Source organism: Panulirus ornatus, chromosome 18, assembly GCF_036320965.1.
Source record: "Panulirus ornatus isolate Po-2019 chromosome 18, ASM3632096v1, whole genome shotgun sequence".
Taxonomy (NCBI): Eukaryota; Metazoa; Arthropoda; class Malacostraca; order Decapoda; family Palinuridae; genus Panulirus; species Panulirus ornatus.
Genome location: NC_092241.1, coordinates 49548370 through 49692548, shown reverse-complemented (window position 1 = coordinate 49692548; position 144179 = coordinate 49548370). Strand labels below are relative to the sequence as shown.

General features: G+C 44.6%; 1 protein-coding gene across 1 annotated transcript; it reads left to right on the top strand.

The window, feature by feature from the left end:
- The first annotated feature begins 53283 nt into the window (after window positions 1–53283).
- Window positions 53284–143865, top strand: Gprk1 (G protein-coupled receptor kinase 1). The gene is made up of 16 exons (XM_071672761.1): window positions 53284–53831; window positions 60438–60600; window positions 62214–62275; window positions 64961–65369; window positions 74766–74927; window positions 80433–80482; window positions 90853–90904; window positions 95300–95491; window positions 106621–106786; window positions 119552–119693; window positions 124805–124979; window positions 128343–128443; window positions 134144–134306; window positions 137178–137346; window positions 140052–140296; window positions 140881–143865. The coding sequence occupies exons 1-16, from the start codon at window positions 53284–53286 to the stop codon at window positions 141037–141039; spliced, it is 2958 nt and encodes a 985-aa protein (XP_071528862.1). The 3' UTR covers window positions 141040–143865.
- The last annotated feature ends 314 nt before the right edge of the window (window positions 143866–144179 follow it).

Sequence of the window (144179 nt, the reverse complement as noted above, 5' to 3'; positions counted from 1 at the left end):
TTACCGTAATTAGCCTTACCTAACTTAACCTGACCTATCTTACTAAGTTAACCTTACCTAACCTAGCCTAACATACCTTACTTAGTTACCCTTACCTTACCTAGCTTTACCGAAATTAACCTTACCTAACTTAACCTGACCTATCTTACTAAGTTAACCTAACCTATCTTACTCAGTTAACCTAACCTAACTTTACCGAAATTAACCTTACCTAACTTAACCTGACCTATCTTACTAAGTTAACCTAACCTATCTTACTCAGTTAACCTAACCTAACTTTACCGAAATTAACCTTACCTAACTTAACCTGACCTATCTTACTAAGTTAACCTAACCTACCTTACTCAGTTAACCTAACCTAACTTTACCGAAATTAACCTTACCTAACTTAACCTGACCTATCTTATAAAGTTAACCTTACCAAGCTTAACCTGTCCTGCTGAGTTAACCTAAACTAACTTAACTGTACATGACTTATCTTACTGAAGCACCCTAACTTAAAGCAGCCTAAGTTAACCAATTCACAAACCTAACTTACCCAGCCTAAGATAAGCTAAGCCGACCCTAACCTGACACACCTAACTTAAAACACCCTCCTGTGACCGGCCCTAGATCCCCTAACCTTCCCTAACCGACCCTAACCACCCCTAACCTACCCTGACCAGCCCTAACCTCCCCTAACCTACCCCGACCAGCCCTAACCTCCCCTAACTGACCCTAACCTACCCTGACCAGCCCTAACCTCCCCTAACCGACCCTGACCGACCCTAACTTTCCCTAACCGGCCCTAACCTCCCCTGACCGACCCTAACCTCCCCTGACCTGCCCTAACCTCCCCTGACCTACCCTAACCTTCCCTGACCGGCTCTAACCTCCCCTGACCTACCCTAACTCCCTCTAACCGGCCCTAACCTCCCCTAACCTACCCTAACCTCCCCTGACCTACCCTAACCTTCCCTAACCGACCCTAACCTCCCCTAACCGGCCCTAACCTCCCCTAACCGACCCTAACAGGCCCTAACCTCCCCTAACTTCCCCTGACCGACCCTAACCTCCCCTGACCTACCCTAACTCCCCCTAACCTAACCTCCCCTGATCGACCCTAACCGACCCTAACCTCCCCTAACCAACCCTAACCTCCCTTACTATGGCTGAAGATCTTGAGTACACACAGAGGAGTGAGGGGCGTGTGTGGTCCAGCACGGGAGGAGGAGGAGGTGTCAGGCGGTGTTTACGTTGTGGTTAAGTTAGAAGTTCACGTGTTCAACTAACTAACCCGGAGCCTCCACGTGGACCCGTGCACGTGTTCACACCATAGTTAAGTTATAAGTTCACGTGTTCATCTAACCCCGGGCCCTTCACGTGGACCCGTGCACGTGTTCACACCATAGTTAAGGTATAAGTTCACTTGTTCAACTAACCCCGAGCCTCCACGTGGACCCGTGCACGTGTTCACACCATAGTTAAGTTATAAGTTCACCTGTTCATCTAACCCCGGGCCCTTCACGTGGACCCGTGCACGTGTTCACACCATAGTTAAGGTATAAGTTCACCTGTTCAACTAACCCCGAGCCTCCACGTGGACCCGTACACGTGTTCACACCATAGTTAAGTTATAAGTTCACGTGTTCATCTAACCCCGGGCCCTTCACGTGGACCCGTGCACGTGTTCACACCATAGTTAAGTTATAAGTTCACCTGTTCAACTAACCCCGAGCCTCCACGTGGGCCCGTACACGTGTTCACACCATAGTTAAGTTATAAGTTCACCTGTTCAACTAACCCCGGGCCTCCACGTGGACCCGTACACGTGTTCACACCATAGTTAAGTTATAAGTTCACGTGTTCATCTAACCCCGGGCCCTTCACGTGGACCCGTGCACGTGTTCACACCATAGTTAAGTTATAAGTTCACCTGTTCAACTAACCCCGAGCCTCCACGTGGGCCCGTACACGTGTTCACACCATAGTTAAGTTATAAGTTCACCTGTTCAACTAACCCCGGGCCTCCACGTGGACCCGTACACGTGTTCACACCATAGTTAAGTTATACACCCCCCAAGTTCAGTCACTCCCCCCATGTCGGTATTTGATATACGTGGCGTTGATGTATAGTGATGAGCGCTTCAGCATCCCCACTAGTTACTCCCTTCCACAGACGATGTATTCGTGTATTGCAGGAGAGTTAGTGTGTGTATTCGTGTATTGTCGTATACACGAAACATTCGTGTGCTGTGATACACGTTCGTGCCTAAAGCCTTTTTTGACAGCTGGATTCGAACTGGTGCCATTGGAGTGGGGGTTGCAGACACTCCGAACTACTATATAGAGCCCCATGGCCCTACTGAGCTACGCTATAGAGCCCCATGGCCCTAGCGAACTCAGCTATAAGGCCCATGGGCTTAGCGAGCTACGCTATAGAGCCCCATGGTCCTACTGAGCTACGCTATAGAGCCCCATGGCCCTAGCGAACTCAGCTATAAGGCCCATGGGCTTAGCGAGGTACGCTATAGAGCCCCATGGTCCTACTGAGCTACGCTATAGAGCCCCATGGCCCTAGCGAACTCAGCTATAAGGCCCATGGGCTTAGCGAGCTACGCTATAGAGCCCCATGGCCCTAGCGAGCTACGCTATAGAGCCCCATGGCCCTACCGAGCTACGCTATAGAGCCCCATGACCCCACTGAGCTACGCTATAGAGCCCCATGGCCCTAGCGAACTAAGCTATAAGGCCCATGGGCTTAGCGAACTACGCTATGGAGCCCCATGGCTTAAGCGAATTACGCTATAGAGCCCATGGCCCGAGCGAACTACGCTATAGAGCCATATGGCCTTAGCAAACTACGCTATAGATCCCATGGCCTTAGCGAACTACGCTATAGAGCCTATGGCCTTAGCGAACTACGCTATAGATCCCATGGCCTTAGCGAACAACGCTAAAGATCCCATGGCCTTAGCGAACTACGCTATACAAATACTAGCGTTTCGAAATTGTGTGTGTGTGTGTGTGTGTGTGGTGGGGATGGGGGGGTCGGGGGCATTAGTGTATTCTGAATGTTTACGTTCATTCCAGTGTATTCGTGTGCACTATTATGCATTCGTACTTGGTAGTGTACGTGATGATGTATTTATTCTTGTATTGCTTTCAAACAACACTTCTCTCTTATTCTATTTGTTTTCTAAGTGATGTTATTTTGTGTCATTCTGTACATGATGTAGTTGTGTATTGTATTATACATGGTTTCATTCGTGTATATGTGATGATGTATTCCTGTCTTGTATTATAGAGGATGTATTCCTGGTACCTTAGATACATCCTTATTGTTTCACTTAAGTTCTGGCAAATGGTGTCACTAATGGTCGGGTTAATGGTGTCACTTATGATCGGGTTAATGGTGTCGCTAATGGTCGGGTTAATGGTGTCACTAATGGTCGGGTTAATGGTGTCGCTAATGGTCGGGTTAATGGTGTCGCTAATGGTCGGGTTAATGGTGTCGCTAATGGTCGGGTTAATGGTGTCACTAATGGTCGGGTTAATGGTGTCGCTAATGGTCGGGTTAATGGTGTCACTAATGGTCGGGTTAATGGTGTCGCTAATGGTCGGGTTAATGGTGTCACTAACGGTCGGGTTAATGGTGTCACTAACGGTCGGGTTAATGGTGTCACTAATGGCCGGGTTAATGGTGTTACTAATGGCCGGGTTAATGGTGTCACTAATGGCCGGGTTAATGGTGTTACTAATGGTCGGGTTAATGGTGTCGCTAATGGTCGGGTTAATGGTGTCACTAATGGTCGGGTTAATGGTGTCGCTAATGGTCGGGTTAATGGTGTCACTAATGGTCGGGTTAATGGTGTCGCTAATGGTCGGGTTAATGGTGTCACTAATGGTCGGGTTAATGGTGTCGCTAATGGTCCGGTTAATGGTGTCACTAACGGTCGGGTTAATGGTGTCACTAATGGTCGGGTTAATGGTGTCACTAATGGCCGGGTTAATGGTGTTACTAATGGCCGGGTTAATGGTGTCACTAATGGCCGGGTTAATGGTGTCACTAATGGCCGGGTTAATGGTGTCACTAATGGCCGGGTTAATGGTGTCACTAATGGCCGGGTTAATGGTGTTACTAATGGCCGGGTTAATGGTGTCACTAATGGTCGGGTTAATGGTGTCACTAATGGTCGGGTTAATGGTGTCACTAATGGCCGGGTTAATGGTGTTACTAATGGCCGGGTTAATGGTGTCACTAATGGTCGGGTTAATGGTGTTACTAATGGCCGGGTTAATGGTGTCACTAATGGCCGGGTTAATGGTGTCACTAATGGCCGGGTTAATGGTGTCACTAATGGCCGGGTTAATGGTATCACCAATGGTCGGGCTAATGGTGTCACTAATGGCCGGTTAATGGTGTCCACTAATGGTCGGGTAATGGTGTCACTAACGTCGGGTTAATGGTGTCCACTAATGGCCGGGTTAATGTGTCACTAATGGCCGGTTAATGGTGTCCACTAATGGCCGGGTTAATGTGGTCACTAATGGCCGGTTAATGGTGTCCACTAATGGCCGGGTTAATGGTGTCCACTAATGGTCGGGTTATTGGTGTCACTAATGGCCGGTTAATGGTGTCCACTAATGGCCGGGTTAATGTGTCACTAATGGCCGGTTAATGGTGTCCACTAATGGCCGGGTTAATGGTTGTCACTAATGGCCGGTTAATGGTGTCACTAACGTCGGGTTAATGGTGTCCACTAATGGTCGGGTTAATGTGTCGCTAATGGTCCGGTTAATGGTGTCCACTAATGGCCGGGTTAATGGTTGTCACTAATGGTCGGTTAATGGTGTCACTAATGGCCGGTTAATGGTGTTACTAATGGCCGGTTAATGGTGTCACTAACGTCGGGTTAATGGTGTCGCTAATGGTCCGGTTAATGGTGTCACTAATGCCGGGTTAATGGTGTCGCTAATGGTCCGGTTAATGGTGTCCACTAATGGCCGGGTAATGGTGTCACTAATGTCGGGTTAATGGTGTCCACTAATGGCCGGGTTAATGGTGTCGCTAATGGTCCGGTTAATGGTGTCACTAACGTCGGGTTAATGGTGTCGCTAATGGTCCGGTTAATGGTGTCCACTAATGGCCGGGTAATGGTGTCACTAATGGCCGGGTTAATGTGGTCACTAATGGCCGGGTAATGGTGTCACTATTGGCCGGGTTAATGGTGTCACTAATGCCGGGTTAATGGTGTCCACTAATGGCCGGGTAATGGTGTCACTATTGGTCGGGTTAATGGTGTCGCTAATGGTCCGGTTAATGGTGTCACTAACGTCGGGTTAATGGTGTCACTAATGGCCGGTTAATGGTGTCCACTAATGGTCGGGTTATGGTGTCACTAATGTCGGGTTAATGGTGTCCACTAATGGCCGGGTAATGGTGTTACTAATGGCCGGTTAATGGTGTCCACTAATGGTCGGGTTAATGTGTCACTAATGGCCGGTTAATGGTGTCACTAACGTCGGGTTAATGGTGTCACTAATGTCGGGTTAATGGTGTCACTATTGGCCGGGTTAATGGTGTCGCTAATGGTCCGGTTAATGGTGTCCACTAATGGCCGGGTTAATGTGTCACTAATGGTCGGGTAATGGTGTCACTAACGTCGGGTTAATGGTGTCGCTAATGGTCCGGTTAATGGTGTCACTAACGTCGGGTTAATGGTGTCCACTAATGGCCGGGTTAATGTGTCACTAATGGCCGGTTAATGGTGTCACTATTGGCCGGGTTAATGGTGTCGCTAATGGTCCGGTTAATGGTGTCACTAATGGCCGGTTAATGGTGTCACTATTGGCCGGGTTAATGGTGTCCACTAATGGTCGGGTTAATGGTTGTCACTAATGGCCGGTTAATGGTGTCACTAATGGCCGGTTAATGGTGTCCACTAATGGCCGGGTTAATGGTGTCCACTAATGGCCGGGTAATGGTGTCACTAATGGCCGGTTAATGGTGTCACTAATGCCGGGTTAATGGTGTCACTAATGGCCGGTTAATGGTGTCACTAATGGCCGGTTAATGGTGTCACTAACGTCGGGTTAATGGTGTCCACTAATGGTCGGGTTAATGGTGTCCACTAATGGTCGGGTTAATGGTGTCACTAATGTCGGGTTAATGGTGTCCACTAATGGCCGGGTTAATGTGGTCACTAATGGCCGGTTAATGGTGTCACTAACGTCGGGTTAATGGTGTCACTAATGGCCGGTTAATGGTGTCACTAACGTCGGGTTAATGGTGGTCACTAATGGTCGGGTTAATGGTGTCATAATGGTCGGGTTAATGGTGTCCACTAATGGCCGGGTTAATGGTGTCACTAATGCCGGGTTAATGGTGTCCACTAATGGCCGGGTAATGGTGTCACTATTGGCCGGGTTAATGGTGTTACTAATGGCCGGGTTAATGTGTCACTAATGGCCGGGTTAATGGGGGGGGGGGGTGGGGGGGGGGGGGGGACCACGCACACCTGTTGTTCTTGGCCACACACACACACACACACACACACACACACACACACACACACACTTGTTGGTCATTTTCGACGCGTTGTGCGTCACGCACACATCTGCCACACCGGCCGACCCGTAGAATAACGGTACACGTGGGTGAAGCCCCCGATAAAACGGTACACCGTTCGGTTATGATATGAGCGATAATGGTACAGGATTATGTACTCATTATGACGTATGTGAGAGGAAAAGTATATATATATATATATATATATATATATATATATATATATATATATATGATATATATCACCCACCATCTGCCCGTTTTCTATGCAAAAAGTGGTGACTCTCTCTCTCTCTCTCTCTCTCTCTCTCTCTCTCTCTCTCTCTCTCTCTCTCTCTCTCTCTCTCTCTCTCTCACAGCGACTTCCTTCACTGTCGACGCGTCTATAACCCCTTCCCCTCACCCCACTCCGTTCCTCCCTCACACGGGGGAGCGCTTGGCGCGTTTCATGGTTCGTGCGTGTGTCTATGTTTCCCGTGTACGTCTGTTGGTGAAGGCTGTGCTTGCCGGCCAGCAGCATTAACTTGGTCTGTGTCTGTTATCTGTGTCTGTTATCCGTGTCTCTTATCCGTGTCTGTTATCCGTGTCTGTTATCTGTGTCTGTTATCCGTGTCTGTTATCTGTGTCTGTTATCTGTGTCTGTTATCTGTGTCTGTTATCCGTGTCTGTTATCCGTGTCTGTTATCCGTGTCTGTTATCTGTGTCTGTTATCCGTGTCTGTTATCCGTGTCTGTTATCTGTGTCTGTTATCTGTGTCTGGGAGCCGTTTAACCTCCTGGTTTAACCTCCATCGCACGGACACTGTAGCCCCCATCTTCGAAGGGGGATGTAGCCCCCATCTTCGAGGGGGGGATGTAGCCCCCATCTTCGAAGGGGGATGTAGCCCCCATCTTCGAGGGGGGGATGTAGCCCCCATCTTCGAAGGGGGATGTAGCCCCCATCTTCGAGGGGGGATGTAGCCCCCATCTTCGAAGGGGGATGTAGCCCCCATCTTCGAGGGGGGATGTAGCCCCCATCTTCGAGGGGGATGTAGCCCTCATCTTCGAGGGGGGGATGTAGCCCTCCATCTTCGAAGGGGGATGTAGCCCCCATCTTCGAGGGGGGATGTAGCCCCCATCTTCGAGGGGGGATGTAGCCCCCATCTTCGAGGGGGATGTAGCCCCCATCTTCGAGGGGGGATGTAGCCCCCATCTTCGAGGGGGATGTAGCCCCCATCTTCGAGGGGGGGATGTAGCCCCCATCTTCGAGGGGGATGTAGCCCCCATCTTCGAGGGGGGGATGTAGCCCCCATCTTCGAGGGGGGATGTAGCCCCCATCTTCGAGGGGGATGTAGCCCTCATCTTCGAGGGGGGGATGTAGCCCCCATCTTCGAGGGGGATGTAGCCCTCATCTTCGAGGGGGATGTAGCCCCCATCATCGAGGGGGATGTAGCCCTCATCTTCGAGGGGGATGTAGCCCCCATCTTCGAGGGGGATGTAGCCCTCATCTTCGAGGGGGGATGTAGCCCCCATCTTCGAGGGGGGATGTAGCCCCCATCTTCGAGGGTGGGATGTAGCCCTCCATCTTCGAGGGGGGATGTAGCCCTCATCTTCGAGGGGGGATGTAGCCTCCATCTTCGAGGGGGGGATGTAGCCCTCATCTTCGAGGGGGGATGTAGCCCCCATCTTCGAGGGGGAATCTAGCCCCCATCTTCGAGGGGGGATGTAGCCCTCATCTTCGAGGGGGGATGTAGCCCCCATCTTCGAGGGGGGATGTAGACTCCATCTTCGAGGGGGGATGTAGACTCCATCTTCGAGGGGGATGTAGCCCTCATCTTCGAGGGGGATGTAGCCCACATCTTCGAGGGGGGGATGTAGCCCTCATCTTCGAGGGGGGGATGTAGCCTCCATCTTCGAGGGGGGGGATGTAGCCCTCATCTTCGAGGGGGGGGATGTAGCCTCCATCTTCGAGGGGGGGGGATGTAGCCCCCCATCTTCGAAGGGGGATGTAGCCCTCATCTTCGAGGGGGGGATGTAGCCTCCATCTTCGAGGGGGGATGTAGACCTCATCTTTGAGGGGGGATGTAGCCCTCATCTTCGAGGGGGGGGATGTAGCCCCCATCTTCGAGGGGGGGATGTAGCCCCCATCTTCGAGGGGGGGATGTAGCCCCCATCTTCTAGGGGGATGTAGCCCCCATCTTCGAGGGGGGGATGTAGCCCTCATCTTCGAGGGGGGGATGTAGCCCTCATCTTCGAGGGGGGGATGTAGCCCTCATCTTCGAGGGGGGGATGTAGCCCTCATCTTCGAGGGGGGATGTAGCCTCCATCTTCGAGGGTGGGATGTAGCCTCCATCTTCGAGGGGGGGATGTAGCCCTCATCTTCGAGGGGGGATGTAGCCCTCATCTTCGAGGGGGGGATGTAGCCCTCATCTTCGAGGGGGGATGTAGCCCTCATCTTCGAGGGGGGGATGTAGCCCTCATCTTCGAGGGGGGATGTAGCCCTCATCTTCGAGGGGGGATGTAGCCCTCATCTTCGAGGGGGGATGTAGCCCTCATCTTCGAGGGGGGATGTAGCCCTCATCTTCGAGGGGGGATGTAGCCCTCATCTTCGAGGGGGGGATGTAGCCTCCATCTCCGAGGGGGGGGATGTAGCCCTCATCTTCGAGGGGGGGATGTAGCCTCCATCTTCGAGGGGGGGATGTAGCCTCCATCTTCGAGGGTGGGATGTAGCCCTCATCTTCGAGGGGGGATGTAGCCCCCATCTTCGAGGGGGGATGTAGCCCTCATCTTCGAGGGAGGGATGTAGCCCTCATCTTCGAGGGGGGATGTAGCCCTCATCTTCGAGGGGGGATGTAGCCTCCATCTTCGAGGGGGGATGTAGCCCTCATCTTCGAGGGGGGGTGTAGCCCTCATCTTCGAGGGGGGGATGTAGCCCTCATCTTCGAGGGGGGGATGTAGCCCTCATCTTCGAGGGGGGATGTAGCCCTCATCTTCGAGGGGGGATGTAGCCCTCATCTTCGAGGGGGGATGTAGCCCTCATCTTCGAGGGGGATGTAGCCCTCATCTTCGAGGGGGATGTAGCCCCCATCTTCGAGGGGGATGTAGCCCCCATCTTCGAGGGTGGGATGTAGCCCTCATCTTCGAGGGAGATGTAGCCCCCATCTTCGAAGGGGATGTAGCCCCCATCTTCGAAGGGGGATGTAGCCCTCATCTTCGAGGGGGGATGTAGCCCCCATCTTCGAGGGGGATGTAGCCCCCATCTTCGAGGGGGGATGTAGACCTCATCTTCGAGGGGGGGATGTAGCCCTCATCTTCGAGGGGGATGTAGCCCCCATCTTCGAGGGGGGATGTAGCCCTCATCTTCGAGGGGGGATGTAGCCCTCATCTTCGAGGGAGGGATGTAGCCCTCATCTTCGAGGGGGGATGTAGCCCTCATCTTCGAGGGGGGATGTAGCCCTCATCTTCGAGGGGGGATGTAGCCCTCATCTTCGAGGGGGGTGTAGCCCTCATCTTCGAGGGGGGGATGTAGCCCTCATCTTCGAGGGGGGTGTAGCCCTCATCTTCGAGGGGGGGTGTAGCCCTCATCTTCGAGGGGGGATGTAGCCCTCATCTTCGAGGGGGGATGTAGCCCTCATCTTCGAGGGGGGATGTAGCCCTCATCTTCGAGGGGGATGTAGCCCTCATCTTCGAGGTGGGGGATGTAGCCCTCATCTTCGAGGGGGATGTAGCCCTCATCTTCGAGGGGGGATGTAGCCCTCATCTTCGAGGTGGGGGATGTAGCCCTCATCTTCGAGGGGGGGATGTAGCCCTCATCTTCGAGGGGGGGATGTAGCCCTCATCTTCGAGGGGGGGATGTAGCCTCCATCTTCGAGGGGGGATGTAGCCCTCATCTTCGAGGGGGATGTAGCCCCCATCTTCTAGGGGGGATGTAGCCCTCATCTTCGAGGGGGAGGATGTGTGTGCCTCTGGGGTCTGGAGGTGTTTGTATCGTGGTCGCGTGATGTGGTGATGGTTGGGTGATTATTCGGGGTTTGTGGGGTATCGACCACAACCCCTCGAGGGTGTCTTAAGGAAAACCAGGATTCAGTTATAACACACCATCCAAAAGAGCGTTGAAACCCTCCTAGGTGAGTGTTCAAGATATTCCAAGGCCACAACGCGATCCAGCTATATATATATATATATATATATATATATATATATATGAAACACGATAATTGTTTCATTTCCCCCTTGGAAAATGAATATCTTGATTCACGCGCAAAATTGTAATCCTTTCCAATATATATATATATATATATATATATATATATATATTTTTTTTTTTTTTTTTTTTTTTTCATACTATTCACCATTTCCCGCGTTAGCGAGGTAGCGTTAAGAACAGAGGACTGGGCCTTAGAGGGAATATCCCCACCTGGCCCCCTTCTCCGTTCCTTCTTTTGGAAAATTAAAAAAAAATAATGAGAGGGGAGGATTTCCAGCCCCCCCGCTCCCTCTCCTTTTAGTTGCCTTCTACGACACGCAGGGAATACGTGGGAAGTATTCTTTCTCCCCTATCCCCATATATATATATATATATATATATATATATATATATATATATATATATATATATATTATTGGTGTAATGAGTTCAGATAAGGGATTCCGGGAGGGAGTAAGGCCCGTGGCGTGGTGCTTTTGGTGGTGTAGGGCGGTGGGTAAAGTAGTGAGCCAGGAGAATGAGTGTTAATATTATTATCTGTGAGGCACGGCCCGCGCGGTCAGCCAGGCTCTCCTTCACTGGAGGTGGCTGGCTGGCTGGTAAGGCGAAGAGTAATGGACGAGTTTATCTGTCTGATAAGAGCGTATGAAAATTGTTATGTATACGTATAGATAGATAGATAGATAGGGAGATAGATAGATAGGGTGTGCGTGAAAAGCAAGCATCACCACAGTTTCGGGAGTTAACTTTTGGTGGTGTCGTCTTGGCATTGGCCTGGTCGGCGGTGGTCCTGGGCCAGCTTCTCCCAGGCTGACGTCCCATTTTCCTGGCGCACACAACCCTGGCGATGGATTCATCACAGCTGCGAGCACCAGCCTCCTCAGGTACTCCTGTTGGGGCGGCCCCTCCTCCCGACCCGCCGCCCTTGGGGTGAGGCCTGGCATCATCAGCTTTACTCAGGAGTCCCAGGGTGTTCATGGCGGAGGTGACGTTGACTGGGAGGTGGTGGTAGTGGGGGACCGCTTGCCTTCGTCGTCGCCTTCTGCGGGAGCCGACGCTCGCGTCTCCTCCTCCCACCGCCCGCCCGCCCTGCCTCACTCGGCAATTTTTACGTTCTTTGTGATGTATATTTTGCAATCCTGTGAGGGTTTTTCTGCACTGCGAGTTTGCAGCATGTGTCCACAGCTGTGTTGGGGATATGATGGGAGGCATGTACGGGTCGCGCCGTCGTGTTCAAGGGTCGTGAAGTCGTGTCCAAGGGGCGTACCGTCGTGTTCAAGGGTCACACCGTCGTGTTCAAGGGTTGTGAAGTGTTCAAGGGTCGTGAAGTCGTGTTCAAGGGTCGTGAAGTCGTGTTCAAGGGTCGTGAAGTCTTGTTCAAGGGTCGTACCGTCGTATTCAAGGGTCGTGAAGTCTTGTTCAAGGGTCGTACCGTCGTGTTCAAGGGTCGTGAAGTCTTGTTCAAGGGTCGCACCTTCGTGTTCAAAGGTCGTACCGTCGTGTTCAAGGATCGTGAAGTCGTGTTCAAGAGTCGTGAAATCGTGTTCAAGGGTCGTACCGTCGTGTTCAAGGGTCGCACCGTCGTGTTCCAGAGTCGTGAAGTCGTGTTCAAGGATCACACCGTTGTGTTCAAGAGTCGTACCGTCGTGTTCAAAAGATAGTACCGTCGTGTTCAGCAGGCTAACATGTTGTTAACACCGATACATGATCATTACAGTCAGTGTTGCAAGACCGGAAATCTACTGTTTGCTTTTCTGTCCTCGTCCAGAATTCTTGCTTACATTTTTTGTTTGCTTGTTTGTTTTGTTTGCTTATTTGTTTGTTTGGGGTTCCCCCACCCTCTCAACACAGATCTTGACACACGTAGAGGCAGTCTATACATACTAACCCCCTTAACCCCCGCCCATCCCAACACCATATATATATATATATATATATATATATATATATATATATATATATATATATATATATATATATATAGGGACCCTGCAACTTCCAGTGTGCGCTCCGCGGTGGCGCGGGGGTAAGGTGAACTCCTCTGGGACGATTAGTGTCTACGTTGACGGTCCTGCTCTCTACTGACGGTGATAGAACACCTTGGCAGGTAACACGTCGCTGGCGATGTTAGCACCAGCGGATATGGTCCGGGAACACGGGGACCTGAAGTGACGCTGATTGACACTTGCCCTGAAGGAAGTGACGGAGGGCTAGCTCGTGGTGGTGATGTCCCCCTCCTCCTCCGTCAGCGCACAAGTAGATCGAATTTGAATTATTTGAATGGTTATTCCTCATCTTCGACACACAGTGGTCTCACAGTATAATGTAGGCACAGACCACATAGCTAATGTATATAGATATTTATATACCCATTTTCCCCCGGGAGGGTAGCAACAGTTGAGCTGTTTGTGGTCCGAGATGAACTACTTACCGCTAAGGTGGGAAAGAAAATTGGGAATGTCTGGATAGGTTCAGTTGACTTCTGTTCAAGCGCCCAAGACGCGTGCTTCAGACGTGCCATTGAGGGAAAAACTTTCGCACGATATGCGAGCGTCTGTAATACCTACTAGACCCACCACAGTCACTCATAGGAATGTATGTTTGATTTGAAAAGAGAGAAAATATCGTCGGCCACACACAAGGTGCGACACTCTCCCTCTTTTTTTTAACAGGAGACACACACGATCACACACACACGCACACACACACACACACACACACACACACACACACACACACACACACACACACACACACACGCAGGAAAACATCCCTGTCAGAGGTGAAGCTGATTTTGGCCCTTAGGATGGAAGTATCACACGAAACACAGATCAGAGAAGAGCTAGTGAGCCACGGAGTTGAGAGGTCAGAGCACAGAAGAGTCAGAGTCACCTGCCAAGTTCTCAGAAGTCCATGGACGCCATTGGCTCTGTAAGAACAAGCAGGGTCGCGTGCATGGACGATGCCTGGGGAATGAGCCAGGTGTTGAGTGAGGTATATCAGACAGTCTTGAGACAAGAACCCCCTTGAGATATAGAGACCCCAAACAACTTGTTCCTGAACACCCATCGTCCCAACGTTGCTGGACTTCGAGACAGCCATATGCTCGCATGCCCATAGGCTCTGCTGCAGAAAGCTCTTACGTCTTTCTTAAAGGTGGGCAAAACGCCCGTTACCCATGACGTATGGTGGCCCCTGGTCATGGAACAGCCGTTTCTTGACGAAAAAAAAACAGCGATAGACTTCCAGCCAGGAACCTGGTCTTTCGACCGAGTACGTGCGGGTGTTTTCAAAGGCCCCTCTCGAATTCCTGTGGTGTGGTGACGAGATCTCCTGTGTGTGTGTGTGTGTGTGTGTGTGTGTGTGTGTGTGTGTGTGTGTGTGTGTGTGTCATAGGGAAGTCGATGTTTTAAGAAGAAGTCGATTGAGTCATCTATATTTAAGGTGATTTATATCAGTTGGCTGAACGCTAGATTCATTTTCCTCATCTTTTGCTTTCATTCGTGTGTGGCTGTCGTGTACCTGACAGACGCACGCATGGGCGACTGTCTCACGCCACCCTCTGCAGCTGATGCCAGGATGAGAGTGGATGTTTCGTCAGTAGAAGACACGGAGAAATGACACATTCGACCTCTGGTGATGTGGTTTTCCACGGGGAAGGGTTTCAGGTACTCCCTTGTGGATGAAGTGAAAGGAATAAGAAGGAAAACAGAATACCGAACGGATGCCGTTATGTCTACGGGGAGCAACGGGGAAGACCAGGGACCAGTGGTGTCTCACGACCTCCCCCACCATCTCCAGCCAACGCAACAGATGCAACAGTTGCCACTTTCTTAGAGGACAATAGACTGGATGTTATGGCCCTTCAAGACGGCGTTACCGTCCAGGGCGGGCGAGATCGCAGGGTCGGCCAGTGTGCCAAGATCCCTCACTGGCCTGCCTGCCTCCGTCCCGCAATGACGCTGTCAAGAATCCCCAACAACCGCTAGTGGGAGCGACTGCAAACGCTGAGGTCTGTATTCTGCGGGAGGGAGCGGGGCGGGGCGGGGCGGGCGCAGACGGGGAGAGGTGTATCATGATCTACATTTGGGAGGATCCTGGTGGACCTGTTTCCCGATTGCTTCTCAGAAATAGTTCCCTCTCGGCACGCAGGACTGGAAAGACATTTGGTATGAAGATCGTACCTCCTTCCGTGTCTGTGGGTGGGGTCTGTTTTGATACCTGCATTGGCTGACGTGGAAACCCAAGGGTATTTGTGAGTCGTATTATTCTTTTCGGTCGCACGACGTCCCTGACCGTAAAACGAAGGTATTAGAGTCTTTCAGAAAGAATTCCCCTGTTGTGCAGCTGTTCGTTGTGTGCACCTCCCTCCCCGGAAGGTTCCTCATCCACGACGTGGTTCCCGTTCATCTTGAGTGTGGCAAGAGAAAAGATAACATTGCAGACGACTTTGAGTTCGCAGAATATCACCCAGGCAAGGATACACCTTCCCCGTCTGGTGTGTAATGGACTCATGTCAGCGCATCTTGGAAGACCTGGCCAGCTTGAGTTGTTATAAGCGAATGTCTACCGTCCAGGCCAACACCTGCACACGTCCCTCCTATCCTGCCCCCACAAACCTGGGATCCGAACCCCTCACTCTCCATGTCATGTGGGCTTCCGTAAAACTGCTGGTAAACTTGTACGATTTCATGTATGTGTTCTTGTTATATTGAGCGACATGGCACGGACAGATAACATGCCTCGCTCAAGGTCATCTCGCGTGAAAGGAAAGAAAAATATGGAGAAAGTAAGGAGGAATTGGTCATGGCTCCGCAAGTGTTTTTAGACCTGACTCTTACAGGAGGGAAGGTTATGTGAAGAAGGAAAGGCAAGAGAAGGATGAGAATTCCACAGATGAGCTGTTCGAGGGAAGAAGAAGAAGAAGGAGGTGGTATCATAACGGCCAGTCCTCGAATGGCCGACCTCCACACACAAGTTGTGGGAAGCAGCGGCCAAACACACGTCACGGGTCCAGATCTAGGGTGGGAGGCCACATCCAGAGAGCTCACGAGAACGTTAGGCGAAAAAAAAAGCCTTATCGAATAGGAGAGAGAGAGAGAGAGAGAGAGAGAGAGAGAGAGAGAGAGAGAGAGAGAGAGAGAGAGAGAGAGAGCAGCCACATCGCGACGCACGGAGAAGGGAAGGTTGAAGAGAGGTGACGCCAGGAGAAGTAATGAGACGAAAGGTTTTTGATTCCACTCTTCCTTTATAGAGAGGTTGGGGAGGGGGGTTGAACCCCCCACCACAGGTGTGAGCAGCGGTTCATTCTCGAATTGAACAACATCCCGCTAGGTGTGGAACGGCTTCTAATAAGGAAAATGTTACTGATTATATAGGGTGTCCATGATAGAGTGAACAAGTTTACCAAATGGCGTTCCAACTACGTCTCTTCGTTGTATATCAACTGACTGTTATATTTCTCTCTTGTGTCTCCCCTGATGATTATGACACGAAAGTGCACTTGGGAACTTACCGTGTTTCATTTCTCCGTGGAATCGTAGGAATGTATATATATATTCTTTCTTTTCTTTTAAACTTTTCGCCGTTTCCCGCGTTAGCGAGGTAGCATTAAGAACAGAGGACTGGGCCTTTGAGGGAATACCCTCACCTGGCCCAATTCTCTGTTCCTTCTTTTGGAAAATTAAAAAAAAAAAAACAAGAGGGGAGGATTTCCAGCCCCCCGCTCCCTCCCCTTTTAGTCGCCTTCTACGACACGCAGGGAATACGTGGGAAGTATTCTTAATCCCCTATCCCCAGGGATATATATATATATATATATATATATATATATATATATATATATATATATATATATATATATATACCACTCACTTTTTCTCTCTGTTTTTCCTACTCTGCTGGAGGCAGCTTTTCCGAAGTTTATGGAGACACAAATTGGCACTTGGCACGGCAAGCGGCTGACACAGCATGCTCGTAGGGCCAAAGGCACTACGGCTCAGTATTTCCATCCGCTGCCTCGTCTTTTTCTCTCAGTTTATTTTATTAAAAGATTTTGAGTCCGTGATTCTTCTGTTCCTATATATATATATATATATATATATATATATATATATATATATATATATATATATTTTCAAAAAAATGTATATTTCAAAATATATATATATATATATATATATATATATATATATATATATATATATATATATATATATATATATATATATATATATATATATATAATTGCACATAATGCCCTCCAACAGCAAGAATTCGAACCCCGTACCACTTGCGTGGTAGCTGGGTTCGCTGATCACTAGGCTAGGCTGCCCATAACGGGGAAATGACTATTCGATCACTAGTAATCGAACGTCTTATTCGTCTCGCGTCCCACGAGCAACTGGGGTCTAGACCCGGTCCGATCCCGTTAGGCTTCGCATGGCCCAGTCGCCTGCGAGTCTTCCGATCTTAGTGTCACATCTGTATTTGTGTGTCTTAGCACTATCTTACGCCTCACACGGCAGAAGATCCAACACCCCCATCGTCCCGTCCTGAAGAGGGCGTAGCACGCCCCTTCCTGTCTATATGTATATATAGTACCTGCTGTACAGGGCACACGTCTCTCCTCACTGACTGAGCTGCCGTCTCCCGCCCCCAGCCCTCACCGTCTCGCTAACCTTACACGATCCACACCTTCTGTGTCCCCCGCTATAGTGATGTTATTACTGCCCGCCCTCCTCACACACACACACACACACACACACCCGTACCCCGGTAAAGTATTTTGATGCAATTTGAACCCCCCTCCCCCCTCACTGGGCTCTGTCCCCGATGTTTTTTTTTTACTCTCTCTCTCTCTCTCTCTCTCTCTCTCTCTCTCTCTCTCTCTCTCTCTCTCTCTCTCTCTCTCTCTCTCTCTCTCTCTATTCTGAGGCCTCTTACCTCCCCTAACATCATGTAGCAGTTGGGATAATGATGATATTTACTACCCCTTTCTTCCAACACCACCACCACCCCTTCTTTAAGCACTACATGACGCCATGGTCGTGTTCTGCAGACAGTCTTGTGAGGTATTCCCTCACTGCCTGCGTGTGCCTCACAGCCCGACGGCCTCCTCACTAACTCATCCTCCTCACCTCACACACTGCATGGTGCTGGCCTCCTCACCACCACCACTTCCTCATCCTCACCTCACACACTGCATGGTGCTGGCCTCACCACCTCCTCCTCCTCCTCCTCACCTCACACACTGCATGGTGCTGGCCTCACCACCACCTCCTCGTCCTCACCTCACACACTGCATGGTGCTGGCTCGCCTCGTGTGGTGTCGCCACTCATATACCTTGGCCCGTAGGTTGGGTTGGGTGGCTTTCGTGACCTTGTCGCTCGACGGGTGTGCAGATGCTGTTTAGTTTCACTCCTCTGCCCCCGTCTCTCCTGTCTAGTCGTTGTTTACATGTCACACACACACACACACACACACACGCACACACACACACACACACACACACACACACACACCGCCTGGAGGAGGGAGGGTGGGGTGGGGTAGGGGGTAAAGCAGCAGGAAAGAAAAGATCGCCAGCCAACACCACCACAACGTTCAACGAATTTAAACGAAGGGTAACGAAACTTAAGTGAGGCCAAATGAAGCGTAACGAAGGTTAATGAAGCCCGGGGGGGCTTGGGGGGGGGGGGGCGACTTCTGAACTCGGCGAAACTATGAAAACTTTCCACCCGGGAGGTGGGGGGGGGGGTGACCCACCTGGAGGTCGTCAACACCCCTTCCTCTCTCTCTCTCTCTCTCTCTCTCTCTCTCTCTCTCTCTCTCTCTCTCTCTCTCTCTCTCTCTCTCTCTCTCTCTCTCGTGTTGTGGTGGTGACGCCCGACCTCTGTACACTTGGCGTGGGGTGGGAGGAGGAGGAGGAGGAGCAGTATATTACTGTCTATGGAGATGTCTGTTGGGTTGTTTATCTTCTGAGCTGGTTCTTGACTCGGTCAACGCTGGTTCCTCTTCTTCCATCTCTCGTGTCTCACACTCCTCCTCACCTGGCAGTCCTCAGCGTACGTGAACGCCCGTTTTCATTCGGCCGGTGGAGTTCGCGGTCCTTGATTTGCAATATTGGCATGTGATGGAAGTTCTTTTTTTGTTCTCTTGATACATCTTCCTGTGTCTCGTCTCGCACGACAACTTTTCTTTCAGTTTCATGGGTGTCTCTGTTGGTCCGTCCCCTTCAGGGGGGTTTCTGTCCTTGCTGGGGGGGATAGTTTGCGTCTTCGTCAGGTCGATGGTCCGTAGTGGTCTTCTACAGACGGGTAGTGTTGCCCGTTCTACCTATCTCGCGCTACAACCCCTTCCCCTCTGGTGTCCGTCACCTGCATGGCTGGAGTGCGTAACACACTCCTCTGGTGTTACGTGACCTAGCAGGGTCTACCAGTGTGTTCGCAGACATATTGATTGTGTGTCCTGGTGGTTCCTGCTGCTGCTGGTCGTGGCTCTGCACGGCTTGTGGTCACGCCTACCACACTAATATCACACTGCTGCATACCGCTACCACCTACCACACTGCTGCCGTGTTATTACACCGGTGCCTCCTACCACAGAGCTGCCATCTGCCTCACCGGTGCCATTTTACCTCACTGCTGCCACCTACCACACTCCTGCCATCTACCACAATGGCACTGCCTTCCACACTGTTGCCTCCTACCAGACCGGAACCACATCCATGAAGCTTCCATCTACCACACAAGTCTCACCTACCGCACTTCCGCCACACTGGTACCACCAACCACAAGGCTGCCATATACCACATTGTTCGCCACCTGTAACTGTTTTCCAGTGTCGCTTTCTTTCGCAGTGGTTTCACCAAGTTTCTACATGCTCCAGTGGTGAGTCTTACCACTGTGGGGCCACTTGACATAGCCTTGGCACTCAGTGTTGGCACCATCATTCTAGACACTCAGTGTTGGCACCATCTTCCTAGACACTCAGTGTTGGCACCATCATCCTAGACACTCAGTGTTGGCACCATCTTCCTAGACACTCAATGTGGGCACCATTATCCTAGACACTCAGTGTTGGCACCATCATCCTAGACACTCAGTGTTGGCACCATCATCCTAGACACTCAATGTGGGCACCATTATCCTAGACACTCAGTGTTGGCACCATCATCCTAGACACTCAGTGTTGGCACCATCATCCTAGACACTCAGTGTTGGCACCATCTTCCTAGACACTCAATGTGAGCACCATCATCCTAGACACTCAGTGTTGGCACCATCATCCTAGACACTCAGTGTTGGCACCATGATTCTAGACACTCAGTGTGGGCACCAGCATCCTAGACACTCAGTGTTGGCACCATCATCCTAGACACTCAGTGTTGGCACCATCTTCCTAGACACTCAGTGTGGGCACCATCATCCTAGACACTCAGTGTTGGCACCATCATCCTAGACACTCAGTGTTGGCACCATCATCCTAGACACTCAGTGTTGGCACCATCATCCTAGACACTCAGTGTTGGCACCATCTTCCTAGACACTCAGTGTGGGCACCATCATCCTAGACACTCAGGGTGGGCACCATCATCCTAGACACTCAGTGTTGGCACCATCATCCTAGACACTCAGTGTTGGCAGTGTGTTGTGGTACACTCAGTATCTCTCCCTGGCTGGGCCGTACTTACGAACTGTACCCTCATGGTGTAATTTGTACATGGTGTACTACCGGTTAGCCTCGTAGTAGTCATGACGGGTCATTACGAGGTCAGTGGCTCATCGTCATAGCTGATATTAAATGTAATTTTCACTCCGTTACACACAATATAACATTTCACTCGTCTAAACCTTGGAAGTGTGTTGTTTAAATCCCGTAATTCATCATTGTCGTGAATCACACACACACACACACACTCTCTCTCTCTCTCTCTCTCTCTCTCTCTCTCTCTCTCTCTCTCTCTCTCTCTCTCTCTCTCTCTCTCTCTCTCTCTCTCTCCCCCCCCCCCCCCCAGACATGCACGCGTTACACTTTCTCGTGTGCTCCGGAGACACCACCCGTATTTCTCGTCAGAGAACAGTGAGGTGACCTTCTCTTGAGTCAGTAACTACGAGTGAACTCATTAGCTTTAATGTTGGATCGCGTTGACTGCGTTTGCCGACGAAGAAGCAGGAGGTGAAAAAGGAAGACATTCTTGTACAGATGAGTGTACCTTGATCGTAAGACATGATATCATACTCGTTGATGATGTAGAAGACCACCCAAACCATCGTAAGGTATACGTAAGGTAAGGTAAACCATTGTAAGGTAAACGTGAGGTGAGGTAAACCATTTTAAGGTATATATGAGGTTAGGTAGACCATCGTAAGGTATACGTAAGGTAAGGTAAACCATTGTAAGGTAAACGTGAGGTAAGATAAACCATTTTAAGGTATATATGAGGTAAGGTAAACCATCGTAAGGTATACATAAGGTAAGGTAAACCATCGTAAGGCGTAGGTAAGGTAAGGACCAGTCATGACATCACGTCACATACACAAGAGGTTACATTAGGTCAGGTCAGGTCAAGCCACGGCTCACCCGGGTTATCTTTCCTTCTTTGACATTCAAGTTGTGTTTAACGAGGTCATTAGCCCCTGTCAGTGTCGGCCATAATGACTTCACTTGACGTAATTTACATAGCAAACTCACCTCTGTGTGTGTGTGTGTGTGTGTGTGTGTGTGTGCACTTTGGACACACGAAATATTGGGGGAAGGAATGAGAAAACCTGACAGTCCCCATGTTAATTTGGTGGTCGAAGACCAGTAAAACACACACACACACACACACACACACACACACACACACACACACACACACACACACACACACACACACTCCGTAACGGAATACATTTGCGCAAAGACATTTCCTACGTAACGGCGATGTATTCCGTAACAGACCGCGTCACCTGTTACTTTTTCCCCGTCACGTAGGAAAGAAGACTCAGTTATTGTTGTCCAAGAACGTAATGAATATTAGAATACACGAAGATACTTACTGATTATTAAAGAGACATTTATTCTCTTTAACTTTGTATTTCAGTTATTTGCTTCGTAACAAAAAGAGGTTTCCATGATTATAAAGTAACAATTATTATTGATTAGGTTACACAGTAAATTAACAAATATAGGCTTTTGATTATATTGTAAAGTGATAATTATTGGCTTTATAACTTAGTAAAGTAATGATAATTGGCTCAGTAACAGTAAAGTAATATGTATTGACTATCTTTGATATAGAAGAGTAACAGTTGTTGGGTTGCTAGCAAGATAAGTTATTTATCTAGTATCATTGTTAGTAACAGTTACTCGGTAATTCTGTAAACGTAACAATCATTCGCATTGGTAACATTGTAAAGTAACAGTTATTAGCTTGGTAACATTGCAGAGTAACTTATTCCTTGGTAACGCTGTCATACAAGAATTATTCGCTGGTTAACATCGTAAAGTAACGATTATTTACGTGATATCACCGTCAAATAACAATTATTCCTTGGTAACATCGTAAAACAAGAATTACCCGCATGTTAACATTGTCAAGTAACGATTACTTGCATGGTAACATTGTCAAGTAACGATTACTTGCTTGGTGACATTGTCAAGTAACGATTACTCGCTTGTTAACATTGTCAAGTAACGATTACTCGCTTGTTAACATTGTCAAGTAACGATTACTCGCTTGTTAACATTGTCAAGTAACGATTACTCGCTTGTTAACATTGTCAAGTAACGATTACTCGCTTGTTAACATTGTCAAGTAACGATTACTTGCATGGTAACATTGTCAAGTAACGATTACTCGCTTGGTAACATTGTCAAGTAACGATTACTTGCATGGTAACATTGCCACCTCACAATCGTTCGCGTGGTAACAAGAGAGTGGTAGAACCAGTGTGTAACACGAGTTTATAACATAGTTCCACGCGATGGTGATGGCAGACTCGTCCTCCCGTGTGTGCAGGAGGAGGAAGAGGAGGCTGGAGGGAGCCTCCTCCCGCCCCTGCTCCTGCTCCTGCTCCTGCTGTTATCTTGCCTAGACATTGCGTGTGAGGTTGCCAGCCACCCTTGGTGCCCGGGAGGTCCGTGGCGGAGCTGTGGCTCTCCGGTCGCCAGTCGTCCTCGGGGCTCAAGAGACGTGTTTGTGTGGCAAAGCAGGTGCGGTGCAGACTCCTCGAGGCGATGGCGTTGGAGGAGCAGTGGATAGACGGTCTTGTCCTGGGCAGTGGATAGACGGTCTTGTCCTGGGCAGTGGATAGACGGTCTTGTCCTGGGCAGTGGATAGACAGTCTTGTCCTGGGCAGTGGATAGACAGTCTTGTCCCTGGACGAGGTAGGGGAGGGATAGGGTTCCAGTTGGGCGAGGCAGGTGTGTAGGGCGAGGCAGGTATGTAGGGCGAGGCAGGTGTGTTGGGCGAGGCAGGTGTGTAGGGCGAGGCAGGTGTGTAGGGCGAGGCAGGTATGTAGGGCGAGGCAGGTGTGTTGGGCGAGGCAGGTGTGTAGGGCGAGGCAGGTGTGTTGGGCGAGGCAGGTGTGTAGGGCGAGGCAGGTGTGTAGGGCGAGTCCGTTCGTGGGCACGAATCCAGTGGGCCGAGGTGAGGGTCTGTTTCTCCCAGCGCCTCAGCTCAGTGGGTAAGTGAAAGGGGGGACGTACCCAGGTAAAGCCATCACTAACGTAGACACACACTCTCTCTCTCTCTCTCTCTCTCTCTCTCTCTCTCTCTCTCTCTCTCTCTCTCTCTCTCTCTCTCTCTCTCTCTCTCGTGTATGGTGCCTACGGGATGTTGTGTGTGTGTGTGTGTGTGTGTGTGTGGCAAGAGTGGGGTGCTGCAATATAGGTGGATACAACACGACACGATGGAAGAGGACGAGGAGGTAAATGAGGAGGTTAAAAACAGCGAGATGAGACAGGACGCGAAGTGGAGATTTGACCTTAGACGTGACATAATTGTGGGCAATTGCTGTGGTCGGCTCAATTTGGGGAAATGGGGTTTCGGTAGCCAGGAACCAGGGTGTTGTGGTGAAGGATTATATATATATATATATATATATATATATATATATATATATATATATATATATAAGATTTACAGTGAAGGAGAAGGGACAGGAGTAACTTTAGCCTCAGATACAGAGGGAAGGCTAAGAAAGAGGGAAGAATGGTTGAAACAAAGATGCCAGAGAACAATGGAGATATGCAGTGTTGGCTATACAAGCAACACCCTAGCCAGCCAGCCAGCCAGTGTATGGAAGATGGAGAGAGCAAGGGTCGAGCACAGCAGCAAGACAGAAAGTGAGGAACAAACCAATGATGTACACAGGTCAGGAGAAGATCCAGAACTTCACAGTAGATTCACCAGTATAAAATAAGCCAACTCTGTCAGCTAAAGGGAAGCTGATAAGGCCATGGGATGCAGAGGGAATATCCTGCACAAATCCAGAGCTAAAACGTAGCCTCGCAAAAGTTTGCTTACCGCACCCAAAAGAAGCCCAGAAAAGGAGTTGATAGAGAAGAGGGGCAGCTATAAGGGCACCAGAATGGAGAGAGAGAGAGAGAGAGAGAGAGAGAGAGAGAGAGAGAGAGAGAGAGAGAGAGAGAGTTGGGTTACGGGGGGAAAGACTAGAAGCTTTTGAATTTGCCAACCGCGCGGGGGAGAGAGAGAGAGAAGAGTAAGGGCGTGACCTGATCCCGACTTGCTAATGAGTGTACAGACGGTGGACAGTTCTTGGAAAGGTGTGGGGATGGGGCAGCCAGAGGATGCATCATGTTACTGAGGAAGGAACTTGTGTAATAAGATGTAAAGAAACATTTTGATTGTAAAAGAGAAATGAATGAATTAAAAATGAGAAATTAAAAGATGATGGGGTCCCACGAGTGTAGTACGCCTTTCCCGTACAGTACAAGGTAATTACACACACACACACACACACATATCATGTAATTACCTCTCCTCGGTTTAGCAACGTAACGTCAGAAACAAACGAACAACCGGCCTCGTTTGAGTACATCCTCTGCATAAATGCCACATACAGATCCTTCCTGTTTCCCGCACACATCCTCCAAAGCAAACGCCTGCTGATCCACACATCCTGCACCACTTCTGAAACCACACTGTTCCTCCCCAATCTGGTGCTGTGTGTGTGTGTGTGTGCCTCCTCTCAGCCTCTGCCCTCACATACAGCTTACCAGGTGCACTCAACAGACTTATCAACCTCTGTAGTTTGAACACTCACCTTTATCCCTTTTGCCTCTGTACAATGGCACTATACATATGGCATCCCGCCAATCCTCAGGCACCTCACCATGATCCGTACCTGCATTGGAAATCTTAACTATTCCATCAACACGACAGCCACCCCATTTCTTAAGAAGTTAAACTGCGGTGCTGTCCATGCCAGCCGCCTTGCCGCATATCGTCTCACGCATGGCTTTCACCACCTCTTATCCTTTCACCAAACTCTTTTCCTCCCCGATCCAAACACCCTGACAAGTGCCACCTTACCATCAAGCACACATGTAGCAGTACTTCAAAGTACTCACTCCATCTCGTCTTCACCTCATCATTGCCTATCACCACTTCCCCATTTCCATACCTTCACCGGTGTTCCCATATAATTTTGTATACTTACATTATTAACCTCCTTCCAAAATACCTTTATCATTATTTTTCCCTGACGTTCCCTGATATTCTTATCTCAAAACTTTCACTTGCCCTCTTCGTCAGCCTTTTACACCTCATATGTATAATAGATACATTCATTACATGAATCAGCGAATAGATGAATAGGTAAGAAGCGTGACCAAAAAGATTCTAATGGATTTGTTAAGGTACCTTCTCAGTACCCACCCCTTCCCCCTCCTCCCCTGTGACCCTCGCCTCACCCTCTCCCCTGTGACCCTCGCCTCACCCTCTCCCCTGTGACCCCCTCCCCCTGCGACCCCCCTCCCCCTCCCCCAAGCTTCTCATCCGCGAATGACCCGTTCCAGCCGTGATTGCCCCCCCCCCCCCCGTGCACACAGCCTCACATCACAGTGGCTCCTCAGAGACTCGGTGCTGTCTTTCTGTTTGTCGTGGAGAGGAGGCGGTGTATATATCGCCCCTCCACACACACACACACACACACACACACACACACACACACACACCACACACACACACACACACACACACACCACACACACACACACACACCACACACACACACACCACACACACACACACACACACACACCACACACACACACACCACACACACACACACACACACACACACACACACACACACCACACACACACACACACCACACACACACACACACACCACACACACACACACACCACACACACACACACATATCATGTAATTACCTCTCCTCGGTTTAGCAACGTAACGTCAGAAACAAACGAACAACCGGCCTCGTTTGAGTACATCCTCTGCATAAATGCCACATACAGATCCTCCTGTTTCCCGCACACATCCTCCAAAGCAAACGCCTGCTGATCCACACATCCTGCACCACTTCTGAAACCACACTGTTCTCCCCAATCTGGTGCTGTGTGTGTGTGTGTGTGTGTGTGTGTGGTGTGTGTGTGTGTGTGTGTGTGTGTGGTGTGTGTGTGTGTGTGGTGTGTGTGTGTGTGTGTGTGTGTGTGTGTGTGTGGTGTGTGTGTGTGTGGTGTGTGTGTGTGTGGTGTGTGTGTGTGTGTGTGTGTGTGTGGTGTGTGTGTGTGTGTGTGTGTGTGGTGTGTGTGTGTGTGTGTGTGTGTGTGTGTGTGTGTGTAGATGATAACCAGTCATGTGCCACTTGTCATGGTATAGGTCCCACGTTTGCCTCCGTTCATGTAGGTGTTCTTGGTCACATGCTCCGGCGCGCGTTTCTCCGTTAACTCTCGCTCACTGGCGTATGTTCCGTACGGCGTCCCAGCTCCCGTTGTACCGTACGGCGTCCCATCTCCCGTTGTTTCGTACGGCGTCCCATCTCCCGTGGTTCCGTACAGGCGTCCCATCTCCCGTGGTTCCGTACAGGCGTCCCATCTCCCGTGGTTCCGTACAGGCGTCCCATCTCCCGTGGTTCCGTACAGGCGTCCCATCTCCCGTGGTTCCGTACAGGCGTCCCATCTCCCGTGGTTCCGTACAGGCGTCCCATCTCCCGTGGTTCCGTACAGGCGTCCCATCTCCCGTGGTTCCGTACAGGCGTCCCATCTCCCGTGGTTCCGTACAGGCGTCCCATCTCCCGTGGTTCCGTACAGGCGTCCCATCTCCCGTGGTTCCGTACAGGCGTCCCATCTCCCGTTGTTTCGTACGGCGTCCCATCTCCCGTGGTTCCGTACAGGCGTCCCATCTCCCGTGGTTCCGTACAGGCGTCCCATCTCCCGTGGTTCCGTACAGGCGTCCCATCTCCCGTGGTTCCGTACAGGCGTCCCATCTCCCGTTGTTCCGTACGACGTCCCATCTCCCGTGGTTCCGTACAGGCGTCCCATCTCCCGTGGTTCCGTACAGGCGTCCCATCTCCCGTGGTTCCGTACAGGCGTCCCATCTCCCGTTGTTCCGTACGACGTCCCATCTCCCGTGGTTCCGTACAGGCGTCCCATCTCCCGTGGTTCCGTACAGGCGTCCCATCTCCCGTGGTTCCGTACAGGCGTCCCATCTCCCGTGGTTCCGTACAGGCGTCCCATCTCCCGTGGTTCCGTACAGGCGTCCCATCTCCCGTTGTTTCGTACGGCGTCCCATCTCCCGTGGTTCCGTACAGGCGTCCCATCTCCCGTGGTTCCGTACAGGCGTCCCATCTCCCGTTGTTTCGTACGGCGTCCCATCTCCCGTGGTTCCGTACAGGCGTCCCATCTCCCGTTGTTCCGTACGACGTCCCATCTCCCGTTGTTTCGTACGGCGTCCCATCTCCCGTTGTTCCGTACGACGTCCCATCTCCCGTTGTTTCGTACGGCGTCCCATCTCCCGTTGTTCCGTACGACGTCCCATCTCCCGTTGTTCCGTACGACGTCCCATCTCCCGTGGTTCCGTACAGGCGTCCCATCTCCCGTTGTTTCGTACGGCGTCCCATCTCCCGTTGTTCCGTACGACGTCCCATCTCCCGTTGTTTCGTACGGCGTCCCATCTCCCGTTGTTTCGTACGGCGTCCCATCTCCCGTTGTTTCGTACGGCGTCCCATCTCCCGTTGTTCCGTACGACGTCCCATCTCCCGTTGTTTCGTACGGCGTCCCATCTCCCGTTGTTCCGTACGACGTCCCATCTCCCGTTGTTCCGTACGACGTCCCATCTCCCGTTGTTTCGTACGGCGTCCCATCTCCCGTTGTTCCGTACGACGTCCCATCTCCCGTTGTTCCGTACGACGTCCCATCTCCCGTTGTTCCGTACGACGTCCCATCTCCCGTTGTTCCGTACGACGTCCCATCTCCCGTTGTTTCGTACGGCGTCCCATCTCCCGTTGTTCCGTACGACGTCCCATCTCCCGTTGTTTCGTACGGCGTCCCATCTCCCGTTGTTTCGTACGGCGTCCCATCTCCCGTTGTTCCGTACGACGTCCCATCTCCCGTTGTTTCGTACGGCGTCCCATCTCCCGTGGTTCCGTACAGGCGTCCCATCTCCCGTTGTTTCGTACGGCGTCCCATCTCCCGTTGTTCCGTACGACGTCCCATCTCCCGTTGTTCCGTACGACGTCCCATCTCCCGTTGTTCCGTACGACGTCCCATCTCCCGTTGTTTCGTACGGCGTCCCATCTCCCGTGGTTCCGTACGACGTCCCATCTCCCGTTGTTTCGTACGGCGTCCCATCTCCCGTTGTTTCGTACGGCGTCCCATCTCCCGTTGTTTCGTACGGCGTCCCATCTCCCGTTGTTTCGTACGGCGTCCCATCTCCCGTTGTTCCGTACGACGTCCCATCTCCCGTTGTTCCGTACGACGTCCCATCTCCCGTTGTTCCGTACGACGTCCCATCTCCCGTTGTTCCGTACGACGTCCCATCTCCCGTTGTTTCGTACGGCGTCCCATCTCCCGTTGTTTCGTACGGCGTCCCATCTCCCGTTGTTTCGTACGGCGTCCCATCTCCCGTTGTTTCGTACGGCGTCCCATCTCCCGTTGTTCCGTACGACGTCCCATCTCCCGTTGTTCCGTACGACGTCCCATCTCCCGTTGTTTCGTACGGCGTCCCATCTCCCGTTGTTCCGTACGACGTCCCATCTCCCGTTGTTTCGTACGGCGTCCCATCTCCCGTTGTTCCGTACGACGTCCCATCTCCCGTTGTTTCGTACGGCGTCCCATCTCCCGTTGTTTCGTACGGCGTCCCATCTCCCGTTGTTTCGTACGGCGTCCCATCTCCCGTTGTTTCGTACGGCGTCCCATCTCCCGTTGTTCCGTACGACGTCCCATCTCCCGTTGTTTCGTACGGCGTCCCATCTCCCGTTGTTCCGTACGACGTCCCATCTCCCGTTGTTCCGTACGGCGTCCCATCTCCCGTTGTTCCGTACGGCGTCCCATCTCCCGTTGTTTCGTACGGCGTCCCATCTCCCGTTGTTCCGTACGACGTCCCATCTCCCGTTGTTCCGTACGACGTCCCATCTCCCGTGGTTCCGTACAGGCGTCCCATCTCCCGTGGTTCCGTACAGGCGTCCCATCTCCCGTGGTTCTCCATCGTATTAGCACAAGCTCAAGATCCTCGACTAGAAATGGACATTATCCTGTTGCGACCCGGGCCTTGTGTCCGCCGTGGGCTTTTGACTTAAACGCTAAGCTGTCTGGTCTTATGAGCGGGCAGGCAGGCAGACCGTCTCATGTGGTCACTGTTTTGCTTGAGTCTCCTTACTGTGACACGGTGTGGCCAGACTCTATCCTTCTTCATTCCACCTCCGCCACAGTATTCTGTGCTGATCAGGGACTTATTTTCCCTATTTTCAGGATGATGATCGTAATATTTTCTTTATTTTTTTTCTTCTTTTTCTTCGTCGTCGTAGCTTTAAATTGCCCAGTCACAGCTCTGTTGTGTACATTCTCTTCGTTCAGTTCTTCTGGATGTGCATTTATCACTTCTTCACGTTAGATTTCCCCCCCCCCTCTCTCTCTCTCTCTCTCTCTCTCTCTCTCTCTCTCTCTCTCTCTCTCTCTCTCTCTCTCTCTCTCTCCCTATCTATCTATCTATCTATCTATCTTCTTGGTGGAGGGAGATGGTGAGGAGAGGAGGAGGAAGGCGCAGTGAGGGAGCAGGGAGAGGTGTTGGCCACGATGATGAGGGAGACGGGAGGGAGAGTATATAAAAGGAAGATCGTGTAGGGAGAGGGTGGTAGAGTGAGGTAATATTACTCCCAGGGGGGCCGGGGCGCCTGCGTCATGCTGTGCGGGGCCGCAGATGAGAGATGGCGGAGGGGAGGGGGTGAAGAGGGGAGGTGGGGTTGAGGAGAGAGAGGTAGGACCTGCAGGGGAGGGTAAGGAAGGGACCCCCTGGAGGATGGAGGGTGTGGGTGCACCACACAGGAAGGGGCTGATAACGGGAGACCTGATTTTCCATGACGTGGTTATCTGACGAGGAGGAGGAGGAGAAGACGCCGCATGCAAAGACGTGGTAGAAACAGGATAGCGGAGCACGTTACTGTACACACCACCTTCCCGGGCTCAACTGCCAACGAAAAAAAGATATGAAAATAGAAACCACCGTTGTGCTATATGGGGGGCGAGAGAGAGACCCGCATACTGCTATGGGAGTTTTCTAGGGAAGTGTGAATGGGAGGGAGAAGTTCCTCACCCGTGTAACATCTGCTGCGCTGGTGTGGTGGCCGGTCCATTGACAAAAGAAGGACAGGAGTTAGATGATATGGTGGTATGAGCCACCAGAATTGTTGACGGGCAACAGGTAAGGATGAAGGACTTGTCCAGCAACCCTCACTTCTTTTGCTGGTATGTACACTCCTTCCGTGTACTGCATCTGGTGGAAGTTTAATTCTGGTGTTCTACACCCCTGCAGTTGAGAGAGAGAGAGAGAGAGAGAGAGAGAGAGAGAGAGAGAGAGAGAGCCTTTTTTACATCTCCTTGGCATATCTTAACTTTTTTCTTTATGATTGGATTTCTCTCTAAAGTACAGAAATCATCCGTGTTCGTCGAAATGATTTAGGATCCCAGAAACGTGCATTGGATCTCTTCGGAACCCGATCCACCCATTTTTTAAGAGAATATGGATCGGTAAGTCTTTGAATCATGGCCTCGTGTGTCTAGACTCTTGGGTCAAGGAATTTTGGAAAGAGGTTATACTGCCAGTTTTTGGTCGTCGGAAAAAGGACAAGAACAAAAGACAGTCTGATCCTAAGTTTATTTTGTGAAGACCCATCGGACGGACGCCCATGGGGGTCAAAAAAAAAGAAAAAGAATTGGAACTCCTTCCTTGGTTTATTGGCCCATCTCGAACATGTCATTTCCCTGATGACTGACATCCTCCAAGCCTTCTGCCGAGCCGTGTGGAGTTGAAGGTATCAACAGGTCTTGGCCTGGACCCGACACCGGCCGATGGTCGCTACTACCGCAGTGTAACTTGGTCTTCTGAGGAGGATTGTGCCCGCGCTTGTTGCCTCTTGTCGAACGTGGGCTAGGAAGTGGCGGGAGAGGGCTAGGACCGGGGTGGTGGTGGTGGAAGAGGGCTTAGGATGGTGTAGGGAGGGGCTAAGACTGGATAGGGTTGGGCTAGGATTGTGTACGGAGGGATTGGGAAGGGACAGGGAAAGGTGAGTTCAGTCGTGGAGGGAGGGGAGGCTAGGACGTGGTGGTGGGGGAGTGCTAGGACGGGATGGGGAGTGCTAGGACGGGATAGGGAGTGCTAAGACGGGTCGTGGGAGGCGTAAGAAGGGGCTGGGGAGCTAACATGGGTCTGGGAAGGTATAGAAAAGGAGCTTGTGTGGTGGGGAGGGCTGAGGGCTGGAATATGTTGTATCATGGTGGCCATATGTTAGCCACGTCACAGGTTGCCTCTCCAGGCAACAGATGTCGTTCACCTGTTGGCTGGCAGGCCCAGGCCTCGCCCACCCCCCCTCTCCTTCCTGCTGTTCGGTCGTTGATAACGTCACCCGTCCGTTGTCTTTCACCTGTTGAAGAGAACGACCCACACACACTCGATAGAACTGCCCCCACTGTTGTCTTGTCTTGTTTTTGTGATGAAGTTTCTACATACGTTGACTGCCCTGTTTGATGAGGTGCCTCACCTGTTGTCCACCTGTTGGGTGAGGCGTTCCATCTGTTGTCCCTTCCACGTCACACCCATTATGTCCGTGGTTAGTGAGGCGTTGCTCCTGCTGATTTAGAAGGTTACTTCTGTGGAGGAGGACAGGTCACCTGTTTTTGGAGGACAGGTCACCTGTTATGGAGGACAGGTCACCTGTTTTTGGAGGACAGGTCACCTGTTTTTGGAGGACAGGTCACCTGTTTTTGGAGGACAGGTCACCTGTTTTTGGAGGACAGGTCACCTGTTTTTGGAGGACAGGTCACCTGTTTTGGAGGACAGTTCACCTGTTTTGTGTACCTGTGGAGAAGGGGCCATCTGTTGTGTCCCTGTTGAGGGGCGAACCACCTGTTGTCTGCCTGTTAAGGGAACGGCCTCGTGTTCTGTTCGTGTCGAGGGGACGGCCACCTGTTGCTGCTTGCCTGTTGAGGGGGCGGCCACCTGTTGTGTACCTGTTGAAGGGGCGACCACCTGTTGGCTTCCTGTTGAGGGAGTGGTTGCCTCTTCTGTACCTGTTGAAGAGGAGGCCACATGTTCTCTACCTGTTGAAGGAACAGCTGCCTGCTGAGAAAGTGGCCATCTGTTGTCTCTCTGTTGAGGAGTGGCTTGTTTTGGTCAACCTGTTAATAGGGGATGGCTCCCTGTGGTGGCCACTTCTTGTTTACCTGTTGAGTGATTGCCAGTTATCTGTTGTTGGGTTGGCCACTTGCTGTTTACTTATTGAGGGGGTGGCCACCTGCTGTTTACTTATTAAGGGGGTGGCCACCTGCTGTTTACCTGTTGAAGGGGTGGCCACCTGCTGTTTACCTGTTGAGGACCGGCCTCCTGTTCATGGTACATGAACCAGTTGTCCGATTGTTAAGGGAGCTGGCCACTTGTTGTTTACATGTTTAGAGAGTGGCCAACTGATGTTTACCTGTTAAGGGATGGCCGTCTGTTTTTTCTCCTACGTGCGTGAGAGAGAGAGAGAGAGAGAGAGAGAGAGAGAGAGAGAGAGAGAGAGAGACTTGCTCAGGATGCGGCCCTTGTGTTTCCCACTTTTTGAGAGGGCGCGCACCTTTGGAGGCTGCATCATCCCATTGTCCACCTGGTGTGAGGGTTAGCTACCTGTTGTCTCCCCTGATGTACGTAGTAGGTGAGGGTGAGCACACACACACACACACACACACACACACACACACACACACACACACACACACACACACCGCTCCGTATTATGCCTTACACGCCCACCTCCGCATCCTGGATGACCCAGGCTTGTGCCTCTGGGTGTCGGTGTAGCTGAGAGAATGGCTGAGGGTTTAAGGTTTGCTGGGTGTATCCTGGTGTTATGGTCTAGGTCGGCTGAGTGTAAAATGTTGTAGGAAATGCTTCAGTGAGCCTGGCAGGAGGTGTAGTGAGCACGAAGGTTCATCTTTTTCCCCCGAAGAGTAGAATTAATGATCCAGTATCTCTGACCCAGGTCGTCTTGGTCTCCCTAAGACGGTCTGGAAGTCTGACCCAGGTCGTCTTGTCTCCCTGAGACGGTCTGGAAGCTGACCCAGGTCGTCTTGTCTCCCTAAGACGGTCTGGAAGCTGACCCAGGTCGTCTTGTCTTCCTGAGACGGTCTGGAAGCTGACCCAGGTCGTCTTGTCTTCCTGAGACGGTCGGGAAGCTGACCCAGGTCGTCTTGTCTCCCTGAGACGGTCTGGAAGCTGACCCAGGTCGTCTTGTCTCCCTGAGACGGTCTGGAAGTCTGACCCAGGTCGTCTTGTCTTCCTGAGACGGTCTGGAAGCTGACCCAGGTCGTCTTGTCTCCCTGAGACGGTCTGGAAGTCTGACCCAGGTCGTCATCTTTGCTTTGCATTGAGGTGGTCTTCGAGGGTTTCCTTCCTCCACATCCCGGGATGGTCCTCGGTTTGCATACCAGGTCAGACGAGCTGTTGGAAGCCGTGGTGGCCCGCAGGCCCACGTCACCACCACCCTCCTCCTCCCGCCCGGTCTGGTACACTCTAGATTTCACCACAGTGCAGCCCTTGGTGTTTATGGTGATAGCAGGCGAGGTGTCGTGGAGCCCTGGGCCCCGTATGTATCTCTCTTCGTGTGTATGTCGCGCCTTTCTTTTTGTTTTTAGAAGTAGACTTCACAGTCGCCCGAGCCCGTCGTGCCAGTAGCGATTTATCTCCGAGTGTAGTTTTGGAAATGATGCCTTCTGCGATTTTTCCAAATATTTACGATGATGCATCACCGCACCGGCTGGGCGCCGGAGAGCAGATGTGGCCTTAATCATTTCAGTCGTTCCCCAGTAATTCACATCCTGCTTCAGGAGGTCACTTTTGGGGCCGTGGAAGATCTCGGGAATTTCGCCCGCCATGTCGGGTGATGTTAAGAGAACTGGTGTCTTGATGAACTTTGTCAGTACGTTTTTTTTTCCCCTCCCGACTCTCGAAACTCCGCTGGATCGACTCCACCTTCCCTCTGGAGGAGGTAACTTTTGCTTCGTTATGTTCGGCGAGGGGTAAGGTCATTATGCTCCGAGGTCTTTCAAGTTGTCTACTCGAGATGTGGCAGCGTCTGTGCCAGCCCGATCTTCTGTACTGGTCGTGGTTCCTTCATATATATATTTTTTCCCCCGTGCCGGAGTGAGCTGAAAGTACAATGTCCCCCCATTCAGTGTCATGTCCACCTTGGTTAGATCCCCAGTGGAAGATTTCGTGTCTTTTTGTGTGGCCTCTCAGTAGTGTGGTCCTGTACAAACCAGATACTCGTACTTAGTCAAGTACCATCTACGGATGAGATACTCCTCTCGTACTTAGTCAAGTACCATCTACGGACGTGATACTTCTCGTACTTAGTCAAGTACCACCTACAGATAAGATACTCCTCTCGTACTTAGTCAAGTACCATCTACAGATAAGATACTCCTCTCGTACTTAGTCAAGTACCATCTACAGATAAGATACTCCTCTCGTACTTAGTCAAGTACCACCTACAGACGTGATACTCCTCTTACTTAGTCAAGTACCACCTACAGATGAGATACTCCTCTCGTACTTAGTCAAGTACCACCTACAGATGAGATACTCCTCTCGTACTTAGTCATGTACCACCTACAGACGTGATACTCCTCTTAGTTAATCAAGTACCACCTACAGATGAGATACTCCTCTCGTACTTAGTCAAGTACCACCTACAGATGAGATACTCCTCTCGTACTTAGTCAAGTACCACCGACGGATGAGATACTCCTCTCGTACTTAGGCAAGTACCACCTACGGAGGGTGACACGAAATTGATTCGTGTTCTCGTCAGTGTCAGGTAAAAGGAACAAGAGTACGAGTGACGTGTTGTTCCCAGAGCCGGGCTGGCTGGTAGCCTGACCCAGGTTATCATCTGTCCTCAAAGCCGGGCTGGAATAATGATCCAGGTCGTCATGTCTCCCTTGATCGAGCTGGAAGCCTGTCCCAGGTTGTCGTCATATTCTCTCTCTCTCTCTCTCTCTCTCTCTCTCTCTCTCTCTCTCTCTCTCTCTCTCTCTCTCTCTCTCCAGGCCTGGAAACATGACCCAGGTCATTATGTCTCCTTGAGACGGGCTCTGGAAGCATTTCCCGGGCGCCTCATTGTCTCTCTCTCTCTCTCTCTCTCTCTCTCTCTCTCTCTCTCTCTCTCTCTCTCTCTCTCTCTCTCTCTCTCTCTCTCTCTCAGACGAGCTGGAAACCTTTTCCAGGTCGTCCTCATCTCTCTCTCTCTCCCGCTCAGACGGGATGTTAGCCCCTCCCAGGTGCCTCATCTCTCCATCAGACGGGTTGGGTCAGAGTGTTTTCGGTTTCCGTCGTAATACGAGACCCCAATTAGACACTCGGGATCTGATTACGGGCCCTCGTCGCTGAGGTGCACGTTTGTGTGTTCGTTTGTCTTGTGTGTGTGTGTGTGTGTGTGTGTGTGTGTGTGTGGTTACCTGATGTGCTGTATACTGGGAGGGAGTGACACACTCGTGGAAGCCCCATGTCTTTGAACATTCTTTACTCTCATACAACTGTTTGAATTTACGTCTGCTGTCCCCATGAACCATGTCCTTATGGGGAAGGGAACTCAGGGAACTCGTCAGTAAACACCGTTGGGGGCGGCCGTCGTACTTTGTATTTTGGCCATACTGGCGCTCCATTTTCCCGGCGCATGAGTTTCGTCTTCGCTTTGCGTGTTCCACAACTCCGCCGCTGAGGATCTTATGTTTCCTCACGACGCAGCGTACATCCATCTTTCCTAACCTTCAGTTGTCGCCAGTCTCGCCCTGGGGTTCTCATCTGGCCTCGGGGAACTGTTCTCTGGCAACAACGCTACCTTGCTCGACTAGGAATGAATCGCTTCTCTCTCATTTTTTCTGTCCCCTTTCCAACGTTGTGCGGCTCGAGGGCTACTTTCCTTCCATGGTAGCGTACCGTTCATTTACAGTTGAGGCACACTACGTCTGTGTGTAGCCGTAAACCCATTCCAGCAGATGTGTGTGTGTATGTGACTCCTGGATTAAGAGACTTTCGCGGCTCTACGGGCTTAAGGTAGGATGTACGTCTTTATATATTTACCAAAGTCAGCTCGCTCCCTCCTCCCCGCGGTCTAGACGCTTTGCACTGTGACCAAGATATAGACTCGTTTTACCGCCCTTACGAGATCTCTGGTGCCGCCATCTCCTGGGTTCGTCTCAAGAGGTTACGCCACAGGTTATTCCCACCAGTATAGTACTCGGTGTTTACGTCTCTTGGCCTCGCCTCTTCTCCAATTTTCGTGGCTCTACACTGTCCCGGGTGAAGTTTCATTAGCTGTTATGTCCGACCGGTGCCGTAATTTGTCGTGGGCTCAGTGCAGGATTTTTACAGGCCTAGGTTCCCCCCGGAACTTCATTTCATCCCTTTAGCATCATCAGCAGACGTACACAGGTATGATTGTGTCTCGTCTTGCAGATGATCATGTCTATGGATCAGTCAGTATCCTGCAGCACTCAGCCCCTTTAGAAACCCTGGAAAAGCCTTTGAATATTCTCGATTGATGGATATAAATTTTTAGGTTCTTGAAAATGTCGTAGAAATGTCAACATTGCTGTTTGAGGTCGTACAAAGTAGTGACATGTTGTCAGATTACCTTTCCATTTCTTCTGGTTTGACCCAAGTATTGATGGTGATGTGAGGAAGAATAACAAAATACTTAAAAACAAGGACGACAGTGTGTGTGGCTTATGTGAAAGCCTCAGATGAAGCTGGGAGCAGACTGGCAGAAGGGAAGACAGGGCGACCCCATGGTAGAATTTCTTAGAAGACGGAAACGTAATGAGGACCAGAAGGAGGAGGAGGAGTTAGGGATGAAGGATGTGGAATGATGAGGTGAGGAGGAGGTTGTCATCTGTTGCCATACTGGAAACCATCACAGATCATGACAGTGTCGTGTGGAGGCGCTCGCTTCACTGGTCGTGTTATGAACACACTGACTACACATTGTACGTACGATAGTGAGGACTGGACGAGTGTGGACAGGTGTAAGAAATATATTCAGTTTCAAGTTGAACTTGTGTCTGTTACTGGATAGGTTAAGTTACTGTTACTGGATTGGGTAGGTTAGGTTACTGTTACTGGATAGGTTAGGTTAGGTCACTGTTACAGGATAGGTTAGGTTACTGTTACTGAATAGGTTAAGTTACTGTTACTGGATAGGTTAGGTTACTGTTACTGGATAGTTTTAAGACTATCATTCAGAAACTCCTCTTAAGTCACACATTTTCCCTCATCTTTCCGGTGTAAACTTTAAACGAAAAGCCGGTCTTGAAATGGTTCAGTTGATGTGTGTGGGGACCTTTCCTACCTGTCACACACACACACACACCTGAGAAGTGTTCCCTCACATGTGTTCTCCTCTGTTCCCCTTCCAGTCAGGTAGGAAGGTAGGTAGGGAGGAAGGGAGGCGTCTGTCCATTGGAGCGGCCCTCCTCTGGACGACCCGCCTCCTGGCCTTGCCTCACCATCAGTCAGTCTCCTGTGTAGGGCACACTACCACACTCCTCCTCCCGCCACTCCATCCACTCCCTCACCCGTTTTCTACACGATCTTACTGACTGGCTGAGAGAATTATGACACATTTATTATGACTGTGTGTGTGTGTGTGTGGGTGTGTGTGTGTGTGTGTGTGTGTGTGTGTGTGTGTGTGTGTGTGTGTGTGTGTGCTGCAGACAACACTGAAAACCCACAGGTTTGTGTGATTTTTGGCTTCCCCAAACGCTGCAGTCAGGGACAGAAGTTCCTATCGAGGACAGATCTTGAGCGAGAAGGGAAGGAAAACGATGTATAAAAAGAATCAGTACGAGTTTTGAAGTGGAAATGATGTTCTTGTAAAAGACCAGAGCGTCTGGTTGCTACTGGGAGAGGAGTGATGAGGTGAGGAAATGTGAGTTCATGGCGCTGCAGGGGGTGAAACAGACATCATAAAGAATTCAGACAGCGGCAGACACAGTTGGGTCCAAACGGAGCTGTTTGTGATGGTGGGAGAAAACAACGGAAAGTCGTGGATTAATATGTGGTGAGAGGAGAAGATTGGAGTGAAAGCGAAGTATCGATGAAGTCTGTGCTTAAACGCATCACACACACACACACACGCACACACACACACACACACACACACACACACACACACACACATATATGTATATATATATATATATATATATATATATATATATATATATATATATATATATGAGAAAGAAAAGCGGTACCAAGACTGATCCCTGTGGCACGCCACTTGTCACGTCCAACCATGCAGAGACCAAACCATTAATTACCACACGTTTGGCAGTTGCCATACAGTAATCATATGTGGCATTGGTTCGCCGAATACCACTGGTCCTAACCAGTGGTGGAAGGAGGCACGCAAGTAGTCAACTGTAGACTGTGGCAACCCAAAAAAAAGAAAGGTATGTGATAAAGGAGGAGAGAACCACCTGCACGAAGTAATAACCGTTGACCCAGGTCAGAGATTAGACTGACTGAGAGAGAGAGAGAGAGAGAGAGAGAGAGAGAGAGAGAGAGAGAGAGAGAGAGAGTTACCATCTCGTCCATACGTCTCGCTTGTGCCTCAAAGAAAGCAGTGCTGTCTGGAAAGTACCCAAAAAAGGTTTTCCAGGCGAGGGCGCAGGATCGGGTGTAGAATGCCCCAAAAGGTGAGAGGCACGCCGGAGTCACACACAGGGGAATTCCGGGTGGAGGAGGAGGAGGAGTGTGTGATCAGGAGGAGGGAGAGAGAGAGACACACACACACACAGGGTATCGTCTGGCCTCACTGGCTGCAGATGAATTTTCATATCGCCTAGTGTGAAGGTGTATAAACTGCCGGTGACAATAAGAATAAAACTCACTGTTTGTATATAGGTTCAATGACGAAACGTGCATGAGGAGAGAGAGAGAGAGAGAGAGAGAGAGAGAGAGAGAGAGAGAGAGAGAGAGAGAGAGAGAGAGAGAGACAGACAGACAGACTTGGGTGTGATAATCTCACGTGACCTAACTAACGTCAAGTGATTAATGCGTCGCTGTGAAGAAATATAAACCCAATTCAAGGCTTCAGTGGTAGGGCATGGATGACTGTAAGTCTTTTAAAAAGAACCACTAAACCTCATTCTGCAGTTGAGCGGTGTGGTGTGTCTCTCCCTCGCATGTTATCGGCTGTTCTGGTCACCTGACTTCAGAAAAGACAGTAAACAATAGATGAAACAATAGAAAACAGAATAGAGAGACATATGATCTAAGGAAGGGATTGTAATATATGGTGATTGACAAGTGACGGAGTTTGAGCAGAGTGGCTCAAGACGATCGTTTGGGATCGAGAAAGTACGACTTGAGTGATGAGTTACACACCAGCAGCTGTGTACAGGGGGGGAAGGTACTGGTGTGGAGGTGGTGTGTTGAACGTCCCCAGAGACCAAACGTTGGTGCGTATCAGCAACACACACACACACACACACACACACACACCACCCGCAACCCACCACCACGGGCCTCCTCCTCCTCCTGCGTGTCACCCGCACGTGGTTACGACTGTGAGGTATGATTGTAAGATAACCCTGAGCCAACACAACAAACTGTTCTTTGAGGAAGACCAATGTGTCGTGCTGGTAACATGTCTTGCTTTATTACTGTGAATTACAGTGCTGGACTGAAAGCTGTTTTCTTACACACACACACACACACACACACACGCACATATAGAACGCTGACATACTGAGTGAACGTTTATCTTGTGTTGAAGTGCACTAGTGCCTGATGACGGTCGTGGCTGCAGACGGTGTGCGAGTAATAATAACGAGTGACATGGAAAGCATTACCTTGACTCGCTGCAACGCCATTTGCGAAACATGAATATTAATGATCTCATTAAAATGTACGAACAGATATGCAAATTCTCTCACCACTATCCCCTTCTCCCCTTTTTTTTTTTCACCCCACGTAGCCAGCGTGTGGTGTTGGTGGTGTGGTGGGGGTGAAAGTGAGAACGAAATTTGCAGACTTTTATTGGTTTGATTACCGACTTTACATACCCTCAAGAATATATATGTATATATTGATAGATGGATGGATAGATAGATAGATAGATAGATAGGTAGATAGGGATGTTTTCGGAATCCACTTAACGTTACGCCCCCATTAAGAAGTCGCCTTTGGCGGGGCTTTACCATTGTCAATTGGCGAAAGAGAGTGCAGTCTCGTGTGAGAATTAGACTCGAAGGGGTCCTTCCTGTCCCTGCTACTGAGTGTAGCTCGCCGTTCCCAGCGTTAGCGAGATAGCGCCAGGAACATACGAAGAAAGGCCGCCTTTGCTCACATTCATTCTCTATGTGTCACGTGCAATGCACAGTGCACTGAAACCGCAGCTCCCTGTCCACAACCAGGCCCTACAGCCCCATCTATGGTTTACGCCGGCCGCTTCACATGCGGTTCCTCGACATATGAATTTTTTTTCCAAGAGAATAAGGCGTGTGTGCGAGTGGGAAGAGAGGAGGGTGAGTGGTTCCATGTGAAGATGGGTCTGCAGCAGAAGTGCGTGTGGCCACCATGGCTGTTTAATCTGTTTATGGATGAGGTTGTGAGGGAGGTGAATGCAGAAGTTTTTTAAAGAAGGGCAGGTCTATAATCTGTTGAGGGTGAGGGAACCTGAAAGTGAGTGGGTTGCCATTTGCTGGTGCTAGACTCGAATGAGAAACTGTAGAAGCAGGTGTCTGGGTTTGGGATAGTGTGTGAAAGTTGAGAGTAAATGTGAATGAAAACAAGGATATTAGATTTAGCAGTGGAGAAAGACGTAGTTTGACCCATTCATACAGAGGGGACGAACAAAAGGCCTATAGTTAAAAATACTACATGTAAATGAAAGGATCACACCCCATCCTGTGTCACAGGCTCATAAGAAGCAACTGACTGGTAACGTACCAGATAGACCAAAGAAGTCAAGAGGCAAAATGTGGACACATAGCAGAAGTCTAGAGCTAAAACACAGAGACTGGGAACCTCATCCACAGTAGAACTAGGAGGGAATGAGATACAGGGAAGAGAAGAGAAGACCGTAAAGATGGTGCACCCGTACCGTGGTCCGTGAACTGTACGAGGCCTTACCCTCATTACTCGAAGGGAAGATAAGAAGACCCCCCCAGACAAGACAGTGTGGGAGAGTTGTGTGAACGGTCCTCTCGCCAGACGAGGACAGTGTGGAATGGAAGTGTTGATGGCGATAAGGAAGTTGCCCTGAACTACGCTCCTGTGTCAGGCGTCTGCCTCACCCCGAGACGCTGTCACGTACCCGCAAGTCTCGCGCGTCCACACGTCTCCCTCACCCAGTGTCGTGCCACGGACTAGTGCCACACACACACACGTCTCCCTCACCCTGTGTCGTGCCACGGACTAGTGCCACACACGCACACGTCTCCCTCACCCAGTGTCGTGCCACGGACTAGTGCCACACACACACACGTCTCCCTCACCCAGTGTCGTGCCACGGACTAGTGCCACACACACACACGTCTCCCTCACCCAGTGTCTTGCCACGGACTAGCGCCACACACACACGTCTCCCTCACCCAGTGTCGTGCCACGGACTAGTGCCACACACACACACGTCTCCCTCACCCAGTGTCGTGCCACTGACTAGTGCCACACACACACACGTCTCCCTCACCCAGTGCCGTGCCACGGACTAGTGCCACACACATACGTCTCCCTCACCCAGTGTCGTGCCACGGACTAGCGCCACACACACACACACTCACTCGTTCGGAGTGTTAGTCTGAATGGAGCGATCCTAGAGGAAGTGGATCTTTTTAGATAACCTGGGAGTGGATACGGTAGTGTATGGGTCCATGGGAGCTGAAGCAAGCCATAGGTTAGATGAGAGGGAGGGTGAATGTCCTGGGCGCACTGAAAAACGTGTGGAAAGAGAGGTCGTTGTGTGTGAAGGCAGCGATAGGTGTTTCTAATGGGAGAGTGGTCCCGTAGGTGGTGTTTGCTTGGAGGTGTTGCCTGAGTCTTACATGACACTGCGGAAGACGGGTAGATGTGTTGGAAATGTGGTGGGAGGAGTGTTAGGATAAGAGAGAGGTGTGGTGGTCAGAGAAATGTTTGAGAGCTGTGCTGAAATGGTTTGGACATATGGAGTGGATGACTAAGAAGGTATATATGTCAGAAGTGGAGGGAACAAGGAAAAGTGGAGGGGGGGGGGAAGGAGGAGGTGGAAGAGTAGAATGGAATTGGCTTTGAGTGTTCAGGGCTTGAACATGCAGGAGGGTGTGAGGCGTGCAAGGAGTAGAGGGAATTGGAGCGATGTGGTATACGGAGGGTGACATGCTGCCAGTAGGCTAAACTAGGGCGAGGTAGCGCTAGGAAAATACAACAGAGGCCACACTCGTTCACACGCGCGTGTGTGTGTGTGTGTGTGTGTGTGTGTGTGTAATCTCAGGATCAGTTGAATGACAGCCAACGAACCAAGTTCGTCACGCTCCGTAACTGGATTAAAGCTGTCTCTTGTCTCAGACCAGCGAGATCTCATGTCGCCTGATGAGATGAAGGTGTTGCGCCCTAAACGAGCCAAGGCACTCCGGTGATACCCTTCTGAATCTACAGCCTGTAAGAGCGCATGATGTCTCTAGAGAGTGGAGGAGAGGGTGTTAGGGAGGGTTTGGGGTTAGGGAGAGGGAGGTAGGGCTGGCCAGGGAAGGATAGAAGCGTAATATACAAAAGGGAAGTACTAGCCACGTCACTGTCATGTGCCCGAACACTCTGAGCATCTCTCTCATTCCAGCCTTCCACCTCATCTTAGGTTTTATTCCCTTTTTCTTGTCCCTTGCACGACTGACATGTAAGCCCTCTGAGTCATTCTCTCCTCACTCATCTTCTCCATATGTCCATACCATTTCAGCACACCTTCATCTTTCGCATACTTACTTCTCTTGCTGCCACACTTGTCTCGTCTCCTATTATTTCTTGTTCGATCAACCCTCCTCACACCACATATTGGCCCCCAAACATAGCAGTACCAACACATCCTCTTATTTCTCTCTTGGTCTTATCTAAGGTCCACGCCTCGCGTCCATACAATACCGACGGGACTACTTTACCATTAAACATACCCATCTTTGCCCTGAAAGACAGTGACCTCTCTTACCACACATTCCTCATTATACCCAGGACGTTAGCCCCCCCTCACACATTTCACCGGTCAGTTCAGTTCTTATCATGCCATTCACTTCCACATCCACTCACTAGTATCTAAAACTCCACTTCCTCCAAGTTCTCTCCTGTCAGACTCACACTCCAAATAAGTTCGCTCTCCGCTGGTAAACCTAATAAGTTTGCTCTGATTCATATACACTTAAACACCAGCTTCTCCATTCACCTTTCTCACCACCACATCCACAAACTAATCAATTAGCCATGGTGACATCACTCACCTCTGCCGTAGATCCACTGTCACCCGGAACCACTTACTCTCCTCTTGTCCCTACCCGCCCACATGCCTTGCTCTATCGATAAAAACTCTTCACTGCTTCCAGCAGTTTTTTTTCCTCCTACATCATATATTCGCAACGCTTTCCACAGAGCATCTTTGTCAACGCTGTATACACTTCCTCCTGATCCTTGAACGTTCAAATACAAGTCCTTTTGTTTGTTGGTATTTTTCGCGCATATCCTTCATAGCAGACACCTGATTCACACCACTCCTGAAGCCACCACTTTCTTCCTCCCCTGTCTGACGCTCTGTGCGTGCCACCACTCTCGCATGCAACACATCAGCTGCACGCAACAAATTCATACCTCTGTAATTTGAACGTTCACTTCTGTTCCCATTGCCGGTCCTCAGGTACCTCACATACCTCGGGTACATTAGCCATACATACATTGAAAATCCAAACTAACGAATCATTAACGGAATCGCCCACTTTCTTAAGAAATACATCTATAATCCCATCCACCTAAGCCGCTTTGCCGCACTTCATCTTATGAAAGGCTTTCACCACCTGCTCTCTTTTCACCAGACCACTTGCCATGACTTTCTCACTTCGCATATCTTCTTGTCCAGCATATCCCGCATCTGCAACCCTATCATCCTCATTCCAACAGTCTTTTAGAATACCCACTCCATCTTTTTACACGATATACACCGGTATATGTATTTACTTCTTGTTTCAGGAGTCCCATCTTATATATATATATATATATATATATATATATATATATATATATATATATATATATATATATATATATATATATATATATATTTTTTATACTTTGTCGCTGTCTCCCGCGTTTGCGAGGTAGCGCAAGGAAACAGACGAAAGAAATGGCCCAACCCACCCCCATACACATGTATATACATACGTCCACACACGCATATATACATACCTACACAGCTTTCCATGGTTTACCCCAGACGCTTCACATGCCTTGATTCAATCCACTGACAGCACGTCAGCCCCGGTATACCACATCGCTCCAATTCACTCTGTTCCTTGCCCTCCTTTCACCCTCCTGCATGTTCAGGCCCCGATCACACAAAATCTTTTTCACTCCATCTTTCCACCTCCAATTTGGTCTCCCTCTTCTCCTTGTTCCCTCCACCTCCGACACATATATCCTCTTGGTCAATCTTTCCTCACTCATCCTCTCCATGTGCCCAAACCACTTCAAAACACCCTCTTCTGCTCTCTCAACCACGCTCTTTTTATTTCCACACATCTCTCTTACCCTTACGTTACTCACTCGATCAAACCACCTCACACCACACATTGTCCTCAAACATCTCATTTCCAGCACATCCATCCTCCTGCGCACAACTCTATCCATAGCCCACGCCTCGCAACCATACAACATTGTTGGAACCACTATTCCTTCAAACATACCCATTTTTGCTTTCCGAGATAATGTTCTCGACTTCCACACATTCTTCAAGGCCCCCAGAATTTTCGCCCCCTCCCCCACCCTATGATCCACTTCCGCTTCCATGGTTCCATCCGCTGCCAGATCCACTCCCAGATATCTAAAACACTTTCTTCTTTCAAACTATTCGCCATTTCCCGCATTAGCGAGGTAGCGTTAAGAACAGAGGACTGGGCCTTTGAGGGAATACCCTCACCTGGCCCAATTCTCTGTTCCTTCTTTTGGAAAATTGAAAAAAAAAAAAAAAAACCGAGAGGGGAGGATTTCCAGCCCCCCGCTCCCTCCCCTTTTAGTCGCCTTCTACGACACGCAGGGAATACGTGGGAAGTATTCTTAATCCCCTATCCCCAGGGATAATATATATATATATATATATATATATATATATATATATATATATATATATATATATATATATATATATATATATGTGTGTGTGTGTGTGTGTGTGTGTGACTTGAAATATTCACTATTGGTCAACGGTTCCTTCTGGTCTGGGAGAGAAACCGTGCATTTCCACGCCTGTCATGTGATCCAGGGAGGAAGTTGAGATGTTACTCCTTCTTGCACCTAACTTGTGGCATGTGTGTGTGTGTGTATGTAGACTCAAGGCTCGCCATGGCTGAACTCACTCACGTGGGAATCTTTTCTTTTCAAAGTTTTTGTGTGTTCGTACGTGTGTGACCGTGTGGGTATGCCTGGAGAAGATTGTGTGTGTGTGTGTGTGTGTGATTACGACATAAGTTACGTGGAGGGAGTTTTAAACTCTGTGTTGTCTCGTCTTTTAACCTTGTATATGTGTACTATCCACATCGCTGATCTGTTTTTTTTTAAAAGCTTAAAAGGTTACTACGATCAGATCATATCCCTTACTCTTCTCTCTTCCAAGTGGGTGAATTTGAAAGCTCCACTCACTCTTTTCCCCTGTAACATGGCTCCCTCAGTTTTAATACCGTTTTCATTGTCTTCCTTTGGACTAGTTTTTTTTATGAGCTCTTTGTGCTTCTTTAGGTGTGATGACCGAACCTGAGGAGCGGGGTGTGTGTGTGTGTGTGTGTGTGTGTGTCTGCGTGCGTGCGTGCGTGCTCGGGGTGCCATTACTGGAACAGGGCGACCCATGTGTAATTTATGGTATAATGGGCTGTTAGGTGTGTGTGTGTGTGTGTGTTCGACATCCACCATGATAAACGTGGATGAGGTAACGCATGTCATTCTGATGCGGTGAGTGGAAGGATTGAGGATACAACAGTGAGTGAGTTGAGTCGTGGTGGCATCTGGCAGTCAAGTCTTGCTGGACCGTCCACACTGAACTGCTTTCTTGTCAGTTTGGAAGTGTTGTGGCCAGCCTCGGAAACACAGCTTACGTCTTCAGGTTTCCCCTAATGATGTATATATATATATATATATATATATATATATATATATATATATATATATATATATATATATATATATATATATTTTTTTTTTTTTTTTTTTTTTTTTTTATACTTTGTCGCTGTCTCCCGCGTTTGCGAGGTAGCGCAAGGAAACAGACGAAAGAAATGGCCCAACCCCCCCCCCCCCATACACATGTACATACACACGTCCACACATGCAAATATACATACCTACACAGCTTTCCATGGTTTACCCCAGACGCTTCACATGCCTTGATTCACTCCACTGACAGCACGTCAACCCCTGTATACCACATCGCTCCAATTCACTCTATTCCTTGCCCTCCTTACACCCTCCTGCATGTTCAGGCCCCGATCACACAAAATCTTTTTCACTCCATCTTTCCACCTCCAATTTGGTCTCCCTCTTCTCCTCGTTCCCTCCACCTCCGACACATATATCCTCTTGGTCAATCTTTCCTCACTCATTCTCTCCATGTGACCAAACCATTTCAAAACACCCTCTTCTGCTCTCTCAACCACGCTCTTTTTATTTCCACACATCTCTCTTACCCTTACGTTACTTACTCGATCAAACCACCTCACACCACACATTGTCCTCAAACATCTCATTTCCAGCACATCCATCCTCCTGCGCACAACTCTATCCATAGCCCACGCCTCGCAACCATACAACATTGTTGGAACCACTATTCCTTCAAACATACCCATTTTTGCTTTCCGAGATACTGTTCTCGACTTCCACACATTTTTCAAGGCTCCCAAAATTTTCGCCCCCTCCCCCACCCTATGATCCACTTCCGCTTCCATGGTTCCATCCGCTGCCAGATCCACTCCCAGATATCTAAAACACTTCACTTCCTCCAGTTTTTCTCCATTCAAACTCACCTCCCAATTGACTTGACCCTCAACCCTACTGTACCTAATAACCTTGCTCTTATTCACATTTACTCTTAACTTTCTTCTTCCACACACTTTACCAAACTCAGTCACCAGCTTCTGCAGTTTCTCACATGAATCAGCCACCAGCGCTGTATCATCAGCGAACAACAACTGACTCACTTCCCAAGCTCTCTCATCCCCAACAGACTTCATACTTGCCCCTCTTTCCAGGACTCTTGCATTTACCTCCCTAACAACCCCATCCATAAACAAATTAAACAACCATGGAGACATCACACACCCCTGCCGCAAACCTACATTCACTGAGAACCAATCACTTTCCTCTCTTCCTACACGTACACATGCCTTACATCCTCGATAAAAACTTTTCACTGCTTCTAACAACTTGCCTCCCACACCATATATTCTTAATACCTTCCACAGAGCATCTCTATCAACTCTATCATATGCCTTCTCCAGATCCATAAATGCTACATACAAATCCATTTGCTTTTCTAAGTATTTCTCACATACATTCTTCAAAGCAAACACCTGATCCACACATCCTCTACCACTTCTGAAACCGCACTGCTCTTCCCCAATCTGATGCTCTGTACATGCCTTCACCCTCTCAATCAATACCCTCCCATATGATTTACCAGGAATACTCAACAAACTTATACCTCTGTAATTTGAGCACTCACTCTTATCCCCTTTGCCTTTGTACAATGGCACTATGCACGCATTCCGCCAATCCTCAGGCACCTCACCATGAGTCATACATACATTAAATAACCTTACCAACCAGTCAACAATACAGTCACCCCCTTTTTTAATAAATTCCACTGCAATACCATCCAAACCTGCTGCCTTGCCGGCTTTCATCTTCCGCAAAGCTTTTACTACCTCTTCTCTGTTTACCAAATCATTTTCCCTAACCCTCTCACTTTGCACACCACCTCGACCAAAACACCCTATATCTGCCACTCTGTCATCAGACACATTCAACAAACCTTCAAAATACTCATTCCATCTCCTTCTCACATCACCACTACTTGTTATCACCTCCCCATTTACGCCCTTCACTGAAGTTCCCATTTGCTCCCTTGTCTTACGCACCCTATTTACCTCCTTCCAGAACATCTTTTTATTCTCCCTAAAATTTACTGATAGTCTCTCACCCCAACTCTCATTTGCCCTTTTTTTCACCTCTTGCACCTTTCTCTTGACCTCCTGTCTCTTTCTTTTATACTTCTCCCACTCAATTGCATTTTTTCCCTGCAAAAATCGTCCAAATGCCTCTCTCTTCTCTTTCACTAATACTCTTACTTCTTCATCCCACCACTCACTACCCTTTCTAAACAGCCCACCTCCCACTCTTCTCATGCCACAAGCATCTTTTGCGCAATCCATCACTGATTCCCTAAATACATCCCATTCCTCCCCCACTCCCCTTACTTCCATTGTTCTCACCTTTTTCCATTCTGTACACAGTCTCTCCTGGTACTTCCCCACACAGGTCTCCTTCCCAAGCTCACTTACTCTCACCACCTTCTTCACCCCAACATTCACTCCTCTTTTCTGAAAACCCATACTAATCTTCACCTTAGCCTCCACAAGATAATGATCAGACATCCCTCCAGTTGCACCTCTCAGCACATTAACATCCAAAAGTCTCTCTTTCGCACGCCTGTCAATTAACACGTAATCCAATAACGTTCTCTGGCCATCTCTCCTACTTACATAAGTATACTTATGTATATCTCGCTTTTTAAACCAGGTATTCCCAATCATCAGTCCTTTTTCAGCACATAAATCTACAAGCTCTTCACCATTTCCATTTACAACACTGAACACCCCATGCATACCAATTATTCCCTCAACTGCCACATTACTCACCTTTGCATTCAAATCACCCATCACTATAACCCGGTCTCGTGCATCAAAACCGCTAACACACTCATTCAGCTGCTCCCAAAACACTTGCCTCTCATGATCTTTCTTCTCATGCCCAGGTGCATATGCACCAATAATCACCCACCTCTCTCCATCAACTTTCAATTTTACCCATATTAATCGAGAATTTACTTTCTTACATTCTATCACATACTCCCACAACTCCTGTTTCAGGAGTATTGCTACTCCTTCCCTTGCTCTTGTCCTCTCACTAACCCCTGACTTCACTCCCCAGACATTTCCAAACCACTCTTCCCCTTTACCCTTGAGCTTCGTTTCACTCAGAGCCAAAACATCCAGGTTCCTTTCCTCAAACATACTACCTATCTCTCCTTTTTTCACATCTTGGTTACATCCACACACATTTAGGCACCCCACTCTGAGCCTTCGAGGAGGATGATCACTCCCCGCGTGACTCCTTCTTCTGTTTCCCATTTTAGAAAGTTAATACAAGGAGGGGAGGATTTCCGGCCCCCCGCTCCCGTCCCCTCTAGTCGCTTTCTACGACACGCGAGGAATACGTGGGAAGTATTCTTTCACCCCTATCCCCAGGAATAATATACATATATATATACATATACACACACACACACATACACACACATACGCACATACACACACACACACACACACACATATATATACATATGAAAAATGTAAGAAACAATTTAGAAAACAAACTTTTAGCTTGAAATGAATGAAAAAAAATCCACATATATATATATATATATATATATATATATATATATATATATATATAAGGGTAAGAGAGATGTGGGGAAATAAAAAGAGCGTGGTTGAGAGAGCAGAAGAGGGTGTTTTGAAATGGTTTGGGCACATGGAGAGAATGAGTGAGGAAAGATTGACCAAGAGGATATATGTGTCGGAGGTGGAGGGAACGAGGAGAAGAGGGAGACCAAATTGGAGGTGGAAAGATGGAGTGAAAAAGATTTTGTGTGATCGGGGCCTGAACATGCAGGAGGGTGAAAGGAGGGCAAGGAATAGAGTGAATTGGAGCGATGTGGTATACCGGAGTTGACGTGCTGTCAGTGGATTGAATCGGGGCATGTGAAGCGTCTGGGGTAAACCATGGAAAGCTGTGTAGGTATGTATATTTTGCGTGTGTGGACGTATGTATATACATGTGTATGGGGGTGGGTTGGGCCATTTCTTTCGTCTGTTTCCTTGCGCTACCTCGCAAACGCGGGAGACAGCGACAAAAAAAAAAAAAAAAAAAAAAAATATATATATGTATACATATATATATATATATATATATATATATATATATATATATATATGTATGTATGTATATATAACTATAACTCTCCCTCATGTCCCCTTCTCCTCCCTAGTAATGTTGACTGGCCAAGCATCTCCTCCCTTCATAACAGACCCGACCAGAATTAGCCCATCAGTTTGATACAACGTGGTAGATTTTAGTGTGTGGTTTTTATCCCATGACAAAACATGGTATTCATAACTTTTATATATATATATATATATATATATATATATATATATATATATATTATCCCTGGGGATAGGGGAGAAAGAATACTTCTCACGTATTCCCTGCGTGTCGTAGAAGGCGACTAAAAGGGAAGGGAGCGGCGGGCTGGAAATCCTCCCCTCTCGTTTTTAATTTTCCAAAAGAAGGAACAGAGAAGGGAGCCAAGTGAGGATATTTCCTCAAAGGCTTTGGCCTCTGTTCTTAAGGCTACCTCGCTAACGCGGGAAATGGCGAATAGTATGAAAAAAAAAAAAAAATATATATATATATATCTTTCATACTGTTCGCCATTTCCCGCGATAGCGAGGTAGCGTTAAGAACAAAGGACTGGGCCTTTGAGGGAATATCCTCACCTGGCCCCCTTCTCTGTTCCCTCTTTTGGAAAATTAAAGAAAAAAAACGAGAGGGGAGGATTTCCAGCCCCCCCGCTCCCTTCCCTTTTAGTCGCCTTCTACGACACGCAGGGAATACGTGGGAAGTATTCTTTCTCCATATATATATATATATATATATATATATATATATATATATATATATATATATATATATATATATATATATATTTTACTCCTCCTCCATGTGGTTACACTGCGAAGATATGTCACCTTCCACCACATGGTCGTAAATCCTCGTCAACATGTCATAGTATTAAATATTTTTACGTTTCCTGTATACTGCCATCTTGCCTCTGCCTCGTCTAGTAATATAAACCTGTGTTAGTTCAGTTGCCCGTGTCAGGTTGGGGGTACTAACCACGTTTCTCTCTCTCTTCCCTTACAGACGTACAACAAGGAATCCGTAGCATATGTTCAAAAGCATCTCACAAAAAACGAGGTTCCACCGGATTTATTTGAGGTAAGTTGACCTGGCCTTCCCTGACACTGCCTCCCTCCTCCTCACCATAACCTCCAGACACGCCTACTCACACCCCACCCCACCACACCTCCCTCAGTCACGCCCACACTACTGCCAACACCCACGCCTCGCCTACACCGCTACCTCCTAGCCACGCCCTCACCACACACACACCACCATTTATGCATATGAGTGTGTATGAATATGTATTTTGTATAAATCACAGCGATGCGTGTGATTTATGTATTTACTGATAGCCACAAGGAAAATGAGAAGCGATAGTCGTGAACGCACTTACGTGTATTACACGACAGTGCTCACTCAGGTGCCCTTTCATTTTCCCTTGCGGTGATCAGCATCTATGATCAAGTATGATTAATAATGATAATGATAATAATGATAATAATAATAATGATAATAATAATAATAATAATAATAATAATAATAATGATGATAATGATAATATATATTTTTATGAGTCTATGTGGAAATGAAACACGATAAGTTCCCAAGTGCACTTTCGTGTAATAATCACATCATCAGGGGAGACACAAGAGAGAAATATAACAGTCAGTTGATATACAACGAAGAGACGTAGCTAGGACGCCATATGGTAAACATGCGATTGTCCAAGACAGACAACGAGCATATCTTAAACTTATTATGTGGACAAGAAGATGAATTGTTGACAAATTTTATCAACAATAAAGTTATCCAATTTGTATAGACCATCACTGATATTAATGTTACAATTCTTTTTTGTAGACCACACGGGATATGTTAGTTGACAGGGGATGTGAGTCTTTGAATATCAGTAATATGTGCAACTAAGATTCAGGGGCCAGATCTATTAAAGTAGGCTTGGGATGGGATTAGAGTAGGCTTGGGTATAGGATTAAAGTAGGCTTGGGTATGAGATTAGAGAAGGCTTTGGTATGGGATTAGAGAAGGCTTGGGTATGGAATTAAAGTAGGCTTGGGTATGGGAATAAAAGTAGGCTTGGGTTTGGGATTAAAGTAGGCTTGGGTATGGAATTAAAGTAGGCTTGGGTAGGGAATAATCGTAGGCTTGAGTATGGGATTAAAGTAGGCTTGGGTATGGGATTAAAGTAGGCTTGGGTATAGGATTAGAGTAGGCCTGGGTATGGGATTGAAGTAGGACTGGGTATGGGATTAGATTTTTCTGAGACAGTAGTGTTTCCTCAACTTCCGGAGAAGGATGGAGCAGGAAACGTAGAATTTCTTTCAGTGATGAGCCAAGTTTCCAATGCTCCTGCTGGGGTCGTCCAAGTTTCCAATGCTCCTGCTGGGGTCGTCCAAGTTTCTAATGCTCCTGCTGGGGTCGTCCAAGTTTCTAATGCTCCTGCTGGGGTCGTCCAAGTTTCTAATGCTCCTTCTGGGTTCGTCCAAGTTTCCAATGCTCCTGCTGGGTTCGACCAAGTTTCCAATGCTCCTGCTGGGGTCGCCCAAGTTTCCAATGCTCCTGCTGGGGTCGTCCAAGTTTCCATTGCTCCTGCTGGGGTCGTCCAAGTTTCCAATGCTCCTGCTGGGGTCGTCCAAGTTTCCAATGCTCCTGCTGGGGTCGTCCAAGTTTCTAATGCTCCTGCTGGGGTCGTCCAAGTTTCTAATGCTCCTGCTGGGGTCGTCCAAGTTTCCAATGCTCCTGCTGGGGTCGTCCAAGTTTCCATTGCTCCTGCTGGGGTCGTCCAAGTTTCCAATGCTCCTGCTGGGGTCGTCCAAGTTTCCAATGCTCCTGCTGGGGTCGTCCAAGTTTCCAATGCTCCTACTGGGGTCCGTCCGTCCGTTAGGCGCGTTACCTGCATCCTCTTAGCTAACGTAAAGTTATTTTCCTGCAAGTCAAGTCTAGATGCAAGGAAGCTATGAGTTAGCAACGGTTTGAGAGAGAGAGAGGAATGTGTACAGCAAGCGGGTGGACGTGATTGAACGACATTTGCCTAAGTGTGTGTGTGTGTGTGTGTGTGTGTGTGTGTGGTTGGGGGGGTGTTACGTAAGGCTTGCTGTCAGATGAAAACGTAACGATCATCGTAAAATGTCGATGTTGTGATCCGAATCACTTTGTTAAGTACTGGCACCTGATGACAGATCGAGGTGGGGCTGTCTCCACGAAACATGTCGTGCCAATATGTTATAGAGAAATTACGTGTTAGATTAAATGATATGAACTACTGAAGTGCGATTTCACTTTATATATATATATATATATATATATATATATATATATATATATATATATATATATATATATATATATAGTCCCTGACATGAAGCGAGTGTTGTCAGAGCTCCGGCAAGGAAGTCGTAGCATATTCACAGATATTTTAAGTGTTAACTTGTGCTATGTTCTCCCACATGCATCCACGTGCCAAGATATGTACACTCAAATGTTGTTAGTATTTCTATATAGAGATATAGCTTCTGTGAATCAAATAATATAGCAGTTATACCCTCTCCATAAGCAGTGACGGATTGTAGAATGAAAAAAAAAACAAAATCCAGTGGAACTCCTAGCCAAACTCCCACACGGCGGCATTTGGTGTTTCTTTCAACTAGGTTTTTTTTCTCCCCCCCGTTGATCTTGTGTCTGGGATGGACATCCGCTTGGCTGCGACGGGCTAAAAGCTTTCCATCCCCCAAGCTAAGGTATAAGAGTTTACATAAATAGTTTTAAGCCAAGTCTGTAGATATACTTCCTCAGGGTGAAGAGCGCTGAAATATTCATAGCGCTTTGAAAATTCCACAATATCAAATCATATCAGTTCATTGTACAACAGTCCTTTGATGTGTAGAGTCCAGAATTCAAGAACACAAGTGGAAGCAGTTGGTTGGTTCTTGCATCAAGATTGTCGTGGCCACGTAGAACAAGCTAGACCAGAAGCCTATATCATAGTGGTTACGATCCTTCCTTCACTTGGTTTGGTCACAGTGTAAGGGATTGCGTCCCACATCTCATTGGCGACTGTTTTGATTAGGAGAGTTTTATTCTAATTCTGTATAGTTGAATCTCGGCAAAGATAACGCAGCTTTGAGCGAGTCGTGTGTGACAAAGCGGTGTTATTCTAAAGATAAATTAGCCTAGTGACAATATACTTTCGCTTCTCAAAATGTATCTCACATACTCCCCGGGGGTCCATGGATCTTTGATTGGGAGCCGCTGTACGTTATGACACAAAGGTTTCAATAAGAGATGAGGTCTCACAAGAACAAAAGATCCCAGTATGTGTGAACAGGTACTTAGAAATTGATAGCACACACACACACACACACACACACACACACACACACACACAGGAGAAGAGCATATTTTGAAAAAGTTGTTATTCCATCCATGGTCGAAAAATAAAGTAATATTACAGTAAGTTTCCACTTTGATAAAGTTACGTCACACATGAAGGCGTCTGTACGTACTGCCTGCATTTCCCCCCTTCAAGACTGACATCATGGTACAGTGTTTTCCAAAAGGCATCGACCCATAATTCATTTCGTAGCCAAACGAATCAAATCTACAAATAACGAATTATCACAATGACTGATCACTTGCTACGTGGGTTGGACTACCGCCACGCCACACACCCTAGGGTTATTACCTGTTCCCTATATTATAGTCTGAACTTTTCCGTTTTTTCCAGATATTTCATCGTAACATGGAACTCGTTGCAACAAAAGTCTGGTGATGTGGTAGAGAACTGGTACCACTCATGCTTACGTCCTCCCATGCCACATTAGGTTTCATCTCACACTTTTATATTTGTTTCCAACCACTTCCATACGTCTTGCTCTGCTGACTCGTTAGTACTGCGCAAATTGCCTTTTCTTGTTGATCCTATGAAGTAATTTGTCAGGACAGTCCTTGCAATTAAGTTACTGGTGGAACTCTGCCGTTAATTTGCTTTTAAATTCTGCTGTTGTCTGGGGACCAGCCATTGCGTGAGGGCGGGCTGGGCTGGCCGGCGTGGGCGGGCATGGGCTGGCCGGCGTGGGCGGGCATGGGCTGGCCGGCGTGGGCGGGCATGGGCTGGCCTGCGTGGGCGGGCATACGGGGTTATGATGAGTGTGAGGGGGTAACTCGAGTTCTCACGTCATGAAGTGCTGGAACTATATTGACTAAACTGTTCAGTGTCGTTGAAATAAAATTATATTACTTATGTGTGGCTTTCTTTCGGTGTACCCTACGGGTGTTATCACAACTTCGTCTTTAATTATGGATCCCAAAAGGGACTTTGATTCACGACGAGACAAACAAGAGACGTAATTAGGAGTAGGTCATGCGTAATAGATTTCATCCAGACAGACGTGTTTTCACTCTCAACGGTATTTACTCCTGTATTAAGTGGAATATATATATATATATATATATATATATATATATATATATATATATATATATTTTTTTTTTTTTTTTTTTTTTCTTTCATACTATTCGCCATTTCCCGCCTCAGCGAGGTAGCGTTAAGAACAGAGGACTGGGCCTCGGAGGGAATATCCTCACCCGGCTCCCTTGCAACAAAAAAAAAAATATATATATATATATATATATATATATATATATATATATATATATATATATATATATATATATCAACAACAGACGAGATTAAATACGTTCATAGCTGTTCAAGTGCCTGTGTGGGATTTATCTACTTTTTAGAACTGAACTCTTGGTATGTAGACGCACACACCATTACACACAGTCAGTTACATATCTTCCTTGTCATATGTATGTGTCAGGCAGTGCTACCAGGTGTACTGTGTTGTTTACTGGTACAAGCGTGTGTACTCAGCGTGAAAGGTGCTTGCCCAGACCTGTGTTCACTTGTTCAGGCCTGTGTGTACTTGTCCACGCCCTTGTACCTTAAAATACAAAGGTCAGTTCGTGGGATTTGATAAATGAAAAAAAAATAAAAACATCTTGTTTAAGGCGAGCAGTTAGGAACAGTTGGTATCCCTGAGTAGTGTTTTCCCCTACACACGTCACTGAATTACCTGAGGTAATTTCTTAAATTTCATATCTTATTTCGTGCAGTTTTTAAAGTAGATTTAGTTTTATTCTCATGATTATGATCAGATGTAGTAGTATGGCACCGGGTAGCCGGTCATTCGAACATGATCGTAATCAACGACACTGGCCAAGCGTCAGCTGAGGTAGCCAGGCTTGCCAACTGCTGCGATCTGATCGAGGCAAACCTTTCATAATGTTTCGCCAGATTTCAGTAATAATGATAATAGGACAAAACCGGGAACAGACTTTTTTTTTGCCGTTCATTACACACGTTCCAATATGGGCAATTGATGTAAGGCTTGACGAGTTCGATAATAGTCGGTGGTGTGGGTGTTTCCCCAAGGTCGTCCATTCAAAGATGGCCGGCCAACAAGTCGTCCTCCAGAACATGAGTAAAGTGTTCCTCCCACGTCAAGACTTCCAAGTGTATAAACTGATATATAGCTGGAGTTTGCCTGTGTATTATTTACTCTGTTTACGAGATCCGCGTTATTTCTTTAAGATGGATTGGGTGAACATACTTACTAGTGGGGTTCAAAAATGCCACAATGCTCTTCGTAAAGAGTTTATGTGTAACTAGCTAACCCGTAGCTGAACTGATGATTGTTAGGTTTGTGTGGAGAAATTGTCGACTCTTGTTTTACCATCATTACCTTTGAGAAGATGATTCACTCTCTGATTAACATTACTGGTGACACTCTTTAAAAGAAATAGTAATTTTTGTGTTTAAGTTTTGTGTGTGTGTGTGTGTGTGTGTCACTTCGATCTTTTATTTTCTTTATAAATAATCACATTTCTTCATCAGTACAACAGCATCGTGTGATATATCAGCTTGACTTAAATGTAGATATTTGTCATTCTTCAGCTCTTGAATCGCATTTTCGGTCTCTGAGGACAGTTAGGAATGAATGGTATTTCTTAACATGGCTTCATAGACATTGCGTTTTACATATCATAACATTATCACTAGATCACCATATATTTTTTTTCAAGCTTTAGCCACCTCTCCACTGTTCATGGATTTATTGAAAGTGGTGAAACCCTGTCTCTCTTCGGATGTCGTGGTACGCAGCCATGTGAACCACTTCGAGTCTAGCATTTCTGGAAACCCTGCAGTTGTATATATATATATATATATATATATATATATATATATATATATATATATATATACGCTTCTGCTCTGCTCACCAGGATGAAGTGGGACAATTCGTGTTCACCTCAGTGTTACTGCGAGCGCGCTGAGTCTGTGGTCCGGAATTTCTTGGTGGCGGGATTGGCAAACATTTGTGAAATTGCATCGTCCTGAGCGGACCCGCGAGACCCTCACTGACAGATCTTTGTGTTGTGCCAGACGAAGATGTTTTTCTGCCCAGGAGGCCAGGGATCCTTGTATCGCTGGCGACCTTGTGGTGCTCCCGTATCACAGCAGCTCCCTGGGACTGCCTACCCCCAGCCAGCCAGCCAGCCAGCCACTTGGGGATATTGGTATCAACATTGCATGTGGGGAATAGCGATGTAGTGTGAGAGGCCTTTCCGCGAAGGACTCGCCTGAAGATTCCAATGGTTGTTGTGTTAAGTAACGTGCTGGCACTGCTGTGGGGTTTACTTGGGACAGAGTATACAGTAGGTGTGAACTACCACTTGACTAGTGATACAGGAGCATTTTAGGCTCTTGCCAAGCCGAGGTGACAGTTATGTTGGGTTTGTGGGAAGGAGAGGAGAGTGGAGCATTGGTGGGGGAGGGTTGTTGGAGAGAGAGAGAGAGAGAGAGAGAGAGAGAGAGAGAGAGAGAGAGAGAGAGAGAGAGAGAAGCGTCTGACTGACTGAGGGGGGAATTGTCGACACTGGTCTGTTCTGGGCAAATAGGAGCGAGTGCTTTAGGTAGAGTCACAGTAACAGTGATTGTGTACTGGCCTCTGTCAATATCCCATCTTTCTCTAGGAATGAACCCAACCCCTACCATGGTACTAGGGACTAGGTTATTCTAGACAGCAGCGCCGGAACCATCTTACACCCTCCATGTCAGGACTGCTGGTCTTAATTTGTGTTTCATCATTTCTAGTTCTGTTATCTTCTTACAAGCACCATACCCCCACCCGAACCTCACTTATTCTTTTCACATAAGTTCTCCAGCCTTCCTCTGTCTGCAGAATCGTTTTTGAATGTAATGATGATAAGACTCCAGCAAACCTGTGGCCTTCAGTCTCCAACATCATGGAGTGATGAGAATCTCCTCCGAGCTCCCGCCTTACTCTATTGCCAGTCAGTGAGAGGGAGGGCTCTGGCAGAAGTAGTACCAACCTTTCCCTCCCTGATAGATTTAGATTAGATTATCACCCACTCTCATACATACCAGACACTATGACCACTGATAGATTTAGATTAGATTATCACCCACTCCCATACATACCAGACACTATGACCACTCGTCTTATATTCTGGATCTGTTTTTCACCACGTCCGTCACGCTGTATGTACACAATCTTGCCCCCCCAATTGGTTCATCAGATCTTCAGCAGCCCTTTCTAGACGTAAATATCGGCCCCGCAACAAAGCTGATTGGAATGATTATGAAAATTCTTTTCTGACTTGGGTAAATTACTGTCTCTTATTTGCTGAAGCTTCTGTCTCTGCCAAACGCATAGCAGAGGTTTAACGTTGCGGAATGGAAGCATTTATCCCCTCTTCTTCCAAGACGACCTCTTCTTCCAATCTGTGGTTCAACCGTTCCTGTTCTGAGAAACTCACCTTCCTCCTCTTTTCATTCCAGCTTTTTAACCCTGTCCTTAATCATTGCAAGTATGTTATCATTGAAGCTCAGCGTTCCTCTGTTCATAGGAAGGGCGATAACCTCTCCTCGTCATCCACTGATAGGTTTTTCTGGTCTTTAGCCAAGGCCATTGCTATTAGCTTTTGTCCCTCTACTTTTCCTTCACTTTTCCGTTCTGACGGTATTATAGCTGTCTCTCCCGTTGACAAAACAACTCTCTTTGATTCCCGTTTCTCCCCAAACTCCACTTTGGATGACTCAAACATTCCTTCACCCCCTGATGCTTCTATCACTAATCCTTTTCCTCTTCCCGTAATTTCTTTTCGACCTGTCCGAAAAGCGCTTCTTTCTCTGGACACAAGTAAGGCTCATGGTCATGATTGCATTCCTTTCCGTGTGTACTGGAAGTGTGTGCCTCTGAACTTGCACCTGTGCTTGCTCGTCTTTTCTGTTTCCGTGTAAACATCAAAACTTTACGTTCTTGGAAGCATTCGTCGACACATGCCATCCTTAAGAAGGATGACCTTTCTAACCCCCTTATGACTATCATCGTGTTGCTTTGACATGTACCATTTCCAAAGTCATTCAGTCCCTTCTCAACTTCCATATCCTCAGATATCTTGAATCTCAGAGTCTTCTCACTTATCACCAATATGTCTTCCGTAAAGCGAAATCCACTGGAGATTATCTTTCCCATCTTACTAATGTTAAGTCATCTCTAGAAGATTTTCTTGTATCCTACGTAGTTGCCTTTGATGTCTCCAAAGCTTTTGACAGGGTCTGGCATCGGGATCTCATCTGTAGGTTCCCCTCTCTCTCTCTCTCTCTCTCTCTCTCTCTCTCTCTCTCTCTCTCTCTCTCTCTCTCTCTCTCTTGGCTTCAACTCCCTTGCTTTGCTCCATGATATCTAGCTTCCTCTCTGGCCGATCTGTCTCCGCGGCTGTTGATGGGTCATCCTCTCCCCCTTTTCTCCATCAACAGCGGTGTCCCTGAAGGCTCTCCCCTGTCCCCAACACTTTTTCTCCTTTTTTCATCAACGATTACCTGTACAAATAACCAAATGCACTCGTACGCTGACTGCTCGACGCTTCATTCCTCCACTACCTTCACTTCATCATCATCTGCTCTCACTCGATCTGCATCTCGTCTTGACACATTTTTCTCGGTAGACTCAGACTTGGACAGGATGTCCCACCGGGATAGACGAAATCAGGTGAAGTTTAATACCTCCGTGATCCAGTTTCTGCCCATCTCTCTATCGGAAGGTCATCACAACGTTCGTTTTCCTTTCAACGGCTCTATGATTCCACCTCTCTCTCTTAACTCGATGGACATACTTGTTATTACCGTAACACCCACTCTATCGTGGAAACCCTACTTTACGGAAGTAGCAAAGTTTGTCTCTTAATAAACTAGGTGTCCTGTTAAGATGTCGATATGTCTTTCCTTTCAGCCAGTTGTTCCGCTTATACAAAGATCCGTCCTTGTATATGGAGTAATGCTGTCACATCTTGCTTTCCCCTGACATTGTTGAGTTGAGAGCGGTCCGACTCAGCAACTGTCCCAGGTTAAATTCAAAACGTAACACATTTGCCCTGCGCCGCAATGTTGGTTCACTTTCCCCTCTTCCGTAGGTATTACTTTAGTTTTTGCTCCCGAGAGCTGGCTGCTTGTGGGCCCCCATCCCCTCCCTGGATTACGTCTTGATACCTCTTTCTTTCCCTACACCACCAAAACTGTGGAACTCTGGATCTTCTCCTGTCTTTCCCAATACCCGTGACCTGGCACATCTCGAAGGACCGGTTTTTCGCTTTCCCTACAATTTATAAATACTTTCCCTTCTCTTTTTTTTTCCTCTTCCCCTTTCATTAACCTCTCATATTTTAATTAAGGCCCGGCCTAAATGTGACTGGACTTTCGCCCTTAACTGGAGCTTCCAACCCTAACGTTAATGACTATCAGTTCGTGGAAAACATGAAAAGATTACGAGACTAAGACCGGAGAACATGACATATGGTTTGAAAGATATTGATTACTGATGGAGTCGCTCCCACGTTACGTAAGGTGTTAAGGACTTGTAAGACTATTAGATTAAGAGATCATTCACCTGGAAGGAGTTAGGTAATTACACACACACACACACACATACACACCTACACCTCGCTTAGGAACAAGGGTTTCAGAAGTCCACCCAGTGTATTCAGCGATCGAGGCTGGCTATAGTGAGGAAAAGCCATCCACCTGAGTAGTGAAACAAAAAAAAAGAAAAAAAAGGATTTTTGTATGTACGGACCTGCTATTGTTAACTGTTGAAGCATAGGCTTTTGTTAGGCCCACCCCCACTGTCCCGGTGTTCACAGACTAATGGTGTTCTCTCTCTTCTCTTTTCAGCCGTACATAGAAGAAATATTCGCACATTTACGAGGGGAGCTCTTTAACAGATTTGTAGAGAGGTAAGTTGGTCGCACGCGAGTTACTGTTCCACACCCACCTACTGGAGGAGGGAGAGGACGGAGGGAGGGGGAGCGGGGCTTGCTGCACCCGAGGTTCGGGTCACACTCCGGGTCACACTGCAGGTCACACTTCCACCATCCAGGTGGCCTGTCTGGCAGTAACTGTTCCCATGGAGACATGTAAGGTAGATAGAACCGGTGCCTAGGTGGACCCCAGGTGGCCTGTGCCTAGGTGACCCCAGGTGGCCAGCACCTAGGTGAACCCCAGGTGGCCAGTACCTAGGTGGACCCTAGGTGGCCAGTACCTAGGTGGACCCCAGGTGGCCTGTACCTAGGTGAACCCCAGGTGGCCATTATCTAGGTGGACCCCAGGTGGCCTGTACCTAGGTAGGACTTCGGCTGTCATTAAGTGCATGTGGCCACCAATTTTGTGAATTTGAAGCTGTTGAGGTTCACTGTGGCCACACAGTTGAACCTGGTGTGTGTGTGTGTGTGTGTGTGTGTGTGTGTGTGTGTGTGTGTGTGTGGACAGTGATAATGGCATGTTAGATGTAGACATTAACTCTTTTAACATGTTAACCTCAACCCTTGGTGTTATAATGTGATCTCAATCCTCGGTGTTGTAATGTTGTATATTGAACTCGATCACACTGGGTGTACGTAGAGGACTCCCTGCTGTTATGTAAATAACCTCCTGTGATATTTCAATCACGAGGGGCGAGGGAGTTTGCGTCTGTGTGAGGGTGGCTCTACATTGTGTGTACATGTGAGGGTGGCACTACATTGTGTGTACATGTGAGGGTGGCTCTACATTGTGTGTACATGTGAGGGTGGCACTACATTGTGTGTACATGTGAGGGTGGCTCTACATTGTGTGTACATGTGAGGGTGGCACTACATTGTGTGTACATGTGAGGGTGGCTCTACATTGTGTGTACATGTGAGGGTGGCACTACATTGTGTGTACATGTGAGGGTGGCTCTACATTGTGTGTACATGTGAGGGTGGCACTACATTGTGTGTACATGTGGGGGTGGCTCTACATTGTGTGTACATGTGAGGGTGGCGCTACATTGTGTGTACATGTGAGGGTGGCTCTACATTGTGTGTACATGTGAGGGTGGCACTACATTGTGTGTACATGTGAGGGTGGCTCTACATTGTGTGTACATGTGAGGGTGGCACTACATTGTGTGTACATGTGAGGGTGGCACTACATTGTGTGTACATGTGAGGGTGGCGCTACATTGTGTGTACATGTGAGGGTGGCACTACATTGTGTGTACATGTGAGGGTGGCACTACATTGTGTGTACATGTGAGGGTGGCACTACATTGTGTGTACATGTGAGGGTGGCTCTACATTGTGTGTACATGTGAGGGTGGCACTACATTGTGTGTACATGTGAGGGGGGAAAATGGAAAGTGTTTTATTAGTGGTAATGCTGATATGGAAAGGATGTTGCAGTTGGTTTTATTTACCCAGTTATATAATTGCATGATCAGCCACACACACACACACACACACACACACACACACACACACACACACATACTTACACACACACACACACACACACACACACACACACACACACACACACGCAGCTGAAACCACAGGCAAATGGAAAATACGAGGTTTCAAGCGCTTTCGTATACTTACATCGCCAGGACTGAGTACAGATAGAGAGAACCGTAATATGTATGTACTCAGTCTTGACGGTTTAATTATACGAAAGCTCTCGATATGTCTCATTTTCCGTTTCCTCGGGGTTATACATTCATCTTGTGCAAGAGGGTGTGTTGAAATGGTTTGGACATATGGAGAGGATGAGTGAGGAAAGAAATGACCAAGAGGTTATACATGTCAGAAGTGGAGGGAACAAGGAAAAGCGGGAAAACCAAGGAGGAGGTGGAAGGATGGCGTGAAAGATGCCTGGAAGGTTTGTGGCCCGAACATGCAGGAGGGTGCGAGGCGTGCAAGGTGTACAGCTAATTGCAGTGATGTGGTTTAGAGGGGGACGGCGTGCTGGGGGGTGGAATGAAATAGGGTACATGAAGCCCACCCCGAGGGAAACCACTGACAGGTATATGAGGCATGACTGTGAAAATGAGGACCTGGTTGAGGTTCATCACACATGGCACCTCGAGAGTGGCTGTGGGCGAATGAGGGTATTTCTCCGTCTGTTGCTGGTGCTGCCTCGCCCAAGAAATGGCGAATATATACGTATGCATGATCGAAATTAGAGGAAAGGGTGAGGGTGGAGGGGTTCGTTGAGTGTACCTAGTAAGGTGTATAGACGAGTGGGTGATTGAGAGGGGTGGTGGCACGCACGGAGCATCAGACTAGGGTGGAGGAACTGTGTGGTTCATGAGTAGTGAGGGACGTGTGGGTCAGGTATGGTGCTTGGAAGAGCGCGCGTGTGTGTGTGAGAGGAATACGTAGAGGAAGGGAGGGATTGGTTTGTGGTATGTATGGATAATCCCAGTTGTGGCCTCGTGTGTCACAGGTTACAACCCGTAATGTGACCTCGAATCACAGGTTACAACCCCTTTTGTAGCCTTGAATCACAGGTTACAACCCCTTTTGTAGCCTCGAATCACAGGTTACAACCCCAATTGTAGCCTCGGTTTTTTTACAGGTACAACTATTGTAGCCTGCTATCGCATATGACAACCTTTACAGGTGGTTCAAGTTCCCCGTAGCCTGGTCCACAGGTGGTTCATGGCCCCCTTCTCCCGGTCCACAGGTGGTTCAGGACCCCAGTACCCTGGTCCACAGGGGGTTTAGGGTCCCTGTGTCCCGGTCCTCAGGTGGTTCAGGTCCCCAGTACCCTGGTCCACAGGTGGGTCAGACCCCAGTACCCTGGTCCACAGGTGGTTCAGGACCCCAGTACCCTGGTCCACAGGGGGTTCAGGGCCCCAGTACTCTGGTCCACAGGGGGTTCAAGACCCCAGTACCCTGGTCCACAGGTGGTTCAGGACCACAGTACCCTGGTCCACAGGTGGTTCAGATCCCTGTACCCTGGTCCACAGGTGGTTCAGGGCCCTTGTATCCAGGTCCACAGGTGGTTCAGGGCAGCCATTGGTTCCAGGTGCGTACCTCGGTGCGTACCACTACCACCACCACAACTGTACCGTCACTGCCCCGTACCGCACAGTCTGTGAGCAGCCACAAACGTACCACCACCAGCACTCTACCTCCAGCACGGTACCACACCTGTACCTCTCTACCCCTACCGCTGCGTGTACCCCACCTCTCCCTCCACATGTACCACAGTAGGACGAAGGCCATAGAACGCCCAGCAATGATTATGTTTAACGAACTTACCTCCAGCGAACACAACAGAGCCTCCAGCAGAAAGAAGGTAGATTGGATCTTACGGATCTTCAAAACAGGAGAGTATAAAATGGTTGCCGAGGCTCACGGCTCTAATATAGTCTCTTGACGGCGATATTGTTGTGCGCTGACACCGCCCTTCCAGACGGGCCAGCATGGCACTTCCAGGACGATCAGCATGGCACTTCCAGACCAGCTAACATCACCCTTGCCAGGCCGGCCATGTATGACCCTTCCAGGCCGACCAGTATCACCCTTCCAGTCCGGCTTGTGTAGCTCTTCCAGGCAGGCCAACATGACCCTTCCAGGCCGGCCAACATGACCCTTCCAGGCAGGCCAACATGACCCTTCCAGGCAGGCCAACATGACCCTTCCAGGCAGGCCAACATGACCCTTCCAGGCAGGCCAACATGACCCTTCCAGGCAGGCCAACATGACCCTTCCAGGCAGGCCAACATGACTCTTCCAGGCCGGCGAAATCACCGAGGTAGAAAATATATATATATACACCAGGAAGGACTGGAAGCACTCAGGCTGTATTGTTTGGAATTCAGACGGGAGAGTAATGCCATGATATACACTTGGATAATCCTGGAAGATATAGTTCTCCATCCCCACTCGAGAAGAGGTTCCTATTGTCAGGACAGACTTGAACGACTCTCAGAGATATTACCAGAGAAAGGGAAAGGTGAAATAAGTCCATAGAGAGAAAAATGTTTTTTGATTTGAACATGGCCTACAGCCATTAGAGACGCTAGCACTCCACAGTGGAGATGTCTGAATAAGAAAAGTGTCCCTGGACAAGTGTGTGGAAAGTGTACCAAACCAGCCAGATTTGGGTTACGTAGGCCCTGCGAGCAGCAGCCTCCAGCAGCCTGACTGAGCAGAGGAGCAACAGGACAGCTTGTGGTCCCAGACCCAGCTGTGTAGGTGGGGTAAGAAGACCCCCCAAACCATCGTGAGGTATATACGTAAGGTAAAATATACCGTCCGCGGCCTCCAACAGCCTGACTGAACACAGGAGCAACAGGACAGCTTGTGGTCCCAGACCCAGCTGTGTGTGGGGAAGGGTAAGAAGACCTCCCAAACCATCGTAAGATCCTCCAGCGTCCTCGGTCCAGTTTTACTACAGCAGGAAGTTAGCTCCCAGGGGACAGCAGCTGTCTACACGGGAGGCCAAACACACCTGCTGCTGCACCTGCAAAAACCCCAACACCTTCCGCGCCAGACACACCTGGCCTCACCCTTAATGACGGAGAGAAGCCTAGTGTACAGGCAGCAGGTGTGTCGGCCGCCCGCCTACGCCAGCGGTCATTCTTTCCATATATATATATATATATATATATATATATATATATATATATATATATATATATATATATATATATATATGCACACACACCTTCCCTCTGCATGTGTTGGCTTACAATTACGTTACACCTTAGTCTCGTCATAGAACATACAACGAAAGGTGGTACTCCTCCCTCGTCGTAACTGCTAAAACCCACCAACCACCGTGCGTATTGTGCCCCACCAGAGGGCCACGTTACTGCTATATCTCGACACAGACACACACACTACAATCTTATGTTTCCTTGGCTTTGGAGGCTAGCCTTCCTCCACAGCCCTTCAACCAACTGCTTTTTTTCCCCCTTTGATCAGTTAGGCTTTTGGAGGCCTTGGCCCAAAGGCCCCGAGCGCCTTCCACACTCTGGCCGGTCCAAGGACACTAGATAGAGAGCGTTGTCCATAGCGTCTCTTAACACTTGGAGGCAGTGACGTGAATAGAGTGTGTGTGGGGAGGAGGGGTTGGTGCAGTCTTACAATGCCTGACTTGTTTTATTCATGGAAGCGTTTCCCTTGTGTTCTGGTCTTAGTGTATAGTGTGTACGGGACCCGTCCTGCTGCTCGAGAATGGGTTCTCTTTGTACAGACTAGGTGACCATGTCCTCGTCTTCAACCCGTTCATCTCATCTCATTACCTTGAGCCAAAAAAGCCACCCTCACCAACCTACTGTCTCACCCACCCACACACACACATGCTACGATACCTCACACACATGCTACGATACCTGACACCACAGCCACCCACACCACACTACTGTGTCAGCCACCCACACACACACATGCTACGATACCTCACACACATGCTACAACACCTGACCACAGCCACCCTCACCACACTACTGTGTCAGCCACCCACACACACACATACTGTACCAGCCACTGCCATCATTTGTCTTGGCGGGTCGTTAGCAGGAGGTAAACTAGGGGTTGTATTAAGGGTAGGTAAAGTGGAGAAACAGGAGATAAATAGTTCCAAAGTGTCCATATATATCATACGGGTTTATGGAAGTGTGTGTGTGTGTGTGTGTGTTTGTGTGTGTGTGTGTGTAGCGATGCTGTTTAGTATAGGCGAGCCGTAATTTCGAAATCTCCCACCGAGCGCGAGACACTGGTATGAACAACAGGTATTTTCTCGGTAATCGTGATTGTGAAGCCATCAGGAAACAGGGAGGATGAATTGATTGTATTTTTCAAATAGTCATGGTGGCAGGAGCGTGAAATGGTCAATATAGAGAAAAACTCGGGAGTGAGCCCCTATATATATATATATATATATATATATATATGTGTGTGTGTGTGTGTGTGTATGAAACAAGGCTAAAAAATTGGCGTTTCGATCGTGTGCCAGTGTGATCACTGCGCATGTTTACTGCGCACAGTAAAATCCAGTAAGAAACAGTTGCCATTTCCATTACATCATCGTTAGGGACAAAAAAATTAACAAATTCCATAAAAATGCTGAGTTTGCGGCAGTGAGCGGGGCATATACATAAACAAGATGTAAGAGAGAGAGAGAGAGATGTATATATAATGATAAACCGGTGGGAGCGTCGCGCGTCGGCATAAACCTGAGCGATGATGGTTTAGAGAAAATAAAACCAGTTTTAGAGTGTTGCCACATCCTCTCTGTTTTTTCTTCTTTCTTCTTCTTCTTCTTTTATTAGTTTGAGATGTTGAAAGGTGTTAGAATTGGATATGTGCGACGTTACAAGACTTGGGTCATGGAAGGGAGGAAGAGTCATCAACGGTGTTTGCAGTTGGGTAGCTTCAGGTGCTGGAAATGGTCGGTTGGGGAGTGTGTGTGTGTGTGGGAGACTGCCACCACTTTACAATGAGAGACTGGATTTTCCAGGGAGTCGATGGGAAGTGAGGAGATGAGAAGGGGGGAGAAAACGGGTCGTGTTCTTGTGACATTTATAGCGTTGTAAAGTGTGGTGATACAAGATGTGTTGTGCTGTTAAGTGTGGTGATACGAGATGGGTGGCGTTGTAAAGTGTGGTAACACAAGGTGGGTGGCGTTGTAAAGTGTGATGACACTGGCTTTGTAGAGTGTGTTGATTGGAGATGTCACCACAGGGGTCAGGGGAAGGCTGGGTGTAGGTCAGGGCCAGGGTCGGGGGAAGGCTGGGTGTAGGTCAGGGCCAGGAGTCAAGGGAAGGCTGGGTGTAGGTCAGGGCCAGGGGTCAGGGGGAAGGCTGGGTTGAGATGTGAGGTCCAGGGCCAGGGGTCAGGGGAAGGCTGGGTGTAGGTCAGGGCCATCAGTGTGGGTCAGGGGGGAAGGGACTGGGTGTAGGTCAGGGCCAGGGTAAAGGCGGGAAGGCTGGGTGGTAGGTTAGTCAGGGAAGGCTGGGGTTCAGGGCGAAGGGGCTGGTGTAGGTCAGGGCCAGGGGAGTGGGGTAAGGCCGGGAGGCTGGTGTAGGTCAGGGCCAGGGGTCAGGGGAAGGCTGAGTGTAGGTCAGGGCCAGGGGTCAGGGGAATTAGAGGCTGAAGTGTAGGTCAGGCCAGGTCAAGTGGGTATCAGGGGAGGTCAGGGAAGCTGGTGTAGGTCAGGGCCAGGGGTCAGGGGAAGGCTGAGTCTAGGTCAGGGCCAGGGGTCAGGGGAAGGCTGGGTGTAGGTCAGGGCCAGGGTCAGGCCCACATAGCCCCCCACAGTGGTCCGGGCTGGGGGTCCAGGCTGCTGCTGGGTTGGGTGGGTGGTTGGTGGTGGACCAAGGTGTTGGAAGCGGCAGCCCTCAGGCCCACATAGCCCCCCACAGCCTGGCTGGTCAGGTCCACTTTGTAGGTACTTGTCCAGTGAACTTCTCTACCGTGCATCCCAGGCTGTGATGATGATGGTACATGGTAACGTAGTGTGGAAGAATCTTGAACCCCGGATGTTTAAGATGTCCTCTCACCATGTGTCTGTCACACCTTTTGGATTTCAGTGGTAGTGTTGAACAAAGTCTTCCATACCTGTCGTACCAGTAGGATGTGATCTCTTAATATAAGTTTGGAACCTAAACTTCTAGGATTTTCCAGGTATATATGATGATATCCCTCTCCCGTCTGTGTTCCGGGGAGTATAGCCTCAGTGAATTCAGTTGTTAGATGTCATATGGTTCTTTCGCCACGTTGGTTTGGGCCGTGAAAGAGTTCTCAACGCTTTCTGATTTGCAGTTTCATATATGCCTTGTTAGAACGCACTAGGTCATGGGCCAGGGGAGGTGGGGGGTGTGTCAGGGAAGGCTGGGTTTACATGTAGGTCAGAACCAGGGGGCCAGGAACGGTTGGGACTACCGTGCACTTTCTTCGGGGTGGGGGACTGAACATTTTACCGTGGAGGCAATGGAGATGGCGTGGTTCACCTTTGTGTTGTAATCTACTGGTTTGAAAATCGCATATCCATCTCCCAGTGTTTTCCCCCCCGGTTCTTTTTCCCCTTTTTACGCACTGTATGTGCTATGACACACCATGGTCACATTTGTCAAGTGCTGTGGCAAAGTCTTGCGTAAACCACGCCAGCATATTCTATGTTCCCTCAACAGTCATGTTATAGTGGTCAAGCAGTTAGGAAATACAGGATCTTCCCGCCTTGAAACCATGTTGTCCTGGGTTATGGCGATGGTCCCTACATATTCAGTCAAGTTTGCCTCATAGGACTCTTTCCAAGATGATAATGCTATGCGACGTTAATGTTATGTCATACATTTCCTGTACTGGTCGAGCTGCTTGCCTCAGAGATGTGCATTTGTTTTTCGCCTCCTGTGTAAGTGTTTGTGATTTCTCTCTTCCCTTGTGTATGTCTGTTGCATGTCTGGAGTAATATATATATATATATATATATATATATATATATATATATATATATATATATATATATATATATATATATATATATATTTTTTTTTTTTTTTTTTTTTTTTTTTATACTTTGTCGCTGTCTCCCGCGTTTGCGAGGTAGCGCAAGGAAACAGACGAAAGAAATGGCCCAACCCCCCCCATACACATGTACATACACACGTCCACACACGCAAATATACATACCTACACAGCTTTCCATGGTTTACCCCAGACGCTTCACATGCCTTGATTCAATCCACTGACAGCACGTCAACCCCTGTATACCACATCGCTCCAATTCACTCTATTCCTTGCCCTCCTTTCACCCTCCTGCATGTTCAGGCCCCGATCACACAAAATCCTTTTCACTCCATCTTTCCACCTCCAATTTGGTCTCCCTCTTCTCCTCGTTCCCTCCACCTCCGACACATATATCCTCTTGGTCAATCTTTCCTCACTCATTCTCTCCATGTGCCCAAACCATTTCAAAACACCCTCTTCTGCTCTCTCAACCACGCTCTTTTTATTTCCACACATCTCTCTTACCCTTACGTTACTTACTCGATCAAACCACCTCACACCACACATTGTCCTCAAACATCTCATTTCCAGCACATCCATCCTCCTACGCACAACTCTATCCATAGCCCACGCCTCGCAACCATACAACATTGTTGGAACTACTATTCCTTCAAACATACCCATTTTTGCTTTCCGGGATAATGTTCTCGACTTCCACACATTTTTCAAGGCTCCCAAAATTTTCGCCCCCTCCCCCACCCTATGATCCACTTCCGCTTCCATGGTTCCATCCGCTGACAGATCCACTCCCAGATATCTAAAACACTTCACTTCCTCCAGCCTCTCACCATTCAAACTCACCTCCCAATTGACTTGACCCTCAACCCTACTGTACCTAATAACCTTGCTCTTATTCACATTTACTCTTAACTTTCTTCTTCCACACACTTTACCAAACTCCGTCACCAGCTTCTGCAGTTTCTCACATGAATCCGCCACCAGCGCTGTATCATCAGCGAACAACAACTGACTCACTTCCCAAGCTCTCTCATCCCCAACAGACTTCATACTTGCCCCTCTTTCCAAAACTCTTGCATTTACCTCCCTAACAACCCCATCCATAAACAAATTAAACAACCATGGAGACATCACACACCCCTGCCGCAAACCTACATTCACTGAGAACCAATCACTTTCCTCTCTTCCTACACGTACACATGCCTTACATCCTCGATAAAAACTTTTCACTGCTTCTAACAACTTGCCTCCCACACCATATATTCTTAATACCTTCCACAGAGCATCTCTATCAACTCTATCATATGCCTTCTCCAGATCCATAAATGCTACATACAAATCCATTTGCTTTTCTAAGTATTTCTCACATACATTCTTCAAAGCAAACACCTGATCCACACATCCTCTACCACTTCTGAAACCACACTGCTCTTCCCCAATCTGATGCTCTGTACATGCCTTCACCCTCTCAATCAATACCCTCCCATATAATTTACCAGGAATACTCAACAAACTTATACCTCTGTAATTTGAGCACTCACTCTTATCCCCTTTGCCTTTGTACAATGGCACTATGCAAGCATTCCGCCAATCCTCAGGCACCTCACCATGAGTCATACATACATTAAATAACCTTACCAACCAGTCAACAATACAGTCACCCCCTTTTTTAATAAATTCCACTGCAATACCATCCAAACCTGCTGCCTTGCCGGCTTTCATCTTTCATCTTTCATATATATATATATATATATATATATATATATATATATATATATATATATATATATATATATATATATATTTTTTTTTTTTTTTTTTTTTTTTTTTTTTTTTTTTTTTTTAACTATTCACCATTTCCCGCGTTAGCGAGATAGCGTTAAGAACAGAAGACTGAACCTTTGAGGGAATATCCTCACTTGGCCCCCTTCTCTGTTCCTTCTTTTGGAAAATTAAAAACGAGAGGGGAGGATTTCCAGCCCCCCCCGCTCCCTTCCCTTTTAGTCGCCTTCTACGACTCGCAGGGAATACGTGGGAAGTATTCTTTCTCCCCTATCCCCAGGGATATTATATATATATATATATATATATATATATATATATATATATAGTGGTCATGTCTTTTAACATACTCCTTCTGGTGCCTTTGGGAATCAGTAGGGTTTCCCTATGTGTCGCAGACATATAACTATTGATCCCATCTTCCCATATTATCCTCTTATTGTTAAGACGGCAAGTGTTGAACATACCTCCGCTGTGTTACGTGATTTGCCCCAGGCGGTTTTTAACATGCAGAGTGGCTTTTTCCTTCCTTTAGGTTGTGGCGGGAACACACGGTGTTTGAGAAGCAAATGTCGCATAGCAGATCCACACTATTTGGAGAAGACCAGAGTGTGTCTTAGTTCCTTCTGGTTGGTTTTGTTATGTGCTGACTGAGGGAGCCTGTGTCACACGCTTTGAATGACTCTCTCTCTCTCTCTCTCTCTCTCTCTCTCTCTCTCTCTCTCTCTCTCTCTCTCTCTCTCTCTCTCTCTCTCTCTCTCCCCTCCAAGTGTGGGTGTGAGGTGCCTCCGTTGTGGGCGTCAGCCACGGTGTTGTCTCCGGACGGACTCCGTCTTATGATGTGGTAGGTTGTAGTAGATGAGGGAAGGCTGGGTGTAGGTCAGGACGGGTCAAGGGAAGGTTGGTGCTGGTCAGGGGAAGATTGGTGTAGGTCAGGGCGGGTCAAGGGAAAGACAGGTGTAGGTCAGGGCGGGTCAAGGGAAAGACAGGTGTAGGTCAGGGCGGGTTAAGGGAAGGTTGGTGCAGGTCAGGGCGGGTCAAGGGAAAGACAGGTGTATGTCAGTGCGGGTCAAGGGTAGGTTGTTGCAGGTCAGGGCGGGTCAAGGGAAAGACAGGTGTAGGTCAGGGCGGGTCAAGGGTAGGTTGGTGCAGGTCAGGGCGGGTCAAGGGAGGGACAGGAAGTGCGACTTTAATGTCCACAGGGGAAGACTGGCGAGGCAAGGCAGGGTATGTGTTCGCTGGTGTGTTCGCTCGCCCGCCCCCTCCTCCCTTTGTGGACTCTGTTGACTGCTGCTCCCGCGCCTTGTGACCAGCAGGTTTGGGTTGACGCACTACTAGCACTTCGCTGTGTCCCTGTTGACCACTGGATCTGCCACTCGCGGCTGCCGTATTAGCGGCACAAGGGATCAGCAACAGCAACAGCTGTTGTCGTCGGTGAGACGAGCCCTGTGTGTGTGTGCCACAGCAACTGTTGTTTGCCTTCACCGGTGCTTAACTCCGTCGGTGCCTTCTACTGTAGCGCCCGAGCCAGCTAGGAACCCCACCCTGTGACGGGCCGTGTCACTCGCTCCAGAAGGCAGACAAAGAGTCCAGTCCCTCTGTGGGTGGTTCGTTGACAGAGACGAACAGTAATTGCACCCGTCGTGGGATCTGACAGGAACGGATCACATGGAGCGTCAGTGAGGGAGGGTTGGGAGGTTTGTGTGAGGCCAGGGAGAGCAGGATAGGAGGGACGTGTGCAGGCGTTGGTTGGCCCTTGGACGATAGACGTTTACTGACACCATCTGAAGCAGTGAAGTCCTCGCGAGTGTTTTGGTATTACCAAAGGTTTGGGGGGAATGACTTGGGTATTGTATGGCCTGCGTAGCATGACAGAACCCTTGGAGATCGCTTATTTGTCTCTCGTCCGTCCATCCGTCCGTCCGTTCGTCTGTAGTTTCACGGCCATACTTTAACCTGCAGCTTAACTTCGGTCTTAGCTTTTGAGAAGTCTAGACCAGATACTCATGTCACTTTACTGTTGTTGTTTGGGGGGATCTAAAGAGCTGGATGGTTTAATTAAGAGCTATGTCTGTAGTTTAGATTTCGCCTGATGCGTGTTTCGTATTAAAAAAGAAAAAAAAATTACATCGGGAACTGAAAACTCCGTCCTTGGCCATTTCAGTTTACACAGGTGTTTCCCCCAACCATCAAACGACCTGAGTGGCACCAGAACCATATCTCTAGTCTGGATTATGCCCAAGTTAGTCTGGATTATGCCCATGTTAGTTTGGATTATGCCCATGTTAGTCTGGATTATGCCCAAGTTAGTCTGGATTATGCCCATGTTAGTCTGGTTTATGCCCGAGTTACGTCTCTCGTACAGAGGCTTCACCCGGATCATACTGTGGCTCATAACTTCAGACATTTCAACCCCTAAACTTATGGAACGTAATGTTGATATTTGCAAACACTACATCCACCCGTTGTTGTTTAATTCGCCGTAGCTCTACTGCACTGCATGACACGAGAGGAGCAAGCCACCAGAGGAAGGCAGCACCAACAAGAATATATATATATATATATATTGATTAAGTAAACAAGTGGGGAAGGCAGGATCAACAAGAATATGTATATATTAAGTAAAGAAGTGGAGAATCGTGGCTCGCCAGCCTGGGTTGCCTAGTACCATGGATACCGACAGTGTGTGAGCGGGTGGAGATTCCAGTGTACACACAGAGGGACTGGAAATAACCCACGGAAATGAACCTTAGATGAACAACCGTAGAACCGGAACTCATCCCTGATGAAGACCAGATAAAGCACAGTGGGGACTGTGAGGACATATTGATACTTTAGGTGTGCTTTTCACCGATAAGAATTTGACCTGTGGCATCACAGTGTCATACACACACACACACACACACACACACACACACACACCCAAAGGGAAGGAAAATGTGCTAGATGTGCCCCAGGAGGAAGCCAGTGTCCACTTAGCGTTAGGACATCAAACCTGTCGAAAGAAATTGGAAGACATCGACCATGATTTTAGAAATTATGAAATAAAGAGATGGTCATTGATAAGACCGAAAAACTGTAGAAATGTTTCCATTTCACTTGCAACATGCCAGCGAACGACTTCTTTCCATACCAATTCACTTGCAACATTCCAGCGAACGACTTCCTTCCATACCATTTCACTTGCAGCATGCCAGCGAACGACTTCCTTCCATACCATTTCACTTGCAACATGCCAGCGAACGACTTCCTTCCATAACATTTCACTTGCAACATGCCAGCGAACGACTTCCTTCCATACCATTTCACTTGCAGCATTCCAGCGAACGACTTCCTTCCATACCATTTCCCTTGCAGCATTCCAGCGAACGACCTCCTTCCATACCATTTCCCTTGCAGCATTCCAGCGAACGACTTCCTTCCATACCATTTCACTTGCAACATGCCAGCGAACGACTTCTTTCCATACCATTTCACTTGCAACATGCCAGCGAACGACTTCCTTCCATACCATTTCACTTGCAACATGCCAGCGAACGACTTCTTTCCATACCAATTCACTTGCAACATTCCAGCGAACGACTTCCTTCCATACCATTTCACTTGCAACATGCCAGCGAACGACTTCCTTCCATACCATTTCACTTGCAACATGCCAGCGAACGACTTCCTTCCATACCAATTCACTTGCAACATGCCAGCGAACGACTTCCTTCCATACCATTTCCCTTGCAGCATTCCAGCGAACGACTTCCTTCCATACCATTTCCCTTGCAGCATTCCAGCGAACGACCTCCTTCCATACCATTTCCCTTGCAGCATTCCAGCGAACGACTTCCTTCCATACCATTTCACTTGCAACATGCCAGCGAACGACTTCTTTCCATACCATTTCACTTGCAACATGCCAGCGAACGACTTCCTTCCATACCATTTCACTTGCAACATGCCAGCGAACGACTTCTTTCCATACCATTTCACTTGCAACATGCCAGCGAACGACTTCCTTCCATAACATTTCACTTGCAACATGCCAGCGAACGACTTCCTTCCATAGAACAGGTAACATCACATGTACGAGTGATTACCATGATGTGAGCCAGGTGCTGGAGAAGCTGGCCTCACTGCTCAGCGAACACCAAAAACATTTAAGCTTCAGTCATCCCAGATGGTAGCTTCCCAAACAGCAGCCATTCCTCCATGTCAGGACGGCAGGTGTGTGTGTGTGTGTGAGAGAGAGAGAGAGAGAGAGAGAGAGAGAGAGAGAGAGAGAGAGAGAGAGAGAGGCACCTCGGCATCAAACAGCCCGGTTGATCAGCCACATTACCTGAACTATACGCATCTCCCTGGACTATACGCATCTCCCTGGACTATACGCATCTCCCTGTACTACACACATCTCCCTGGACTATACGCATTTCCCTGGACTATACGCATCTCCCTGGACTATACGCAATTCCCTGGACTATACGCATCTCCCTGGACTACACGCATCTCCCTGGACTATACGCATCTCCCTGGACTATACGCATCTCCCTGGACTACACGCATCTCCCTGGACTATACGCATCTCCCTGGACTATACGCATCTCCCTGGTCTATACGCATCTCCCTGGTCTATACGCATCTCCCTGGTCTATACCCATCTCCCTGGACTACACGCATCTCCCTGGTCTATACGCATCTCCCTGGACTATACGCATCTCCCTGGACTATACGCATCTCCCTGGACTACACACATCTCCCTGGACTATACGCCTCTCCCTTTACTATACGCATCTCCCTGGACTACACACATCTCCCTGGACTACACGCATCTCCCTGGACTATACGAGTCAACAAACAGCCCCCCACGTCCACACCAGAATTGCACTGGAGGTAATTGATCTTGCCGGAAGAACGCCATTTAGCGGGCATTCTAAATTGACGGGGGATGGGTGGGGGACACGACACATACAGTCCACCAGACACGTGACTGAAGTTCAGAACGTCCGTGATGATGGCGGGACGAGTCCTCACGCGTCCGGCAGGCTGAACATGACCCCATCATGACCTGTTGTCGGGGGAGGAGGGAGACATTCCATCGGCTCTACGACCCCCCCAGCCAGCCAAAGGGTTTTTTTTTTTCCCAATTGATTGGGTCGTTTTGCTCCGGCAGTCGTGGATGGTGAAGTAGGTGGTAGATTCCTCCTTCTTCTCTCTCTCTCTCTCTCTCTCTCTCTCTCTCTCTCTCTCTCTCTCTCTCTCTCTCTCTCTCTCTCTCTCTCTCCCTCCCTCCTCTTTCGTCCTTCCTCAAGTATTGGTCACGACCCCTTGCGCACGGTGGCGGCACGACCCCTTGCGCACGGCGGCGGCACGACCCCTTGCGCACGGTGGCGACACGACCCCTTGCGCACGGTGGCGGCACGACACCTTGCGCACGGCGGCGGCACGACCCCTTGCGCACTGTGGCGACACGACCCCTTGCGCACTGTGGCGGCACGACCCCTTGCGCACGGCGGCGGCACGACCCCTTGCGCACGGTGGCGGGACAACACCTTGCGCACGGCGGCGGCTCGCACGACCCCTTGCGCACTGTGGCGGCACGACACCTTGACCTTAAACGCACGATCATCGAGTCATCAGTACTGCTGACCCTCGAGCACCACGGTACGAGACTTTGGGTACAGTAGCTTTGACCTTCGACCTGAATCTGAAAGGTCAGGTCACTAGCCCACTTAGAAAAAAAAGGGGGTGGGGGTTGTACAGGTATTGTTATCCTGGGATGGGAAAACAGGTCGTGGTTGTGAAGATGGAGACCATCCTGGGCGGAGAATATGAGGTTAACTAACACAGAGGGAGCGGGCCGAGGCGAGGTGGTTTCACGGCACAGCGACTCATACCTGCCAGAGGCGGACACCTTGCTGGGCCGGGAGGGTGTGTCTGCTGGGGTGGAAAATGGTGAACAGGTGGGGCTGGATCACTCACGGTTGGGGCTAGGTCACTTACGGGTGGGCCAGGTGGGGCTGGGTCACCCTAGAGTGGGTCAGATGAAGCTGGGTCACGCAGGTGTGGGGCTGGGTCACCCTTGGCGTTGGTGGGTAGATCAGTCAGATGGGGCTGGGGTCCACGCAAGTGTGGGCCTGGGTCACCACCCTGAAGTGGATCAGGTACGGTGACGCACCACTAACAAGGCGTCTGAGGCCCCAGTTACGTCGCTGCTGGGGGACCCTAGTTCACCACTAGCGTCCCAGTCTCGTAGTGTTATGGTGGTGGTGTGTGTGAGAGAAGAGAGAGAGAGAGAGAGAGAGAGAGAGAGAGAGAGAGAGAGAGAGAGAGAGAGAGAGAGAGCCTCTGTGTGTGCTGTCATTGCTATCCGACTGTAGTGTATTATCAGCGGTCGCTTTGCCTTCTCATGTGGGACGGGGCGGAGGAGGAGGTCAGTTGGAGACTATGGCAGATGATGCCAGAGTTTAGACTTTTGTCCAGAGGCTGGAGGGCCCCCTGGCTGTGAGGCTGGAGGCCCCTGGCTGTGGCTGTGAGGCTGGAGGCCCTGGCTGTGGCTGTGAGGCTGGTGGTCCCTGGCTGTGGCTGTGAGGCTGGAGGCCCCTGGTTGTGGCTGTGAGGCTGGGGCTCTGGCTGTGGCCCCGTTCTAATTGGGAGTGATTGCCCCCATGACGTTCCTCCACGTGTTGTTAATCCAATCGTCTGTTTCAGTCGTTGTGAACCTGTATGGTCGTTGTGTCAACCTGTATGGCCGTTGCGTGAACCTGTATGGGATTGGAAGTAATACAGAGAAAGGCAAGTAAATTGATTCCTTCCTAGCCCAATAAGTAATGTGAGGACGGACGGCGAGATTTCAATTTATTCTCTTTAAGCAAGCAGCGGGTCCGAGGCAGGTAAACGGATTGTTTTAGAAATACGTAAAAAGATTTAACAAGAGTCGAAATGGAAAAACTTTACTTTCGCACCATTGCTGCCAACGAGAGGAAATGGACGAAAACTTCAAAGAGGTCACCGAATTGCTCCTGGATTGCACGAAATATTCTCTTTTTTTTTTTCTTTTACCAACGACATTATCGTCACGTGGATTAAGCTCCCAGATCACGTTGGTTCAGAGCAACACAGCTCAGGTGTTCAAGATTAGACTTGGCCACCATCACCTGTCACTCTCCGGGATTGAATCCTTCTTCATACAGTCATCATAAGGTAGTGGTATATTATGCTACCTTCTCAACCACTGATCTCGGCCCACTCTGGCCACGCTGCTGTAGCGTATATCAGCACTTGATTAACCCGTTGTCGCCTGCTGGAAGGGAACGAGGAAGAGTGATCTTCTCCTCCTCCTCCTCCTCCCACATCAGGAGTAATGTAGACATGGTATGTCGCCAGGCTGGAGCCTCTCAAAGTTTATCCTTATTACTGTCTTTACAAGAAGAAGTTAAGGGATGCGCACGTCTTCCCTTGATGGGATGCACGACATATTCGCGTCTATTCAAACTTCTGGCTGGCTTATAAATATGTCCTCCAGGCATATATTACTCCTGCAAGGTATTTTTTTTTTTTTTTTTCGTACCTGTTTCCCGTCCGGTGTGTTGCCTGAGGGAGTGGAGAGAGAGAGAGAGAGAGAGAGAGAGAGAGAGAGAGAGAGAGAGAGAGAGAGAGAGAGAGAGACTTTGCTCTCTCTCTCTCTCTCTCTCTCTCTCTCTCTCTCTCTCTCTCTCTCTCTCTCTCTCTCTCTCGGATTGTTGCCATGTTTACCGTAAGTGTGTGTGTGTGTGTGTGTGTGTGTGTGTGTGTGTGTGTGTGTGTGTATGTGTAATAATGCATGTTCAACTACTTTCTCTTTCAGCATGACAGACTGTGGGTACTCTCGCCTGACGACTGCCCACGTACCGGGAGGTACTGTAAGGATATGTATACCGGTAGTGTAGAGGTTATATATAGTGGGGAGTAATGTACTGGTATTGTAATGATATGTACTGGGGAGTAATGTACTGGTATTATAATATGTGCTGGGGAATAAAGTACTGGTATTGGAAGGATGCATACCGGGGAGTAGTGTACTGGTATCGTAATGATATATACTGGAGACGAGTACTGGTAGTGTAAGGATATTTATTGGGGAGTAGTGTACTGGTATTGTAAAGGCTGTGTACTGGCGAGTAGTGTACTGCTGTTATAAGGCTATATACTGGGGAGGAGTGTACTGGTACATTATATATATATATATATATATATATATATATATATATATATATATATATATATATATATATATATATATATATATATTTATCAGGTAGAAGCGCATCTAGTGTATATATGTCATTTTTCCTCTTAATTTCCTGAGTGATGAAGTGAAGATATGCGAGGCTTGGTGTATAAACAAGACATTACCTGGCTGGGTGGAATTTTCATAAGCTGTTTTAAGTACATCAGTTGTCCTGATATGTTGGCTGCCGGAAATGTACATCGGCTTTCCTGAATGCATTGGCTGTCCTAGATACATCAGCTGTCCAGATACAATAGGTGTCTTTCCTATCTTACTAATGTTTGGTCATCATCCCTGAAAGGTTTTTGGGGAATCGTGTGTAGTTGCCCTTGACATATCCAAAGCTTTTGACTTGGTGTAGCATCTGGGTCTCATCTCTAAGCTCCCCTTCTAGTGGCTTCCCTCCCTCACTTTGCTTCCTCATATCTAGCTTCCTCTCTGGCCGATCTATCTCTGTGGTTGTTGATGGATCAGCCTCTCCATCTTTCTCTGTAGATAGCGGTGTCCCGAAGGGTTCTGTCCTGTCCCCTACACTTTTTTTTTTTCTTCTTTTCCAACGATTTTCTGTCTTCCACAAATAATTCAATGAACTCATACGCTGACGACTCAACACTGTATTCCTTCACGTCCATCAATTCTGCCTCTGCTTCTTTCACTCGATCTGCATCTCGTGTGTCCCGACACAACTTTCTCAGTTAACTCAGACTTGGACAGGATATCTCAGTAAGGTAGGCGAAATATGGTCAAGTTTAATGTCTCTGAGACTCAGTTTCTACATTTTTATCCATCGAAAATTCATCACAACTCTCGTCTCTCCTTTGACGGTTCTGTAATTCGACCTCTTGACTCGATGAACATACTTTGTATTCCTGTAACATCCACACTTTCTTGGACACCCCCACGTTATGGGAAAGCAAAGTCTGCCTCTTAAGAAATTGGATGGCCTGTGTAAATGTCGAAATATATTTTCTTCTGGAGTGTTGTTCCATTTATACAAAGGATTGACCCGACCTCCTATGGAATCTTGCTCTCACATCTGGGGCGGTTCTAGCTCTGCATCCTGACTTGGCAGATGAGTCGAAAGCGGTCCTACTTATAAGCTGTCCCAGGCTAACGCCAGAACTTGACCCGCATGCCCAACAGAGCAGCGTTGGTTCACTTTCCCTCTTCTGCAGGCACTGCGTTAGTCTTTGCTGCCAAGAGGTGGTTGTTTGTGTTCCCCAAACACTAGCTAGACCACATGATACTCGGCAAGCTGCTGCGTCACATGATTACGGTTTGGCCATTGGCAACTCAAGGGTGGGCCGATTTGATACCTGTTTCTTTTCTTAGACCTCGAAGCTTTGGAACACTTTACCTTCTCCTGTCTTTCCCAATAACTACGACCTGGCACATTTTAAAAGACTGGTTTTTCACTTCCTCCAAAGTTCGTAAATACTTTCCCATGTCTTCTTTTTTTTTCTTATTTTTCTTCCCCCTCTTCCATAATCCTCTCTGTTTTTCAATTAAGGCCGGGCCTTGGTAAGTACTTTTGTCCGTGATTAGAGTCTTCAGTGTAAAAACGTACCCAACCCATACCAGTCGGGAAAATGTACAAAGAGCTCTAGAGAGGAAAAGTCATCCTTTTGAAATCACTTGGAAGATATTGACCAAAGAGGAAAAGTCATCCTTTTGAAATCACTTGGAAGATATTGACCCAAACCTCAAATTGTATGAGACTAGGGAGAAAAGATTTAATGGTGAGCCATCAGTGAGCCGAGTGACACAACAGAGAGAACGTCTGGATCGGTGTTCACTGTGCCAGAAATCACTTTAAACGACCCAGTTCACGTCACCTTAAACGTCCCTCTCTTGTGTTTCATGCTATGAGCAGATCTCACCACCGCCTCAACACATTGGAGCCCCATGCCCAAACAGCTGCTGCAGACGCTAGGCTCATTTGCCTCATGAACGTATATTTTTTCTTTTTCTTACTATTCGCCATTTCCCGCGTTAGAGAGGTAGCGTTAAGAACAGAGGACTGGACCTTTGAGGGAATATCCTCACCTGGCCCCCTTCTCTTTTCCTTCTTTTGGAAAATTTAAGAAAAAAAAAACGAGAGTATATAACATCATATATTATTCATATGAATATATCACATTTCCTAAATATGGGATAGGATATGTTGCTCGTAACCGATAAGACCTCCCTCCTGCCACCAGGGCTACCAACGTGGAGCAGGGCTGGCATAACATTTCTCAGTACCCGCTGGACTGTGTGTCATGATGTTTGATACACATGGCGTGCCGATGCTTTTCTTGGACCGAGTGTACGCCAAACGCATGCCACCGTTTCGCATCCTCCTCGTCAGATGGTACTTCATTGTGAGTATGGAAGACTCGGAAGAAATGAATACGTCGTAAACACCATCTTCTCAGAGGAGGATCTCAGGGGAACACGTCCCAAAAGATAGATATGGCTGTGAGGATTTCTCCACAACGTCTTAACAATCTAATGACTGGACTGCTGGCGCCCATGTGTCGGCATTGTATAAACGTCTCACAGCCAGCGATATGACAGGGTCGGAGAATATGATGTGAAGGTGTGTGTGTGTGTGTGACAGGGCCTCGCGCCTAGCGCTTTTAAAACACCAGAACTCCTTGGGGAGAGAGCGACTGGAAACGCGAAGAACTGCGCCTGCCTTCTCGTACGTAGACGACAGAGAGACATCATAATTTTTACGCTTGGGGAAAATCCTGGAATGCCTAGCTCGCAATCTGAGGCTGAGAATATTCTCCATATCGGCACGACGGGCATGGAAGACTTCTGTCAAACATCACCACCGAAATGAAGCGATGCGAAAAAGAAAGAAAAAAAAAATACAGTGAGAGGAGCACACTAAACACCCGGGGTAGAGAGTCATTGGATGCATTGCCTACGTCCGTTAGAAACGCTAAATGCCATTGTCTACGTCCTTTACAAACGCTAACTGCAGAAATTCGAAAAGGGCCTCGTTAAGTATCTTCGAAAGTGTACCAGACTAGTTAGGATGTGGTGGTTACGTGGGCTTGCGGTCCGCGGCCTCCAACAGCCTAGCTGAGCAGAGGAGCAACAGGACAGCTTGTGGTCCCAGACCCAGCTGTGTGAGGGAGATGGAAGACCAAAATAATCGTAAGATATGACAGTATAATCCCCCACGGGTGATACTGTCTTGTATACCATGAGATATAGAAAGTTCGAGAAAGATGCCTAATCATTTCTTTTTTATGTTAATTCCTTAATTGTTATAGTTTTACGTCATTCACTGGTGTGTGTATGTATGATCATTTCTCATAGTTTTACCTTGACAGGTGTTGATTTACGATTGTATCACTGTAGCAACATTATTGTTTGGTGAACATTATTTCCCCCCCTCCCCCTCCCCCCCTCGGTGGAATTCGCCTTTGTCAACAACATTATTGACGTCACAATGGCGGCCATTACGGCCACCGTCCGAAGCTCCTCCCTCTCCCTCTTCCAGTCCTGTAAACCTTGTTGTTGTTGGGCCAGCAGTGGCGATGGGCCACCAGAAGACAGTATATATATATATATATATATATATATATATATATATATATATATATATATATATATATATATATATATTTCTGCTTTGTCGCTGTCTCCCGCGTTTGCGAGGTAGCGCAAGGAAACAGACGAAAGAAATGGCCCAACCCACCCCCATACACATGTATATACATACGTCCACACACGCAAATATACATACCTACACAGCTTTCCATGGTTTACCCCAGACGCTTCACATGCCCTGATTCAATCCACTGACAGCACGTCAACCCCGGTATACCACATCGATCCAATTCACTCTATTCCTTGCCCTCCTTTCACCCTCCTGCATGTTCAGGCCCCGATCACACAAAATCTTTTTCACTCCATCTTTCCACCTACAATTTGGTCTCCCACTTCTCCTCGTTCCCTCCACCTCCGACACATATATCCTCTTGGTCAATCTTTCCTCACTCATTCTCTCCATGTGCCCAAACCACTTCAAAACACCCTCTTCTGCTCTCTCAACCACGCTCTTTTTATTTCCACACATCTCTCTTACCCTTACGTTACTCACTCGATCAAACCACCTCACACCACACATTGTCCTCAAACATCTCATTTCCAGCACATCCATCCTCCTGCGCACAACTCTATCCATAGCCCACGCCTCGCAACCATACAACATTGTTGGAACCACTATTCCTTCAAACATACCCATTTTTGCTTTCCGAGTTAATGTTCTCGACTTCCACACATTCTTCAAGGCCCCCAGAATTTTCGCCCCCTCCCCCACCCTATGATCCACTTCCGCTTCCATGGTTCCATCCGCTGCCAGATCCACTCCCAGATATCTAAAACACTTCACTTCCTCCAGTTTTTCTCCATTCAAACTCACCTCCCAATTGACTTGACCCTCAACCCTACTGTACCTAATAACCTTGCTCTTATTCACATTTACTCTTAACTTTCTTCTTCCACACACTTTACCAAACTCAGTCACCAGCTTCTGCAGTTTCTCACATGAATCAGCCACCAGCGCTGTATCATCAGCGAACAACAACTGACTCACTTCCCAAGCTCTCTCATCCCCAACAGACTTCATACTTGCCCCTCTTTCCAAAACTCTTGCATTTACCTCCCTAACAACCCCATCCATAAACAAATTAAACAACCATGGAGACATCACACACCCCTGCCGCAAACCTACATTCACTGAGAACCAATCACTTTCCTCTCTTCCTACACGTACACATGCCTTACATCCTCGATAAAAACTTTTCACTGCTTCTAACAACTTTCCTCCCACACCATATATTCTTAATACCTTCCACAGAGCATCTCTATCAACTCTATCATATGCCTTCTCTAGATCCATAAATGCTACATACAAATCCATTTGCTTTTCTAAGTATTTCTCACATACATTCTTCAAAGCAAACACCTGATCCACACATCCTCTGCTTTGTCGCTGTCTCCCGCGTTTGCGAGGTAGCGCAAGGAAATAGACGAAAGAAATGGCCCAACCCACCCCCATACTCATGTATATACATACGTCCACACACGCGAATATACATACCTACACAGCTTTCCATGGCTTACCCCAGACGCTTCACATGCCCTGATTCAATCCACTGACAGCACGTCAACCCCGGTATACCACATCGATCCAATTCACTCTATTCCTTGCCCTCCTTTCACCCTCCTGCATGTTCAGGCCCCGATCACACAAAATCTTTTTCACTCCATCTTTCCACCTACAATTTGGTCTCCCACTTCTCCTCGTTCCCTCCACCTCCGACACATATATCCTCTTGGTCAATCTTTCCTCACTCATTCTCTCCATGTGCCCAAACCATTTCAAAACACCCTCTTCTGCTCTTTCAACCACGCTCTTTTTATTTCCACACATCTCTCTTACCCTTACGTTACTTACTCGATCAAACCACCTCACACCACACATTGTCCTCAAACACCTCATTTCCAGCACATCCATCCTCCTGCGCACAACTCTATCCATAGCCCACGCCTCGCAACCATACAACATTGTTGGAACCACTGTTCCTTCAAACATACCCATTTTTGCTTTCCGAGATAATGTTCTCGACTTCCACACATTCTTCAAGGCTCCCAGAATTTTCGCCCCCTCTCCCACCCTATGATCCACTTCCGCTTCCATGGTTCCATCCACTGCCAGATCCACTCCCAGATATCTAAAACACTTTACTTCCTCCAGTTTTTCTCCATTCAAACTTACCTCCCAATTGACTTTATATATATTTTTCTATCTTTTCTTTTAAACTATTCGCCATTTCCCGCGTTAGCGAGGTAGCGTTAAGAACAGAGGACTGGGCCTTTTTTGGAATATCCTCACCTGGCCCCCCTCTGTTCCTTCTTTTGGAAAATTGAAAAAAAAAACACGAGAGGGGAGGATTTCCAGCCCCCCGCTCCCTCCCCTTTTAGTCGCCTTCTACGACACGCAGGGAATACGTGGGAAGTATTCTTAATCCCCTATCCCCAGGGATAATATATATATATCTTGGGGTCTCCCAATGATGATGTGGACCAGTGTTTTTCGACCTTCCTCTTCTTTTTCTCCGTGCAATTTGTAGACCGACTTGATTGTCCGGGGGAGGGTGGGCCGGCCACGGGAATTCTGACCTTGAATTTATCCTTCTGAAGACGCGGTAAAAGACGACACACACATCCTGCTTGTGTAATGCTACAGTCTTAAAAGTCTTCGGACGGACGTAAATAGACAGTTTTGTGTGTCGTCTTCATCTCAGCGTGGGATGGTTTGGTCAGCGGGCCTTGGCTGCTGGCCTGTCATACTCGCCAGTTATGAACTGGGTGGGGCGGTCACAGCGGGGCTATGTACAACGGGTCGGGGGGTTCACAGCGGGGCTATGTACCACGGGTCGGTGGGTCACAGCGAGGCTATGTACCACGGGTCGGGGGGTTCACAGCGGGGCTATGTACCACGGGTCGGTGGGTCACAGCGAGGCTATGTACCACGGGTCGGTGGGTCACAGCGAGGCTATGTACCACGGGTCGGGGGGTCACAGCGGGGCTATGTACCACGGGTCGGGCGGTCACAGCGGGGCTATGTACCACGGGTCGGTGGGTCACAGCAAGGCTATGTACCACGGGTTGGGCGGTCACAGCGGGGCTATGTACCACGGGTCGGGCGGTCACAGCGGGGCTATGTACCACGGGTCGGTGGGTCACAGCGAGGCTATGTACCACGGGTCGGGCGGTCACAGCGGGGCTATGTACCACGGGTCGGGCGGTCACAGCGGGGCTATGTACCACGGGTCGGCGGGTCACAGCGGGGCTATGTACCACGGGTCGGCGGGTCACAGCGGGGCTATGTACCACGGGTCGGGCCCCCACCTCTGCACTGCACCTGGTCAGAGGCAGTTGCGAGGAATCGATCTCTTGTCTTGGGACTCACTGCTCAGGCTATGCCACAAATTAGAGTCACTGCTGAGGCTGTGCCACAAATTGGACTCACTGCTGAGGCTATGCCACAAATTACCATGGACTCACTGCTGAGGCTGTGCCACAACTTACCATGGAGTCACTGCTGAGGCTATGCCACATATTGGACTCACTGCTGACGCTATGCCACAACATACCATGGAGTCACTACTGAGGCTGTGCCACAACATACCATGGAGTCACTACTGAGGCTGTGCCACAACATACCATGGAGTCACTACTGAGGCTGTGCCACATCATACCATGGAGTCACTACTGAGGCTGTGCCACATCATACCATGGAGTCACTACTGAGGCTGTGCCACAACATACCATGGAGTCACTACTGAGGCTATGCCACAACATACCATGGAGTCACTACTGAGGCTGTGCCACATCATACCATGGAGTCACTACTGAGGCTGTGCCACAACATACCATGGAGTCACTACTGAGGCTATGCCACAAATTACCATGGAGTCACTACTGAGGCTCTGCCACAAATTGGAGTCACTGCTGTGGCTGAGCCGCGTTTTAATCAGCATTTCTGAAAAACAAACAAACAAAAAAACACGACTTTCGCTGCATTGAAGGTTTTATTCCCAGGTGGAAAGATCCTTTCCTCCTGGCTGCATGAAGTTTGGAGTTCGAGAGTAGAATATCGATAATCTCATAATTAGATATTTAGATCTTCGTGAGTCCATCTCATACTGGCAGTGACTCTCCATAGACATCACGGGAACTGAGTCAGCTACATTGACAGTGGAAGCTGCTGAAGGGAAATCATCGTATTTATGTATCGGTAAACGGGGAACATAGTGGTGAGGTGAAGTATTGCAGCGCCTTCGGGAACACAACAGTGGCGAGGGAGTTGCCAGACAGTCCCCTTCCCTCCCCACACCCTCTTTTTCTCCATGGGCATTTGCTGATAATTCATGCACTTCCTCAGCGTGACATAAATTGTCAGTTGTTAGGGTGAAATATTTTCGGGAAATAATTCATTATCGAGCGGGAAGGAAGGATATGTCGGCAATAAAGGAAGTATGGAAGGAGAAAATGGGCGGGTGAATGGTTATACGTCTAGATAATGCCATCCGCCGTTCAGGATGTGATGGCCAGGGACGAAGGGGGAGTGGTGTGGTGAGGGAGGGTGTGGTGACCGTGATGACCAGGGACGAAGGGGGAGTGGTGTGGTGAGGGAGGATGTGGTGACCAGGAAGGGAAGCGATGATGGTAGTGGGGGAAGGATGTGGTAGCTGTGGAGGGAGGTGAGTGGTGGAGGAAGGGTGTGCTTATCAGGGATGGAGGGAGGGAGTTGTGATGGTGAGGTAAGTTGTAATAGTAGTGGTGAGGGAGGTTGTTGTAGCCCTCCACAGGAGCAAGCACAGGAGGGCCCCGTCTTCCACCCATTGACTCACCTCACACCCCACTGTTCCACCGGATGCCACCTCCACTTCCAGGTACAAAAGGCACTCCACTTCTGCCAAGTCCTCACCATATATGACACTCAAATAATCCTTTTTCATCCTACTGTTGCTCCTCATAACCCAACTGTTGTTCATAATTACATTCAACTATTCTCATTTTGCCAACACTTCCACGTTCATCAACAATTTCTCTCTTGCGTCTGCCACCAGCACCGTATCCTCTGCAAACAGTAACGGAATCACCTCCTCTTCCCACATCCCCACAACCCTACTACAGATCTGTCCATGTTCCAAGATTCTAGGTTTTTTAATGAGCAGATTTCAAACAGCCATGCTGTCATGACATGTCACCAGCAACCATTTACCCTCCTCCCTTCCTACTCGCTCACATGCCTTGCTTTCCCAACAAGAATTCCTCACTGCATTTAGGAGATTTCCCTTTACTGCCTCGGGTCATACGTATGTTGAGCAGCCTGACCAACCGATCAGCAGAACTGTCATCCCCTCTGGAGAAACTCGGCTGCAGACCCATCCACTCCTGCCATTCTCCCGCGTTTGACCATATGAAACAGTGTCACTCCCTCCTCACTTTATATTGTTACAGTCATCATAACTTGTCACTACGGATACCACATCTTAAACCAACCATGCCCGCCTCCCTCCCTGTCACTGTCATAACTGTCACGTCGCATGCCACATCTTAAACTAACCACGACCGTCACCCTCTTATGTGACACATTCAACAGTCCTTCACAAAAATCATTCCATATTTTTTTTTCTCATTTATTTACCCTGTGTAGTGATGCTCGGTGTCAGGAGTGTAGTGATGGGGTAGGGAGAACTATGCTGGGAGTGAGGGGTTGAAGAAGGGTGGGGGAAGAAGGTAAGGGTCGTGCAGGAGGTGTGGGGTAACGTAAGGCCGTGCATGTGGGGGGAAATCGTGGGGAAGGACAGTGCGGTGAGTGGGGGTGAGTGAGGTCATTACAATGGCTAGAATGATGGAAGGTTTGCACAGCAGGTTATACAGTACTGTGGAGAGCAGAAGGGGGCGAAGCTAACGTTAGCTATACCTTGCTGCAGTCCAGACGGCCTCATGTTTTGTTTCATACAATGTTAACGTCTCTTCGATTGGTCAGAGGTCGAAGGTCACCAGCTGCAACCCTTGCAGCAGCAGCAGCAGTAACTAGTGCAGTACAGTGTTTCAGCCACATTACCATCAGCTCACTGCAAGACGTTGGCTCAGGAATATGTACATTTATTTATATTTGGTTAACTGCTTTCGTCATCCATCTATCCAGAATATATCCTGCACAGTTCCCTACACAATCTGGGGTACAAATATATGGGTATCATGCTTGATTTTTTGAGGATTATTAGTTTTGTTTTTTCCTCAGACTAGTGGACATCCCGAGTTCGTATTGTGGAATGACCCCCCCAACCATATTTGCATCACGGGCTTTGTGTTATTTCCTGTCGGCCCCAGATAAAGCTGTAATCCATAATGCTGGTTCCCCCCTCTCTGTGTGTGCCAGGTTATTAATGTCCGTCTCTCTTTCTCTTTCCAGTGATAAGTACACCAGATTCTGCCAATGGAAAAACCTAGAATTGAATATACAGGTGAGTAGTGACCAGGGTTAGTGTTTTGGTGATCAGGTCCACGCTTGGGTAAAAGTGTTGACCGGGCCAGTGAGTGTCGTGACCAGGTCAGTGTTGTGGTGACCAGACCAGTACTATGGTGACCTGGTCAGTGCTATGGTGATCAGGTCATCACTGTGGTGACCGTCCAGTGCTCTGGTAACCAGGCCAGTACTGTGGTGGGTGTGGTGACCGTACTGTACTGTGGTGACCAGGTCAAGCTGTAGTGTGTATCATGGCCAGGTCATTACTGTGGTGTAGTGTTTCTTGTGTTGACCATCTTAACACTGACCAGGTCAGTATTGTGTTGAGCATAGTGGCCAAATCTATGCTGTGGTGACCAGATTGATACTCTGGCGAGTGTGTTGATCAGGTCAGTAATTTGATGAGAGTGGCGATCAGGTCAGTACTCTGTTAAGGAAGGGGAACAGGTCCCAGCGGTAGTGACTTGGATCAGGTCTTGGATGAATTCATTTCAGAGCTGGAGTTTGTTGTGTCCAGCGTGTTGTGTACCTTGACCGTCTTACACCCTCCTTCTCAGTGGTAGGTTTTAGACGACAACCGCCACCAGGGAAGTACAACCCTCCTGACTTAAGTAATGGCCTGGAACCATCTTACTTACAACACCCTCCATGTCTGTAGGTGGTTGTAGACAACAGCAGCAGCAGGCCCCAGGGAAGTACAACCTTCCTGACTTAGGAGTGTTGGAGTGGTCTGGTTCACATAGCCTGAGAACCAGGTCAAGTGGTGTCTGGTTCACCTAGCCTGAGAACCAGGTCAAGTGTGGTCCGGTTTACCTAGCCTGAGAACTGGGTCAAGTGTGGTCTGGTTCACATAGCCTTAGAACCAGGTCAAGTGTGGTCTGGTTCACATAGCCTTAGGACCAGGTCAAGTGTGGTCTGGTTTACCTAGCCTGAGAACCAGGTCAAGTGTGGCCTGGTTCACCTAGCCTGAGAACAGCACACGAGTGGTCTGGTTCACCTGACCTGACAATTGTGGTCTTGTTAACTTAGCCTGCTAGCCTAGGAACACTACACGTCTTGGCTGGCTCACTTAGCCCAGAAACAGTACATAGCTAGTGTGGAGAGTAGTGGACAGTCTAGATCACTTACATTAGCTTCTCATCCTATTATTAATTTTGGACCTTAGAAGAGGACAGTCAATGGATCGTGGAGTGCAAAATGTACAATATAGTCTACGGACTTTGTTACCCATGTTTTACTAACTAATTCTCCCCAGGCTAATAACCAAGTGTTTCAGTACATAATTGTGTGTATATATGTGTGTTATATTTTTATTTGATTCTGTATTCGTCATTACTTATAAGGGAAGAGAAGGGGCTCTACACTTGAATTCCTTGGTACTCTTTGTACTTGCTATTTTTTCTTTCGCTGTGCTCCACATGTCCAGAACTCTTACTGAGAAATTAACGTCTTGCATTTTGCTTAACCTTCTTGTCCATCCTCAAGTTTTGCAGTGTGTAACACTCTACTTGCTACACTCCTCTTTATGATGAAGAATTGCTCAACCTTCAGGTCACGTAAGGTGATGTTGGATCTCTCTCAATCATTTCATTCCTTCCCTGTAAGTACCACCCAAACGCCTCATTTTTTTTCTTTCTTTCACTAGCAACATCACTTCTTCATCAAACTACTCACTACCCTTTCTAATCTCCCCACCTTCACCTTTCTCTCTCATGCCAGCACTGCTTCCCAAAATACCTTCCATTCCTAACCCACTCCCCAAGCTTTATTTATACTCACTTTTTGCCTTTCTACACTCTGTCCCTCATGGTATTTCATCTTATGAATCTCTTTTTCAAAATCACTTACTCTCAACACTTTCTTCTCACTACTAATGTTTCCTCTTTTCCAAAAACCTTTGCAAATTTTCACCCTTGCCTCCACAAGATAGTGATCAGACATCCCACCAGCTGCCCCACTCAACACTTTCACATCGAAAGATGTCTCTTTCACATGCCCATCAATTGATATGTAATCTAATAATTCCTCATGAACATCCCTCATACTCACATTGCATTTACCTACCTCACCACCCCATCCATATACAAATGAAACAGCCATAATGACATCACACACCCCTGCTGCAGACCAACTTTCAACTTCAACCACTCACTCTCTTCTCTTCCTACTCTTATACGTGCTTTACATTCTTGATAAAAACTTATCACTACTTCTAGTAGCTGCAGACCAACTTTCACCTTCAACCACTCACTCTCTTCTCTTCCTACTCTTATACATGCTTTACATTCTTGATAAAAACTTTTCACTACTTCTTGTAGTTTTCCTTCCACACCATATATTCTGACAATGCATATTATTTTTTCAATCACTTCTTTCAATATCCTGCCTACCTGTGTTTATGTCATCTGGTAACTGTTTCTTTCCCTCACTATTCACATTCACATTCTGAATTTCCTCTTTGTAATCTTCCCAGCCATCTACTTCCAACAATCTCTGTATGTTTGTTATTTATTTTCTCTACCTGAACAGTTTTTGATATTACTTCAGTAGATTTAGCATGTCTTTTTGTCTTTTCCTTTATCTGGAAGGCTCCTGGTAATGCTTCTTTAGTTCCTTGACCAAATGATCAATAGATTTTTCCTCAGACTCCACTTTTCTAGTACATCCAGAGATGACACATCAGACTTTTCCTGCTTTTTTAGTGGCTTTATCTTCTTTCCTCTGATTTTGTATCTCCTGAGCCCCCTCCACTGTACTGTGTTTACATTCCTCCTTAGTCTTATGACACACTTTATAATCCTTGAACTGCTTCCTCAGTTTTCTTAACTCTAGCTCTAGTTGTGTTACCTCTTGATATCCCTTGATCTTGTATCTTCACCAGTTTCCATAACATTCCCAAACAATTGGTTTTTGGTGCTTTCACTAATTCCAAGATCAACTTATGTACCCTCTTTATGTTAGTTACTTGTTCTACTGTGTGAATATCCTAAGTGCAGCATACATCAAATGAAATGGTTAGATCAACTGTAACACACATCAGCTGAGACAAAATTTCTGCCTACTGTTTTAAAAACTCCATACCAAGGTCATTATATCATTCATTCCTCACATCTTCCTCCTCCTCCCTCTTTGTTATGCATGGCTTCCTCCTCTCCTTCTTCTTAGTCCTCTTGCTTCTTCTCCCTCTCCTTCTATGTACCAAGTTGCCTGTGCAGTTCCCAGATGTTTGCTTCAGCACTCTAGCAAAACAGAGTTGATAAAGGAACTTTTTTCTTCATTTTCATGTACTTATTCATAGTTTTAACTTTGTAAGAATGTAATATCTTTGAAGATCATTTTTTCTCCACATGCTGCAGTAGAACTAGGTTTTTTGTGCATGCAGCTTAAGGATTACTTATGTCAGGTGCTGTCCTCTGTCAGTATGTTTCATATTTGTGTTAAAGTGTGGGTGTGAAGAACAAGATGGAATGCTTTTAAAGTTTTGTGAAAGGAGGGAAAATGTTCAAATTCCTTCAGAGACTTGGAGAACTAGCTGTACTTGTTTGTTATAACAAAGCTGAATGTCATTTGTTCAAGAACTTTTAATGTAAGATAATAGAGTAACGTAATTGAAGTGGGTAATGTTCATCAGAAAATCTGCTTGTTAGACTTTTCACAGTATTGCAAGCACCCACCAAACAGAATCAATAAAACTACTGCACTTGTGTGTAGATAAGGAGTTATTGTATTTGCATCATTTATCACTCTGCTCTTACCTTTTCCAATAAATCCTTATATCTCCTCATTGAGGAGATCACTATGGTGATTCCTAAATTACTTTGTATGTAAATTTTATTCTTTAACTTTTTTTTCACAACTTGTACTTAAAGGTGATATTGCAAATGAAAAGTATATAGTTCACCTCTTTTACAACTCTTCTAATATGGTGTTCCAGTAAGAGACAGGGTATCGTATCAGCCTATAAGTATTATTTGTTCTTTGCAAGATGATGGTGATCTCTTGGTTTCCTTTCATGTGTGTGTGTGTGTGTGTGTGTGTGTGTGTGTGTGTGTCTGTTTTTTAGTTTGTTTATGTATGATTTCTTATACTTGTTATTTTTTTCTTTTGTTTTGTTATTTTTCTCATCAGAAAAAATGAAATGAAAATGATTGTACCTAGTAGCTCTAAATGTCTTGCTGAGTTTCAGGTTTATTCATACTTTATTGCAATACATTGCTTATTAATTTCATGTACATAATATAAATCTGTGTTTTATTTTATCAGTAAAGCTTCAGACCATTTAATTTGCTATCAGGGCCAAGTTACACCAGTATCATAGTGATAGATGAGCTTATACAAACTAACAGTAGTATGATGCAACCTACTTATGTTGTATTTATAAAATTCTTTGCAGCTGACGATGAACGACTTCAGCGTACACAGGATTATTGGACGTGGAGGCTTTGGAGAAGTTTATGGATGTCGAAAGGCTGACACCGGCAAGATGTATGCCATGAAATGTTTAGACAAAAAACGTATAAAAATGAAACAGGGCGAGACTTTAGCACTCAATGAACGCATTATGCTATCACTAGTCAGCACAGGGGTGAGCCAGTTTTTTTGTTTATGCTTTGCTTTAGTTGATTGTATTGTTTTTAGTGAATTTATGAATAATTTATGCATGGTTTCATGTCTTTTATTTTGGTATACAAGATATTTCATATTACCAAACTGGCATTGAAATTACAATGTTTTATTGCCCTCTCACAAAAAAGGGGAATTATAGCAATAACTATAATTGTATTTCTATGGTCTTGCTTTGTTTGACTTTGTCCACAATTCATGAATTATCCTAATATATTTATTTCCATTGAGAGCAGGGAATCCCCAATCAAGCCTAAAATGTATCTCACCTTTGTTATATCAGGATGGTCAAATAGGAAGATTATAGCTATAACTATAATTGTGTTTTGTGATCTTGTTTTTTATCACTTTGTCCATAAGTCATAGATTATCCAAATATATTTACTTCAGTTGAGAGTAGGGAATCACCAGCCAGGCCTAAAATGTATCTCACTCAATGCATGCTGTATATAAACCATATTTCAGGGCACCCTTGTTATATCAGGATAGTTAGATAGTGACAGCTAAAGCTAAAGGACAAAGAATAGATAAAAGAGTTTCATAAGAATTGTAATGAACTCAAGTCTTTAAAGAAATTATTAATATGAAATATATCATTTTGCACTTATTAAATTGCTGTAGTGTAATTTTATGAAGATCATTTATGAAAATTATACACCTGATTATAAGAAGGAACCCAGGCTAATATTAAATATGTGGCACCCCATATTTGCTTTGTTCAGATTTTGTTCTTTAATATCCCTGAAGCATAGTAAGATACACCCTGCCATAAAGTTCCAGTAGAGTCTAAAAATTGGCTTACCCATACACTCAACTGTAATCATCAAGATAGCTTTATACACATTTTCCTTTTTTTAATTAGTGCTTTTTTACTTTTTTGTTAAACTGCATGATTTCAACACAGTATTTACTTGGATGTATTAGCAAATTGTTGAAAGATGAAACTCTTACACTGACATGGTGTTAACAATTTCTAGACTTGATAACGTTTAGCTTAGCAGGGTCAGCTGATACTGCAGCCATTAGTCAATCTTTTAACCATCTTTCATTGCCATCTATCATCTTTTCGGTAACCTTCAGCAAGACTCACTCGAACTTCTTATATTTTGATAGTTATACATTAGTGTCTGTAAAGATAATTTATGAAATCTTTATTATTTCTTTTTTCTTTTTCTTTTTTTCAAATATCCCAGGCAGCTAGTTGTGTAATTACAGCAATGCCATATGTATCAGTGCAAGCACAGAGATTCGCACCAATTAAACTGTTTTAATTTCACAGTCATTACTGAAATACAGGTAGAAAAAAATTAGTTCAAATATCCGTAAAAGAGAAATTAAAGAATCATATGCCTCTACATTTAAGATTCCAACCAAAATCTTGCATTCATTTCCAAAGATCTACTCCATTTTTGCATGCTCTTCTGTAGTCCACACCACTGCTTGTCGTTTTTTTCATTTTGAATTGAAGGCAGTAGTGCTCCAAGCTGTAGTAAGTGATACCAAAGTTTGGTACATGATTGTATATAAACAAATCCGAAATATCACAGTGCACAAAAGTGCTAAAGTAAACCAGGAAATACTAGAAATTCATATTGTTGCAAATATAAGTTGTATTTCAAGGATAGAATTATGAAATATTCATTACCAGAGTAATGTTGATAGCACGCAAAAAAGTGAAAGATATTTTCACAAGCTTTCACAAATTTTCAAGACCTTTTCAGTGGGAATGACTCAAGAACAGACTTATCTAAGCAAACCTAAATGGGTAGGAAGGCATCTCATGTGATTCAACAATACCTAAGGAACAAGGTTTCATACCTGACCTTTTAGTGCCTGAAAAACTTGGCTTGACATTATACGTTACTGCTAAGATTAAGTCACTTCTAACATGTCAGTCTTAGTAATAGCATTGCTCAACACTGCAATAATAAACTCACAAAAATACAATCAGCAAAAAGTTAGGTAAGAACTATGCAATCTAAAGGAATAGAATATTCAACAAAAATGCTCAAAAGTACCAAGAAGTGCAAAAATTCTCATCATCTTTGAGGGAAGTTGTGTTTTGAATTAAAGAAATTTGGCCTCAGAAATAATGACCACCATCATAGAAATACCAAGCACTGCCAGAGTAAACTCACAGTAAGAATCTTATTTTCTTTTCTTATGTTATTGTTCATTGTTTTTCACACAAGGAGCAGATGAAGAAAATGCCTCACTCATTCTTATCTTTTTTTTAGCAGTCATACATAATGTGCCAAAATCATAGCCACCCAGTCCACAACCATGCCCCACAGACCTTTTTTTGTTTCTCCACACTGCTCCATAATCCTTGGTTCAGTCCATTAACAGCAAGTTGTCCATTGCCTACCACATTGCTCTATTTCACTCTATCTCATGCACACCTTTCACTCTCCTGCATGTTCAGGTCCCAAGCACTCACAGTCTTATTCACTCCATGTTTCCATCTCCAGTATGGTCTCCTCCTTTCCCCTACCCCTTCCACTTTTGTCAACATTTTTTCACTCATTCTCTCTGTTTTTCCAAGCCATTTCAGCACCCTCTTCAGCTTTCTCATCCATACACCTCTTATTTTTACACCTCACTCATATCCAATCATTATTTACTTGATCAATCTCCTCACACCCCATGTTGTCCTCAGTCACTTTATGTCCTACACATTCACCCTCTTGCCTACATTTCCATCAATATTGCATACCAATCACCCATACAACAATTTTGGGATTGCCTTACCTCCAAACATACCCATTTCCACTTCCCCATATAGTGACCTCTGCTTCCACATGTTCCTCAATGCTCCCAGACCCCCCCTTCCCTCACCATAGCTATGACTTATCTTGGCTTCCATGGTTCCATTCAGTGCCACATCCACTCTAAGGTATCTAAAACACTTAATTTCTCTCAGGTTTTCTCCATTTAAACTCACACCTCTGCTAATCAGTCTCTTTGCTCTCTGTTAAACCTTGCTTTTATTTGTTTTTACTCACAACTCTCTCATTTCTTTCAGGTTTTCTCCATTTAAACTCACACCTCTGCTAACCAGTCTCTTTGCTCTTTGCTAAACGTTGCTTTTATTTGTTTTTACTCGCAACTCTCTCCTTTCATGCACTCTTCTAAACTCAGACATCAACGTCTGCATTTTCTTAGTGAAGTTACCACCAGTGCAAATAAGATTGACTTACCTCCCAGGCCCCTTCATGCCAACAGACTTCATACCAGTCCTTTTCTACTAAACCCCTCCCTCACCACCCCATCTATGAATAAATTACACATTCATGGTGACATCGCAAATCCATGCTGCAGACCCACCTACACCCGGAACCACTTACCCTCCCATCTACCCACTTGCACACATGCCTTACTCTCTTGATAAAAAACTCCTCACTGCTTGTAATAGTTTTGCTCCCATGTTATATATTTATACACCCACAAAGCATTCCACCAACTTTATCATATTCTTTCTCCAGATCTGTAAATGTTTTTTAAGTATTTCTAACACATTCTTCAAAGCAAACACCTGATCCACACATCCTTTACCATTCTCTGCATCCAACCATACTCCCAGTCACCACTCTTACATACAACTTATTAGGTACATCAAAGAAACTTATACATCCTTGTTCCCCATGCATCTATACATGCATTTTGCCAATCCTCAGGCAGGCATATATACACTGAAAATCCTACCCAATCAATCAACAACACACTCACCCCTTTCTTTGGATATTCAACTGCAGTACCATCCACTCTGGCCACTTTGCCCTGTATATTCTTATACATTGAGTTTATATCTCCTCTTTTCTTTTCACCAACCACTTGCTATGACCCATACATTGAGTTTATATCTCCTCTTTTCTTTTCACCAACCACTTGCTATGACTCTCTCACTTTGCATACCTCCCTGACCCAAATACCTTACATCTGCCAACCTGTAATCAGACACATTCATCAGCCCTAGAAAGTACTCACTCCATCCCCTCTTCCCTTCATCACTGCCCATTACCATTTCCCCATTTGTCCCATTCATTGATGTTTCCATTTGTTTTTCTCATACTATTACTTAATTCCAAAACATTTTTTAATTCTCCCAGAAGTTTATTGGTTCTCACTAACCCCAATTATCATTTGCCCTCTTTTTCAGTCCCTACATATTCTTCTTGACCACCTGCCACTTTGTCTTGTATATCTCTGAATCACCCACACTCCTTTGTTGTAAGTGCTGCCCATACACTAATCTTTTCTCTTTCACTAGCATCTTCACTTTGTCATCCTACTACTCATTACCCTTTCTCACCTTTCCCGTTCCCACCTCCTTATAACACACGCTTTTGCACATGCCAACGCTCTTTCCCTGAAAGTCTTCCACTCCTTATCTGCTCCCCAGCTTCATTTAACCTCACCTTTTTTAACCATTCTTCACTCAATCTCTCGATATTTTTTTTTACACAAGCTTCTTTTCCATGCTCACTTACCTTCACCATCCTCTTCTCACCTATATCATTTCCTCTTTTGAAAGCCTCTATATATCTTCACCCTTGCTTCCACCAGGTTATAATCAGACATCCTAACAGCTTCCCCTTTCAGCTTATTCTAATGCAAGTTTCTTTTTTGTACATCTATAGATTAGAGTGTAATCCAGTAATGCTCACTCACCATTTTTACTTCTCCATTTATACGGATCTATTTCCCTCTTTTTAACAGGTCACAAGTCCTTTGTCAACACAGAATTCCATATGCTGTTGACCATCTCTATTCACCTAACTGAATACCCTATGCCCCCTAAATATACCCTTAGGTGCAACATTAACCACTTTTGCATTCAAATCATCCACCACTACTTCCCAGTCTCTCTTATCAAAACTGTGGGCTTGCTCATTCAGCTGCTCCCAAAACACTCTCCTTTCTTTATTCATCTTCTCTTATCCAGGTGCACAAGTACTAGTAATCACCTACCTCATGTAATCCACTCATTTTTATCCCCATCCGTCTGGGGATTGATTCCATACACTTTTTCACCCATCCCCACATTTCCTCCTTCAGAATCATTGCTACCTTTTCTGTAGCTCTTGCCCTTACATAAACCCAGGACTTTACCACCAAGACATTCTCCAACCATTTTTTCCCCTTCCCCTTGAGTATTGTTTCACTCAGTTAAAACATTCAGGTTTCTGTTTTCAAACATACTATCTGTCTCTTTTTCTTCTCATCGTGGTTACATCCAGACACATTAATACTCCCCAGCCTGAGCCTTTAAGGAGGATGAGCACTCTTTGCTTGATTTCCTCATACATTCCCATTTTAGAAATTGAAATGCCAGAAGGGAAGGATTTCTAGCCCTTCACTCTTACTGTTTGTAGTCACCTTTTACAATATGCAGGGATTATATGGGAAGTATTCTTTCTCCACTAACCCCGGGGATCGATATTATATAATAGAATTCTAAATAAGAATTACACCACCAGAATAATAAAATCTCCCACAGAAGTGCTAAAGTTAACCTTGGGTTACAAAAAAATACATACAGTCTCAGCTAAAAGTTATATTCTAAATGTAAAATTACAACATATACATTGTTTATAGTGAGGGAGTCCTGTGTATACAGATACCATTTAAACACTAGATTAAGTTTAATAAAAACCACAGTTGAAGATAGATATTGTCGGACTTTAGTCTGGGCCCATTGTAAGGAACAGTTTACACAAATAGAAAAAATGATCCACAGTTCAAGCACTGCCCAGTCCCAAAGAAATCAGTGTTGAAATACCTGTGCCTCACAGATGTTTTGCACAGCCTTTTCTATCCTAATTCAGTTAAATGTAAAAACAGTATTATTTATTGGCCAAGTGAGCAAAAAAGAGCACTGGAAAGGGTGACTAATCAACAGATGGGTAGCCATATGGATGACCTTGTTTTTCTTCCACTAGAAATTGAACCCAAGAAGACAGGCACTACCTGGGATTCAAAGATTGTTGATTTATCTGTTATTCTGTAACTATATTTTTTATAGATATTTACATCTTAGTTTATAACATTACTTATATAAGTTTAATGTTTGACTTTAAAAGAATTTATTTTACTTTATTTGTCTTGTATGGGACATGTGCATGTTTGCTTGATGTTCTTCAGAAATACAAATGCCATGTCTGTTTGAAAACTAATCATGGTATCATCTGGGATAGACTATGTTTGGTGTGACCCAAGCCAGGGGCCCTTCATGGGTGGAGGCTGTTTAGAGGGGAGATGTGACAAGGTCATAAAGATAGGAGCCTTTATTACGAATGTTTTGGGAAAAGAGGAGAACTGATGAAAATGATTAGAGGATGGTGGATTAGATGTGTTTGAAGTATGGGAAGCATATACATAAGGTATAGAAGTGAGGGAATTAACAAGATAGCAAGGTGTATGAAGGACTGAAAGGGGCAGTTGTGTAGTCAGGGTTGAAAAGAGGTTATAAAGAGAAGGCACCAAGTATTTTTTTTTTTTACAAGTTTTGGATGTGTTGATTGTAGAATTATCTGGGTGAACTGCATGAATCATGCATGCATACATTACTGTATGTAGAGAAGCAAAAATAGGTAAAGAAAGTAATACAACAATTTTCGAAGCAGTCTGATGAGAGTATAAATGTTACCGAGAAAAGAGAAATAATCATAATGGGAAACAAGAATGTGAAAGATGGGAATGAGAAAGTGGAAGGTATTGTAGGAGGATGAGGAGTACCATACTTTAACCACTTAGCCTCTTGATAGAGTTTTCTGTTAACTCCTGTATGACCCCCTTCTTTCTTTAAGGTGTATGAAAGCAGTTTTATCATTACAGAATGAGAGATAACAGCAGAAAAGTAAATTAAGCCATGTAAAGTCCACAAAGTTGTTGTGCCAATTCCATCAGTATCATAGATAACCTGTGTTTTCACCAGGTTTGTTTAATCATTTTTTTTTTACTTGTATAGCAATGAAATGATTATCATTTTACTCTACTGTTTTATTCTTCAAGCATATATACATTTACTCTATAAGTAACATCTTAAATATATCATATATATATATATATATATATATATATTTTTTTTTCATACTATTTGCCATTTCCCGCGTTAGCGAGGTAGCGTTAAGAACAGAGAACTGGGCCTTAGAGGGAATATCCTCACCTGACCCCCTTCTCTGTTCCTACTTTTGGAAAATTAAAAAAACAAGAAAGGGGAGGATTTCCAGCCACCCGCTCCCTCCCCTTTTAGTCGCCTTCTATGACACGCAGGGAATACGTGGGAAGTATTCTTTCTCCCCTATCCCCAGGGATTGTATATATATATATATATATATATATATATGTTTTGGGAGCAGCTGAATGAGTGTGTTAGTGGTTTTGATGCACGAGACCGGGTTATAGTGATGGGTGATTTGAATGCAAAGGTGAGTAATGTGGCAGTTGAGGGAATAATTGGTATACATGGGGTGTTCAGTGTTGTAAATGGAAATGGTGAAGAGCTTGTAGATTTATGTGCAGAAAAAGGACTGATGATTGGGAATACCTGGTTTAAAAAGCGAGATATACATAAGTATACTTATGTAAGTAGGAGAGATGGCCAGAGAGCGTTATTGGATTACGTGTTAATTGACAGGCGTGCGAAAGAGAGACTTTTGGATGTTAATGTGCTGAGAGGTGCAACTGGAGGGATGTCTGATCATTATCTTGTGGAGGCTAAGGTGAAGATTTGTATGGGTTTTCCGAAAAGAAGAGTGAATGTTAGGGTGAAGAGGGTGGTGAGAGTAAGTGAGCTTGAGAAGGAGACCTGTGTGAGGAAGTACCAGGAGAGACTGAGTACAGAATGGAAAAAGGTGAGAACAATGGAAGCAAGGGGAGTGGGGGAGGAATGGGATGTATTTAGGGAATCAGTGATGGATTGCGCAAAAGATGCTTGTGGCATGAGAAGAGTGGGAGGTGGGTTGATTAGAAAGGGTAGTGAGTGGTGGGATGAAGAAGTAAGAGTATTAGTGAAAGAGAAGAGAGAGGCATTTGGACGATTTTTGCAGGGAAAAAATGCAATTGAGTGGGAGATATATAAAAGAAAGAGACAGGAGGTCAAGAGAAAGGTGCAAGAGGTGAAAAAAAGGGCAAATGAGAGTTGGGGTGAGAGAGTATCATTAAATTATAGGGAGAATAAAAAGATGTTCTGGAAGGAGGTAAATAAAGTGCGTAAGACAAGGGAGCAAATGGGAACTTCAGTGAAGGGCGCAAATGGGGAGGTGATAACAAGTAGTGGTGATGTGAGAAGGAGATGGAGTGAGTATTTTGAAGGTTTGTTGAATGTGTTTGATGATAGAGTGGCAGATATAGGGTGTTATGGTCGAGGTGGTGTGCAAAGTGAGAGGGTTAGGGAAAATGATTTGGTAAACAGAGAAGAGGTAGTGAAAGCTTTGCGGAAGATGAAAGCCGGCAAGGCAGCAGGTTTGGATGGTATTGCAGTGGAATTTATTAAAAAAGGGGGTGACTGTATTGTTGACTGGTTGGTAAGGTTATTTAATGTATGTATGACTCATGGTGAGGTGCCTGAGGATTGGCGGAATGCGTGCATAGTGCCATTGTACAAAGGCAAAGGAGTTAAGAGTGAGTGCTCAAATTACAGAGGTATAAGTTTGTTGAGTATTCCTGGTAAATTATATGGGAGGGTATTGATTGAGAGGGTGAAGGCATGTACAGAGCATCAGATTGGGGAAGAGCAGTGTGGTTTCAGAAGTGGTAGAGGATGTGTGGATCAGGTGTTTGCTTTGAAGAATGTTTGTGAGAAATACTTAGAAAAGCAAATGGATTTGTATGTAGCATTTATGGATCTGGAGAAGGCATATGATAGAGTTGATAGAGATGCTCTGTGGAAGGTATTAAGACTATATGGTGTGGGAGGAAAGTTGTTAGAAGCAGTGAAAAGTTTTTATCGAGGATGTAAGGCATGTGTACGTGTAGGAAGAGAGGAAAGTGATTGGTTCTCAGTGAATGTAGGTTTGCGGCAGGGGTGTGTGATGTCTCCATGGTTGTTTAATTTGTTTATGGATGGGGTTGTTAGGGAGGTAAATGCAAGAGTTTTGGAAAGAGGGGCAAGTATGAAGTCTGTTAGGGATGAGAGAGCTTGGGAAGTGAGTCAGTTGTTGTTCGCTGATGATACAGCGCTGGTGGCTGATTCATGTGAGAAACTGCAGAAGCTGGTGACTGAGTTTGGTAAAGTGTGTGGAAGAAGAAAGTTAAGAGTAAATGTGAATAAGAGCAAGGTTATTAGGTACAGTAGGGTTGAGGGTCAAGTCAATTGGGAGGTGAGTTTGAATGGAGAAAAACTGGAGGAAGTGAAGTGTTTTAGATATCTGGGAGTGGATCTGGCAGCGGATGGAACCATGGAAGCGGAAGTGGATCATAGGGTGGGGGAGGGGGCGAAAATTCTGGGGGCCTTGAAGAATGTGTGGAAGTCGAGAACATTATCTCGGAAAGCAAAAATGGGTATGTTTGAAGGAATAGTGGTTCCAACAATGTTGTATGGTTGCGAGGCGTGGGCTATGGATAGAGTTGTGCGCAGGAGGATGGATGTGCTGGAAATGAGATGTTTGAGGACAATGTGTGGTGTGAGGTGGTTTGATCGAGTGAGTAACGTAAGGGTAAGAGAGATGTGTGGAAATAAAAAGAGCGTGGTTGAGAGAGCAGAAGAGGGTGTTTTGAAGTGGTTTGGGCACATGGAGAGAATGAGTGAGGAAAGATTGACCAAGAGGATATATGTGTCGGAGGTGGAGGGAACGAGGAGAAGAGGGAGACCAAATTGGAGGTGGAAAGATGGAGTGAAAAAGATTTTGTGTGATCGGGGCCTGAACATGCAGGAAGGTGAAAGGAGGGCAAGGAATAGAGTGAATTGGATCGATGTGGTATACCGGGGTTGACGTGCTGTCAGTGGATTGAATCAAGGCATGTGAAGCGTCTGGGGTAAACCATGGAAAGCTGTGTAGGTATGTATATTTGCGTGTGTGGACGTATGTATATACATGTGTATGGGGGGGGTTGGGCCATTTCTTTCGTCTGTTTCCTTGCGCTACCTCGCAAACGCGGGAGACAGCGACAAAGTATAAAAAAAAAAAATATATATATATATATATATATATATATATATATATATATATATATATATATATATATATATATATATATATATATTGTACCTCTCTAATCTGGCACTCTGATCCGGAAACTCCCATGATCCGAGCTAATTAAGTCATGTTAATTTCTTATAGTCTTAAAACAAAGGTATGATGCTGATGAATCTGACCTGTATTGGCATCATATGCCATGAAAAACCCTTTTCCAAGATATTGAGGAGTCTCCATCTGAGGGTAAGGATTCCAAAGATAGGATAACAATTCTTGACGGTAGCAATGCTGCAGGAACACATAAAACCAGGCTAATGGTAATTGGTGAGAGTGTTCACCTGAGGGCCTTTAGAGGGATCAATTTCTGTTTTCTGGCATTTTCTGTGGTCCAGCAGTGGTCATGTCCCAGTGTTTCTGGATTAAAAAGGTACAGTCTGTTTGTGTGTGTGTGTGTGTGTGTGTGTGTGTTTAAGCAGTAGGGAAATTGTATATGTGGCATCTTCAACATTTACACAAACTGTGTAATACATCCCTCTTCCATCTGAAAATTCCAGCTTTTGGTGGTTCACTCTCATATTGAAAAGTTCATTTGATACATTTAAAGTGCTAAATTGCTGGAAATGGCCTCTAGAGGCACCTGAAAAATTCATATACCTCAGCTTCTAGAGGGAATGGGCTTACCCCACTCTGCCACTAGATGAAAAATTCTTAAGGAGACCTTTGGCATTGTGTCATGTCATGCATTTATGAATATCTCATGATCATTCCTTAATTTTTTGATTCATTATGAATAGGGTATTAGAGATTTTGGTTTCTGTATTTTACATCTGCAGAGTCACACGATTACACTTACTAACTGTTACATTATTTTTGAAATAGTGACCTGCATGAATAGTCATTAGGTATTAGTGATGCTGATTAAAGTATTAATTGTGATGGAAATTGATTGCAGGTGGATTGTCCGTTCATTGTATGTATGACATATGCCTTCCACACGCCAGACAAGTTATGTTTCATCTTGGACCTAATGAATGGTGGTGACCTCCATTATCACTTATCTCAACATGGTGTCTTCAATGAACAGGAGATGAGATTCTATGCAGCAGAAGTCATATTAGGTAATACATACAGTAGTTATCAAAAATTAATCACAGCAAGACAATTAGTGAATATACATGTTTGAATGTATTTTATAATCATATTAATTATGATCTTTGTCTCACTTCCAATCTATTATCATTACAGTGCTCCATTATAATTTAATAGTGCAGATGAGATACATACAGCATCCAAAGATCACACACACGTTCTGAATGTATGTTTAAAAGTGAACATGGACTACTTACTTCTTCACTTTACACACTAAGTTCATTTGTCACTTGACACTGACACTGTTATCTTCATTCACAGACTTTCACACACAGAATACCTCCACAACATCTGATCCCTAATCATTCCACTGTTATATTCATATGAAAAAATTCCTAGCCTTAATCAATTCTCGCTATATCTCTCCATCATCTTCTTGGTCTACCTCACCTTATATCATCTCTTGTATTGTTATGTATTTTCTTGACCAACCACTCATCTGGCTTATGTTCTACATGGCTATACCGCCTTAAACAGCCTTTCACACTGTTATTCTTGAGACTGTCTTTCCTCCTAAATCTGTCTGTATTATGCAGGTTGTTTATCTCTTGTGCTCTGATTTACCTCTCCTGACCTATTCACACTTGAGTTGCAAATCCTCTCATAAGCAATCTGACAACTATTCCTTCATGCAAGGATCATGTGCACTCTGCAATTCTTTTTTTCCATTCACTAGAGAGTATATTGCACTGTCAATTTTTGTCCCTTGCATGACTTAACTTTCAATTTCAGCTTTTCTCTTTCCATCATTTCTAGTCTTTACTTTCATTTATATATACGCACATCTTCAGCTTTCAGTACTTCACCATGCAAACTGATCAAACATTCTGATCTCTCATCTCTTTCAAAAACTAGTGTCTTTTCTTTGTAGTCTCTTTCAAAACACTTTTTAGATATATCACTGATTTGGCCAACATTGTCTGCTCTAGCTAACTCTGCAGCAGCATCTGTGCACAATAACTGCAACAGTTTCCATTCATTTGCTCCATGGTTAAGTATTATACCACATTCACCCCTTTTTCACTCATATGTTAAGCAATGCGCTGTTCCTAAAGTTTTTTTTTTTTTTTTTTTTTTTTTTTTTTTTTTTTTTTTTATACTTTGTCGCTGTCTCCCGCGTTTGCGAGGTAGCGCAAGGAAACAGACGAAAGAAATGGCCCAACCCCCCCCCCCCATACACATGTACATACACACGTCCACACACGCAAATATACATACCTACACAGCTTTCCATGGTTTACCCCAGACGCTTCACATGCCTTGCTTCAATCCACTGACAGCACGTCAACCCCTGTATACCACATGACTCCAATTCACTCTATTTCTTGCCCTCCTTTCACCCTCCTGCATGTTCAGGCCCCGATCACACAAAATCTTTTTCACTCCATCTTTCCACCTCCAATTTGGTCTCCCTCTTCTCCTCGTTCCCTCCACCTCCGACACATATATCCTCTTGGTCAATCTCTCCTCACTCATTCTCTCCATGTGCCCAAACCATTTCAAAACACCCTCTTCTGCTCTCTCAACCACGCTCTTTTTATTTCCACACATCTCTCTTACCCTTACGTTACTTACTCGATCAAACCACCTCACACCACACATTGTCCTCAAACATCTCATTTCCAGCACATCCATCCTCCTGCGCACATCTCTATCCATAGCCCACGCCTCGCAACCATACAACATTGTTGGAACCACTATTCCCTCAAACATACCCATTTTTGCTTTCCGAGATAGTGTTCTCGACTTCCACACATTTTTCAAGGCTCCCAAAATTTTCGCCCCCTCCCCCACCCTATGTTCCTAAAGTTGTATAACTGTATAATGATATAATGTTAGTGTAGCCTAACTTACTCTTATGTCATACAGTGCCTCATGAACAAGAGTATATGTTAACTGTGGTGACATCACATAACCATGACGCACACTTACATGTAGTTTAAGCCATTCACTCTTACAACCATTTACTTTCATATAAGATGCATGACTTTCATTACAAATGCTCTTAACAACATGATAAAGTCTTCCATACACACATCATAAATTCAGAATTCCCAAAGTGTTTCCCATCATATTCTTTTATGAATGTATAAATGTTGAATACACCCTTTTTTCCTCTAAACCTTTCTGTATTACTAGTCAGAGTGTAAAGGTTTGATCTATACTCCTAATTCTTCTCCTGAAGTTGTTATGTTCTTTACCAACAAGTGGTCCACTGATCCTCTCAACATGAATATTCAGTATTCTACCATGCACTATCAACTATACAAAAGGGACTTGTTCCTTTATGATTCTGACATTCATCTTTATTGCTCCCCTTTCCATTATGCATAGGAACAGTTACTGTTTAGTCCAGCCATCAGGCACCTGACTACTTTAATGTTCTTCCACATGTACTTTCCAGTTCCATTCCTATGTAGTTTCACCTCTTCTCTACACCATCTTGCTCACCCCCCAGCATCTCCCTTTTTTAAAAGCTTTATAGCTTTTCCTCCCTAGAGCTAGGGAAGAAAGAATCCCCCTCATGCATTTCCTTCTAGTCGTAGAGGGCATCTAGCAGAGGTGAGAACAGAAGCAGCTAAGTGAGGAATGTTTATTCTCTTTGAACAGAAGCAGCTAAGTGAGGGATGTTTATTCTCTTTGAAGGCTCAGGTTGGGGTGTCTGAATGTGTGTGGATATAACCAAGACGAAAAGAAGGGAGTATTATGTTTGTGGAGAGAAACCTGGATATTCTATTTCTGAATGAAACAATATTATAGGGAAAGGGGTGAGAATGGTTTGGGAACATCTTAGGAGTAAAGTTGGGTTGCTGTGAGGGCAAGAGCTAAGAAAAGGTTAGCACTGCTGCTAAAGGAGTAGCGGGAAAGTGTGAAACAGTGTAAGGAAGCAAGCCCGAGATTGATGTGGGTGATAATTAGTGCTGATGCACCTGGAACGCGAACCCACTTATAAGGCTCAACTCAAAAACCAGCCACAGACCATCTTCTCACCTAAACAGGAAAGTCATGGAAAGCCTCCATAAAATCCATCTAGAAACAAATGCCCATCTACCCTTCACAGGTACTTCAAATGAAACATCAAAGAACTCTCCTGCTACAGGCCCTGACATCATTTCAGAATTTTACATAAAACATTTTGGCCCTTTTGCAGTTCAAGAGTTTACAGATATTATCATCCACCCTGGTTACACAACATAATCCCTCCAAAAATTTCCAGCATAATACAGTCCTCTGTCCCTCCAAACCACCCAACTTCCCCCTTTGCAATCACCCAATATCACTTTTGTCTTCTGTTGAAAAATAATCCACAACTAAATCAAACAAAACATCCCTATCTCACCCACACAATGTGGCTTCGGATCCAACTATTTCACTAACATGCTACACACTAACTTCACACAACATATCCTAGATTGCTTCATCCAACTGTCCCTGGACACATTCTCACACAAAATATACTAGACACCACCCTCCATAACATTAACAGAAAGTGATTTGCTAATTTCATAGCCGGCCATCATGGTAGACCTACATCATTAAAGTGGCTTCACATATAAGACAAGCTCTACAGATGATATCCCCAAGGAGCAGTTCTTTATCCACCCTTCTTCAATCTCTTCTTTCATGGCCTCCCATTACTTTATGCTAACCACAATATGAAGGACCTATCGAATGTAGGCAACCTTAGAATTACATCACAGCACCCTGACACCACAGTAACAACAAACATGCAGCTCTACAGTACCCAACAGGAAGAATGGCTCACCCAGAACGGAACATCTGCATTTCCACAGAAGTCTTCAGTCAATCTTTTAACATGAATCCAAATCCCACACTCCAGTCACCTTCAGTGGACTATCACTCCCTCTGAAAAAGACACCAATCATTTTAGATATCTTATATGTTACACATATGACGTTCACCCCTCACACCAATAACATACACACAGAAGCAACACACACTCTAAGTGCCATCAGAACCCTAACAAAAAAAAAAAGAACCAGATTTGGACAAGAAAATGTGAATGTTAACATTTTCCACAAATAGTTATAATCCATCTGATCCACTATGTCTCAGTTTCCTGGGCTTCCATCCTCCAATGCAAATCATAAAGATAGAAGGGACTCCAATAACAGGAAGTAAGTAGTAAGTATGCACCTGAAACCAAGAAAATTAAGGGAGAGGGGCAAGTGTTCTGGGAGGATCGAGAATTAGTTAAGGATTTGAATGCCAAAGTGGATTATGTGGCAGAAGAGGGTATAATTAGAGAAAAATGAGTACCCAGTGTTGTCAGTGAAAGTGGCAAACAGCCTGAAGAGTTGTGTTCTGAAAAAGGATTGGGAAATCCTTGTTTGATAAGAGGGACATATACAAGTAACATGGGTGAGTTAGGGTGATGGAAAAAGGACATTATTGGATGATTTAAGAATTTTTTTGTTTTTTATGTACGTGGCTCCAATCATGGACAAAAGTCCACATCAAGGCTGAGCCTTAATTGAAATATAGACAAACTGAAGGGAGACTCTTAAATGTAAATGTGCTCAGAGGGAAAGCTGTTTAAAATGTATGATCATTACTTGGTGGAGGTGAAGTGAAGATATGTTGAGGCTTAAGGAAAAAGGAAATGAAATAGGTGGAAAGGGCATGGTCAAAGTGACTTGAGCTTTGATAAGAGACATATGTGAAGAGATACTTGGGGATATTAAGTGCAGAATGGCAAAAGGTGAAAGTGAATGAAGCTATGGGAGCAGATGAATAAGAGTTATTCAGGGAAGTCTGCTTATATGTACAAGAGAAGTGTGTGGCATGCAGATGGGAAGTGGAAAGGTGAGGAAGAGTAGTGAGTGGTGAAATTAGAAATTGAAGTTGCTGGTGAAAGAGATAAAAGATTTCTGTGAGCATTATATGCAGGAAAGGAGTACAAGTGATTGGGGGATGTACAGGAGAAAGTGGCAAGAGGTCAAGAGGAAGGTGCAAGGGCTGAAAACGAGGGCAAATAAGAGTTGGGGGGGGGGGGGGGGAGAAAGTAACAGCATACTTCAGGGAGAATTAGAAAATGTTTTGGAAGCAGGTTGATAGTGTGAGTGAAACAGATCAAATGGGAACTTCAGTGAGGGGGGGGCATGTAGGGAAGTGGCAAGAGGCAGAAATACGGTGAAAAGGAGATGAATTGAGTATTTTGAATGATTCTTAGATATGTTTGATGATAGGGTGACAAAAGTGTGGTATATGGGTTTGGGGGTGCAGTATATAAAGCATAGCAAATAGTTTGGTGAAAAGAGAAGAGGGTAGTGAAAGCCTTTCGTGAGTTGAAATGTGGTAAGGTGGCTAGAGTGGGTATTATCACAGTTGAATTTTTCAGAAAGGGATGACTGTGTTAATGATTGGTTTGTGTATTTGTATGGATCATGGTGAGGTGCTTGAGAATTGGGGAATGCCTGTGTAGTGCCATTGTAGAAGGCAAGGGAGTCATAAATGAATGTTCAAATACAGAGATGTAAGTTTATTGAATGTACCTGGTGAGTTGTATGACAGAGTGGTGATTGAGAAGGCAGTTACATGCACAGAGCATCACACTGTGGAGGAACGATTTGCTTTCAGAAGTGTCTAGGATATGTGATTCAGGTATTTGCTTTGAAAAATTTATGTAAGAAATATAGAGAAACAGAAAGATTTGTATATGGCATTTATGGCTATAGCAAAAATATGCATGGGTATGTGCATATATGCCTGTGAATATGAAGGTTGTGCAGGGTAAGGATGAAATGGAGCATTTCTGGAGAAATTTGAATGATTGTTTAAATGGTCTTGAGAAGGAGAGGAAGGTGGTTATAATGGGTGGTGTGAATGCAAAGGTGGGATATGATGAAGTTAGTGAGATAGTTGGTAAATGGAGAGTGCTTGGAGTGAGTGAGAATGGAAGTTATCGTATGGATGTTTGTTGTGAGAGGGGTTTATTCCTTGGAAACACCTTTTTCTCAGCACTGTGATTCACAGATATACATGGATGAGAAATGATGGGAGAGAAGACCAAAAGGGTTTGATTGATTATGAGGCAGTAGAGCAAAGGTTGTGTGGGATGCTAGAGTTGTGAGAGGATTCTTTGGAGATTCTGACCATTTTGCAATTCTTGTAAAGGTTAAGACCAAGAAATGGAGGTATGGTGTAAGGAAGAATGGAAAGGTAAAATTGTTGGCATGGGAGAATATGAGTCTGAAAGAATGTAAGGAGGAATATGAAAGAAGGGTTACAGAAAGTTTTGATGAAAGTTCAGTAAATGCCCCTAGGGATGCATCATGTATGAATGGGGTGTTTAAGATGTTTAGAGAAAGATAGATAAAAGTTGTAGAATTAATAGTTGGATACAAAGTTGTGAGATATAAAAGTGGAGATGCATGGTGGATGGATGAGAGTAGAAATGCTTTGGAAGAGAAGAAAAAGACATAGCAGATTGCTTGAAAAGTATGTATCAGTGGAAGTCTGTAAAGGAGAAGGGAAGAATGTAAGATGTGTAAGTGGAATGATAGGAGCTGATAGAAGAAAGTAAAGAAAGTAGATGAAAATTCTGGAAAATAATTGAGTGGAAAGTTTAAGGAAAATAAGAAATTATACTGGAAAGAGGTGGATATAAGAGTGGAAATGCAGATGTTAGAAGTAAGGAAGAGGAGTTGCTAAATCGAAAAGAAAAGTGAAAGAAGTTGTAAAGAGTATTTTGAAGAACTGATGAATGTGGGAGAAGGTGAGGCAGCAGTTATTACTTGTATGGGCTTAGAGGATGGAAAGAAAGGGATACAAATGCTTGGCCCTGTAGCAAGAAGGGAGGTAAAAAGAGCAATGAGATTGAAGGTAGGAAAGGCACCTTGAGTGAATAGGATTACAGCTGAAGTGTTGAAGTTTGGAGAAGAGAGAGTGATAGAATGGATGTATTTGATATGTAGTTTAGCATGGAAGCAGAGGATTGTACATGAGGAATGGATGAAAGTTATTATTTTTCCTTTAATCAAAGGAAAAAGCCTTGTCTGTGTATGTATGTAGCAACTTTAGGGGAATAAATCTGTTAAGGATACCAGGAAAAGTTTATGCTGGAGTGTTGATTGATAGAGTGATGGAAGTGACTGAATGGAGAATAAGTGATAAGCAAGAGGGTTTTAGTAAAGGCAAGGGATGTGCAGACCAGATTTTTGCTGTAAGAATGACTGTGGAAAAGTATGTGACGAAAGGTAAGAAGCTGGAAAAAGCATATGACAGAGTCAAGTGGAATGCTTTATGGGATGAATTAAGGATATATGGGGTAGGGAAACAACTGTTAGATGTTATAGATTTAGTATCGAGTGATGTGGTAAATGGCAAAATGGACACAGTATTTCAATAGGGGTGAAGAATGTATTCATCTATGACAAAGTCATCATGTACCAAGTGATGGAACAAATGCAGAACTGTGAAGGGAACACTGGTAGATACAGAAATTCTTGTATAACTGGTAAGACGTATGTTGGGTTGTACTTGGCTGTGTGAAAGTTTTCAAGAATGTAGGAAAAACCAAATGTAGCAGGATGAGAAAGAAGGAACGAAGAAACTTTGAAAATATTGTGGTCAAGGCAGGAGACAATCCAAAATTTTCCATGATTTCATCTTAAGTAAATTTTCATGCTAAGAGCAGCTAATAAAACTGAGGGATTCAGGGGTAAGAACTGTCAAGGATGATGGAAGGATATAAGGAACTGAATAACAATTTCAAAAGTGTTTTTGAAGTTAAAGATAGTCCAACCCTGACACAAGTGAGGTGTAATAGGAAGGAGGGCTTAGAAAGCATTGAGATAACTAAAAATACAAATAAAATACTAAAGGATCTTGATCAGTATAAGGCTTGTGGTCCTAATGACATTTCCCCAAATGCACTGAAGATGTGTGAAGATACAGTTGTCAAACTAGGTGAACATTTTTTCATGATATTGCCAAAGGAAGGCAGAGTACCAAAAGAATGGAAAAAGGGAGGACCTTATTCCAATCGTTAGCACATCTAAAAGCCACACAGCAATTTCTCTTGACCAAGCATTTGAGGTTTATGTAACATTATATTTGTTTGTATCATTAAAGAATGAAAGATAGTCAATATGAAATTAAACTGGGCCTTTTAATTCTCTTTGAGGAGCTACTTCTCCATTGCTATCAGAGATAAGATGCCTTTTAGATCATCTAAAAGATCAACAATTCCACATGTATTTCTGAAAGGTATTCACATTCTATTTGAAGAGTAGGCATATTTCTTAGGCATGATTTTTGGTGGAAGATTGACGTAGACCCCTCATATTAGAAACCTTAAAAGTAAAGTGACAAAATTGCTAAACATTTAGAAGGTAGTGTCTTCCTACTTCTGAGGACCAGATAGAAAAACCAGGATATGGTTATAAGATTCATTATGTGATTGAAACTGGACTCTGGTTATCAGATATATTCATTGGTTACTGATATCCTGAAAATCGGTGACTTTAACCAAAAATGTGGTATGATATTATGTACAGGAGTATTCAAATCCCGTAAAGTCGAAAGTATGTATGTAGATTGTCAAGCTTCTTGTGAATTTAGGATGCAAAGGATTTACCTGTATCTCTTTAGGCTTAAATGCACACCATCTAAACCTACATATGATTCTACTTATGAGAGGACTAAGGTATTTGATGAACATCTAAAGTTCTCTAAACCATTAATTGTGAGATTCCTTGAGGTAAGATTTTGCAGGGACTGGAAAAAACAACAACTGAAAGCAACATTCTGTCTATCTATCTATCTTTATCTTTAATGTATTTTCCCTCTGGGAACTGCCATTGATGGGGTGGCAGCGGCAAAAGTCTCCACTTATTCCAGCCCTTACATGCCTCATTCGCATACACCATCCCATGCATTCTTCCATCATTTTTCACCCCCAGTTACTCTTCCTCTCTATTTCTTCATGTCACAGGTGGTCTTCCTCATACATCAGCCCCTGTAATTGTACTATCATACACTCTCCTTGTAAACTTCCCGTCTTGCATTCTTTCCATATGCCGAAGCCACCTCAAAGTATTATGTTTCACCCACTCTTCCACTCCACAGTTCATTCCCTTTGCATTCCCTGCCATACCCAATCTCTCATATACCCCCTTATTTCTTTCTACATTCCATCATACCACATGCTTCTTTTAAATAGCTCATTTCTGCAGCCTAGATTCTTGACCTCTGTATTCATTCCATGTCCATGTTTTGGTTGCATGGTTAGGGTCAGGAGGACTATGCTGTCCTCAATTACTTACACCTCTTCCCTTTATTATTCTGTCAAGGGACCCAATGACTCTTCTTTCCCCCTTATTTCTCCTATAGTACCAAACTTACCCAAGAGAGCATCTCTGATAAAAAAAAAAAAAAAAAATTCCTGCATGATAATGTTCATGCAAATTAAACAAAGATATTTACTTGTGGTTCAAAATGTGATAAAGGAATAGGCTTTGCCATCCTTATTAAAGGAGAGCTTACATAGCAAAGTTGCCAAGAGACTTTGCCATGTTTACTCCAGAGCTGTTTGGTATTCAGGCTGCTGTTTGATTAATTGAACAACCTCTTAAAAAAAGATATGCAATGTACTCTGACTCCCAGAATGCCCTTCAAGCCATATCACTCTATAATCCAATGCATCCTATGGTTTAAAGACTTCAAGATTGGATTGTTTGAATCTGTTCAAAGTATAAGAGTGTGCAAGTCTGCTGATGTTCTGGACATGCTGGTATCAGCAGTAATGAAATAGCAAATGCTTAGGTTACAGCAGCTTTATTGAGCAGTCTATACATGAGAGTTACATATCACATTGATTTTACGCAGAGAATAGAAAATAACTTTAGATGTAAATGGCAAGCTGGATGAGACTTGGAGACAGGACTTCTGAAAGGAATTTTATCAGGGGGTACAAAGTTTTTTTCAGGCCCCCTTCCCTTCTCCATTCATCATCCTGTTTTTAACCATTATGGTTTTATTCTATGAGCTGTAAGGCCAAAAAGGATATGGAAGATGAGAGTGGGGTGGAATGGAGCACTCTGTTGATTTTCTGCATTTTCTGAGATCCCAGGAAATTTCCGGCCCCGGTACGTTGTACCCCCTGCACCCTCCTCTTGAGGCCCTGCTTGGCCTCACAGGTGGTTTCATTCTGTGCACATGCCCAGACCACCTCAGAGAACTATGTTTCACCCACTCTACCACTCCACAATATTTTCCCTTTGCATCCCCTGCCATACCAAATCTCTCATTCAGTTCATGTTTATTTTCATTCCATACCACTTGCTTCTCTCAAATAGCTCTTTCCACAGCCTGGATTTTTGACCTCTGTAACTCATTCCATGCCCATGTTTTGGCTGCGTAAATGAGAGTCAGGAGCACTGTGCTGTTCCTTAATCCTTTCATCACCTCCATACTTACACCACTACCCTTCATTATCCTGTTAAGGAACCCAGTGACTCTTCTACTTTAAACTGCTCTTTCTGTAGTGTTCCCCTCCATATTACCAAACTAACCCATGATAGTTTGTAAATACTTAAATTCTGTCACCTCTTCCACTCTTTCTCTTCCATATCTATAACACAGTTTAGTTCATTTTCTTCTCTCACTCTGTAGGTTTTTGCAAGATTTATACTTTTACTCTGTTACCTTTCAAATGCTGTTACCGTGATTTTACTTACATTTACTTTCAGTCACCAACACTTACACACACCGACACAAACACACACACTATAACACACTTACAACCCCCTACCAGTCTTCTTTACTCTCAGCAAGCAATACGGTATCATCTGCAAACAGGCTTGTCACTAGCCAACATATCTCACCACCACACTCCATCAGCACCTCCTATACCTACTTTTTCTCTCATCTCTCTTATCACCCCATCCATATATATGTAAAATAGCCATGGCATCACACATCCTTGCCTTTCATCCACATTTTTACCTAAACTTTCACTCATCTCCCCATCCACTCATATACATGCATTTACTCCTATATAGAAAGTTTTCATGCCATCTAATTGCTTTCCCCTGCCTCATATATTGTTAATACATCCCATAAAGCATTCCACCTGACTCCGTCATATGCTTTCCATAGTTCTGTAAAAGTTGCATGCATATTCTTTCCTTTTACTAAAAACTTTTCCATAGTCTTTCTCACTGCAAGAATCTGGTCCACATTTCCCCTACCTTTCCTAAAAACCCCTTGTTCCTCACTTACTCTGCATTCAGTCACTTCCATCACTCTGTTAGTCAACACTCTTATGTACACTTTCCCTGGTATACGTAACAGACTTATTCCCCTATAATTGGATTTTTTGCACCTTTCCCTTTGAATAAATGAACAAAAATAGCTTTCACCCAATCCTCAGACTCAACCATTTATTTCCATGCTGAATTATGTATCAGATACATCCACTCTATCACACTTTCTCCTCTATACTTCAGCATTTCAGCTGTAATCTCATCCACTTCAGGTGACTTTCCTACCTTCGCCCTTACTATTGCCCTGTTTAGCTCCCTTTTTGCTATAGGCCTCAGGACTTGTGTATCCTATTCCTTCCATCCTCTGTACCCATTCCTGTAGCAGGTGCTGCCTCACCTTCTCCCACATTCATCAGTTCTTCAAAATACTCTTTCCATCTTATTTTCGTTTCCTCCTTTTGATTTAGCAACTCCCCTTCCTTACTTCACGCATTTATATTTCCACTCTTACATCCACGTCTTTCCTTTATCACCTCCTTCCAACGAAATTTTTTATTTTCATCGAACTTTGCACTCAACTTTTTCCAAAATTGTCATCTACTCTCTCTTTGCTTTCCTCTGTCAGCTTCTTAACATTCCATAAATGTATCTTATTTTCTTTACTCCTCCTTTGCTGAAGTTTCACGGGTACATTTTTTTTGAGCAATCCACCATTTTCCTTTTTGTTCTCTTCCACAGCATTTCTAATGTTTTTGGTCTTTGATGTATATCCCCTTTGATTCTTATATCTTCTGACCTTGTATCCTAGATGTGTTCTGATCTTGTGTCTTAGTGCTTATTCTGCAATCTTTAACAGCCTTTCTCTGAACATTTTAAACACCTCGTTCACTCATGACTGCATCCCTACACTTGCTGCACTTTCATCTAAACTTTTCCTCATCATTCTTTCATACTCCTTGCATTCTTTCTGATTCATTTTCTCTCTTGCCAACACTTTAACCTCTCCTTTTTTCCTTACATCATACCTCCACTTCTCCCTGATCCTCACCACCATAACTGCAAATATGTCAGAAACTCCCAAGAATTCTCACAACTATGTCATCCCACACAGTCTCTCTCAACCTTTCATCAAGAGTAATTCACATCTAATTTCTCTTTACAGTATAGGCAATTCAAAATTCCATGTAAATCAAACTTTACGCATTTCAGACTGAGGATTTGTAAAACCCACACCATACATGTGTATTTGGGAAAGGAGAGTGTGGGAGGATAGAACTCTAAAAAGCATGTAATGACAGACAAGAGTGCATGTTCTTCATTTCTTACACACAATTATGTAATTAATGAATGCAAAGTCTTTTCAGTTAACGAGTTTTGTTTACAGATTAGTGTTGTATTTGAACTACAATCGTTATCTGCAATGTCTGCAGATAATTATGACTTTTTTCCTCCATCACCAACGAGTTGGTAATAACTGGTACTAACACAATTTATCTGTTTCAGGGCTAGAACATATGCATCGACGATATATTGTATATCGAGACCTTAAGCCAGCTAACATACTTCTTGATGAACATGGCCATGTCAGAATATCAGATTTAGGGTTGGCATGCGACTTTTCCAAAAAGAAGCCTCATGCGTCAGTGTAAGTATCAAAGCTATTCATCTTTGTCATACTTAAAGTATGTTTAATTTTCATCAGAGATATGAATTACTCCTCATAAGCCAAATTGGATGACAGAGTGCTAAGTAGTTTTTTAATGTATGTTTACAATTGTCGTAAAATGCTGATGGGTATTCATTTCATTTTTTATTCTTTAATTACCTCAGGACCAGTTTCTATGAAAGAGTCCTGGTGTTACCTAGGACCTTTCTAAAAGCACCTACAGCCCATGGCTGAACTACTTCCAGTTGCAGGGAAATAAAAACCCTTTTAGAGTAAGTTCTTTGGCAATACTCTTCTCCCATTGATACAGTCTCACTGATGGTGACTTTTCATTCACTGTGTAACCTGGAGCAAGCCTCTTTTAACAACTCGTTTTGTAAATGCACATATAAGCAGTTGATTGTGTCATCCTAAATCAGAAGGAAAATACTGAAGACAGCACTGGCAAACCATGAAAGCATAATGTGTTTAGGGGAACCCTCAATACATCCAGTAAACTTTATCTTTTACTATATGGAAAATGTATAGCTTGTAATAATAGAAGAGTTATACTTGCACTCTTCCAATAAAAATTATAAAGCAAATGGGCTTGGGTCTAGAACTGAGAAGTGGTCTTATTACTGGCCGTGAATTTGAGATTTATGTTGATTGTAGTTGCTAACTAGAGGAATGATTACCAGTTGTGTAATTATTGATATCTTTCAGTATAGGTATCTTTTGAAACTCATAGTTTAACTAAGGACATTGTTTTGAAGATGATGGGAAAGTGTAGGGTTAAATAGATGAGAGAGAATAAAATGATATCTTCCAGTCTAAGTTTTTTCTTTCTGGAGATATGAATTTGATTGCCTGACCAAATATTATCTAACCTAGACTGAATCAGCTTAGGTTTTTTATGTTAAACAGGATGTATTACAATCTTACCTTATGTAGGTGGCTGCAGGTCAACAATTATTTTAAAACGTTATGAAATCTTTCCTAATTATTAGGCACATATGTCATCTTGTACTTAATAAATGTGATCATCATTTAGGTAAGTTATCATCATTCATTATCATAGAATGTTGATTTATATTACATACTTATTATGCTATTCATGTAGGGTTTAAGTTGAAATTACTGTTTTTAGGCATGTTGTAGAGTTTCTTGTGGATTGAATACAATGAGACACATTCATCTTTTACCTGATGATGTGCACTGACATAGATATGAATGCAAGCCCAAGAAATGGCTGAAGAATATAATGGAAAGAAGAATCAACATTTTCACTCCAAAGCAGTACACTGTATGATTTTAAAGATTGTGAATATGCCTACCTTGTTTCCTGTTTGTCAGAACTCTTATATGTTTTCCATGGAAAACAAAAACCAAAACCTGTGCCCTTGGTCACCAACACACATAGATGTTTTCTAGAATAACAATAAGCAGGAAACAATTTTACGGAAGTGAAATTCTGTAGATTGACATTCTAAAAGTATTAGAGTAGCTGAAAGTAGGATTCAGGATTCATTTTGACCATTATACAAGTGGACAGGTTTTTCACTTTCTCCAAAATTCATAAATACTTTCCCTAGTCCTATCTTTTTCCATCTCATAATTGTTTCAGTATTTCAATTATGGCCCGGCCTTGATGTGAACTTCTGTATGTGGTTGGAGCCTTCAACTTTTTTTCCCCTATCCATGTTTGTTGATTATTTTATTTTTGTCAAGATAGTAGACAAAGTTAGCATAATTCTCTTTACAAGTAATCATTCCTCCAGGTGCAGCAGCAATTACAAAAAGTCTCATATTTTTTCAGCAGTAATAGCAGTATCATATGATTCTTAACTTTTTTACCTACAAGTTTGGTATATTGTATGTCAGTACAGTAATACATACTTTAGATATTCATACCTTACAGAACCTAAAAATAATACATTCTATTCATTGTTTTTTAGTACTTGCTTATTCTAGGTTTAGTCATAAGCTAAAAGGTGAACTTATTACCCAAGGAGCTTTGGATTAGCATGAACACATTCTTTATTCATATGATTTAATCCTGAACACTTATAATTACAACTTAAATAACAGGAACTTCATTAGTTGCATTGGTATGTATCAATCACAAACACATCACAAAATTGAAAGGCTATTTTGGTATGGTAAAAATAGATTGACTATTTGCTTACATAGTGAATCACTGAAGAATATAAGGCATAGAATTGGCAGTGTTGTTTGAGGCTTAACTGGGTCTCACAAAATCTTACTGTATTTTATCTTTGAAGTGGTCACTGCATATCAAGTTTATTATGATTTGAAGGTGTACAGCAGGTTGTGGACTTTGGAAAAGCTCTGGGTTTGCAACCAACAACTGTATGAACAGTAACATAGAAAAGATTAGAGCATGTGCACAAATTGTAAAACCTTTTGCTCCTACAAAGTTAACTCATAACAGAAGTAACAAAACAAAAAAATATGAAAAGACTGTTGAACATTTGGAGGGAGTATCAGCATCAGCATAACTTTTCATATTCTTTGCTAACCATACAGGCAAAGTTCTGAGGTTATTTGAAGATCTAAAACAGATGTAGAGTGTGAGTGCTGAAACTGAAACTTTTGTGGCAAGTTATGAGTGGTTTAGCAGTTTAAAAAATCACTCACTTTGACACAGCATACAGATTACAGGTGGATTTACAAGTTCAAATGCAGAAGCTGTTGCTGCTTATCCTATGCAGCTTTACAAAAAAATCATTGAAGAAGGGAGATATAGACCACAAGAGATATTTCACGTAGGTAGGATGGCCTTATTTTGGAAAAGAATGCCAAAAAGAACTTACATCTCAGGAGAAGAAAAAGAGCCTGGCAAAGATTGCATGACATTCTTCTTTGGTGATAAATGCTTCAAGAGATCTGAAGCTCAAGCCCTGACATGTGTTTCATTGTAGGACACCACTATGTATGAAGGGTTTCTATAACTCTCATCTCCCGATTATATAGCACTCAAATAAGGGCTGAGTAGTTCACTGAATATTCTGCCCAACTTTCAAGGAATATTGTAGGAATGATAACCTTGAAAACAGAACCCTACTGATTCTTGAGAGTATTCCAGATCACCCATCTAACTTGGATAACTTGACAGCTAATGTTCGAGAAATATTTCTGTCCCCAAACACAACTAGTTTGATTCTACCCATGAATCAAGGTGTAGCAAAGTTATTTGGATCATACACTGAAGAATTATTGAATGAGGACCTCATTGAAATGAAACAACATTAAACTGGTGAAGAGGAAGACAGTGAAATTAAAGATGCAGAACCAATCTAAGTTTTAAAAACAAAAGATTTGTCTGAGGCTTTTGAGTTGTTACATAAAGCTATGGCCATTTTACAGATAAATACCCTCAAAGAGAAAGTTCAGAAATCAACAAGATAATAATGAGTGAATACAACTCTTATAAGGAATTGTACAATCAGAAGAAAAAGAATGCACAGCAGCAAACACTGGGCATGTTTTTAAAGCACCCACCTAATCAAGAAGTGGCAACACCACCACCCATTGCAAATCCTTCACCACCACCTGTCACTGCCTGCCACCTTTAGCTGACACCGGGCCCTTCAGGAATTTCTCAGAACTCTTGTAAAGGGCTCGAAAGGGACATTGATTGTCCAAACCTTTCCCTCTTTGATGATAAAACCAAACCTCTTCTCTACCCTTCAGTGATCATGAGAAGGATTCAGATTCTCCTCTGCATGTCAACATTGCTGAGAGAGAGTTAGGGTACCAGTAGCCTCCCTCTCTTCCTGCCTACAACAACCACCACGTCATCTATCACCTTTCAGTTCTTGTAGGCGGTGAATGTGTTAGAACCAGCATAAGGGCAGGTTTTTACAAACCTTGTTTTCATGTTCAACATACTTTAAAAAACAAAGTTTCAAATTGACGACAGTCAAGACTGACTGTTTACAATAGTTATTGAAGAAGTTTATTTGCATTTCACCGTACTGTGATGATTGTGTTGCCATTTTCTGCATGGTTTAGCAGCTTAGATTTTTACCCCTTTGAAACAAATTATTGTCATTTAAGCTGATTGTGCTCAGTTATCTATATGACTCTATGGTGATAGAAAATTCAGAGAGTTAAGGGTTTATGAAGTTCATTAGTTTAGTCATTTTTACAGTAAGTAGGATTTTATTACTTCATTTGGATTATGGGTAGACAAGACTCCACCCTGTACAGAAGGGATTGTCTTGGGAACCACCAATTCAACCTCTCCAGACATTTTCCACCCTTGGTGCCAGATAAAATGCTGAGAGTAGTGTCATCAGTCATGCAATGCAAGGTGCCATTACGAATCTGCCACCAACCTCATAAGCATTATGTTGGCTGAAGGGGTAATTTCATGGATTCAACTGGTTCTGAAGGGGGTTAGATGATGTTTTAATCCCCTGTAAGCTATGGTTCTCTTAGGTGCTTTACATCAAGCAAAGCCTGTTGTAAAGTACTGGGTTTGTCATATTTCAAGAGCTGTATATTTTCCCTTTATAAACTATAGTTTCTTAAACCAAGTCCAAGAGTTAGACAATTAAGTCTCCTAACGTTACAAAAGTGTCATAAATATGTGAAAGTTTCTGACCGTATGTGTGTTTCTTTTTGATACATACAAGTTTGGGAGTATAGTTGTCATTCTCCATACAGTAGAAATAAAGAAGAGAGAGAGAGGAAGAGCCTAATATTGTGTGAATGAGAATAGTTATTCTTGAACTGTTCCTCTTGTCTTGTGGCTTTCATATATTCTCATTATTTGTCTGTTCATCATTAGCTGGGTGTGCTGGTAATTTGTTATTAGTGGAGAGTTTGACAGAGTAAGCAGTTGCTGCATTCCCACCCTCAAAGGAAATTTAGGATCTTGTGGGCTTTCATAGGGGCAACCACCCTGACAGAGAACTTTCTCCCACATCAAAGCAGGGTACTGTAATTGTCAGTGCTTTGTCTCTTTTTGTCTTATTCTTTTTTCATTTGTTTATTGATATAAGCTTTATTGTAGTATGGGAGGTATGGGCACTTATTTAAGTGATCATATGAGTTTTTTTTGATTGTCTTTCTACTTCCAGAGGAACTCATGGTTATATGGCTCCTGAGGTACTGAGTAAGGGAACAGCATATGACAGTTCAGCAGATTGGTTCTCCTTTGGCTGTATGTTGTACAAGTTGCTCAAAGGTCACTCCCCTTTTAGGCAACACAAAACTCGAGACAAACATGAAATAGACCGCATGACCTTAACAATGGTAAGTTCATACATTTCACACTCTTGTAATGATTTGTAAATTGATTGTACATGATAACCTTTTTGAAAAGGCAACAGTTTTAAAGATGCAAATGACTTCATCTTCTTGCCTTTATGTACTGTAGAGGGAGAGAGTTTTACCTATGTAAAGCCCCATCTCTTGAATATTGTCACTATCACTCAATTTTCATGAAATATGAGGTTGGTATCACAATTTTTTCTTTTCTACCTTTCTTTTTACCCAAAAATAGCATTATATTATTCCAAGATATACTCACCTGTAATCATACATTCATCCTACACTGGAGGAAAACTTAGTCATCCCCTAAAAATCAAAAGTATACGCATCTATATATATATTTATTTTATTCATTATACTTAGTCACTGTCTCCCGCATTAGCAAGGTAGCTCAAGGAAACAGATGAAAGAATAGCCCAACCCACCCACATACACATGTATATAAGTAGACACCCACACACGCACATATACATACCTATACATTTCAACGTATACATGTATATACATAAACAGACATATACATATATACACATGTACATAATTCATACTTGCTGCCTTTATTCATTCCTGTCACCACCCCACCACACATGAGATGACAACCCCCTCTTCCCGCACATGCACGATGTAGCGCTAGGAAAAGACAACAAAGGCCACATTCGTTCACGCTCAGTCTCTAGCTGTCATGTATAATGCACCGAAACCACAGCTCCCTTTCCACATCCAGGCCCCACAAAACTTTCCATGGTTTACCCCAGACGCTTCACATGCCCTGGTTCAATCCATTGACAGCATGTTAACCCTGGTATACCACATTGTTCCGGTTCACTCTGTTCCTTGCACGCCTTTCACCCTCCTGCATGTTCAGGCCCTGTTTGCTCAGAATCTTTTTCACTCAATCCTTCCACCTCCAATTTGGTCTCCCACTTCTCCTCGTTCCCTCCACCTCTGACACACATATCCTTTTTGTCAGTCTTTCCTCACTCATTCTCGCCATGTGACCAAACCATTACAAAACACCCTCTTCTGCTCTCTCAACCACACTCTTTTTATTACTACACATCTCTCTTACCCTCTCATTACTTACTCAGTCACCACTGGAAAAAAATAAATAAAAATGGTAAGTTCTTTTGTTGATTGCATCCTCAGACAGTGAGGGAGATACAAATGTTAAGGTCCTTAAAAGCACAGAGGTAGCAGTGAGGCAGGGCTTCATAATCCCCATGGAGTGCAGATGTGCACAGAGTATGTGACTTGACATTTGACCTTCCTCTCTTTACATTGTGTGTACAGGGTTATTCTGAAGGATACTTCTTGATGATTATTTTTGAAAACCTCTAAAAATCTTCACCTTTGCCTCCCAAGATAGTGATCAGACATCCCACCAGCTGCCCCTCTCAGCACATTAACATCCAGAAGTCTCTCTTTTACATGCCTATCAATTAACACGTAATCAAATAATGCCCTGTGGCCATCTCTCTTACTCACATACATATACTTATGTATATCTCATATTAACCCAGATATTCCATTCACCAGTCTTTTTTCAGCACAAATCCACAAGCTCTTCACCATTTCTATTCACAACACTGAATACCCCATGTACACCAATTATACACTCAACTGCCACATTACTTACTTTCATATTTAAATCACCCATCACTAACACCCAATCCCATGTACTAAAGCTGCTAACACACTTCCTCATCTGCTCCCAGAACACTTCCCTCTCATGATCTTTTTTCTTATGACCAGGTGCATTAGCACCAATAGTCACCCATCTCTCTCCATCCACTTTCAGTTTTACCTACATCAATCTAGAATTTAATTTCTTACACTCGATCACACTCTCCCTCAACTCTGCTTGTGGATTAGTGCTACTCCTTCCTTAGCTCTTATCCTCTCACCAACCCCTAACTTTGCTCCCAAGACTTTTCCAAACCATTCTTCCCCTTTACCCTTGAGCTTCATTTCACTAAGAGCCAGAACATCCAGATTTTTTTCCTCAAACATACTACATATCTCTCCTTTCTTCTTATCTTGGTTACATCCACATACATTCAGACACCCCAATCTGAGCCTTTGAGGAGGATGAACACTCCCCGCTTAACTCCTTCTGTTTCCACTTTTTTTCCCCTATTTTAAACCAGGTGTTTTTTTTGATACTCATGAACTGTTCTGTCTATCCATCTATATCTTTGTTGCCTGTTCCCAACTGGAGCTCCCTCAAGGGGGTGGTCACAGCTATAGAGTCACCATAGCTAATGAAAACCAGTGTCACTTCTAAGCCTTTAGTCCCTAACCTTTAATGGGGCACATGCAGACAGTAACTCTAGTGCAGTGTTTGCAGTGTTCCTCCCTACTGCTTCTACGTAATGCTCCAGCCTAAATATTCCTACCTACTACTTCTATCTGTCTGTCTGTATCTATGACGCCTACTCCTAACATTTTGCGAGACAGCAGCACTACCTCATAGTGCTCACAGCAGGAAAATATGGAGTTACTAAGAATGAGTTGTGTGAGTTAGTGTGGTAGAGGCAGAAAGAAGAGACAGCTGTTTGGGTCAGAGGAGTGCCAGCTTGTCAGCTACTGAAGTGTTGGCTCATTGCACAGGCATCACTAGCTCTCCCAATACCCAGGCAGGTAGTACTATTAATACACCTCCCTGGTTGTTGGCTGCTTGAATAAGAAAAATTGAAATAAAAAACGAAAAGTTTTCTACCTTCTCAAAAACTCTTCCATTACAATTTTACTTTTTTTCATCACTTTTAAGGCATGTTCTTCATGAAGACTTTTGTCAATTATTGTAGTCTTAAAGAAAAACTTTTTTGTTAACTTTTAAGACACTGTTTATTTTTTGTACTTCTGACTCACCAGTGGCAAAATGGTAGGAGCAATAAGCAGTAATAGTAGGTAGAAACATTATGCAGGAGCATTAGTTAGAAATATTAGGTGGGAGTGGTTGGTAGGAACATTAGGCAGGATCACTTGGTAGATTTAGATTGGAACATTATGTAAACACATTAATTAGAAATAGAAATATGACTAATTTTACCTAATGAACATTAGATAGGAGCCTCTGGAAACACTACATTAAATTTGCCCTCTGCCAGTGCTCTGTTAAGGGTAAGACACAAGGCTAAGAAGTGGTATGAGTTCATCAGTCATAGAGACTGACTTTTTCTGTGGCCACTCCCTTGAGGGAGTCCCCGAAGGGAGTGGGTATCAAAGATATGGTTAGATAGATAGACACACTGACATTATTTTATTGTCTAGGAATAAAAGACTGAATGTAAATGAAGTCTGTGCCTTTTTTTGTGTTGGTAACAGCATTTCCTGTCTTTACAGAATGTTGAGCTTCCTGATACATTCACGCAAGAGCTTCGGAGTCTCTTAGAAGGTTTACTACACAGAGATGTCGACAAAAGATTGGGCTGCAGAGGCAGGGGGTAAGATAACTTTTACTACAGGCATTTATGGTGGATTGATTTTGTACTTAAAAAAATCTTGGGTTTTCTTAGGAAGTCTACCTGGTAGTTACTATTGAATCTTATGTATCTTGCAATCCCAGGATCTCTTTTATTTGGCTCCTGCAGGGCTCAGTAAGACAACTATTTCCACTGGTTAGGACCACAGGTCATGATGCAGGGCAATTTTGTATGTTCATATATGCAGGTGAGCACAGCGTTGTTGAGATGTGGACATTAGGTGTTTTCAGTTTGGAAGTTTTATATTGGGCATTAGGGGCTCTCAGATATGTTGAGTCAGTGTTTGTCTTGCTGAAAAGATGGGTGATGCCTAGACCATAAGCTTGCATATATGACATTTTTTAAAGAAGGAGGTTTTAGATGTTTTTTGTGTCTGGTGGGTTGGGGTTCAAGAGTTAGGGGATGGTTGTTTGAATGTTTGTTAGGGTGTTTTGGTGTGAATGTCTTGTTGAGGTGGTGTTTGCTGGGTGGGATATATTAACATATATGGCTGAACTATAGGGCTGGGATGAGTTTATATTCCTGCATGGAAGGTGATGGGTAGTTATGAAGTGACTTAGATTGGAGGGGGAGGATATTGTCGCATGATTTTATGTCCAGTGTATGTCAATGTGCAATCATGAATATTGAGATATCAGAAATTTATTTACGCAGAGATGGTCAGCTTAAAGAGAAAGCTCTGGCAGTGGATAGAATTGCAACCTTCTGCCTTAAAAAGACATAAGAACAGTAGCCAAACTAATGATACTAGTGATGAGGCAAAGTCTGCTGGAGTAAAACAAAACAGCATGTATAATAATGATAAACAAAGGAAGAAATAAGATATTACCAAAGTAGTATAAGCCAGTTAGCTAGACATCACACATAATAATGAAGGTCGTCAAAAGAATGATACATGGACACATAGTAGAACATTTGATTAACAACAATATAAATGAAGGCCATATTGAATTTGTACCAGAAAAAATTTTACCAACCAAGTTTTTAACTCAGTGTAAAACTTTACCACAAGAAAAGAACATTGGACAACAACAGGATTTTAGTTAATAGTAGAGAAACAAAACATTGGGGGTAAGTTAGGAAATTAGATCAGAGTGTAGTATATGAAGCCATGTCTGTAGCAGATGTTCTTTCTGTAGTGCCACAAGGAATGTTATTAGCCTCAATTATGTTGATGTTAACTATATTTGAAAATGGCAGAAAAATAAAACAAATTATTGTCAGTTAAGCTACTCTGCTAATGACAACAGATGGAGAAATATGATAGGATTAGAAGAAAATTTAATGTTTAAGGACAATATATGGTGTGAGGTGGTTTGATTGTTCAGTCATTTTCCAGGTCATGATTATTGGAAAAAACATGAAAAGTTGCAGAGTTCCAAAGTATTAAGTTGTAGTGAGAGACACAGTTGTCAAAATAGCCCACCCTTGAGTTGCCACTCGCCACACAGTAATCATGAGATGCAGCAGCTTGCCAAGTATTGCGAGGTCTAGCTAGTAGTGGGGCACACAAGCATCTAGCACTCATGAGCAAAATCTAATAGTAATACCTGTGAAAGGAGAAAGTGAATCAACATTGTGGCGCAGGGCAAGTGGGTCAAGTTTTGAAGTTAGCCTGGGAGAGTTTATAAGTCAGTCCGCTTTAGACTCAACTCTCTCAGGTGAGAATGCAGAGTTAGAACAACCCTAGAAGTGAGAACAGTTCTCCATATAAGTACAAACCAGTCCTTTGTATAAAGAGTGCAACTGTTCAAAAGAAAAGAAGTTTTGACATCTAAACAGGCGAACCAGTTTCCTAGAGGCAGACTTAGCTATTCCTGTAATATGGAGTTTCCAAGAAGGAATGATTGTTACAGTAATACCATTTATGTTAATTGAGTCAAGAGGTGGAATTACGGAACCATCAAAGGAGAGACAAGAGTTGTGAGGAGCTTTCGATAGAGAGATGGGTAGAAACTGGGTCTCGAAGCCATTAAACTTAACTAGAATTCTTCTAACCCACTGAGATACGCTGCCCAAGTCTGGCTTTATTGAGGAAGCTGTGTCAAGATGAGATGTAGATCAAGTGAAAGAAAAAGGAGCAGAATTGAAGTATGTGGATGAATGCAGTGTTGACTTGTCATCATATGAGTGTATTTAATTATTTGTGAAAGAGAGGAAATTGTTGAAAAGATGAGAAAAAGTGTAGGGGACAGAACAGAACCTTGAGGGACACTGTTGTTGATGGAGAAAGGGGGAGGCTGATCCATCAACAGCCACAGAGATAGATCGGCCAGAGAGGAAGCTAGACATGAAGGAGCAGTGAGGGAGGGGAGCTAAGAGGTGAGATCCTGATGCCACATCCAGTCAGAAGCTTTTATGTGTCAAGGGCAACCACACATGACTCCACAAAATCTTTCAGGGATGATGACCAGACACATTGCAGTTAGAGAATATATATTTTCACTTCGGAATAAGAACTCTACCAATTTCCAAAGTCAAAATATGAAATTATTAGCCCTTTGATTTGTTCACATCCCCTACACCTATGGGTATCTTTATATCTAAATCAGGTCACACTGAATGGTTTAAAGACAATAACTCTTTCCACACATTCCTCAGTGAGACCAGAACCTTCCCTCCCCACCCCAACTCTCCCACCCACCCACCAACCCACTCTTTGGCCTACTTCAGCTCCTGTGGTCCTAGATATGAAAAACACTCCACTTCCTCCATGTTCTCACAAATGAGATTCATACTTCAAATGACCTTACTTTCATTCACATTTACTCTCAAGTTTCTCCTCTCACACATTCTTCTAGACTGAAATACCAGCTTCTTCAGTTTCTCACTTGAATCTGCCACTAACAGTGTATCATGACAGACAACAACTGAGCGTTACCAGACTCCACCTGCACAAGGTTACACTGCAGATGAAAAGTCATCTTTGACAAGGTTGTATCACTGGGAGTAAAGTCTCATCAAAGAACTTTTCAGTCCAGAGGAGAGCATATTTCCCTGCTACTGGAAGTAGTACTGCTTTGTTCCTGATGCACATATAGATATAATAAATAATACAACAACTGACTGACCTCCCAGGCCTCCCCATCCCAGCTGTTCCATTTTTCAAGACCTTTATATTCTTTTCTCACCACCTCATCCATAAACACATTAATCAACCTTGGTGACATCACACACCCTGCTGTGGACTCAACTTCAACTTGAACTGCTCACCTCCCTCTATAACTACTTGCACACATGCTGTACTCTCTCAATAAACTCCTTACTGCTTCCTCCCAAAATGTATAATTGTAACACCTTCCCTTGAATATTTTTATCAGCCTCAGTATATTCTTTCTTCAGATCCATAAATCCCACATAAAAGTCCTTCGGTTTCTCTTCCGGTTTTTCAACACTACTTGCCATGTCTCTCACTTTGCTGATATTCATTAACCCAGCTCTCAGTTGCCTCTTTTTCAGCTACTTCACCTTCCTCTTTATCACCAGCCACTTGTTCATGCATCTCCCACTCACTCACATTCCTTTCCTGTAAGTATGGAGCCATACATCTCTCTTTTCTCTTTCACAAGCAACTTTGTCATCGTACAACTTTCTATCTTCATTTATATTTATTTATTTATTATACTTTGTCGCTGTCTCCCGCGTTTGCGAGGTAGCGCAAGGAAACAGACGAAAGAAATGGCCCAACCCCCCCCCCATACACATGTATATACATACGTCCACACACGCAAATATACATACCTACACAGCTTTCCATGGTTTACCCCAGATGCTTCACATGCCTTGCTTCAATCCACTGACAGCACGTCAACCCCGGAATACCACATCGCTCCAATTCACTCTATTCCTTGCCCTCCTTTCACCCTCCTGCATGTTCAGGCCCCGATCACACAAAATCTTTTTCACTCCATCTTTCCACCTCCAATTTGGTCTCCCTCTTCTCCTTGTTCCCTCCACCTCCGACACATATATCCTCTTGGTCAATCTTTCCTCACTCATCCTCTCCATGTGCCCAGACCACTTCAAAACACCCTCTTCTGCTCTCTCAACCACGCTCTTTTTATTTCCACACATCTCTCTTACCCTTACGTTACTCACTCGATCAAACCACCTCACACCACACATTGTCCTCAAACATCTCATTTCCAGCACATCCATCCTCCTGCGCACAACTCTATCCATAGCCCACGCCTCGCAACCATACAACATTGTTGGAACCACTATTCCTTCAAACATACCCATTTTTGCTTTCCGAGATAATGTTCTCGACTTCCACACATTCTTCAAGGCCCCCAGGATTTTCGCCCCCTCCCCCACCCTATGATCCACTTCCGCTTCCATGGTTCCATCCGCTGCCAGATCCACTCCCAGATATCTAAAACACTTCACTTCCTCCAGTTTTTCTCCATTCAAACTCACCTCCCAATTGACTTGACCCTCAACCCTACTGTACCTAATAACCTTGCTCTTATTCACATTTACTCTTAACTTTCTTCTTCCACACACTTTTCCAAACTCAGTCACCAGCTTCTGCAGTTTCTCACATGAATCAGCCACCAGCGCTGTATCATCAGCGAACAACAACTGACTCACTTCCCAAGCTCTCTCATCCCCAACAGACTTCATACTTGCCCCTCTTTCCAAAACTCTTGCATTTACCTCCCTAACAACCCCATCCATAAACAAATTAAACAACCATGGAGACATCACACACCCCTGCCGCAAACCTACATTCACTGAGAACCAATCACTTTCATCTCTTCCTACACGTACACATGCCTTACATCCTCGATAAAAACTTTTCACTGCTTCTAACAACTTTCCTCCCACACCATATATTCTTAATACCTTCCACAGAGCATCTCTATCAACTCTATCATATGCCTTCTCCAGATCCATAAATGCTACATACAAATCCATTCTATCTTCATATCTTTGGTAATTGTCATTTCCTTCCCTCCCTGCTTTTTCATTGTTTTCTAAATAGGCTTTTGAACTTTTGTCATATTCCTTTGGCACTAGATGTTTAAACTTATGACTCACATTTTTTTTGTTTATTCTTTCACTCTTGGTCATTCATATAGTAAAAGGGGGTTGTGGGATACAGGGCTTGAGAGACATTTTTGGTACTTGAACATTGTGAGTCTGTGGCATTTAATCTGTAAGACTCATATTATGATTTTTCAGCTGGTGTAGTACCATACTTTACTTCCACAAAACTGCATGCAGTATTTGTTTGTTTGTTTTTTTTTCAGATATTACACTTGGTTCTTTATGCTCTAATTTTCTAATCTGTAACAAGCCATGCAACACTAAGCACTTTTCTTTATCATGAGGAGACATGTTTCAAGATTAAGTTGAAATACAGTAGTTTCAGCTAAGGTGACATCCCTGAATTTTATCTGTTATTTGCAGTATGTGTTCAGCAAGTTCATATTTTTCTTTGCATTTGCTTGATTTATACCCAGTTTACAGGTGTTTTTTAGTTATTTGAAAGTGAACAGGAAACATCTTAACTTTTCTGTGTTCAAGTTAATTTAATGTTTAAGTATTTGAATGTAACATTAGAATGTATGGTCCAAAGTTTCATAGTAAACATAAAGGTATGTATCATTTTTTCAAAGTATGCATACTATTTTGTATTTATATGTTTCCCTCTAGGGCTGATGAGGTCAAGGAGCATCCATTCTTTGGTGGTCTCGATTGGCAACAAGTTTACCTCCAGAAGTACCAGCCTCCTCTCATTCCTCCTCGAGGAGAGGTTAATGCTGCTGATGCGTTTGATATAGGATCATTTGATGAAGAGGACACTAAAGGCATTAAAGTATGGAGAGCAGGCTTTGTGAGAGTTGTTTTCAATCTCTTTTGGATTGTTAAATGTTATTCAAATCGTTCCAATTTTTGTTTTTTTGTTTTTATGAAAGTAGCAGATTTATGTTCACATTGCCAGAGTCTTTATCATAGTCACCAGAAATCCTTTTATACAGATTGGTATGTTCCAGAGTACTTTCAGACTTTTTTTTCTTCAGATAATCAGGATGTCCTTGAAATGCATGATGATATAATAGTATAGTATAACTAGATATGATAAGTACAGGGAAACCCCCTTTAGCCAATCCATTGACCTTGAAGGACCATCATTTCAGCCCTGTAATAAGGTTTAGGAACTTTACTGATCAGTTACAGTCAAGTGAACACCATTTGAATTATAGAATTAAGTGTCCCAAGTGTTATCAATCCACGCTGAAGATTTTTTATGTTTGAGGGACAGTAGTGTAATGTAGCAGACTTTATTAGAATATGGATATTATATGCCTGGTGCTAGTGAGAGTTAGTCAGATAATCAGCCCTTTGGATGAACTTAATTCTAGTTTATACATTTTTTTTAACTCACAGTAGAGTAGGACATACAGAATCATCCCAAAATATTTTTTATTTTTGCCCATCTGTACACTTTTAAGTTTAGAGACCTAGCAGCAATATAGAAAATGTTTGTTGAAGATATCTGCACTTTAGGTAAGCTATCTCATGTGTGAAGCAGGTTGTACTCATGTGTATTTTAGAATATGAATTTGAAAAAGAATTAGCATTGCTTCAGAAAGTAAACACAAAAAAGCAGCACAAATATTAGGAAATGTTGAAGGGTCATGGAAGAAGTAGGGAAAAGTGCAAGAAGATGGTGAAATGGGAGAGTAGCAGTTTCTGAAGGATAGAATAGTCTGAGAGTGTGTAGCTTGCCATTTTACAGGTGTACCTAAAGAACATAACCACCAATTGAAGGGAAGGCAGAATTTTCTCTTACTGTTATGTTAAAGGTGACAGAGACCAGTTAGTCTATTGCTGTTCTTTTTCATTCTTTTCAAGAGCATAACATTGTTAGATATTTGTGTACATATATTTACTGTTCTGTGTCTTAAGCTGGGTTTCTTACTCATATTCTTCATCATTCATTTTGTTATGTCTGCCTGTCAGTACAGTATATTTTTCATACCTTTAGTTAGTCTCTCAGTATGTCCTGCCATGAAAAACTTGGCCTTTCAAGATTTGTATCACCATTTAGCTGTACACAGATATACTATAGAATAGTAGTCTTTTCTGTGGATATGTAGTTTAGGAGCAGTACAAAAATAACTTGTAGATTTGGAAGAAATTTGTATAAGCCCATTTCTTGTTCTTAGTGAATTGGTTCAGAGGGGCATGTATCAGATTTAAGGATATTATGTATTCTTACCCGAATGAGATGATAGTGAAGACCATTGAAAATGTAGTGTTGACTAATGTGAAAGTAGGTGAAACTCATCTAGGAATCAACAAAACCTATGAAAACCTTGGCTAATTTTCCCTAGCAGCAAAGATTTACCTTGATTTTTGATTTTATGGTTGAAATATACCAACTTTGATGGCACTTGCTGCATCCTTTAACATAGTAAAGAGTGTTCCTCAGAAATTATTGTGTATGCCACTATGAAGCAAACTCAAGTAGCCCCCCAAATGTAGATGTAGACTCTTTTAGCATCCTAAAAAAAAAAAATGATATAAACATGAAACGATAGCAAATAAATGATTTTCAGATAAAGTAAAAAAAAGGTAAGGTAAATCTTGTCAGCTTAGGAAGTTGATGAAGTTTTCTTAGTTTCTCTGAATTTACCATGATTTTCAGTGAGAAAAGCCACCATTAATGGCATTTTCTGAATTATTCTACATGGTGGAGAATGACCCCTAGAAGTTATGTTCAGTGGTATAAACACACATAACACCCAAGATCTAGACATAACCACATAGAACAATAAAGAGTAAGAGAGAGGTGTGGTAATAAGGAGTGTGTTTGAGAGAGGTGAAGAGCTTGTGCAAAATGGATTAGACATATGGAGAGAATGAGTACATAGATGGTAATTGGTAGGTAGCCATCGACCAGGGAGATATATTTCTGATGATACCCACCCGGGTATTGGAAGGGTTAGTGATGCCTTCACAGTGACCCAGTTTTTTGATGGTTGTCAAGTTCTACTCCTGTGAACCAGTTAACTGTCTCTTCTATCTGCTTCACCCACATATTGACTGCTGGTGTTGTGTCCACAAGCATATAATCTCTCTTTGTCACAAATAACAGTTGTCAACACCAAACTCACATAACTCATTCTTTGCAACGCTAGATTTTCTTGTGGTAGCACTGCCTTTTGGCAAAATGGTAGGACCAATAGATGGAAGTAGTTGGTAGAAACATTAGACAGAAGCTTTAGATAGAAACATTAGGTAGGAGCATCACTTGGAAGTATTAGGTAGAAGTAGTTTGTTGTAACATTATGAAAGAATATTAGGTTGACACATTTGATGGCAGGAATTGCGAGGAACATGAATTTTGAGTATATAAACTCTTGCCTTATATCTTGTAACATTTTTATGTTCCCATGACAAGACCATTTCATTAGTTTCTATTAAGACACAGAAAAGTAAATTATGACAGTACATTTTGTAACAGTGCTGAGAAATTATTTTTTATGGGATAATGTCCTTAGACTTTGTAGTTTTTCAAAATATCTTCTGTGAAGATTATATTATATTTGTGGTATCTTATTATGTATTGCATTTTGATTTGGAAGAATGTGCTGCCCATACTTCCACGAGTACTAATCAATATTTCTTAGCTTTATTTATTTAGATTCATTAATTCCTTTCCTTTATGATTTTATGACAGTTAACTGAAGCAGACCAAGAGCTGTACAAAAACTTCCCATTAGTAATCAGTGAAAGATGGCAGACAGAAGTTGCAGAAACAGTATTTGATACTGTAAATCTGGAAGCAGATAAACTTGAACAAAAGAGACGAGCAAAACACAAGTTCAAGTTTGATACAGATGAAAAAGGTAAGAAAATATTCTCAATGACAAGTATTTATCTTTGAAAGAATGGCCTTTCCCAGTGCCATAATCTCCACCATGTTAGGTTGTTTTGGTACTTTCATTTTGTAAGATCAAAGGAAAATTTTTCTGATAAGTAAAAAGCTTACCGAAGCATTCAGATAACCCACTGTTCCTCCATATAATCCCACAAGCTTTTTGTGACATCCATGAACAGATTAACCTCTAGTCATTATGCAATTACAAGACCCCCTCCAAAGCAGGAAACAAACTTTTTTGAATATGACCATACACTGAAGATGTATTTTTTTTTCTTTTTTTTTTAAGCACTGGGAAATGTTCAGCTCTGCCTTTATCTGTTCATGTGGCAGGATTGGAGGAGACATTTGGAAAGGCTTGATAGGCATACTTCATTGCATCACTTGCAGCCTTAAATAAGATTTAGCAATAAACTAAAGTCAAACCCTGGGCAGGAGATCATATCTTAAAAAAGTTTACTCCCCATTGGCAAGCTGCACTTTTTTTTACACTTAACATACCACACTTGTACACTTCACATTATTATCCATTCACTCACTCACTGATTGGGTCTCCTTAAAGGAAAAAAGTAAAAGAAAAAAAAGGTATTGATTCTCTGAACTTGTCAACAGCCCTTCATTGAATTTGCACCAGGGAAGCTTCCACTCATGACCCCTTTTAAACTCACAAAATGTGGTACATTCAAATGGATATCTAGTGCAGATACCACTCAGGCACCTTCATATTATTTCTCTCTCTCTCTCTCTCTCTCTCTCTCTCTCTCTCTCTCTCTCTCTCTCTCTATATATATATATATTTTTTTTTTTTTTTTTTTACCTCGTCGCTGTCTCCCGCGGTTGCGAGGTAGCACAAGGAAACAGACGAAAGAAATGGCCCAACCCCCCCCATACACATGTACATACACACGTCCACACACGCAAATATACATACCTACACAGCTTTCCATGGTTTACCCCGGACGCTTCACATGCCTTGATTCAATCCACTGACAGCACGTCAACCCCTGTATACCACATCGCTCCAATTCACTCTATTCCTTGCCCTCCTTTCACCCTCCTGCATGTTCAGGCCCCGATCACACAAAATCCTTTTCACTCCATCTTTCCACCTCCAATTTGGTCTCCCTCTTCTCCTCGTTCCCTCCACCTCCGACACATATATCCTCTTGGTCAATCTTTCCTCACTCATTCTCTCCATGTGCCCAAACCATTTCAAAACACCCTCTTCTGCTCTCTCAACCACGCTCTTTTTATTTCCACACATCTCTCTTACCCTTACGTTACTTACTCGATCAAACCACCTCACACCACACATTGTCCTCAAACATCTCATTTCCAGCACATCCATCCTCCTGCGCACAACTCTATCCATAGCCCACGCCTCGCAACCATACAACATTGTTGGAACCACTATTCCTTCAAACATACCCATTTTTGCTTTCCGAGATAATGTTCTCGACTTCCACACATTTTTCAAGGCTCCCAAAATTTTCGCCCCCTCCCCCACCCTATGATCCACTTCCGCTTCCATGGTTCCATCCGCTGACAGATCCACTCCCAGATATCTAAAACACTTCACTTCCTCCAGTTTTTCTCCATTTAAACTCACCTCCCAATTGACTTGACCCTCAACCCTACCTATATATATATATATATATATATATATATATATATATATATATATATATATGATAGATTATCCCTGGGGATAGGGGAGAAAGAATACTTCCCACGTATTCCCTGCGTGTCGTAGAAGGCGACTAAAAGGGGAGGGAGCGGGTGGCTGGAAATCCTCCCCTCTCGTTTTTTTTTTTTTTTCAAAAGAAGGAACAGAGAAGGGGGGCCAGGTGAGGATATTCCCTCAAAGGCCCAGTCCTCTGTTCTTAACGCTACCTCGCTAATGCGGGAAATGGCGAATAGTATGAAAGAAAGAAAAGATATATGATAGGTATGACTCAGACCAAGCCTGTTATCACTAAATATGTGGTGAACAAGGAGAGGCATTAACCCCATCAGAAAGATAAAGGTTAAAAGGGTTTTAAACCCCTGTGGATCTGGGGTATCTTTTATGGCTCCCCAGACACTCTATCAAAGACAGAGTCTTTTTCATACTTTGAAATTCATGTTTTGAGAGAAGTTCATGTATTTGGGATTCACAGTGATATATACAGGTATTGCCTTTTCACTTTATTAGATTTTGATAAGGATGGATGGAAATTATTACACAAAGTTTAAGATCTAGTGAAATGGGAATGTAACATATTTAACTAGTCTAGTATGCAGCATAAAGAACTAATGCTATGCCATATGTTTTAGTTGTTTTCACATTTTCATAAGAATATACAAAAGTAAGAATTTTATCTCCAAAGAATTCATCCTTAATGTAAATTTTACAATGTGTATTTGCAATTATTAGCATTGTTTGATATCATTGTTACTGTCCCCATTTACTGAAGCAATTTTGTGTATCTTTTTTGGAAGGGTTTGAATTATTTAGACATGTATACAACATGAAAACCTTTTTATATCCTAAAGCATTTGTCTTTATTGCATAGCTTTTTAATGTATCCAAACCCAAGGTCTCTTCCTTGGTTTTTAGAATTTTTTGCCTAAACTTTTAGATTTTTTTCTTCCCCACTTTAGAACTGTCTGTGAAAAATTTGATTCTTTCAGAATCAGATTGTATAATTCATGGCTACATTAAGAAATTGGGTGGACCATTCACATCAGCATGGCAGACAAGATATGCAAAGCTGTACCCAAACCGTGTTGAACTTCACTCAGAATCTAGCTCAGGCAAACCAGAACTCATCTTCATGGATCAGCTTGATGATGTATCTTCAGAATTCGTGCAAATAAAAGGAGAGAACTGCATTGTTCTTAAGACCAAAGACAGCAAGATTGTTTTAACAAATCCTGTAGGTATTCTTATTCATTTGTCTTCATGGCATAATAAGCTTTTGGTTTAGAGAGAAAGTTTATATTGAGGTTAAAATGTAAATGCTGAAAGTTAAAAGTTAAAGTAGAAATGTTTTGTACTGTTTATTATTATTATTTTTCTTCACTCCTTCAACTTAGAAGGTTGATTTTTTTTCTTTTCATGCGAAGCCCATATTATTGTATTTTGTCGCAGTGAGAATCAATATTCCCTCAGTCTGTATCTATGTGATTGAAAAGCCCCATTATTAGTGCTTTACTGTCTCTGAGAAGTGGTGCCTCTGCCTCATGTCCTATTTTGATTGTTCCTTCTTTGCATTTTGTTTTGGATCATTGCCATCTTTTGGTGGATAATATAATATAAACACCACTTCTTCCCTAGTGTATTCGTGTGTTACTCATAAAGAGTTTTTTAATTTCATGTCAGAATTCTGTATAGGGAATGATGCTACAATACCATTATGGCAATTGCTTTAAAGATCAAGTACCTAATCCTGATCTTTAGGTACATACTTAGATATTAGACATATGTTTCTACTTAACTGATTAGAATTGTGATTTTCAGGATGAAATTGGTCTCAAGGAATGGTCCATATCCTTAAGGTCAGCACATAAGATGTCCCTTGAGATGCTCAGTAATATGGCTAAGAAAGCTGGAAGAATTTATGGCACAGAGGGCAACAATAAACCCTCATTGATGGCTAGAAATGGCAATGGTAATTAATCTTGAAAGATGAGGTGAAATCCCCTAGTGCACCATATGTTACCACTTTGACCAACAATGATTCTCAATGAACCAGATTTCTGGTAAAAACAGATTTCTTCCTCCTTAGTATAAATAAAAAGGATGTTAAGGCAACATACAGGAGAGAAGGATAAGTTGTTAACCAAAGTAGTTGTAGCAAAAGAAGCATGTCTCATTGTTAATGGATGCAATGCAGAAGTGTAAAATACTGAAATTTCTTGTATGATACACAGGGGAAGTGGACACAACTGTGATTAATTTAAAAATAATCTCTTTGAAACAAAGGACAAGAAAAGGGATATTTTTATCTTTAGACTGTGTATTTATCATGTCCTATATAGAACTTCATAGTAAACATGAAAAAGCAGTCATTCCATCAGGTTACATAGGACCTCCTGAAGTTTGTGATATAGATTCTCAAGAAATACTTTTTAAGTGAGTTGTATTGAAAAATACAGAATGCAGTGCATTAGTGAAAAATAGCATCCAGTCAAAGATGAAATAGAAGGAATCTATCTATTTTCTTGGGTATGCTGTGTTAATATAGCTCGGTAGTGTCATGCTGCTAGCCTAACAGTTATTAAATCTTTCTGTCAAGAAAAGGACTGATGATTTGAAAAAATATGCCTCCCTGAAATTCACAGGCTTTATTAACAGTGGAATATTTGTAGGTTGAAAACTGGGATATGAATAGAAGGAAAAATTCATATGTAGCAGTTCTCCTATTGCTTGCTGTATCCCAAAATACTTTTCAGTCCTCTTGGTCTTAGATGAATACGTGAGGTCAAGTTAACCTTTGGACTTTTTAAGTGTTCACAGCTCTATTTTTGTGCCAGATGATAGGAGTGAATCTTTAGGATTAACTGTTACACTGACACTGTGATGATGTCTTACTAAGTGAGTGTGTCGTGAGATGAGATGTGGGATTAATTTAATGTGTTGCCAGTGACAACATGAGCAGTAAACCCCTATGGTGGACCTGTTGCCAGCTTCTCTTGTTGACACTCTGTCAACTTTGGTGTTGGTAAAATGAATTTCCATGTTTGTGCTGTTTGTGTTTCCTTCTTGTGTGTGCACTTAATTGTGCTGCTGTGAGAGTGACTTAAATCGTGCGTTGCGATAACCTGTAAGATTCTTCAGCTTCATCATGAACAACTACTTGTATAGATTCCTGTGAGGTGCAGCAAGACATGTTCGCACAACCTTCTTCAAGCATTCTTGCTGGGTTTTGTGCACCAACACATCTGCTTGTGACTATGAAATGCAGACTTACTATACTACATAGAGAAATACCTTTTGATCCTTGTGATAACTATGTAATATCCTGTTTATACAATCATCTTGAAAGATGTATAGTATGATGTAAGTGCAGTATAAGTGGTCGGGATGACCACTGTGCATACTATCAAGTGTTGTCAGAAAATTGGTCACAAATGCTTCCTCTTCATCACACTATCCTGTGAAAATCAGGAACAGAAGAACCTCACTTTTTTTTTACTATCCTACTATATATCCCATTTGACATGTGAAGTGTCTTATATGCACCTTAATACTGTATCATTTTCATTGTAATTATGAAAACATTAAAGAAATAATGATTTTATTAATATTTATTTATAAATAGCTGTGTGTGAAGTAAGTTTATACTGCTGTGTTGTATGTGACTGCATTGCGATGTATATTTAGGAAATAGTGTGTTGTGTTGAGGGATAGAGTAGGAGGGAAGCCGATAAAAGATTGAATATAAATGTGGGAAGCCTGAGACTGGCCTTCCAAGTGATCCCTTATAGCAGAACTTGCGTGTGTCTACTTAATGGATCTACAATCACATGAGGGACATTATCATACTTCCCATCATCCTCTTATTTGTTGTTAAGTGTTGGTTTTTTTTTTATCCACTGATCCTGAGCATTAACATCATTTCCATCATCATGACAGTCTCATTGAGGGAGTAATTTTACATCAAAGGGGTGTTGCTCTTTTTTAATGATCTTTTTTGAAATTCTTATGTAGAGATACTGCCATATTGTGAAGCTTTCTTTTCCTTGTATACTGTATTTTTCATAGATTCTTAGGCATTCTACAGATGTTTCAAACTGGTGTTACTTGAGTAGGAAAATTACATAGATTGTGGAAATACTTAACATCACAGGAAACCATTCATTTAATATATTCACATGTGAGAAGGCACATGCATGCACATAGCTTACTGGGTTTAGCAATAATGAAAATGTCTTTCCTGTGTTTTTACCCAGGGATGCTGAGTTACATGTGCCAGTTTGTACTGTCATAGTGAGCTCAGATAACTGCAGTGTGAGTGAAGTTAGGATTCTCTCAGGCTGCTGCCTCAACTCTTTTGTTGGACATGGAGGTATTATACTGTAAAAATATCTGACCATCATCCAGTATTATATGGAGCAGGGCCTTCTTCAAATTTTTTTTCCAGTTTATATCAATATTTTTATTCCAGACAGTCTTATTTTCTGTAACCATTTTCAAATAACAGAAAACAACTGTTATTTGGATATTTCCTCAGCTAAATATTGAAGGTTCAGTTGTTTATATTTTAAAGGCTTTTTTACCTTTGTGATCTTAAGTGTTCAAAATACTCTTGTTAATATAATCAAAATTTTTGATCAGTTGAAAAAAAGAATTGTAACTTGTTCAGTTTAACATGAAAAAAAAGTTGTAATAAATCATATTTAAAGCATATTACAACTGAGTAATAGTTAGTGTTGTTTTCATTTTGTGGATGGTCAATAAAGAAATTAGTTTATGCACTGTATAAATAATGCAGAATTTCAAGATATGTAGTTTCATTATCAATATTAATCAGATTACTAGAAAGTACCACATACAACTGATAATAATTACCCAGTTAAGTTGCTGCTTAATTTGACCTTTTACCTTTCCAGTTGTTTTGATTGTTATTGAGCAGATCTGTCTCCATCCAAAATCTGATTAAACTTCTTGTGATTTAGTGGAACAAGAGTTCTTATAACTCATTTGATTCATCAACTGTGTTCCTATTAATGGCCTAGTGTGGTGTTTTCCCCACACTTCCCACTATATACATAATTATTCAACATTAAAATGATCATCCTTTTCCATATATTTTG

Excerpts from the sequence above, each read along its gene's own strand:
- Gprk1 (XM_071672761.1), top strand. The coding sequence starts at position 53,284 with ATGAGCCAAGTTTCCAATGCTCCTGCTGGGGTCGTCCAAGTTTCCAAT. Across the intron at positions 80,483-90,852 it reads GACTGCCCACGTACCGGGAG|TGATAAGTACACCAGATTCT; the intron begins GTACTGTAAGGA and ends TTCTCTTTCCAG. Across the intron at positions 134,307-137,177 it reads AGGACACTAAAGGCATTAAA|TTAACTGAAGCAGACCAAGA; the intron begins GTATGGAGAGCA and ends ATTTTATGACAG.